Source organism: Magnolia sinica, chromosome 14, assembly GCF_029962835.1.
Source record: "Magnolia sinica isolate HGM2019 chromosome 14, MsV1, whole genome shotgun sequence".
NCBI classification, from domain to species: Eukaryota; Viridiplantae; Streptophyta; class Magnoliopsida; order Magnoliales; family Magnoliaceae; genus Magnolia; species Magnolia sinica.
The window spans coordinates 14,946,550-15,077,890 of NC_080586.1; the positions used below are offsets into that span (position 1 = coordinate 14,946,550).

Genomic DNA, 131,341 nt, shown 5'->3' on the forward strand with positions numbered 1-131,341 from the left:
AAGAAATAATGATTATTGACCATTAAAATCCTTTTGTGGCCACAAAAGTTTTGGATCAAGCTGGTATTTCTTTTTACCTTTCATCCAGGTATTTGTGACCTTATCAACAGGTTGGATGGTCAATAAAAATTACGGTGGATGCTAGGAATTTTTTAATGGTGGTGGTTCAATGACCATTGTTTCCTATGGTGTGGTCCACCTGAAACTTTTAGGTACTTTATTTTTAGTACCATGTCCTATAATAAGCTGAAAAAACAGATAAATGGCGTGGATATACAATGTATACACTGAGGTGGGCCCTACAGTTAGGGTCTTACCCTGTGGCAATTTAAGTCCCACACGTATTAGAAGGGGTACTTGCTAAACGGTATCTCATTGATTGTGATCAACCTATGTAATAAACTACAATTCTTAATTGTAAGTAGTCTATTACATTGGGGCCAATTAATGTAGCTAATGCTTAGATGATGATGATGGTTAAGGCCCACCATCTGGGAGTAGAATTAGGTGTTACCTTGGGGCCCACCTTGATGATGTGTTGTATATCCACACCATCCATCCATTTTTTTCAGCCATTTTATGACATGATCAAAAACATTAAGCAAATCCAAATCGAAGGTGGACCACACCATAGGAAACAGTGGTAATTGAGCACCCACCATTAAAAACTTTTGAGGCCCACCATAAGTAGATTCTTAATGTTTGTTTATCATCTAACTTGTTGATAAGGTCAACCAGATTTGGATGAAGGGAAAAGACAAAAATCAGCCTGGTCCAAAACTTTTGCAGCCTACAAAAAGCTTTTAATAGTTATTCACCACTTTTTTCAATTTTGTGGTCCACCGGATATTTGGATTTGTTTAAGTTTTAGGGTAACGACCTAAAATAAGTTAAAAAAATGGATGGGCGGCGTGTACATACAGTAATCAAGCATCTTCAGAGACCAAACCTATAGCACTGTGAAAAAACTAATCTACACTCTCCATGCCCTCATTCATCCCTTATATATTTCTCTCCCTTGCATTTTCTATTATCCTTCAAAGTCTATTGTTTCACAAATCTGCATTTTACTAATAGAAATTTGATTTTTGTCAAATATGCCTTTTTTGCAACTTTACAAGCTAAGGACATATTCTCGTGATAGAAAGGTTAGGGATATAGCAAACTCATTTTATTATTGGTATGGTATAGATGTGGCCTTTAAGGTATTGGCATTAGAACATATGCAAGATAAGTTACTTATGCCACAAGTAGCTTTTCTTTGTTTCTACTTATTAAGAAAATAAATATATTTGGTAACCAACATACTTATCAGCTTCTCCTCTCTTTCATCTCTCTATATACCTCTCTTCAACAACTTATGAAAAGTAGAAAAGCTTTTAAAAAATAATAACAAATAACTGAAGTGATCAAGTACTTCTAAATAAAAAAGTTACTTATCACTAATCATAAATCAAATTTACTTATCTGGAATAAGTCACTTGTCTACTGCTGTAAGTAGAAAGTGTTTGGGCCCCACCTCTAATGTGGGCCTTCTAGATAAGTGACTTATCTGAAATAAGTCACAATAAGCCACTTATCCGAAAGAGTTAAAAATAAAAAAAAAAATTCTTGTACCCCTTAAGCTACCAATTTTGTCACTTCACTACTACCTGTTTTCTTGCGAGGCCCACGCACATGTGGAGCATTGACCATATATATGCAATCATGGATGCCAGTGGGGCAAACATGTGCAAGATTCAATCTTTCCATTAGGTGTTGCCATTTTCAATTCTTTAGGCCACAAATCAGGCCATTTTATTCTCCAAGTAGGCCAATGTACAAAACCAATGGAGCATATTCAATATGTAAATTCCATTCTTTTAACGGGGTGCACCACAGTCGTCATCTCATAGCTTCAGCTAAATTCAAACCTAGGATCGCAGTAAATGAAGTTGGAATAAAATTTTACAAAAAAAACTTTAGAAAACGAAAAATCGATTAAGAAGTAAGAAGCAGAGACTGCTTAAGCGTCCACATATCAAATGTTTAGTTGGTCCAATAGACAGACCCCCACCTGAACACATACTAATTAGCATACCTTAATCCCTATAAATACTTTTTTCCGCGAGCCATTTTTCAAAACTTTTGCTAAAAAAGGGAAGTTTATGCATGATCCAAGTTCAATGGTGGCCCTCACTGTTTATGTGCATACTAGTATAATCTATTTCTTTCATTAGTTTACTAAATTACTGGAAAAAAACTTATTCTTTTATACACACACACACAATGTAATTATAGCGTGTCATTCATTAAAAGTGGGAAAGAAAAAATTTTAATTAAAAAAAAAAAATCGCAAAGGAGTACTTCATTAATAAAGTTGTAGCATTTCAGTGCCTTTTTTAGCCTCATTTGCAACAAGGTACCTCAGTAATTTAGGTTTTCTTTTTCCACATCCTGGTATCTTTCATTAGATTTTTCTAACATCTGTTAATGCAAGTTGTTATATTTGGTAAATGATGAAAAAAAGCCTTATGTAAAAAATGATAACAAGCTTGATCATTTATTAAGGGTCCATTTGGATACCATCAAATAAGTTGCTTTTTTACTTATGTTAAGTAATTAACTTACTTTTTTTTACTTAATTTAGTCTAGTAAGCATTAACGTAAAAGTAACTTATATGGCAAAAGCTCATCTTAATAAGAATATATGTTATTCTTTTAGGCTTTTAAATTTGTGACTTTTCTACTTCTCTCTCACTGCACATATCAAAGAAGGCTCTCTCTAACAGTCCATATCAAAGGAGTCCCCATGTTGCGGATTGTCCACATTGAAAGTGGGGTTCACACCGGGGTGGTCCAAATAAAAGGTGGACCCACATGATGCATGACTCCAGATTAGTGTGGGCTAACATATAGATGGTCTACATCAAAGGTCGGCCCATAATGATAAAAAGCCAACATCCAAAGCAGGCTGGTATGATAGACACCCCGCTCCAAAGGTGGGGCCTATATGATATATATGATATATGATAGACAGTGGACTCCACGTGATTGGCAATTAATAATTGTGGGCCCCACAAGATGGCTGGGCCACATCAATGTGGGCCCCACATGATGGACAGTCCACATCAAAGGTCAGCCCTAATGATGAGTGGCCCATATCCAAAGCAGGCCTCACATGATGTACAGTTCACATCAAAGGTCAACCGTAATAATGAGTGGCCCATATGTATGGTGGAAGGCCCACATTGAAGGTGGGCCCACACTATGGACACTCCACATTAAAGGTGGGCTTCACGTGATGGGCGGTTGATATTGAAAGTGGGCCCCACATTATAGACAATAACATTGATGGTGGGCCCCACTTGATGGATGGCCAACATCAAAGGTAGGCCCTACATAATGAATGGTGCATGTTAAAAGCCAGGCTATAATAATGAACGGCCCACATACAAGGTGGGCCATATATGATTGAAAACCACCATCAAAGGTGGGCCCATACAATGAATGGTGCGCATCAAAGGTTAGCCTCATATAATGGATGGTATATGTTAGGGGATTGAAAGCTAGGTGGGGCCCACCATAATGTTTATGAAAAATCCACCCGTCCATCCATTTCGCCAGCTTAGGTTAGGAGATGAGACCAAAAATGAGGTAGATCCAAAACTCAAGTAGACCATACAAAAGGAAACATTAAAGAATGCGACACCCCTAATCACTGAAGTGGGAAAAAAAAAAATACAAAGAAATGTGGTAACCGAACATGGAAGGAATATTCATTTACAGTATTTATAGATCTGTTGTAGCCAACTCCTCCCGTTGAAGTCTTGCGCTCTCATTGCTAGTCCCACTATAGAATTTTCACCATATCCTTCTCATGAAAACTGTCCAACACCAACACATTGATCCGACGGTCAACATGTGCAATCAGTGTGATTTCTAGGTAATGGGCCAACACACGAGAAGCAAGGAAGGAAGAGAGAAATTGGGGACTGCAATAGCCTGAAATACATTAGCACATGAAGGGGCTTACATGTGCTAACTATCGCTACGGAGACAAACAGATCCACCATTGATCCGAAAATGCAGTGAAAACCAAGATTTACACGGGCCACACCATTGGGAACGGTGTAAAATCATTCCTAAAATGTTCAAATTCACATGGTTTGGCAAATATGAGCATTGGAATGTCCTTATTTTTTTGAGGGGGAATCCTGTTAATCCTGATATGGAACGTCAAATGACTGGATTGGATGGCACATACACACTACGAAGGCCCCCACTTGCAATTTGGACTCCTCTAATGATGGGAGTTCCCATCTCAACTATTTCCCATGTATTGTGCACCTGACTGTTGAATCGGCCTGATTTCTAGCCCTGGTCCAAACACTGGGCAGTGTACCTGATTGACAAGGTAGATCTCATCCACATGAAGTAACTACTCATCAGCGAAAGTAAGGCTTCAATATCCATATGAAGTCATGCATACATTGAAAATGGAAGAGAAAATCAGAGAAAATTTTGGCATATGGAGATCCGATCCGGGACCAAGTCAAAGTTACCTGACCCGGACCGATCCGAAATGTGCATTGCCTAATCCGATCCGAGTTCGACTCGGTCAAGAAAACCGAGTCGGATCGAATTGGGCATGATTCGGTCCAGATTTATATTTTACAATAAAACTTCCTAAAATTTTCAAATTAAATGAATCTACAATCCACCAAATCAGAAACCCTAAAATTTTTAATCTCCATGTCCCTCAAATTTACTACACCAAAAGCCCTAAAATTCATATACTCTCCTAAAATTCACAAAACAAAATTCTTAAAATCCTCAAAATCATAACCATAAAAACTCTATTTTTGTGGCCCTGAAACCCTAAATCTGTGGCCCTAAAACTCTCAAAATTGGAAGCTCTAACTCTCCAATTTCTGCACTTAAGAGAATGAGAGATAGAGAGAGAATGGGAGAGAGATACCTGATGCAGGTCGTGTTACCTAGTCAATCATTATTTTAGGCATGAGCCCTAAATTCAAATCTTAGTGGACCACACCACAGGAAAACAGTGGAGATTATTGAACACTCACTGTTAAACACTTCATAGGGCCCACCGTAATGTTTATTTGCTATCCAACTGATTGACTAGGTAACACGACTTGCATGAAGGGAAAACATAAATACTAGCTTGATGCAAAAAAATTGTGGCCCTAAGAAGGTCTTTTTACCGTGGGATTCAATCGCTATTGTTTTGTATGGTGTGGTTCACCTATTCCGCTATTCATCTGCCTCATTTTTCAGCTTATGACTTAAAAATGAGTTGGCAAAATAGATGTCCAAGGGAGATGAACAAAACATCATGGTGGGGCTTGTTGACATTTGGTTTTTGAAAAATTAAATATATTAAAATTTTTCAAAGAAAAAATGTGGTTTTTCCTTTATTCCCACATTGGAAATAAGAAAATAAATTTTGTAGCTTGTACAACGAGGTGTGTATAGTATTCTTACTTAGAGTCGTAGAGGTTGAGATGCTCACATGCGCGCTCTGGCTGGGTAGTGTCACTAGTCGGCGCACTTTGTACTTCGCTCAATGCAAGCGGTCTGAGATAAGCCTCTGTTTTAAAGACACAGTAATTTTACATGATTCAAGTGATAAAAAAGAGAATAATTTTCTTTAATTATTTTTTCCAAATTTTACAACAGGGCCCACATGGCACCCTCCTTCCCTTTCCCTCTTAATCTGTACACCTTGTTTCATGCCCCTTCGGACTTGGATTGAGTCCGGGCAGGAGATTTGAGTAGCAACCGTGATGTACGGGTGTTACCCACACCGTCCATCCATTTTTTCTTCTGATTTTAGGATATAAGTTCGAACCTGAGGTAGATATATGACATATGTGAACCGTTCCCAGCTGGAAACGGGAGGGTGTAGGACGCCATCCGCGTTCGCTAGTCAACGATGAGATAGCTTTTTAATGTTGCAAACGGGTAGTACGAAAAATATACCTAGCAACGTGGAAAAACCTAAGTACAGATTGCCAGGATCTTCCTGGCCGTAGAACTTTTTAAGATATTGCCTGCCGACATTGGATCAAAAGATCATGGCAGAGGAGTTGTTGATGATTAAGGTACGAACGTTTAACACATGTTCCCTTTTTCATGACAAGTCCGGAAGAAGATTTTTATAGAACCAATCCTTCTCAGGAATGTAGCTTTCAATACACCATATTTTCTTTGGTACGTCAGCTTCAAAGGGACGGCTGGGATTCTTGTTTTGACAATGGAAATAGAGGAGGTTTCAAATGGACGGACCAAGCTGTTCCTAGGCATGTCCACGCCCTACGTATGAGCCGCAGAGTCTGACCCATGCTCAGGCCCCAGCCCAGCGCAGATCGGCTCAAGTTGGGCTGGCATATATGGACCAGTCTTGGCTAGTGACCCCAACAGCAGCCAGCTAGCTGGTGTCAGTGGACCCCACCATGATGTATGTGTTTTATCCACCCTGTCTATCTATTATGTCTGTTCATTTTAATGTATGAGCCCAAAAATGAGACAAATTAAAATCTTTAGTGGACCACACCACATGAAACAGTGGGGATTGAACTCTTACCTTTGAAAACTCTTTGGGTGGCACGAGAGTTTTGAAACAAGCTGATATTTGTTTTTTTCGTTCGTGATTTGAGTGACTTAGTCAACAGATTGTATGGCAAAACAACATTACAGTGGACCCTAAGAAGTTTTTAACGGTGGATGTTAAATTAACACTGTTTTCCAATGGTATGGTCCACTGAGTTTTGAATTTGCCTCATTTTTTTTTAGCATGCTCTAAAAAATAGATAGACTGTACAGATAAAACATATACATCATGGTGGGGTCCACAAAGATTTGACACCTGCTAAGAGGCCATGCCCCCAAGTACTCAGCCCACCATTGTTTAGCAAGTATGTCAGAAATAAAAAAGTTAAAAGTTTTTTAATTTATATTTTGGGTTGTTTAATAAAATTATAGAAGTAAAATATATATATATATATATATATATATATATATATATATATATATATATATATAGAATTCAAAAATAAAAATAAATAAATAAACATATGTTGGTTTTTGCCTTCCACATAGGAGAAAGGGAAGAGTGGCTAGAGGAGCAGACACTATCTGCGTGCGCATCCTCTTGAGGAGCTTTAAACTTTTTTCCCGGCCCTAATCTAGACCCTTGATGAGGTTTCCCTGCTCAATCCAACCAGTAGCTCGTTCTACCAGGTCGATCAAGTGTGAGATAGGGCTTCGGTGATTACAGTTCTGATCCAGTGTGATCTGAACCGTTGGATCATCCAGACCGAACAGCCAGATGTACAATGCCCCTCAATATGTTAATCTTAGAGACATTTTATTGAAAAGGTACGGCGGAAATCTTGTAAATGATAATAGCTTCCAAACTAGTATTAGAATAGCGTAACTTGGCTACGAGGCCCACCTCGATGTGTGCATTGTATATCTACACCGTTTATCTTCTTTTCCAGATTATTTTACTCTACGGTTCCAAAATTGAAGCAGATAAATATATCAAATGAACCACACCACAAGAAATAATGATTATTGACCATTAAAATCCTTTTGTGGCCACAAAAGTTTTGGATCAAGCTGTTATTTCTTTTTACCTTTCATATCCAGGTATTTGTAACCTTATCAATAGGTTGGATGGTCAATAAACATTACGTTGGATGCTATGAATTTTTTAATGGTGGGCGTTCAATGACCATTGTTTCCTATGGTGTGGTCCACCTGAAATTTTTACGTGCTTCATTTTTAGTACATATCCTATGATAAGCTGAAAAAACAGATAAATGGCGTGGGTATACAATGTATACACCGAGGTGGGCCCTACAGTTAGGGTCTCACCCACATCACTGCATGTGGCAATTAAGTCCCATGCTGTGTTAGAAGGGGTACTTGCTAAAGCACACGGTATCTCATTGGTTGTAATCAACCTATGTAATAAACTATAATTCTTAATTGTAAGTAGTCTATTACATTGGGGCAATTAATATAGCTAATGCTTAGATGATGATGATGGTTAAGGCCCACCATCTCGGAGTAGAATTAAGTGTTACCTTGGGGCCCGCCTTAATGATGTATTGTATATCCACACCATCCATCCATTTTTCCAGTCCATTTTATGACATGATCACAAACATTAAGCAAATCCAAATCGTGGGTGGACCACACCATAGGAAACATGGTAATTGAACGCCCACCATTAAAAACTTTGGAGGCACACCATAAGCAGATTCTTAATGTTTGTTTGCCATCTAACCTGTTGATAAGGTCAACCAGATTTGGATGAAGGGAAAAGACAAAAATCAGCCTGATCCAAAACTTTTGCAGCCTACAAAAAGCTTTTAATAGTTATTCACCACTTTTTCCAATTTTGCGGTCCACCGGAGATTTGGATTTGTTTAAGTTGTAGGATAACGACCTAAAATAAGTTGAAAAAACAGATGGGCGACGTGTACATACAATAATCAAGCATCTTCATGGACCAAACCTATAGCATTGTGAAAAAACTAATGTACATACTCTCCATGCCCCATTCATCCCTTCTATATTTCTCTCCCTCGCATTTTCCATTATCCTTCAACGTCTATCGTTTCACAAGTCTGCATTTTACTAATAGAGATTTCAATTTTGTCAGATGTGCCTTTTTTGCAACTTTACAAGCTAAGGAGATATTCTCATGATATGGACAGGCTAAGGATATAGTAAACTCATTTTATTATTGGTACGGTACAAATATGGCCTTCACCGTATTGGCATTAGAACACATATAAGATAAGTTACTTATGCCACAAATAGCTTTTCTTTGTTTCCACTTATTAAGAAAATAAGTACATTTGGTAACCAACATACTCATCGGCTTCTCCTCTCTTTCATCTCTCCATATACCTCTCTTCAACAACTTATGGAAAGTAGAAAAGCTTTTAAAAAATAATAACAAATAACTGAAGTGATCAAGTACTTCTAAATAAAAAAGTTACTTATCACTAATCATAAATCAAATTTACTTATATGGAATAAGTCACTTGTCTACTGCTGTAAGTAGAAAGTGTTTGGGCCGCACCTCTAATGCGGGCCTTCTAGATAAGTGACTTATCTGAAATAAGTCACTTGTCCGAAAGAGTTTTCAAAAAATAAAAAAAAATCTTGTACCCCTTAAGCTACCAATTTTGTCACTTCACTACCTGATTTCTTGTGAGGCCCACGCACATGTCGAGCATTGACCATATATATGCAATCATGGATGCCAGTGGGGCAAACATGTGCAAGATTCAATCTTTCCATTAGGTGTTGCCATTTTCAATCCTTTTAGGCCACAAATCAGGCCATTTTATTCTCCAAGTAGGCCAATGTACAAAACAAATGGAGCATATTCAATATGTAAATTCCATTCATTTAACGGGGTGCACCACAGTCGTCATCTCATAGCTTCAGCTAAATTCAAACCTAGGATCGCGGTAAATGAAGTTCGAATAAAATTTTACAAAAAAAAACTTTAGAAAACGAAAAGTCAATTAAGAAGTAAGAAGGAGAGACTGCTTAAGCGTCCACATATCAAATGTTTAGTTGGTCCAATAGACGGACCCCTACCTGAACACATACTAATTAGCATACCTTAATCACTATAAATTATTATTTTTTGTGAGCCATTTTTCAAAACTGTTACTAAAAAAGGGAAGTTTATGCAAGATCCAAGTTCAATGGTGGCCCGCACTGTTTATGTGCATATTAGTATAATCTATTTCTTTCATTAGTTTACTAAATTATTGGGGAAAAAAAAAAACTATATATAAACACACACACACACACACACAATGTAATTATAGCGGGTCATTCATTAAAAGTGGGAAAGAAAAAATTTTAATTAAAAAAAAAAATCGCAAAGGAGTACTTCATTAATAAAGTTATAGCATTTCAGTGCCTTTTTTAGCCTCATTTGCAACAAGGTACCTCAGTAATTTAGGTTTTCTTTTTCCACATCCTGCTATCTTTCATTAGATTTTTCTAACATCTGTTAATGCAAGTTGTTATATTTGGTAAATGATGAAAAAAAGCCTTATGTAAAAAATGATAGCAAGCTTGATCATTTATTAAGGGTCCATTTGGAGACCATCAAATAAGTTGCTTTTTTACTTATGTTAAGTAATTAACTTACTTTTTTTACTTAATTTAGTCTAGTAAGCATTAAAGTAAAAGTAACTTATATGGCAAAAGCTTATCTTAATAAGAATATATTTTATTTTTTAAGGCTTTTAAATTTGTGACTTTTCTACTTCTCTCTCACTGCACATATCAAAGAAGGCTCCCTCTAACGGTCCATATCAAAGGAGTCCCCATGTTGTGGATTGTCCACATTGAAAGTGGGGTTCACACCAGGGTGGTCCAAATAAAAGGTGGACCCACATGATGGATGACTCCAGATTAGTGTGGGCCAACATATGGATGGTCTACATCAAAGGTCGGCCCATAATGATAAAAAGCCAACATCCAAAGCAGGCTGGTATGATGGACACCCCACTCCAAAGGTTGGGCCTATATAATATATATGATATATGATAGACAGTGGACTCCACGTGATTGGCAATTAATAATTGTGGGCCCCACAAGATGGCTGGGCCACATTAATGTGGGCCCCACACGATGGACAGTCCACATCAAAGGTCAGCCCTAATGATGAGTGGCCCATATCCAAAGCAGGCCTCACATGATGGACAGTTCACATCAAAGGTCAACCGTAATAATGAGTGGCCCATATGCATGGTGGAAGGCCCACATCGAAGGTGGGCCCACACTATGGACAGTCCACATTAAAGGTGGGCTTCACGTGATGGGCAGTTGATATTGAAAGTGGGCCCCACATTATAGACAATAACATTGATGGTGGGCCCCACTTGATGGATGACCAACATCAAAGGTGGGCCCTACATAATGAATGGTGCATGTTAAAAGCCGGGCTATAATAATGAATGGCCCACATCCAAGGTGGGCCATATATGATTGACGACCAACATCAAAGGTGGGCCCATACAAAGAATGGTGCACTTCAAAGGTTAGCCTCATATAATGGATGGTATATGTGAGGGGATCGAAAGCTAGGTGGGGCCCACCATGATGTTTATGAAAAATCCACCTGTCCATCCATTTCACCAGCTTATTTTAGGAGATGAGACCAAAAATGAGGTAGATCAAAAACTCAAGTGGACCATACAAAAGGAAACATTAAAGAATGCGACAGCCCTAATCACTGAAGTGGGAAAAAAAAATACAAAGAAATGTGGTAACCGAACATGGAAGGAGTATTCATTTACAATATTTATAGATCTGTTGTAGCCAACTCCTCCCGTTGAAGTTTTGGGCTCTCATTGCTAGTCCCAGTGTAGAATTTTCACCATATCCTTCTCATGAAAGCTGTCCAATACCAACACATTGATCCGACGGTCAACATGTGCAATCAGTGTGATTTTTAGGTAATGGGCCAACACACGAGAAGCAAGGAAGGAAGAGAGAAATTGGGGACTGCAATAGCCTGAAATACATAGGCACATTAAGGGGCTTACATGTGCTAACTATCGCTACAGAGACAAACAGATCCACCATTGATCCGAAAATGCAGTGAAAACCAAGATTTACACGGGCCGCACCATTGGGAACGGTGTAAAATCATTCCTAAAATGTTCAAATTCACATGGTTTGGCAAATATGAGCATTGGAATGTCCTTTTTTTTGGGGGGGGGAATCCTGTTGATCCTGATATGGAACGTCAAATGAGTGGATTGCTGTCGAATTTCGGCAACCTGTGACGTATAATCGACGTTGCGATCGACCCTAAGCCTTATGCTGTGCATTTGAGTCTGCTTAAATCAAGACTTGTATCATTGCGACCGCACCGTCGCCGAGTCTCTCGCACCGATCCGATACCCTGGCAGGAAGATATGAGCCGGCTTTATTTCGAAGAAAACGCCGCGCGTTTGCAATCCCAAGAAAATCTCTACAATATGTCAAATCAATCCCATCAATCAATCCCATCCATCACCTCATGTCAAGTACAAGCAACCCATGCTTTCTCTCTCCAAAGTCAACCCTTTCTCACCCTCTCTCTTACACACCCATGCTAGTCAAGTACACATCACCTCACCCATCACTCACATCCATCACTCTCTCTCTTTACATCCCATCTCCCTCTCTCTCTCTCTCTCTCTCTCTCTCATTTCTCAACTCAATCCCAAGCAACAAGTGAGCTCACGTCCAAGCTTCTCCATGTGAGAGAAATGTGATTTTGGTGGCCCACTTTCTCATCCCAAATCCTCCATCCTAGCCTTTCACTTTTCATCTTCCACCATCAAAGTGAAGCTTAAGGAGACCGGCATTTCAACGGACCAAGAAGATCGACCGGTGGGTGCTTATTAGACTAGATTTTTCATGTTTTATGATGGGCAAAGTGAGGCCTACCGAATCAATGGCATGGATCTCACTTTGGACCACTAGGTGTGGCCAATGGCCCACCTTGATGCTCATGATCATTCCATGATGGGGCCATTCTCCATGGACCCCATCATGATGTTTATCTTCCTTGCATGCATAGGGTCATCTAGACCGTCTATTTTGGTGGAGAAAGGATCTCCACCGTTGATTTTCAATTTAATGGGCCCACATGCAATGGGACCCACTTGATGTACAATTGGATGCTTGAAACGGAGGGCCCATAGTGCCGGGGTCCCTCCATCACACGTGTCCCACTCTCTTTTTCTCTCTCTCCCTCTCTTGTTATGTATGTATTTTATGTATGATGGAATGGCCATATGGCCCACCCGAATGGACCCCACCATGAAGCATGGTTTGGACCAAATCCATTTGTGGGTGAGGCCCATCTTACATGTGTATGTAATCCATACCACCCCACCATGTGATGTCCCGCCTAAGCAGGGCCCACCCCAATGCAAGTGTTATGTCCAGACGTCCAGGGACGTCCCTGGACGTTAATTGAAAACACAAATATTAGCTTTTCTAAAGCTTATTGGGTGTGCCATTCATGCAGGCCCCACCTTGATGTAAGTGTTCAATCCACGCCGTTCATTCTATTCTCGAGTTCATTTTAGGCGTTGGACCGAAAATGAAGTTGATCCGAGTATCTGGTGGGCCATCGTATCAGAAATTGTAATGGTTGCCGTTGAAAAATCAACTACTATTTTTATCCATCAAAACATATTCAATATTGGGCTCATTTGCCTTGTATTAAGCCATGGGACCCAATGGCAGGGTCAGATTCCACTGATGCGGGCCCCATACACGAAAAACCATGACATTTGGTGTTTTCAAAAAAAAAAAAAAATATCATGCAGGCAGCGCCTGCTGCTGCTGCTGGCGGACGGACGGACGCAACATACCCACGGCTCCAGTCGTGGGCCCCACCATGATGTATGTTCAATATCCAAACCGTCCATTGGGTGAGCCCCTCCTTGCAGTACGCTCCTGCCGAAAATTCGGCCGATCTGATACTCAGGTGGCCCACATTATAGGAAACAGTGGAATTGAATGTATACCATTAAAACCCTTTTTGGGTCCACGGAAGTTTTTGGTTCAAGCTGAAATTTGTTTTTACTCTTCATCTAGGTCTGAGTGACCTTATGGACGGATTGGATGCCATATAAGCATTATGGTGGGCCCCACATGGGACCCACATTGATGTATGTGTTCTAGGCCCACCGTCCACTGCTGTGGACAGTGGATTCCACCCAGATATATGTGTCTTACGAAGGTCGTCCAGTGACTGGACGGCCAGTGAGCCCCACCATGATTTATGTGTTTATCCACACCGTCCACACCTGGACGGTGGGACCCACCATGATGCGTGTGTTGCATCTAAACCGTCAATCCATTTTGCAAACTCATTTTTGAGCGTGAGCTAAAGAATGAATCAGATCCATGGTCCATGATGCATGTGTTGCATCCAAGTCACCCAACCACTTGAAAGTTCATTTTAAAGCCTGAGTTCAAAAATAAAAAATAAAAAATGAGACAGATATAGGAATAGGTGGACCACATTATAGAAAGTAGTGGGTTTGAAGGCCCACCATTAAGACCCTTGGTCTACTAAGTTTGGGACCAAATATGATAGTGGTCTTTCCTTTTAATTCAGGTCTGTGAGGCCTTATAATCAGATTGGATGAGAAATAAATATTATGGTGGGCCTTAGAAATTTAATGGTGGAAATCATTACCACCACTTGTATTTGGGTGTAGCCCATTTGATATGCATATGGCCCATGCGATGTGGCCCACCTGTCATATTTAAGGCCCATTTGAGGAGGCCCACCTTGATATTTATAAGGCCCATTTGAGGAGGCCCACCTTGATGTATTTGTGGCCTGTTGTTGAGGCCCATCCTGATATATGCGAGGCCCACTGTGATGCATTCAAAGGCCCATAGGACATGGCCCATTGTAATGTACATAAGGCCCATTGATGCGGCCCACTTAATTTATATAAGGCCCTTATGAGGCGGCCCATTTGATGTATTTGAGGACTATGGGTCGAGGCCCAATGAGATGTATATAGGTCCATTGCAATGTGTGATTCCCTATGGTTTGTGTAATGATATTTTATGGCGGGCCATGCCTTGGGAGCAATGTTGGTTTGACGTCCACATTGTAAGTACAATGTTGGTTAAATGTCCGCATTGTAACTCTCCTTAAGGCCCATTGATAGGCCCATACTTGTTGATAGTTCATTACTTTATAACATGCTTAGTGCACTTCCATGATTCATGCCCATACGCATCATATGTATGCTTGATATGAGGAATGTTTGATCATAGCATAAGCCGTTGGGCTGAGACATTTACGGGACTCCTTATGAGACGGAGTGCCCCACATGATCGCGTGATACGCGCATGATTGCTCCATGATTGTACAGTGTGACTCATGCATCTCGCATATGTGTGACTTGATCACTGCATGCCCTAGCGACATCAGGGCCGTAGCTTCACAGCACATCGTGGATGGCCGAATGGGATACCGGAAATTATTGGCTCTTGTGGGCACTTAGGATGTCCTTCGGTGAAAGTCCCCAGAACCTTTTTGGTACCGGGAGATGCTCCAACGCCTAGACCGAGTGGATACACGAGCGCCCGAGTGCCGAATACCGGAGGCCGCGTCTCCCACTGTTTCGTGGTCGGTTGGAAGGGGTGTGGCCTTATCCGCCCGAGTGAGGGGCTATAAGCTAGTGAGTTTGACTAGCTCGCAAATGAGTCCGCTATCGACGAGCCGGTAGGTATTGGCAAACTGGTCACGCGGATAGTGTGGTCTCTTCCACTTGCCCGATGTGCGGCTAGGGAGGAGGTATCGGTGTGGAGTGTATTAGACCCCGGTGATATCCAGAGAGGAACTGTACTGATATGTGTACTTGATGAGGACTGGCATGCTTGCTTTGCATCTCGCATATGACATTTGGCTACATAGGTCTCGCATCGCATGGCCTTGGTATGGCTGATAGCATTCATGTCTTGCATCATATAGCTTTAGTACAGCTAATAGCATTCATGGACTTATCGAATATTTCCGCATTACTTTGATACTGTACACTTGGCGCTGGCCTTGCACACACACTTACACCACCCTCTAAGCTTTTGTAAGCTTGTGCACGACCGTTGCGTGCAGGTAGTGTTAGACAGCAGCAGCGCTGAGGCAGGAGTGCACATCAGTTTATTTTGAAGCTTTTGATCACCCTGTATTTCCCTTTCCTCATTATACTTAAAGTTTTTGATATAGTGGATATGTGGTGATGTTGTTTTGTGACTTGGTTATGCTTATGATTATGCTCCATTATAACAAAAATTTTATACTGAAAATCCTCCTTGTAGGATCCCAGGATCGGAATTTGGCATGTGAGTGCCGGAATCCAAGAATGGGGCACTATGGAGGCTGTCGGCGCCGGATTAGCATTGGAATGTCCTTTTTTTTGGGGGGGGGAATCCTGTTGATCCTGATATGGAACGTCAAATGAGTGGATTGGATGGCATATACACACTACGAAGGCCCCCACTTGCAATTTGGACTCCTCTAATGATGGGAGTTCCCATCTCAACTATTTCCCATGTATTGTGCACCTGACTGTTGAATCGGCCTGATTTCTAGCCCTGGTCCAAACACAGGGCAGTGCACCTGATTGACAAGGTAGATCTCATCCACATGAAGTCACTCCTCATCAGCGAAAGTAAGGCGTCAATATCCATATGTAGAGCTGGGCATCGGTCTGGATCGGATCGGAATGGGTCCAACTCAATCTGATCCGAAATCTTAATGGCTTGACCCGAATTCGATCCGATCCAGGACCAAGTCCAAGTCACCTGACTCGGATCGATCCGAAATGTGCATCGCCTGATCCGATCCGAGTTCGACTCAGTCAGGAAAACCGAGTCGGATCGGATTGGGCATGATTTGGTCCAGATTTATATTTTACAATAAAAATTCCTAAAATTTTCAAACTAAATAAATCTACAATCCACCAAATCAGAAACCTTAAAATTTTTAATCTCTATGGCCCTCAAATTTACTACACCAAAAGCCCTAAAATTCATATACTCTCCTAAAATCCACAAAACAAAATTTTTAAAATCCTCAAAATCATAACCATAAAAACCCTATCTTTGTAGCCCTAAAACCTCCAAAATTATAACCATAAAAACCCTAAATCTGTGGCCCTAAAACTCTCAAAATTGGAAGCTCTAACTCTCCAATTTCTGCACTTAAGAGAATGAGAGATAGAGAGAGAATGGGAGAGAGATACCTGATGCCTGATGGTGCGTGAGAGCTTTGAACGGCATGGATTTAAAAATACATCATGGTGGGCCAGAGAGCTTTGACGCCAGCTAGACACTTCATAGGGCCCACTGTAATGTTTATTTGCTATCCAACTGATTGACTAGGTAACACGACCTGCATGAAGGGAAAACATAAATACCAGCTTGATGCAAAAGAATTGAGGCTCTGAGAAGGTCTTTTTACCATGGGCATTCAATCGCTATTGTTTTGTATGGTGTGGTTCACCTATTCTACTATTCATCTGCCTCATTTTTTAGATCATGACTTAAAAATGAGTTGGCAAAATAGACGTCCAAGGGAGATGAACAAAACATCATGGTGGGGCTTGTTGATATTTGGTTTTTGAAAAATCAAATATATTCAAATTTTTCAAAGAAAAGTGTGGTTTTTCCTTTATTCCCACATTGGAAATAAGAAAATAAATTTTGTAGCTTGTATGGGGAGGTGTGTATAGTATTCTTACTTAGAGTCGTAGAGGTTGAGATGCTCGCATGCGCACTCGGGCTGGGTAGTGTCACTAGTCGGCGCACTTTGTACTTCGCTCAGTGCAACCGGTCTGAGATAAGCCTCTATTTTAAAGACATAGTAATTTTACATGATTCAAGTGATAAAAAAGAGAATAATTTTCTTTAATTATTTTTTCCAAATTTCACGACAGGGCCCACATGGCACCCTCCTTCCCTTTCCCTCTTAATCTGTACACCTTGTTTCATGCCCCTTCGGACTTGGATTGAGTCCGGGCAAGAGATTTGAGTAGCAACCGTGATGTACGGGTGTTACCCACACCGTCCATCCATTTTTTCTTCTGATTTTAGGATATAAGTCCGAACCTGAGGTAAATATATGACATATGTGAACCGTTCCCAGCTGGAAACGGGAGGGTGTAGGACGCCATCCGCGTTTGCTTACTTCTTACTCAACGATGAGATAGCTTTTTATTGTTGCAAACGGGTAGTACAAAAAATATACCTAGCAACGTGGAAAACCCTAAGTACAGATTGCCAGGATATCTTCCTGGCCGTAGAACTTTTTAAGATATTGCCTGCCGACATTGGATCAAAAGATCATGGGTGGGTCCCACAGAGGAGTGATTGATGATTAAGTTACGAACGTTTAACACATGTTCCCTTTTTCACGACAAGTCCGGAAGAAGATTTTTATAGAACCAATCCTTCTCAGGAATGTAGCTTTCAATACACCATATTTTCTTTGGTACGTCAGCTTCAAAGGGACGGCTGGGATTCTTGTTTTGACAATGGAAATAGATGAGGTTTCAAATGGACGGACCAGGCTGTTCCTAGGCATGTCCACGTCCTACGTATGAGCCGCAGAGTCTGACCCATGAACTACGACCCATGCTCAGGCCCCAGCCCAGCGCAGATCGGCTCAAGTTGGGCTGGCATACATGGACCAGTTTTGGCTAGTGACCCCAAACAGCAGCCAGCTAGTTGGTGTCAATGGACCCCACCATGATGTATGTGTTTTATCCACGCCGTCTATCTATCATGTCATCTCATTTTAAAGTATGATCCCAAAAATGAGGCAAATTAAAATCTTTGGTGGACCACACTACATGAAACAGTGGGGATTGAACTCTTACCGTCGAAAACTTTTTAGGTGGCACGAGAGTTTTGGATCAAGCTGATATTTGTTTTTATCGTTCGTGATCTGGGTGACTTAATCATCAGATTGTATGGCAAAACAACATTACAGTGGACCCTAAGAAGTTTTTAACGGTGGATGTTCAATTAACACTGTTTTCCAATGGTATGGTCCACTGAGTTTTGAATATGCTTCATTTTTTTAGCATGCTCTAAAAAATAGATGGATGGTACAGATAAAACATATACATCATGGTAGGGTCTACAAAGATTTGACACCTGCTAAGAGGCCATGCCCCCAAGTACTCAGCCCACCATTGTTTAGCAGGTATGTCAGAATTAAAAAAGTTAAAAGTTTTTTTATTTATATTTTGGGTTGTTTAATAAAATTATAGAAGTAATTTTAAAAAATAAAAATAAATAAATAAATAAATAAACAGATGTTGGCTTTTGCCTTCCACATAGGAGAAAGGTAAGAGTGGCTAGAGGAGCAGACACTATCTGCGTATGTGCATCCTCTTGAGGAGCTTTAAACTTTTTTTCTGGCCCTAATGTAGACCCTTGATGAGGTTTCCCTGCTCAATCCAGCTAGTAGCTCGTTCTACCAGGTCGATCAAGTGTGAGATAGGGCTTCGGTGATTACAGTTCCGATCCAGTGTGATCTGAACCGTTGGATCATCCAGATCGAACAGCCAGATGTACAATGCCCCTCAATATGTTAATCTTAGAGACATTTTATTGAAAAGGTACGGCGGAAATCTTGTAAATGCTAATAGCTTCCAAACTAGTATTAGAAGAGCGTAACTTGGCTGCGAGGCCTACCTCGATGTGTGCATTGTATATCTACACCGTTCATCTTCTTTTCCAGATTATTTTACCGTGCGGTTCCAAAATTGAAGCAGATAAATATATCAAATGAACCACACCACAAGAAATAATGATTATTGACCATTAAAATCCTTTTGTGGCCACAAAAGTTTTGGATCAAGCTGTTATTTCTTTTTACCTTTCATATCCATGTATTTGTAACCTTATCAATAGGTTGGATGGTCAATAAACATTACGGTGGATGCTATGAATTTTTTAATGGTGGGCGTTCAATGACCACTATTTCCTATGGTGTGGTCCACCTGAAATTTTTAGGTGCTTCATTTTTAGTACCATGTCCTATGATAAGCTGAAAAAACAGATAAATGGCGTGGATATACAATGTATACACTGAGGTGGGCCCTACAGTTAGGGTCTCACCCACATCACTGCATGTGGCAATTAAGTCCCACGCTGTGTTAGAAGGGGTTCTTGCTAAAGCACACGGTATCTCATTAGTTGTAATCAACCTATGTAATAAACTATAATTCTTAATTGTAAGTAGTCTATTACATTGGGGCAATTAATATAGCTAATGCTTAGATGATGATGATGGTTAAGGCCCACCATCTCGGAGTAGAATTAAGTGTTACCTTGGGGCCCGCCTTAATGATGTATTGTATATCCACACCATCCATCCATTTTTCCAGTCCATTTTATGACATGATCACAAACATTAAGCAAATCCAAATCGTGGGTGGACCACACCATAGGAAACATGGTAATTGAACGCCCACCATTAAAAACTTTGGAGGCACACCATAAGCAGATTCTTAATGTTTGTTTGCCATCTAACTTGTTGATAAGGTCAACCAGATTTGGATGAAGGGAAAAGACAAAAATCAGCCTGGTCCAAAACTTTTGCAGCCTACAAAAAGCTTTTAATAGTTATTCACCACTTTTTTCAATTTTGTGGTCCACCGGATATTTGGATTTGCTTAAGTTGTAGGATAACCACCTAAAATAAGTTGTAAAAACAGATGAGCGACGTGTACATACAATAATCAAGCATCTTCATAGACCAAACCTATAGCATTGTGAAAAAACTAACCTACATACTCTCCATGCCCCATTCATCCCTTCAATATTTCTCTCCCTTACTTTTTCCATTATCCTTCAAAGTCTATCGTTTCACAAATTTGCATTTTACTAATAGAAATTTGAATTTTGTCAGATATGCCTTTTTCGCAACTTTATAAGCTAAGGACATATTCTCATGATAGACAGGCTAAGGATATAGTAAACTCATTTTATTATTGGTACGGTACAAATATGGCCTTCACCTTATTGGCATTAGAACACATGTAAGATAAGTTACTTATGCCACAAATAGCTTTTCTTTGTTTCCACTTATTAAGAAAATAAGTATATTTGGTAACCAACATACTTATCAGCTTCTCCTCTCTTTCATCTCTCTATATACCTCTCTTCAACAACTTATGAAAAGGAGAAAAGCTTTTAAAAGATAATAATAAATAACTGAAGTGATCAAGTACTTCTAAATAAAAAAGTTACTTATCACTAGTCATAAATCAAATTTACTTATCTGGAATAAGTCACTTGTCTACTGCTGTAAGTAGAAAGTGTTTGGGCCCCACCTCTAATGTGGGCCTTCTAGATAAGTGACTTATCTGAAATAAGTCACAATGTACCCCTTAAGCTACCAATTTTGTCACTTCACTACTACCTGTTTTCTTGCGAGGCCCACGCACATGTGGAGCATTGACCATATATATGCAATCATGGATGCCAGTGGCGCAAACATGTGCAAGATTCAATCTTTCCATTAGGTGTTGCCATTTTCAATCCATTAGGCCACACATCAGGCCATTTTATTCTCCAAGTGGGCCAATGTACAAAACAAATGGAGCATATTCAATATGTAAATTCCATTCATTTAACGAGGCACACCATAGTCGTCATCTCATAGCTTCAGCTAAATTCAAACCTGGGATCGCAGTAAATGAAGTTCAAATAAAATTTTACAAAAAAAACTTTAGAAAACGAAAAGTCGATTAAGAAGTAAGAAGGAGAGACTGCTTAAGCGTCCACATATCAAATGTTTAGTTGGTCCAATAGACGGACCCCTACCTGAACACATACTAATTAGCATACCTTAATCACTATAAATACTTTTTTACACGAGCCATTTTTCAAAACTTTTGCTAAAAAAGGGAAGTTTATGCATGATCCAAGTTCAATGGTGGCCCTCACTGTTTATGTGCATACTAGTATAATCTATTTCTTTCATTAGTTTACTAAATTACTGGAAAAAAACTTATTCTTTTATACACACACACAATGTAATTATAGCGTGTCATTCATTAAAAGTGGGAAAGAAAAAATTTTAATTAAAAAAAAAAAATCGCAAAGGAGTACTTCATTAATAAAGTTGTAGCATTTCAGTGCCTTTTTTAGCCTCATTTGCAACAAGGTACCTCAGTAATTTAGGTTTTCTTTTTCCACATCCTGGTATCTTTCATTAGATTTTTCTAACATCTGTTAATGCAAGTTGTTATATTTGGTAAATGATGAAAAAAAGCCTTATGTAAAAAATGATAACAAGCTTGATCATTTATTAAGGGTCCATTTGGATACCATCAAATAAGTTGCTTTTTTACTTATGTTAAGTAATTAACTTACTTTTTTTTACTTAATTTAGTCTAGTAAGCATTAACGTAGAAGTAACTTATATGGCAAAAGCTTATCTTAATAAGAATATATTTTATTTTTTTAGGCTTTTAAATTTGTGACTTTTCTACTTCTCTCTCACTGCACATATCAAAGAAGGCTCTCTCTAACAGTCCATATCAAAGGAGTCCCCATGCTGTGGATTGTCCACATTGAAAGTTGGGTTCACACCGGGGTGGTCCAAATAAAAGGTGGGCCCACATGATGGATGACTCCAGATTAATGTGGGCCAACATATGGATGGTCTACATCAAAGGTCGGCCCATAATGATAAAAAGCCAACATCCAAAGCAAGCTGGTATGATGGACACCCCACTCAAAAGTGGGGCCTATATGATATATGATAGACAGTGGGCTCCACGTGATTGGCAATTAATAATTGTGGGCCCCGCATGATGGCCGGGCCACATCAATGTGGGTGCCACACGATGGACAATACACATCAAAGGTCAGCCCAAATGATGAGTGGCCCATATCCAAAGCGGGCCTCACATGATGGACAGTTCACATCAAAGGTCAACTGTAATAATGAGTGGCCCATATGCATGATGGAAGGCCCACATTGAAGGTGGGCCCACACTATGGACAGTCCACATTAAAGGTGGGCTTCACGTGATGGGCGGTTGATATTGAAAGTGGGCCCCACATTATGGACAATAACATTGATGGTGGGCCCCACTTGATGGATGACCAACATCAAAGGTGGGCCCTATATAATGAATGGTGCATGTTAAAAGCCAGGCTATAATAATGAACGGCCCACATACAAGGTGGGCCATATATGATTGACAACCAACATCAAAGGTGGGCCCATACAATGAATGGTGCGCATCAAAGGTTAGCCTCATATAATGGATGGTATATGTGAGGGGATTGAAAGCTAGGTGGGGCCCACCATAATGTTTATGAAAAATCCACCCGTCCATCCATTTCGCCAGCTTAGGTTAGGAGATGAGACCAAAAATGAGGTAGATCAAAAACTCAAGTGGACCATACAAAAGGAAACATTAAAGAATGCGACACTGAAGTGGGAAAAAAAAAATACAAAGAAATGTGGTAACCGAACATGGAAGGAGTATTCATTTACAATATTTATAGATCTGTTGTAGCCAACTCCTGTTGAAGTCTTGCGCTCTCATTGCTAGTCCCACTGTAGAATTTTCACCATATCCTTCTCATGAAAGCTGTCCAACACCAACTCATTGATCCGACGGTCAACATGTGCAATCAGTGTGATTTTTAGGTAATGGGCCAACACATGAGAAGCAAGGAAGGAAGAGCGAAATTGGGGACTGCAATAGCCTGAAATACATAGGCACATGAAGGGGCTTACATGTGCTAACTATTGCTATGGAGACAAACAGATCCACCCCATCTATCAGATGGGGCCTTCATATTTCACCGTTGATCCGAAAATGCAGTGAAAACCAAGATTTACACAGGCCACACCATTGGGAACGGTGTAAAATCATTCCTAAAATGTTCAAATTCACATGGTTTGGCAAATATGAGCATTGGAATGTCCTTATTTTTTTGGGGGGAATCCTGTTAATCCTGATATGGAACGTCAAATGAGTGGATTGGATGGCATATACACACTACGAAGGCCCCCACTTGCAATTTGGACTCCTCTAATGATGGGAGTTCCCATCTCAACTATTTCCCATGTATTGTGCACCTGACTGTTGAATCGGCCTGATTTCTAGCCCTCGTCCAAACACGGGGCAGTGCACCTGATTGACAAGGTAGATCTCATCCACATGAAGTCACTCCTCATCAGCGAAAGTAAGGCTTCAATATCCATATGAAGTCATGCATACATTGAAAATGGAAGAGAAAATCAGAGAAAATTTTGGCATATGGAGATACTACAGGTAAAAGATAAACCATTGGCTGGCTTTGTGGGACAAAATCTAATCCATCAGTTAGACAGCAGCTACATTTTCAAGTTCCTAAAATATCCCTGCCATTAATTGAAAAGTCTTCTCGTGTCCTTTGAGTATTCCTTGAAAACTAATTGCAGGAGTAAAAAATTTCCAAATGTTACTTGCATTATATATAGTATAATAAGATAATCCATAAACAAGGACCTTCCTCTATGGTTCGCACATAAAAACCAAAACACAAGAAACGAAGGATAAACCAGGTTTTCCCCGTTGCTTCCTGCATGACAGGGAGTATCATTGTTGCATAAGCTCTAGAACAGTCCTCCAAGTGGAATTGGATTCCTTAATCTGATAAGAATATAATGTGGCTTAAATAGAATGATGGGCCTCAAAGCACAAGCTCCAATAGTTTTCTGAATTTGTATACTAAAAGGTGGAATGAAAAGTTGCAGAAATTTTCCGAGGTCAAGTTGATCCCCCACAGGGTTGACAGTTACTATTCATTTTGGAGTCTTAGTTGGAAACCTATTACAACGAGTTACTATCTTATGGTTAAAAGGAGTCTGTTCGTCAGTGGCATGTAGGTGGTATTAGAATAGGAGTCCTAGAAGCTATTTACAGTTTCATGTTATGCAAGGTTTATGATAGCTTAGGTATGTATGCATGGTGCTGTGTGCATATGTAGGGTGCAGATTGAGTGGGTTAGAGAGTGAGTGAGTGAGACACAGAGAGAGAGAGAGAGAGAGGATGAGTGCTGTGGTGTGATAGAGAGAGAGAGGATAGGTAGTGTAGTGTAATACAGAGAAAGGATGAGTAGTGTGGTGAAATACAGAGAGAGAGAGAGAGAGAGAGAGAGAGAGAGAGGATGAGTAGTGTGGTGTAATACAGAGAGGGGGGGGATAAGTAGTGTGGTGTAATACATAAATATAGAATATTTTTTTCCTTACATGCTTTGGACGCTAATCAGTCTTCCCGTTCATCTCCTCTTTTACAGTGGTTGTGAGGTTGTGTTCCCAAAGCCATGCAGCTTTCATTGTGTGAACTTGCAGAGTCACAAATACGAGCGAGGATGTGAGCATGATCACTACAACAAACTCAACACACCATTCATTTAAGGGACCCAAGTCACTCAGAAGTCAGTCAGTTTGGCTGATTATTGCAGTCTTGATGCAGTGGCTTCTGATATGGTGCTTGAAATGTCTTTAGACTCCCTTGGGTTTTGATTGATAAAATACTTCCAGTCCTTGGGTTTTGATTGCTAGAGGATTTCCAACACTCAGAATCCCAAATTCAGTTATTAAACGGACAAATTGATTCCTCTAATTGTAAATGGCAATCCTCCTATGTTGGACTCTCACAAGTAGGATTATTTTGTACTAATTTCTGATGAAGATTATAGTCTATCAGCTGAGCACGGCAGTCTGAAGCTGCTGCTGTTTCAGGCACACTCCTTACAGTCAAAACCTCAAAACCAAACTGCCCTTTGTATACATTGCCTTCAGTGACCTTCTTCAGTAAGTTCTCTTTTCATGGCTGTTCCCCATCCTAACATGGCGACAAATGCCAAAAAATTAGTTCTGTTTACATGAAGGATTCAGACCAACATGCTATAAAGTATTATTCTAACCCCATGTATACAATCTCATTTGCGCTTTCCATGAATGAGCCACCATCCTTCTTGATTGTCCTGAATCTATTATGGTTTTCAAAAGAAGGGGCTGAATCACCAGTAATCTTTACAAGAGCACAATCCATATCTAAAATGGTGAAAGCGGTTGCAATCTCTTACGACAATCTCCCTATTGAAAACCCTAGATATGAGCTTAATAGCAACATGGCAATCGACACATATCCTAAGGTTCTTAACAATGCGTATTGGTGTGCCAGGCCTTGTCTTGATGAAACTAAAAGCAATGGCTAACTTCTCACTGTGAAGGGACAATGCCAGCTCCTTTCCTTCCTCATCCAAATCTAACAAAACCTCTCTAGTATTCCCTACATAACCTGCCAACTTTAATTTCTTCATGATCTCCTCAAGCATCTGATAGATCTCTCTGGTCTCTGGGTGAGATTCATCCCCCACAAAGAACTCATGGAGGATGCCACCAACCTCAACCATACTACACCCAGGCACCTTCCTAATACCCTTAGCTTCCATAAGATCTCTCACATATCTTACATCCTCCCACCTGCCCATTTTGGCATAAACATTGGATAGAAGCACATAGGCACCACTATTATTCGGTTCCAATTCAATAAGCTGTTTGATAGAAAATTCACACATCTCAACATCACCATGCATTCTCGACCCGCTTAGAAGAGCTCCCCAGATGAGCACATCAGGCTTCATGGGCATAGACTTCACAACATCCCATGCCTTCTCAATAAGGCCAGCTCTTCCATAGAGGTCCACAATGCTACCATAGTGTTGAATCGTTGGGGTGATACCGAATTCCTCTCTCATCATCTCAAAGTACTCCATGCCCTTACTCACCAGACCTGCATGGACACAAGCGCACAGAACGGCCAAGAATGTGACTGCATTAGGCCTCACCCACTGATCCTGCATCCGTGAGAACAAATCAAGGCACTCCTTCCCATGCCCATGCATAGCTAGACCCGAAATCATGGCGCTCCAAGCCATCACATCCTTCTTCCAACCCAGTTCTGTAAACACCTGTCTTGCCCTTTCAACGCTCCCACACTTTGCATACATATCTATCAACGAAGTCCCCAACACAACGTCAACTTCCATCCCACACTTGTCAATATAAGCATGTACCCATTTCCCATGCTCCAATGCACCCAACCGCCCACATGCTGAAAGAACACTTGACATGGTATATTCATTCGGACGAACTTCCTCCACCTCCAACAACTGCATATCCCTAAACAATGCAAGCGCTTCTTTGCAATCACCAGACCTCACATACCCATCAATCATGCAACTCCAAGAAATAACATTCCTCTGCGGCATTTCATCAAACATGTGGCGCGCAACACCAACAAATCCCGATTTCACATTTGCAGAGATGATAGAGTTCCAAGATGGCAAATCGGGTAGGGGAATCTCACCAAACACTTGGTGGGCAGAATCTAGACACCCGCAAGTGGAGTACATATTGATGAGGGAGGTCTGGACAAAGGCGTCAGAAGCGAAGCCCGAGCGGAGTATGTGAGCGTGAGTTCGTTTACCGGATTGGAGATTGGAAGGAGAGGCGAAGGATTGGAGGAGGAAAGGGAAGGTGCGGAGATCGGGCAGGACGGCATGGAGCCGCATACGGAGGTAGACGGAGAGGGAGGGGCGAGCCACGGATCGGGTGTGGGCCCGAATGAGAGTGTTCCAGGTGAAGGAATCGGGCGTTGGATGGGAGAGATGGAGGGATGGATGAGTGGAGGATATGAGCTTTGATGCTGCTCTCATTTAGTGGTTAAGTTAGTTATGGTGAGGTGATTTTTCAGGTTCGTTGTGGAATGAAGGGAATAATAATCACGGGAGCAGATAAGGTGCGGCCCCGGTCGGCCCTGACCGTGGGTCCCACCTTGATGTATTTTTACTATATCCAAGCCGTCCACCCGTTTTACCAGATCATTTTATAGATTCATACGAAAAATGAAATAAATGTAAATCCCATATGGATCACAATAGAGGAAACAATAGAGATTGAACTCCCACCATTAAAAAGTTCCTAGGGCCCACCGTAATGTTTATTTTCCATCGAACCTATTAATAAGGTCAAAAAGGCCTGGATGAAGGGATAAAACATACTATCTTGATCCAAAAAAATTATAGTCCACAAAAGGTTTTTAATGGTGAATCACCACTATTTAGTATGGTGTGGTCCATCTGAGATTTGGATCTGCTTTGTTTTTGGTATCATGCCCTAAAATGATCTGAAAAAACAGATGGACGGCGTGGATATACTACGCATAAATAACGATTGACCCACTGTCAGGGCCGCACGGCCGGAGCGTACCTAATCCACTCCCAATAATCCCATGCCTTTATAACTGTGTGACGCCCACGAGTGATGTGTATGTGGAATCCGAACCGTGCATCTGGTGATCCTCCTCATGATCACCATACATTCCAAGATTCATCCATATCAAAAATTCAGCTGGGACACATGATGGAGAGCAATGTACAACCAGGGCTAGAACTTAAATATATTCACATCTTGTGGCCCACTTAAAATTTTGAGTGTATTGAATTCAAGTTTACCCTTCATCCTGGTGGGACGCACCTGATGAGTGGGTTTGATGACATAAAACACTTCAGAGCCCACGTTCCATCTGGAATTTTCTACGGTGGTCGTCTCCCTTCTAAATGTCACACATCGTTCCCTTTGGTGCGGCCACATGAATTATGGATCATGGACTTTTAATAGTTCCAGGCCTAGCAATATGAGGCGAATCTAATCGACGGATTGGATGGAAATCGCACTTCACGGTGGGCCCCACATGGTACATACATTCGAACGCATGCCATCACAGCAGTCCTGATTCTTTGACAATTTTAATAGAACGTTTGGTGGATCTGGACCGTCTATCAAATGAGTTATCTAAATTGCACTGGTTGAGGCCCACCTTGCCACCTGAGAGATGGGTGCAAGCTACACATTAAAATAAGTGAAATCTACGCCATCTATGGGCAGCAAATCTCAACCATTCCCAGCCAAGATGCTAGATTTTTCATGACAAACTTACCCTCTTTTAACCCATGTTTTTTTTTTTTTAATTATTGCATATCCTTCAATCCGACGTCATGTTTCATTTCAATCATGAAAATGATTCATATCATGGGAACAGGGGACTGGTAACCTAGCAAATTTTTTAGTACCTATCAGTGCTGTTATTCCCACATAGAGTGACCTGTCTCACCGCCATATTAAATATCGGATTTTATGGCACGGTTAGATTCGTGGGGCCCATCAAAAGAACGATCAGGATCCCCAAGAGGTGGTCCCACCTTTGCAGAATGCCGTTGTGAATGGAAAACGCTACCGAAGAATTACACTTCTTTCCTTACCTGAACAGGCCTCCATTTCAGTTAAACTGGCAATGGGAACACTTCAAATGGAAACAATTCCTCTGCAACAAAGCCATCATCGTTGCCTACATCCAATTATGGCCAGCTTAATCCAGACCCTTCATCAGTAAATACCTATAGACAATGGGCCATGGTAGCCCTGAAAAACCTACAAACCAAAGCTCTGCAGAACCAGCAGCCCGAACATGGAAGGACAGAAAAAGATGTCGCAGAGGAATGGTTATAACTAAACCACAAGGGGGCCCACAGGATGAATGGTCTTAGGATGATGCTGATATCAAGTAAACAAGCATAAGAGTACAGAGAACACTAAATATGAAACCAATATACTGAGTCGAAATAAACTATAGAAATCTGACTTTCATGAATCCCAAAGGAAGAAACACAAAATTCACATACCAGCTACCAGCAAGAAAAATCCTCATCAACCCACAAAAGATAACATATCTTCGCCAGAAACTAGGAGTGCTAAAACAGAAGAAGCAAACGGCGAACTTGGATAGAAGAAAACAAAATTCACCATCAGTCTTCCTCTTCCCCCTCATTCTCTGCAATGTTGAAGTAGCGCAGCTCGTAGACATTGCGATCTTTGTTGGATGAAATCACACGGAGCCAGTCCCGCACGTTGTGCTTCTTCAAGTACTTCTTTGTTAAGTACTTCAAATAGCTGAAGAATGTTAGATAGTATAATTAGATAGAATCAGAGATTTCTTTAGAAGACAATAGCATATCTTAATACAAACATGAAGCCATGCAAATGGACAACGTATTGAGAAAGCAAATCAAAGAGAACTGAATACACTCCACTGATAAAGCAAACCAAGCTGAATGTCATCTAGATGCATGATCCAAGTAGGTGCTGCTCCCACTGCAAATCACGCATCGGACTCATGCTCCGGCTTCCTGTCAATTTATGCTTGAAAACATTTTGAAACAGACACTTCCAGCACCCGCACCCAGAATGTGTTGCCACTTTGTGCAACCATACTCTCCATGGTGTGCCGTAACAGCCACATGAAGGTAATGCTGGCAAAACGGCCGCTACAGAAAAAATGACCCGTAATGCACAGCTAGACAAATATATCTACCTCACGAGGAATACAGTGAAAACTGAAACATAATGAATCCGTATACATGGTAGAAGTTATTAAATTTCAGGGATGAAATTTTGTTTAATGGGGGTAAGATTGTAACACCCCGAACTTTTCAATACTCGAGTATTGAAAGTTCTCGAGTGTTATCATGAAATTTAATTTAATATATACATGTGTATGTCACCAATTTAACCTATCTTAACCTTACATCTATTCTCTAACTTGAATATGACCGTTGGAAATAATTTTCATCTATAGATTAAGTCATCCAATCATTGATTGTTACGACGAGATCATCATATATTCAAGTATTCTCACTTGTCCATCATAACCAACCATTCCATTCATTCGGCTATTCACCACTAAGTAAAGATTAACAACCATCCACTTTGATTTTGGACCACCCGATCATAGCAAACAAATTACCTGATCTCTACATCCGCTCGTACATGTATCGAATCAAGATGTTGATTCATTCATCTAGTTCACCACTTATGAATATGCTTAACCCACCATCAAAACTACAATCGGAGGAACTTACATTTGTGAAAAGTCACTTGAATCTAACGGTATACATATTCTACCTCTTAATCACTCCAAAAACCCATTTTATGTTCATCCATTTATGAAACTGACCGTACACCCACCTACATACATTATTAGAGTATTAACCATCAAGTTTCCCTATTTTAAACATACCTTCTGACCGTCCATTATATTTCAATCCGCCAAATGAGAAACTCAAATATCGGAATAAACTGCTCAATTCGAAGATCATAAGGTATATGCCACAACTACTGGCTAACTTCTCTATTAGACATATAAAAGCATTGATTTAAACCTCGGGACGGTATAGCCCACTAAAAAACATCTTAGTCACATGTAGGCGATCAAGGCCCAAACTAGGGGGGTGAAAAGAGCATGAAAATAAAGAATGTCAGTCAAATTTCAATGCATTCGGATGGTGTATTCCATCGTTACGGATGACGGAAGTTTGAGAAATAAAAGATGACAAAATTATAAATACTTAATGCCATTTACATGTTGACGTGAAAATTGTGAAGGAGGTTTCAACAGCAAGATTTCTTTGCCACTCGATTAGATTGTGCGGTCTACCTAATTAACAGAATTGCCTCATTTTTGACACGGCGTCCTAACATAATGTGACAAAGATGGTGAACGAAGTGGATTATCAAAAGAAATATTTCGATGGGCCCCACCTGATGCCACAGTCAATCACATCTATTGGACTCTCTCTCTCTCTCTCTCTCTCTCTCTCTCTCTCTCTCTCTCTCTCTCTCTCTCTCTCTCTTCCCTAATTGGTTGTGGACGTTCCACGGCGTCAGAGGGGGGAAATTTATATTGTTGTAGAGCTTCTAAATCTTTCCTGTGTAACATATACGCTGAATGAGTCATGCGCTAACGAGTTGCACAGGTGTTGTTCGTTGTTTCCACAATTCTGGTCCTCTTAGATCTCCTCCTTCCATCTTTTCGGATATTATATCGTGTTCAGGTGGGCCATCAAATGGATGACTTGGATCTTGAAATAGTGCAGCTTTTCCCGACCCAGGATCACCATTCGAATAAGGAAGGTGACCCCTACTTTAATGGTGGATCTCTCTCTGGCCCATGTTTCTCCATGCTACTTCCTCTGGATAGACCGGATTGGCCGAGAGAAGCTTGGGAGAGCCCAAGATCAAAGGTCTAAATTGGATCCTTCGGTGGGTTCCACAAAACTTCGTAACGGACATTTCTTTCGTGCGGTTTCACAGTGCAAGCCCGAAAATCTAGCGTTTCCAGTGTAACAGGATTCTCCTAACTTCCTCAGGTCTCTTTTGCTGGAATCGGAATTTCTTTATTTGGAGATTGGACGGTCTGGATTTGTGGAGGATTTGGGTCCTAGTGGGAGAGATCCCCTCCATCACGCGTTTCCTTCTGGCACTGTCACAGCGGGCAAAAACTGCCCGACTTTAGTTCAATTGTACGGAACATGTGGGGTTCATTATGACGATTTTTCAAAAAATCCACTCCCTTCATCAATTTTGTAGGGTCATGTTAGGCCATGAGCCAAAAAATGGAGCAAAACCAAGTCTCTGATGGGCCACAACACGTTAAATAGGTAGGATGATACCCAACGTTTAACATCCCTGAAACCATGTAACAGAGAGACGTGATTGATTGTGGCATCAAGTAGGGCCCACCAAAATGTTTCTTTTGAGAATCCACTCCATTCACCATCAATGTCACACCATTTTAGGATATTGTGTTAAAAATGAGGCAATTCCGTTAATTAGGTTGAGTGCACAATCTAATCGAGTGACAAGGAACTGTTGCCGTTGAAAAATCCTTTACAATTTTCACGTCAACAGTGGCATGCAAATGACATTAAGTATTTACAATTTTGTCATCTTTTATTTCTCCAACTTTCGTCGTCCATAACGTCAGAATACACCATCCGAATGCATTGAAATTTGACTAGCATTCTTTATTTTTCATGCCCTTTCTATTAGCCTAGTTTAGGCCTTGATCGCTTACAAATGGCCAAGATGTCTTTTTAATATGCTATATTGTTCTAATGTCTAAATCAATGCTACATCTAATAGAAAAGTTAGCCAGTAGTTATGGCATATACACTACGATCTTCAAACTAAGCAGTTTATTCCGATATTTGGGTGGCTCGTTTGGTGGATCAAAATATGATGGACAGTCAGATGATATGTTAAAAATAGAAAAACTTAATGGTTAGTACTCAGATCATGTATGTAGGTGGGTGTACAGTCAATTTTGTAAACGAATGAACACATAGTGGGTTTTTTAATTGTTCAAGAGGTAAAACATGTATACCGTTTATATTCAAGTTACTTGTTTACATATGTAAGTTCCTCCGATTGTAGTTTTAATGGTGGGTTAAGCATATTCATAGGTGATGAATAAGATAAACGGATCAGCATCTCAATTCGACACGTGTACGAGCGAATGTAGAGATCAAGTAGTTAGTTTACTATTATCAGGTGGTCCAAAATCAAAATGGACGGTCATATACCTTTACCTAGCAGTGGATAGTTGAACAAGTAAGAATATTTGGATATATGATAATCATGTCTTAACAATCAATGATCGGATGACTTGATTCATGAATGAAGATTATTCCCAACGGTCATATTCAAGTTAGAGAATAGATGTAAGGTTATGATAGATTAAATTGGTGACATACATATGTATATATTAAATTAAATTTCATGATAACACTTAAGAACTTTCAATACTCGAGTATTGAAAAGTTTGGGGTGTTACATGTTGGGACCTCATCTAGAAAAATAAAAATCCTACCCTGCATGTATGATAACCAAAAGAATCTAAACCAGCGGAAGTATCAAGATATCAATGATTTATGTTAACAATTCATCATCATCATCCCAACCATTCTCCATCAATTTGGGGTTGGCTTCTAAACTGGATATTGGCAAAAGTTCCACAATCAGCAGCCCACCAGACATCAACCTTCCTATTTCACCTAGGCCCTTGGGAACCAGCCATTGGTAAGGCTCAAATCAACACAACTTACATGCCAGCATGGTTCCCAACAATCATAGAAAATATCACCAAATGCAATTCAATTTTGCGCAACTATATCAGTTTTGGTGAGCAATGAAATGAGTTGCATGAGCAAAACTGATCAAAATGGACTGAAATGAACAAGTCAGACAAGTTGTATGGGTTTCAGTCTCTTGGCAAGTCACACTTCAAAACTGCTGTATAAATCCAAGTTCCCAACCACAACTGACTCACGACGTGACCATTATGCATGGGCCCCAAAGGTCAAGCAAGAAAAGTAACATCCCGGAGGGGGGTTGCCAGGCAAACTGCTAAGCATGAAGCACCTTTACAGATGAAGGAACATGCTTAAGTACTTTGCTGCACAAAATGACAAGGAAACCATTCATACATGATTATCCATACCTGCCGTTTGGCAGCCTAAATCAATCCACGCCGGATTTTGCATTACTTAAGAATCCAAATCCTGGATTTCACATTCTTTCAATTGCGTCTGGTAGCCTGGATTTTCAATCCTATGGAATCCAAAATTTATGTTTGGCAGCCTATATTTTAACTTAAGGGGGCCTAAAAAGGGAGATAGCAGTTATGACAGTTATAGAGGAATGAAAATTCAGGATTTGGCACCCCACCCTTTCCCTTGTATTTTAAAAGGGGCCCTATTAAGGATTTTCAATCAAAGTTGGATTTGAAATCCAGGATTCTGGAGGGTGACAACCATGATTTGGATTAAAAATCATGGATTCCAATTCCTAACTGCTCAAAGTCCATGCAGCCAAACAACCCCAAGTTCACGCAACTAAAGACCGGTGTGTCCTTAGTTGACAACAGCCCATTGATTCAAGCAAAACCAATGGCAACATGCAACAGTCCATATTCAATGCAAAAGAATTCCCCGCACAACTTCTGGACCACCATCCATGAAAGGTGGGCCCATCCCAGTGATTTAAACAGCAGCTTCCAGCTGCAATTTGCGTAGAGAGCAAAACCGGTATGACTCTAGCCAAACAGGCCCTTATGGTTCCATTTCAGTCCTGCAAATAGTTTTGTTGACCACCAAAACCAAAACAACTCAGGCGACACTGAGTTCCACCAGACAGCATTGTGAACCATGATTCCACCAGATGAACATTTCATGCCACTTCCAACTGGTTCCTTGAAAACGGAAACGCTCAACGATTCCAAAATCTGATGGAAAACACTTCCCTGGTCATAGAAATTCTTGACAGTGGATGTTAAAAGTGGGTTCCACAAGACGTACAGCTCAGATCAATTCCAACTAGTGACCCACAAATGAACAGTCCAGACCAGTGGAAATCAATTGCCTGATTTATGCAATTTCCGGACAACTGAAAGATGGGTCTCACCAGATGAACAGTTCAGATAAAAGGCCATATCACCAAAACCCCAAATGTCTAATATTGATAGGCGTGCACGATAAGAACGCTACGCACAGTGCTCACGATAGCAAACCAATATACGAAAATTCTTAATTCAACCGCATATGGGAAAAAATGAGAGAGATTGGAATCGATAGAGAATACCGCTTCGAGAAGGCACCATCGGAAGTGACGGTGATCTTGTTCTTGTCGCGGGCAACCGTAACGGTGTCGCCGAGAGCTCCGGCCTTGCCGCCGACCTTGATCCTCTCCTGCAGGAATTTCTCGAGGGACGCGATATCCATGATCTTGTCCTCCACTGGCTTCGCGCAATCGATCGTGAAAGTCGCTCCCTTCTTCTTCCCCTTGGGACCTGCTGCGCTCCCTCGGCTCATTTTAGCACCTCTCCCTCTCTCTATCTCTGCCTCTTCGGAAATCTACTTTCTTTGATCCCCTGCAATTTACAGAGAGAAATGAGTAAGAAATGGCGCATGATTGGCGCCGTAGCTGATAACGTGCACCTGTGGGTGAAGTTACCGCTCGGGATCGTGGCTCGCCGTCGCCTGGGGAAGATGGGTGAGGATGGAGGAGTGAAGCAAGCTAGGGTTAGGGTTTTTTAAATGTACCCGGGGTTTTATAAAGGTATGTTTGGTAGTCCGAGGGACTACCTAACTTGCTGGTCCGTGAGCCAGCATGTGACGTTGGGAAATTGGTGTGGGATGGGTCAGGCGATCGTCGGTGGCATGATGCCCTTCGGACCGTGAGTTCCTACGAGCAGAGCCTGCGAAGTGTCCCATCAGATCAACGGTCTGAATCAGCTGTTCCACTTCTCGGAGCTGAAGGCCCACCAATACAAACGCAGATGCGGCCTTTCCATGGGCCTACACGAGCTCAACCCAAAAAGCCGTGGATGGGTCTTGAGTCGGGCTCTGGCCTGACATAAAAATCGTCATATCTGGACCAGATCCAGCCCGTTTATTTATTGAACTGGATGCAACGACCAATCCTAGACCACAGGATCGGATTACGCGGGGTGGATCTATGAGATCTGGACTGTTCGTCTATTTTACCCTAATGTGAGTAGGCCATGTGCTGAGAATCACACCGATCGGATAGCCCTAACCATTGATTTTAAGGAATTTTTCGCATGAAAAATCAACCGTTGATCCCTTCTAAGTTAGCTTGATTCGGTCATGCCAATGATAGCCCCATCATCATTTTATTATAGGCTCAATAAGTTTAGGCCCGCTCCCAGGGGACGGGGAGTGGATACTGACAATGTCAGTTGCCAAATCACTACTGAAGTGACGTCACCAAGCTCTGTGGACCCCACTATGATGCATGTGTTGTATCCATACCGTCCAAACATTTGTAGAGTTCGTCTGGCATTACAAAGAGAATGAGATAGATCTAAATTTCAAGTGGACCCACCACAGAAAACCGTGGGAGCCGTCACACCCACCGTTGAAACATTTATAGGGCCCACAGTGATGTATTTTTGAGATCCGTCCTATTCATAAGTTAATATAGAGATAGATGAAGTGAAAACAAAAATATCAGCTTCACCGGAAACTACTGTGGTCCTTAAGATGTTTTGAACGGTGGATGTCACTGTCTCCACTATTTTCTATGGTGGGATCCACATATCTTGGTGACGTCACTTCAGTGGCGATTCGGCTACTGACCTTGGAAGTATCCAATCCGCGCCTGCTCCGCCCCTAAATCTGTTTTTTGTGTTTTTAAACATGATTTGTTTATGAATAATGATCCTAAATCAACACTAAATTTTCAAAACATTAATTTCTTCGAATTTATTACCATGAAAACTAACACATTGTTATGTGTTTTATTCGTACCATTCATTCATTGTTCTAGGTTATTTTAAGACATAAGGCAGATCAAAAAATTCCAATGGGCTACACCACAGGAAATAATAAGAATGGAAATACTTTCGTGTCCTTTGACACCTGAACTTTTCAATACTCGAGTATTGTAAGTCCTTCAGCGTTACCATGAAAATCAAATTTAATATCTATGTTTGTGGGAACACAAATAACTTATACTATACACCATCTCCCAATGATTCACGATTCACCCATCTTAATCGCCTGACATTGAGCTATGATAGCCTACAGTGTACTCATAAAGTTTGAGATCACTTTGTCTTTGATTTTCCCTTGATTTCTCAATGTAAGTTTAAAACACTAATAATTGTTAAATCCACTACTTAAATTAAGTCATTGAGACATGTGACATCACACTTAAACACTTCCAGTCGATCTAATTACAAAGATGAACTAATCCCTTGATTTTTGTCCCAAGTTGACGAGTACAATCCTTCTAACATAATCATGGATTTAAGTTATTCATATAGTCGACTTCAAGATCAGCCAGTATACTCAATCATATATCAATTTAACCACCAAAAATACTCTTCATTTATAAATCAAGCCATCCAACTGTTGATTTTTAAGATGGACCATCACATCATCATGAATTTGACCATGGACACAATTTAAGCCTTTTATACCTGATTATCAATGAATCTAAATTTTAGATCATGATCTTAATATATATACAAACATTTTATACCATTAAAATTTAATTTTAATGGGTAGAAGTGCATCATTGATTATCCATAGCTTCCCGTAGTGTACACGTACATAACCAGCACAAAATCATGAAAAACTTATTTATAAAACTCAATGGCAGTGAAATTTTAGACAATTCTTACCTACACCAATTAAGATATACATTATTGATTTTGGGACCTAATTCACAAGGTTCATCGTCCATTGAATTTTGTATCATATTTGTTAGATGACCTGCCTGGAAGTCACATAACAATCCTCTTTATAACCCACGGATGATTCCCAATGAATCTATTGGTTTGCAACTTATATTGGAGCACGTATAGACTTATTTTTGGAGACCTCAAAGGAATTCTACGGATCGGGCAATTATCGAAACCAACATGAGTTTTGATGATTGTGTGTACATGCAACACCATACACCTTCGCTCAATAAAAACATGATCCAAACGTCGATTCCAAATGATGATTATACATTTATATCTGGACATCTCCATAAACACCACAACATGATTAATTTGTAATTTTAAGTTGATCAAACATATAGATCTTGAATCAGATTGTGGAACTTCAGGTGTGGTCAATTTATACAATTAAGATGTAGTTGTAACAATTGAAATTGATCATAGGCGGGCCACTACTCATCTTAGTCATGTATCAACAACCCTAATTGTCTTAGTTGTACGTGTGTAATTAGAAAATACGTGCACATGCATGTGGGATTGAAACCCAAGTGTACAAGGAACCCAGCGCACGCAATTGGATTTCAAACCGGAGCTTCGAACCATCCTATTCATTCTCCTTATTAAACAAGGATTTCTACATGAACCCAAGTGAAGATTTCTCCTCGAATTACGCTCGTTCATGTGAGTCGATTGCAGCCATCGAAAGCTGATCACACGGATTGCATCCAAACGGAAACATCTGTGAAATATCGGATTTCAACTGCAACTAGAACCCAAAGAGTTCTCCCACACGCAACTTACATTCTTCCTAACTTCCTATATTCACAAGACTCTGATCAACAAGATCCCCAATGATTCTTGCTAAATCATGACCGTATAACTCACTGTTGTGAAACAAGAAACCTAAAGAAGACTGCACGCGAAAACCGTTTGAATCCGATTGGTTGTAACCTTCTCTCACAATCCATGTGAAGGCTCCTAGGTAAATCTATCCGGGCATCCTCATAATAATCTAGACTGTTCATCTGATTACAAATCAACGTCCCCCATTTACTATCAAACCGCAACTCAAAATCGGAAACAGAAAGTTCCCGTTCACGAAACAACTTTCAAATGGAACTTCGTTTTTTTTATTCTTCCTTCTGCCAAATGAACGACTTTTCATTTTGGTCTCTCCCTTCCAACTGAACTTGATACAAGATTGAACTTCTCCTACAGTACCAATTGTTCATATAGTGAATCACAACCATTGATATTATAAATCCCAACTGTCCAAAGAAAACCACACGGATTGAGCTTAGGCATTAAAACAGTCGTATGAAAATCTCCCGCGTGAGCATTTTTTAAAGAGATTTATTCCTAATATTCTCTCCTTCTTGCGTCAAAAGACTCCTAAAACAATAAGAAATTCGACTTCATTGTTGTTTTCTCCATGATTCTTGGCTACAAGCCACATCAAGCGAGCGAACGAGCAAAATCTTCCACAGCCGAAACCACTGGTAAAATCAACTCAAAGCTTCGATCCTACAATTCCACAAGCTCCACATGACCTATCCAAACCATCCAACATCCTCCTCTCGAAGAAATATTGGTCGAGCATAAATCTACCATAATCGAGTGTCATCTTCCCCAACAAAACCACCATCATCGTATGATCTACACGACCCCTTATCTCAGATTTGTTGTGTCCATTAGGTGAGCCTCTTAACCATTGTCTAATCTCTATAAACCGAATAAGATTCACCTCCACATGAAACCTGAAACATGATCCTAATCCAGAGATAATGTAATGTTGTGTCGACTCGGTTCTGCATCAAACTAAAGATGTTTCAAACCGTGTTGCCTCAACGCGTATGATTGTTTCTGAAAACATATAAGAGAGCTCTAAAACCCCTTCCGACAATCAGGAGAGAAGCATGGCAAGAAGAGAGAATTTGGAAATGAGAGAGAAAGAAAATCAAAGAAGGAATCGTGTGCGACTTGCTAACTTAGTTAATCTGGTTGAGTTGGGTTGTGCCGGATTGAATTCAACACCTTGCTAGAGTTTGAAGAAGTAAAATGAAAGAAAAACGATAGGAAGGGAAAGATAAGAATGAAAGAGAGAGATAACGTTGGGTTGCGACTCATTGAGTCACTAAGTTGAGCTGGTCTCGGGTGAAGAAAAAAAAGAAAGAAAAAGGAAACTGTTAGAATCAGAGAGATAGCAGAGAGCCTTGCAAAGTCTGATTGCACGAAAACTAGGAGAATTGTTATTTTACTAAACAACTGTTGTGGCTAATAAATAGCCTTACAATAAGATAAAAAATAACCACCCACGACTTTACAGGTCCTATAATCGTGGTGCATAACTACATTAAACAGAAAGCAATCTTGTTCCTCAAGTTTAGGGAGGACTTATTCAACTTAACAGAAATAAACCTAAAACAAGAGACTCTGACCCTAACGGCTAGGAAGCTCCAATAATTTCATCATCCTCCCTTAAACTGAATGCCATTGTCATTCAGTTTATACCTGGATATTCACATACACCCAGTAAGCCTCGCAACCTCAGAAAAACATCAAGCTTTAACGGCTTTGTTAGAACATCTGCAACTTGTTGTTGTGTAGAACAATGAATTAGCTCCAAAATTCCATCCCTGACAAGATCTCGAAGAAAATGGAATCTTACATCTATATGCTTACTCCGACCATGCATCACAGGGTTCTTTGAGAGTTTAATCGCTGAGATATAATCACAAAACACTACTGTTGGACTGCTTTGCTCTTGATTTAGAACTTTCAGAATTCTTCGTAACCACATGACCTGGCATGCACTTGATGTAGCAGCTATGAACTCAGCTTCGATGGTGGAGAGAGTAACCACTGGTTGTTTCTTTGAAGACCAAGAGACAGCTCCTGAGCTCATTACAAAAACATAGCCTGAGGTACTTTTCCTGTCATCCTGATCGCCAGCATAGTCACTATCAGTGTACCCTACGAGTTCTTCACTTCCTCCCTTCTTGTAGAACATCCCAAAACTAACCGTGCCTTTTATATACCTCAAAGCTCTTTTTGCTGCCAGTAAGTGAGACTCAGTAGGATGCTCCATGTACCTATTGATCAAACTAACAATAAACATCAAATCGGGGCGTGTGGCAGTCAAATACATAAGACTTCCCACCATTTGCTTGTAGACAGTACTATCAACTTCCACTCCCCCTTCATCTTTCGTGAGCTTGAAGCCAGGAACCACTGGATTATGTACCGGGTTATACTGACCCATATTGAACCTTTCCAGGACCTCTTGAGCATACTTCCGTTGAGTGATGAAGATACCATCTGCCTTTTGTAATACTTCAATGCCAAGGAAATATCTCATTCTTCCAAGATCAGTCATGTCGAACTCAATCTTCATGGACTTCTTAAATTGTTCGAACATCACTTCATCATTGCCAGTAAAAATAAGGTCATCAACGTAAAGGCACACAATTAAAATTTTACCTCCAGCTGCAATTTTAATGAATAAAGTATGCTCATAAGGGCATTTGGTGAAGCCTTCTTTGATGAAATATGCCTCAATGCGACTATACCAAGCTCGGGGAGCCTATTTGAGTCCATACAATGCTTTTTTGAGTCGATAAACCTTAGATTCATGCCCCTTCTGTTCATATCCTGGAGGCTGCTCAACGAAGACTTCCTCAGTAATTTCCCCATGCAGAAAAGCCGACTTGACATCAAGTTGGTAGATCACCCAAGCTTTCTGTGCAGCGAGGGATATAACAATTCGTATAGTGTCCAAGCGAGCCACTGGTGCGAATACTTCAGCGTAATCAATTCCATGTTGCTGACAGTACCCCTTGGCAACTAGCCGAGCCTTATACTTGTCCACTTCTCCATTTTCGTTGTATTTTGTCTTAAAGATCCACTTTACTCCTATGGTTTTTCCTCCCGATGGCAGCATTGTTAATTCCCATGTGTCGTTCTTCTCAATAGCTTGTATTTCTTGATCCATGGCTTTCCTCCATTTCTCGGACTTCACAGCTTCTGCGAATGTAATGGGATCCCCGTCAGTGAACAAGGCTAAATGTGCCTGGTTAACATTTTCTTCATCTGAGAGGCCTTGTCCAGTTTCATAGTCCCGCATCCACACTGGTGGTCTCCGAGCTCATATTTCACAAGGTGAGTTTTCTTCATTTGAAACGTTACCTCCATCAGACTCGGGTTCAATTTCTCCAGATTCTTCATTGGTTTCAGACTCTTCTCAATCTCCCTCGTCTTCCACTTCTGCTTCTTCTTCAGTCTCCCATTCGAGCTCAGCCAATATGGCCTGTTTGTGACCATCATCCCAGTTCCATTGCTGATCTTCTTCAAATACCACATCTCGGCTAACAATTATTTTATTTGAAAGTGGATCAAATAATCTATAAGCCTTGGATTCCTCACTTACCCCCAATAATATGCATTTGAAACTCTTGGCATCAAGCTTTACCCTCTTGTTGTCAGGTACATGGACGTGAGAAATGCATCCAAAAACTCGAAAATAGTCCACTGATGGCTTGTGCCCACTCCACGCTTCTTCAGGTGTTTTGTTCTTCACGGCAAGAGTTGGACATCGATTTAAAACATGCACTGTCCAATTCACTGCTTCAGGCCAAAAGGACTTAGGAATTTGCTTTGCTGTCAACATGCTTCACACCATATTCATAATGGTGCGGTTCTTCCTTTCCGTGACACCGTTCTTTTGGGGTGTATAGGCAGCCGTTAATTGTCTATGGATTCCATGCTCATTGCAGAAGTTGGTGAATTCCTGTGATGTAAATTCTCCCCCACGATCTGTTCTAAGGCTCCGTATGTATGTTCCAGTTTCCTTCTCAACTCTGGCTTTGTAAGATTTAAATGTGGAAAAAGCTTCTGACTTCTCCACCAAGAAGTATACCCAAGTCTTTCTGCTGAAGTCATCGATGAAGGTGATAAGATACCGTTTTTTACCATTTGAAATAGGGTTGATTGGTCCACATATGTCAGCATGCACCAACTGAAGAATGTTGGAGGCTCTCCACATGCTTTCTTTAGGAAATGGATCACGGTGTTGTCTTCCCACCAGGCAGTTTTCACACACCTTTTGAGAGGCTTTAAACTGAGGTAACCCTGCCACCATGTTCTTTTGTTGGAGCACTTTGAGCCCATTCCAGCTGAGATGTCCATATCGGCAGTGCCAAAGGTCTGCTTGATCTGTGATCAGTGAGGAGAAGCATTGCTGTTCCTTTGGTGCGCAACGAGCAGGCACAGCAAACATCCTGTTGTGTGTCATCTCTGTTTCCATGATTAAACATTTCTCACTGTGAAAGATTTTGCATTTTCCATGTTGGATAAGTACCGCCAGCCCCTTTTCCTGCAACTGACCGATGCTCAACAGGTTGTTTTTCAGGTCTGGTACATAGAAGACTTCTGTGATTACATGCACAAACCCATTTACCTCCATTTGAATCTTACCCTTGCCTTGTACACTAATACTCGAGTCATTGCCAAGCTTCACCGATTCTCGAAAGCTGCTATCAAGATCAAAAAACATGTTTTTTCTCCCACACATATGGTTACTGCACCCAGAGTCAAGGAACCAAATGTGCTCCGTCGCAGTCTCGTTGGAATTTACAAGAGCCATCAACAGCATCTCCTCCTTTGTTTCAGCATAGTTTGCTTTTTGTTCCTTGTCTCGCTTAGGACATTCCCATTGAAAGTGCCCTAGTTCATGACAATTGTAGCAGTCTATGATAGATTTGTCGAACCCAAACCTACCCCTTCCTCTTCCTCGTCCTCGGTAAGTGCCTCTGCCTGCACCTCTTCCTCCTTGCTGGAAACCATGAGTGATCTGAAGTGCTTGTTCATCATTCACATGTCGGCCGATTCGTTGTTCATGCACCAAGAGGCTGCTCTGAAGCTCGTCTATGGACATTTTGTCCAGGTCATTGGATTCCTCAATGGAGCAAACAACGTAATCATATTTTGAAGTCATAGACCTCAATATCTTTTCAACGATTACCACATCATCCATTCGCTCCCCATGCGTTCGCATCTTGTTAGCTATGGTGAGAGTTCTGCCAAAATAATCATTGACCGACTCTGCAACATTCATATGCAACACTTCGAACTCCTTGCGAAGAGCTTGCAATTGAGCTCGCTTGACACGTGCATTTCCTTGATACTTTTGCTTTAAAGAATCCCATATATCTTTCGCCGTATCTTTCTTCAAAATGGTCTCCAGTATCGAACGATCAATGGCTTGGAACAAATAGTTCTTGGCCTTGAGATCTTTCAGCTTCTGATCTTCATAGGTCTTCCTCTGTGTCTCACTAAGATCTGATCCTCCTGCTGCAGCAGTGATCCCCGTCTCTATCAAGTTCCAATACTCTTTGGAACGCAGAAAATTCTCCATCAGCATACTCCAATGGTCATAGTGACCATCAAACCTTGGAATGGCAGGTTGCACGAAGCTATTCTCGGATGCCATGTCTCTGGTTCTTCACTCTAATACCTGAGTCACAAGTTTTGATCAGACCTCGTGAGGAGGCTCTGATACCAAATGTTAGAATCAGAGAGATAGCAGAGAGCCTTGCAAAGTCTGATTGCACGAAAGCTGGGAGAATTGTTATTTTACTAAACAACTGTTGTGGCTAATAAATAGCCTTACAATAAGATAAAAAATAACCACCCACGACTTTACAGGTCCTATAATCGTGGTGCATAACTACATTAAACAGAAAGCAATCTTGTTCCTCAAGTTTAGGGAGGACTTATTCAACTTAACAGAAATAAACCTAAAACAAGAGACTCTGACCCTAACGGCTAGGAAGCTCCAATAGTTTCATCAGAAACAAAGAAAAAGAATGAAAGAAAAGGGAAATAAAGGAGGAAGAATGAGTGGGAGAGGGAGAGGGAGAGTAACTCATTGAGTCGACCCGAAACTGAGTCAACCTGGTTTACGATTGAGCCAAGTCCAACAATGCTGAAGATTGTTGTAGGGAAGACTGTAAGTTCAACAACATCTAAAGAAAGTCGTTGTGCAACCATGTTCAGTGTTGTGTCTCGACGAGTTCAGCCGAGGCGAACTGAGTTGGGTTCGAGTTGAGTTTACCAAGGTGAGTCATTTCCTATAATTTCGATTTGATTTATTTAATTATATATTTTTATGTGAAAATCGAAACCCCTAAATCAAACATAGATCTAGGATGTAAATAAATAAATAATTAAAAAAAAAAAAAAACCTTAAATATACATGATCAAAACCCTCTTAACCATATATCATGTGTAATATTGTGATCTAACCACACAAATCGTTTTAGTCATGTTAGAGTTCGAGCCTAAAGTGTGTTCATCCAATTCTAAAAACATTAGAAGATTACCCAACTTAAAAGGTGAAGATTCCCTTCAAGCTTTCCACCTAATTTCCTAGTCTAGTTATAATTTTACTGGGAATTCCACTTTTTATTGAAGTGTTAATATCATATGACTAGATCTCTTGACTTGTATAATCTACATGTGTTGTACAACTCTCATATGCTTAACTTCTTGTTATTAGATCTCTTGATCAGTACAAACAACGTGTAAAATTTCTAGTATGCTTAATATCATGTGATTAGAGCTTGTGATTGTATAATATAATGCTATACAAACTCTAGTGTACTTAATTACATTGAAGTATGAATTTTGTGTGTTGCCTTAATTCAAATGGTGTCATTAGTGATCTTTCATGTGTATTATTTGCTTGGTGATGGAAGATAGAATTGATTCATTTTGAGTGTAGATGTAATGTATGTGTTGACTAATATACCTTAGGATGTAATTGTGAATACATCTCTTTGACTATACTATAAACTAGTGGGCCTATGTTATGTGAGGAATTTATATCAAGTTTGTTTGATGATATTATCATCATTTATATAAGGCCCGTATCCTAGACCGTACCGTTATGTAAGCTTTCACAATCCTTTCAGTCGAATTCCAACAACCCGCGACCTGTAATCGGTATTTGCGCGTAACCTTAAGTCATATCCTGTCAATCCGAATCGACTCGGCTTGAAACTTGTACCCCAATGACTGCACCATCGCCGCGGTTCCAATGCCACGTCTCGCGCGCCGATGCGATACCCAGGCCAGGAGTTGCGAGCTGGCGCATATTCTTAAGAAATGCCGCGCGTTATAAATCCCAAGAGAATCTCTACAACTCATCACATCAATCAATCAAGTACACATCATATCATAAGTACAAGTCAAGTACAAGCAACCCATACCCTACTCATATCTCTCTCATTCCTAAAGTCAACTCTCTATCTCTTCACCCATCCCTTCCTTACACTCACTCCATCACCTTTTCATCCCATCACTTCTCCCTCTTTCTCATTTTCTCTCTTCACTCCCAAGCAACCAAGAGACCAATCGTCTAAGCCTCCCAAGGAGAAGCTAGGTGGGGCCCACTTCCCTACCGCAAAAACTCTCATCTCCACCATCCAAACTTCATCATCTACCCTTAAAGAGCTAGCTTAGGAGCTAAGGAGTCCAAAGAGCTGAAGAAGGAGTGATATAGGTGGCTGTTTGTAAGATTAGATTTCAGTTTTTGTGATGGACCAAGTGGGGCCTACCGATTGATGGTATGGATTCCATTTGGGACCCATCTTGATGTATGTATTAGAGGGGCCCATAGTGGCGAGGCCCCTCCATCACACCGTCTCTCTCTCTCTCTCTCTCTCTCTCTCTCTTGTGATCGTGTGTGGCCCACCTGATCCAGACCATCCACTAAGCAGGGGTCACCCTGTTGACCATCCAGCGGCAGCAATGCTGCCTATTTGGGCAGACCTTGATGAAGGGATAATACAAATATCAGCTTTGTACAAGCTGCTGGTGGGCCACACGTGTGGACCCACCTGATTCATGTATTTTATCCAGGTCGTCCGTGGCCCACCATGATGTACGTGTGGACGGTGGGCCACCTTAATGTATGTATTTTATCCAACCGTCCATCTATCTGGACACTAGATGTTGGAGTTCTCAAAAAAAATAGTAATAATATAATATTATATTATATATATATATATATCATATGTATATGGTGGGCCCCACGTGGGACCCACCTTTTTGGAAGTGGATTGGCTGGACTACCACACAACAACTATATAGTTGTTGTAGTGACGTCACCAAATTCTGTGGGACCCACCGTTGATATGTTTTAAATTCAGACCGTCCATCTAGATGGGGGGCCCTTGATGTATATGTTTCATTCATACCGTCCAGATCAGGGACCTACCCTGATGTACATGTTTCATTCACACCGTCCATTTGCAAGGACGCCAGCAAGTTCTGTGGGTCCCGCATGTATGCAAACCGTCCATCCACACCAACAATATAGCTGCTGATGACGTCAGCAAGTTCCGTGGACCCCACATTGATGTATGTATTTTGTGTCCACACCATCCATCGCTATGTGGGCCAGATCACAAGGTTTATGTTAAATCCAAACCGTCCATCCACTTTCCGAGATTGTCTTAAGGCCTAAGACTAAAAATGAGGCAGATCTATAAGGTGGACCACACCACAAAAAATAGTGGAGAATTGAACGCCTACCATTGAAATCCTTTAAGGATCATAGAAGTTCTGGATCAATATGATATTTGTTTTTCCTCTTGATTCAGGTCTTTGTGACTGTATGAACAGATTGGATGGAAAATAAACGTTATGGTGGGCCTTGGTAATTTTAAGGGTGGAAATCATTATCTCCACTGTTATTTGTGGTGTGGTCCAAATGATCTTCCGTTATGATTTATTTGGGTAATGCTCTAAAATAACCTCTTAAAATAGATAAATGGTGTAGATGGCTCGACCTATTGATGCGGCCCACTTGATGTATATGAGGCCCATTGTGTAAGCCCCGTATCCTAGACCGTACCGTTCCATAGACTTTCGCGGTCTTCCCGGTCGAATTTCGACAACCTTCGACCCTTAACCGGTATTTATGCGCGACCCTGATTCACATGCCGTCAACTCGAGCCAATTCAACCCGAGACTTGTACCATAGCGACCGCGCCATCACTGCGATTCCAATGCCGCGACTCGCACGCCAAGGCGATACCTTGGTTAGGAGATGTGGGCCAGCGTTCGGTGTGAGGAAAATGCCGCGTATGCGAATTTCGAGAGAATCTCTATGATTTGTCACATCAATCCATCAATCCATCAATCTCAACATGTCAAGTACACATCACCTTTCACCCATTCCCAAGCAACCATAAAAGTCTTTGTCACATCAATCCATCAATCTATCAATCTCAACATGTCAAGTACACATCACCTTTCACCCATTCCCAAGCAACCATAAAAGTCAAAAAGTTCTTACAAAGCTCATACTTTTCTTACACCATTTGCCACAAAAGTCAAAAAGTCTCTTACACCCATCACTCTCTACATCCATCACTCCATCACCCATCACTCTCTCTCCCTTTACAATTCTCTCTCCCCTTCCCAAGCAAGAGAACACATACGTATAAGGCTCTTCAAGCTTTCCCAAGCAACAAAGGTGGCCCGCTTTCCTACTCCTTCATCTCCCATCTCAACCATCCAAACCTTATCTCCTCCGTTGGAATGGAAGCCAAGGAGCTAAGGAAGCCAAGGGAGCAAGAAGATCAAGCGGTGGGTGCTTTGATAAAGTAGTTTTAATGTTTTTAAGATGGGCCAAGTGAGGCCAACCGACCAATGGTTTGGATCTCACTTGGGACCCTAAGATGTGGCCGATGGCCCACTTTGATCATCATGATCATTCCATGATGGGGCCATTCTCCATGGACCCCATTATGATGTTTATTTTTCTTGTATACCTAGGGTCATCTAGACCGTCTATTTTAGTGGAGAAGGGATCTCCACCATTGGATTTTGATTTAATGGGCCCATGTGTAATGGGACCCACTTGATGTATGATTTAGTGCAAGGGAGGGCTCATAGTGGCGGAGCCCTCCATCACGCGTGTCCCACTCTCTTTCTTTCTCTCTCTCCCTCTTTTCCTTATTTTTTTATGTGATGATGATATGGTTGTGTGGACCACCTGGATGGACCCCACCATAAGGTATGTATTTTTTATCCAAAATATCTAGAAGTGGGGCCCACCTTTTATGTGTTGTACCCACATCATTCATCATGAGGTGGCCCACTTGAGCAAAGACCTCCATGCATGTGCTGTGAGGATCTGTCCAGCGTCCAGGGACGCTGGACATCACTGGTAAACACAAAATTCAGCTTTGTTTTCAAAGCTTTTGGGAGGGCTATTTAGGTAGGCCCCACCTTGATGAATAGATCTAATCCAAGCCGTCCATTCCATTCTCCAGATTATTTTAGGCGTTGAGCTGAAAAATGGGGTCAATCTGACTTTCAGGCGGGCCATAGCATAGTAAACAGCGTATTTATCATTGAAACACCCTCAAATGTTTCTATACACCAAAATATGCTCAATATTGGGCTTGTTTTGCTTGTCTTGAGCCATGGAGGGCCATTGGACCGAGTGGATTCTCAAGATGTGGACCCCACCTGTGAAAAACCACGGAAAATAGGAAAATAAAAAAAAATAACATAACACAGCAGCGTCGGCTGCCGTGTCAGAGGCGCAGGCGTTGCCTGCTGCGAGTGGACGGCGGACGGGCAGCAGACCCACGGCCCCAGCCATGGACCCCACCATGATGTGTATTAGAAATCCACACCGTTCATTGGGTGGGCCACTCCTTGAAGTGGGCCCACTCCAAAAATCAGCTTAATCCAGCGCTCGGGTGGCCCACATCATAGGAAACAGTGGGATTAAATGTCTGCCCTTGGAACCCTTTTCTGGGCCACAGAAGTTTTGGATCCAGCTAAGATTTGTTCTTCCTATTCATTTGGGTCCGTAGGACCTTATCAACGGATTGGATTGTATGTAAACATTATGCTGAGCCCCACGTGGAGCCCACAGTGATGTATGTGTTTTACTCCCACCGTCCAGGCGGGCGGTGGAGCCCACTCTGATTTACGTGTTCTATCCCCTGGACGGTGGGTGTGTGCGTGTGGGTGTGTGTGGGCGCGCACGTGTGTGTGTGTGTGTATATATATATATAATATTATATTATGTATAATATTGTATATACTATATATAAATTATATATTATATTATATATAATATATTGGATGGTGGGCCTTCATGCGGACCCCCCCCCCTCCCCCCCCCATGATGCAAGTGTTGCATCCAAAACCATCCATCTATTTTGAGAGCTCATTTTATGTCAGGAGTTAAGGAATGGGCCAGATCTAAAATTCAAGTGGTCCCCACCATTTAAAGTAGTGGTCAATGACGCCCACTGTTCAAAATTTCCAAGGGGCCATAGCAGTTTCCCATCAAGTTGATATTGACCCCACTCCATCTATCACTATGTAAATTATGGACGGGGTTGATTGAAAACATATTTCATGGTGGGCCTTAGGAATTTTAATGGTGGAAATCATCACCACCACTTTTGTTGGGTGTGGCCCATTGGATATGCATGGGGCCTAATTGGTGCAGCCCATTTAATATACATAAGACCCATGTGATTAGGCCCATTGTGATGTATTTTAAGGCCCAATGGGTTATGGCCCATTGCAATGTACATAAGGCCCGTTGGTGAGGCCCATTAATGCGGCCCATTTGACGAATGTAAGGCCTATGTGATACGGCCCATTTGATATAATGAAGGCCCAATGAGATGTACCTAAGGTTCATTGCAATGCATGATCCCAACATAGTTTATGTAATGATGTTTACAACGGGTTATGCCTTAGGAGTAATGTTGGTTTGACGTCCACATTGCAAGTATAGTGTTGGTTAAATGTCCACATTATGACTCTCCTTAGGGCTCATTGATAGGTCGTACATGTAATGTGTAGGCCGTCTAAGCCCATCTTCGTTATGAACTGCATCCATTACCATATAACCTGCTTAGTATAGTCCCATGATTCACGATCATACGCATCATATGTATGCTTGATATGAGAAGTGGCTGATCATGGCATATGCCTTCGGGCAGATTATTTATGGGCTCCCGGATAGGCGGTGCTGCCTTACATGAGCGCACAATATGCGCAGGACTGCTGCATGACTGGATAGTGTGATCATGCATTCGCATTATGTGATATGGTACTATACGCCCTGGCGACATCAGGGCCGTAGCCTCTACAGGCATATCGTGGTTGGTAAGATTGGATACTGAAAATCTTGTTTTACATGGGGTGCTATAGATATCCCTGAGTGAAAGTCCCTAAACCCTTATGGTACCAAGAGGTTGCTCCAATGTCTAAACCGAGTGGGTGCATGAGCGTCGAGTGCCGATTACCAAACGGTTGCGTTTTCCACTGTGTCGTAGTCAGTTGGAAGGGGGTGCGGCCTTACCTGCCCGAGAGGAGGGGGTAAAGCTAGGCTGAGTTTGATCAGCTAGAGGAATGGGTCCGCTATCGACGAGCCGAGCCGGATATTGGCAGGTAGATAGTGAGGTCTTTTCCACTCACTTATTGCGCGCGATGGGGCGACAATTTAGCTTGGAGTGTACTGGACCCCGGTGATATTCCAAAGTTGAGCTATATTGATGTGTGGACTTAGATGAGGATTCGCATGCTTGAGTTGTATTTCGCACCGCATAACCTTGGTATGGCCGACATCATCCATGCCTCGCATCGCATAGCCTTGGTACGGCTCATGACATTCCTAGATTCATCAGCATATTCCGCATTACTCTGATACTGCATAACTACTACCTTACGCACATACTTACCCCACCCTCTAAGCTTTCTATAAGCTTATGCACGATCGTTGCGTGCAGGTGACGTTAGAGCGCAGCAGCGCTGAGCTAGGAGCGCTTTGCAGATCTTCTTGGAGCTTTTTGTTCATTATCATTGTATTTTCCTTTATGCTCATTGTACTTGTAAAGTTTTTGATCATAGTGAAAATGTGATGGAGTTTTTTATTGTTGTTTGTGGGTTATGCCTTTGGTTATGCTTACTACGAATCAAATTGACATTGAAAATCCTCCTCGTAGCATCTCAGGATCGGAACCTAGCGAATGGGCGTCGGGAGCCGAGAATGGGGTTCTATGGAGGCTGTCAGTGCCGGATTCAGCGATCGAAAATTTTGTGAGCCCGATTTCTGAGTTTGGGGCATGACACATTGATGCGGCCCACTTGATGTATATGAGGCCCATTGGTGCGGCCCATTGATGTGGCCCACTTGATGTATATGAAGCCCATTGGTGCGACCCATTGATGCAGCCCACTTGATGCATATGAGGCCCATTGGTATGGCCCATGTGATGTGGCCCGCTTGATGTATATGAAGTCCATTGGAGCGGCCCATGTGATGTGGCCCACTTGATGTATATGAGGCCTATTGTGATGTATTTAAGGCCCAATGTGATGTATATAAGGACCATGAGTGAGACCCAATGAGACATATGTGAGGCCTTTTTGTGGGGCCGAATGTGATGTATATGAGGTCCATTGCGATGTGTGATTCCACCATGATGTATGTAATGATGTTTATGGCGGGTCATGCCTTGGGAGCAACGATGGTTTGACGTCTACATTGTAAGAGCAATAATGGTTAAATGTGCGCATTGTAACTCTCCCTAGGGCCCATTGTTAGGCCCATACTTGTTGCGTGTAGGCCGTCTGGGCCCATCTTCCTTATGAAGATAGTTCATCACCATATAACACGCTTAGTATAACTCCATGATTCATGCTCATACGCATCATATGTATACTTAATATGAGGAGTGACTGATCATAGCATATGTCATTGGGCAGATTGTTTATGTGACTCACCGATAGGAATTGCCCACATGAGCGCGCAGTACGCGCAGGATTGCTGCATGACTGGACAGTGTGATTCATGCATCTCGCATCTGTGTGATATGATTACTGTACGCCCTAGCGACATCAGGGTTGTGGCCTCCATAGGCATATCGTGGATGGCATGTTCAGACACCGAAAATACTGTTACTAGCATTGAGGCGTCATAGATGTCCCTAGGTGAAAATTCCTAAACCCGATGGTACCAAAGGATGACTTTAACGTCGAGACTGGATACATGAGTGCACGAGGGCCGTATACCAGTAGATCGCGTCTCCCACTGTGTCGTAGTCAGTTAGAAAGGGGTGTGACCTTACCCGCCTGAGTGAGGGGGCAATATTTAGGTTAAGTTTGACCAGCTTGAGGAATGCGTCTGCTATCGATGAGTCGGGCTCGATATTGGTAAATGGATAGTAAGGTCTCTTCCACTTATCCAGTTGTGCACTCGGATAGGAACGGCAAGCTGGCGTCGAGTGTACTAGACCCCGGTGATTGTCCAGCGTAAGAACTGTACTAATATTTGATGCTCTAGTGATGAGCTGCATTAATACGTGGATTCAGATGAGGACTCGTATGCTTGAGTTACATCTCGCATCGCATGGCCTTAGTATGGCAACATCATTCACGCTTTGCATCGCAATATGGCTGATAGCATTCATGCCTTGCATCGCATAGCCTTGGTACGACTGATAGTATTCATGGATTTGCCAGCATATTCCGCATTACTCTGATATTGCATTCTGAGCACGCTTATATTGCGTACACACTTTCACCAACCTCTAAGTTTTTTTATAATTTTATGCATGATTGATGCGTGCAGGTGATGCTAGACCGTAGCTGAGCATGACTGGAGCGTACCGCAGAGCTTATGGAGCTTTTGATTATCGATATTGTATTTCCCTTTATGCGCATTGTACCTTAAAGCTTTTGATCATAGTGAATTTTGTGATGGTGTCTTGGTTATTGTTCGTGGGTTATGCTTATGGTTATGCTTATTACAAAATAAATTCATGCTGAAAAATTCTCCTTGTAGGATCTCAGGATCGGAACCTGGTATATGGGTGCCAGGACCCGAAAATGGAGTACTACGGAAGCTGTCAGCGCCGGATTCGGCGATCGAAAATTTTGTGAGCCCGGTTTCCGAGTGTGGGCGTGACAATTTGAGACATATTAGTTCCCAAAGTGGTAAAACTCTTTGTTGGTGTTCATGAATGGACTTTTAATGGAAATGATTATTAAATTGATTATGTTATGATAATTTAGAAGACTACTAGTTAGAAAGGATGTTCATAATTGGTCACTTGTAAATCAGACTAATGAAGGATTGGTTAATCATGCATTCATTACGTTTGGGACTTTATCGGATGGTCCAATGTAAGACACTTGTGAACTCGGGCCATTCTGCAGCCATTTTTTTGTGAATTTTATCGGAAGACTTTGAGGTATATTCTTATGGTTTCGAGCCATTGTATAACCATCTATTTTCGTAACTTTATCGGATGGCTAGTCATTGTGCAACCATTCCTTCATGAATTTTACCAGATAACTAGTCATCATGCGGCCGTTCACTTGCATCGTGGGTTTTCACTCTCAAATTTCAAATGGATATGCATTCCCAGTCTGATGCATTTCATACATTCATGCATTAATTAAGATTCGCATTGTGAAATAAATGTTGTAATTGTTTGATTTTATTTGTAAACTATATTTGACTATGAATGATGGATAGATATATATATATATATATATAAATCTTGGAGGGGAGTTTTTACTGAGTTGGTTACTCACTCTTTTATTATTTGAATGCATAAACAAGTAATACAAAAATTAGAAGAATGTTTTGATACGGTGGAACCCTTGGAGCTTAAATCACAAATAATTCTATGCTTATGTTTTAGTAGGACTTGTATATTTTATTTCAAATTGTAATAAGTCCGTCGCTATGTGGACAATTTAGTTGATTATGTAATTTTTAGAACTTGAATTTCAATGTTCAGGCTATTTTACTAATGTGTGGTGAATATCATGTGAATGCAAAAGGTGCTTCGAATGAAAAAAAAATAACACATTACGAAAAAGCATTCATTTATTATTTAGCTAACATCCTCGAATTTGGAATTCAAATTATCGATACTCAGGCGCCAAATTTGGGGCAAAACATGCCCACCATTTAAACCTTCCCAGGGCCCATCGTGATATTTTTTATGCTATCTAAAGGTGATTCCCACTTGGATGAAGAGAAATACAAATATCAATATGATTTAAAACATTTACCAGCCCATAAGAAGGTATCATTTGTGAGTGTCCAATCCCCACTTTTCCTTGTGATGTGGGCAGCCTGAGTTTTGATATCACATCTTAGCATGGTATGAAGTTATAGATATATGGAATGGATGTAACACATACATTATGATGAGCCTCACATAACTTTACAATTATATGCAAGTCCCATTCGAAAAGTGTGTTATATGTTAAGAGATCATTTAATACTTTATATTCCAAGAAAATCGAAAGTATTTGAGGGTTTTGGGTGCGCTTTAGAGTGACAAATCAAAGATATTTGGATTCAAGTTCAATTCATATTTTTATTTTTAACACTTTAAAAAAAAAAAACATAGGCGAGGTGTGAGAATCGAAATCGATTTGACTGAAATCCTCTTCAACAGATAATTTCGATCATTAAGGACTCCATTTTATAAAATACATCTATATATAACATTACTCGTTCACTCTCTCACTCACACACTATAACGTCTCGAAAAAATCCGTACAATGACCCGAGTACCACCTCAGGTAGAAATCGCTAAGGACTGAATCCTTTAGAAATTAGATGAAAATTAATTAAGTACTAAACTGGATTAATCAGTGAGTTAGTTCGAATCACTTTCTATACGAACTGCGAGGCCTAAAACCAGCAAAATCGCTAACTCTACGTTACTTAAAAACTTAGGATCAATCTCAAAACTCAGTTGCTCTCGGGAGCATCTTGAAACTCTGTATCGGACCTCGACCGAGCGTCGAAAGTCCGATTAATGCGAAACTATACAGTTATGACCTCCTTACTGGGCTTGACAAATATCTCAGAAATCAAGTCTAAATAGTATCCAAAAACGCACAACTTGAGCCCGGAGCGATGTGTGTGAGAAACGCGAATATCTTTAGAAAATAGACTCAAACTTAAGTGAATTGGGTCGTTCGCTTGTAGGCCAAATATAAGGTTTCAAACCGTCAGATTTCGATCCAACTACACCCTATCAGAAAAAATTCCCTACACATGTCAGTGTACTTGTGGCCTTGATCGAGTGACGATAGCCGTTGAACCGAAACTAGTCCTCCGCGGTCGATCTACAAACACGATTGGACTGAAAATTTAACTTGACATAGATCCATTGTCAGGAAACTTTTTCTGGAACGTACGCAGGAAATGTACTTCCATATGAACTCTGTTGGCCCGAAATAGACGACTTTTGGTTATAACCTAAGTATACCATGGCCCTGGGGCCATTGACATCAGTTCTGGGTCTATATAAGGGCCTTAACCCACCTCTCTCTCATTCCATACGAATTTCCTAACCCTAGGAGAGAGAAGAGAGAAAAGAGAAGGAAAGAGTGAGGAGAAGAGAGAGAGAGTGAGAGATAGTTGCTGGGATCCGATCCCGCCGCTCTACATGCCGAATCATCCTACCTATATCGCTATACTAGCGATTTTGACTCTACTTTTGGGTAAGGAATCCTAACCCTAATCTGCTTTAGGTATCCAAATAAGTAGAACGGTGAAATAGCTAACGTATTTCATGATTTAGGTAGCCGTTGTGCCGTAGACAAAGGCATAGTGTTCGAACTGAGTTCGATACGAGTTTACCGCTGAAAGGTGTGGACTATAAACGTTTAAGTTATAGTTTTCAAGGCTTTCAATGTCAGTAATAATTTATGACTAACTTGATTGTTATCACATATGCTTAGATGCGATATTTTTCGCGTATTACATATATATCAACTGTGTTAAAATTAATGCATTCCATGTGTTTGTTGAAATGTTTGTATGAATATAGAATTATGATTTGTGCTTGCAATGATTGTTGTTTGGGAATACATGATTGTTGTACATGTGGCAACTCCCTTGTGAAAGGATTTGCTATAATATACGTTATAACTAATTTATTACATGTACGTTAATATGTGTAGCCTAAGTGTTTGATAAAATATCTGAATGAGAAAATGCTTGTTGAAATGTATTTAATGAGGGTGTTGAGATAGGATTTTCAATTACCTTATCTATAGCTACAGTTTCCTTTATGTAACTTCTCTTACTACTATGTGATTTATGGATGAAATACTATATATGACAACATGTGCACTATGTGTTTATTACAATGCTCAAATGAGATTTATATTTAAATTAGTTGTTACATGTTGCTTGAACTATCACATATAAATGCTTATTGTGTTTGAGTATGATTGGGATTGATACGTAGTCCAGACAATCGGTAATGGTTTACGATACGTAGTCGAAGTGGTTTCACCACGACGGATACGTTCGATGAATCCGAGTCGTACGGTGATTATTGATAGTGGTTAGGCCACAAGGAGTGCGTGTGCGCTCCATGTCGATTAATTCAACGTATACTCGTACCAGTCGAGCTTGTCAAGTAACCCGATTGACCTAATGTATGTTCACCATATATGGACGCTACTGTTTGAATCTAAGGTACCACTTACCATTGAAAAACTCGTTTAACCTTGGTACCATGATCCGCTAAGACTCATGAGCTGGGCATGGTGGTATAAGACACCGTGGTCAAACTGTTGGCCTACGTTGGGGTGACGAGCCTCCCCGTAGTGTCCAGTGAGCAAATTAAACTCGTGAGTTAAATACGGTGGTATGAGACACTGTATTCGAGCTGTCGGCCTACGTTAAGATGACGAGCCTTTCCCGTTGTGACCTTGAGTATAAAATAGGCTTACAATCAGGTGACGAGCCTCTCGTAGTGACCTCGAATTAAGCCTACGCTGAGGTGACGAGCTTCCCATAGTAACCTATAGTGTAAACTCGCGAACTTGTCTATCGTATGTGATTAACTAGGATTGACAACCCTAGATGGATCATTGTTAGGGTAAGTGATATAAAGAGAGGTACCTTAGCTTTCCGAATCTGCTGTATGAATAGGTCTAATTAAGAACTTGGCTAACACGACCATGCATTGCATGTGCGTTTGGCGTGGGTGTTGAGCACAGTGGGAGTTTAACATGTACGATCGTGAGATAATGTCGCAGAGGGAGTGCAAGCGAGGGCATGCATTATTAATACATATCATGCTTGTTATACTGCTTTATCATTACTGCTTGATTGAATTGATAACATGTTAACCTTTGCCTTATAGCTCCACTAAGTTGATCACTCACTCCCACTCTAGGATGGTGTTTTAAAACACCAACCAGACTTTGTTGTAGTTGCAGATGATGTTGTGGCTTATGAGGCGGAGCCCGACTCTATGATGACGAGGAGTTCTCCTACCTGCAACTCTCTAGCGGGTCTATGTAGACCTGTAATTGTGTTACCGGGGCTACAAGGATAAGGATTAGATGACATTACACTTTATCATTTTGTGAATTTTTGAAACTATACATGTAATTATTTAACCTGGCGACGTGTTTATACTCCGGGTACTTATAACCACTTATATGCTTTATATATCTAAGTCTTCCGCTTACGTAATCTAATTGCCTCTGGAGTATGATATGCTGATTTAGTGTAATCCCATTCATGTTTAATGTACCAATACGGACAACATTTAATCATCATTATCTATATTGCATAAGTGATGCGTTGGAACTCGGGAGCTAAGCTTTTGCTTGACAATGTGTCAATAACCGCACCTCTCCCTCTCTCCTTCACAACCACACACTCTCTCTCTCTTTATTATAGCATTACCGTCAACCATGCCATTATTTATGGCAGCATCTCTGACCAATGGTGAACAACTTCGTTGTCTATGACCAACGCCGCATTACCACCAAACACACTATTGATTTCATCTCTCTTTTTCTTGCCACTGTAAGCTCCTAATAGATTTAGGAGAAATTCTTTGCATTGAAAAATCATCAGTGGGTCCGCTTATAAGTATGCATCGTGAAATGCATATTTTGTGTTTTTAAACATAGTATGTTCATGAATAGTGATCTCAAACTTGCAATAAATCTTTAAAATATTACTTTTGTTGCATTTATTGTTATTAAAACCAATAGATTGTGATATATGTTTTATTCACACCATACGTCCAATTTTCTAGGTTATTTTAAGACATAAGGCATATGTAAAAACTCAAGTGGGCCCCACCACATGAAACAACAAGGATGGAAATGCCTTCATGCAGCCCATCATGATGTTCGTATGCCATCGAACCCGTTCAGAAGGTGATTCCCACTTGGATGAAGGGAAAAAAATAAATATCAACCTGATTGAAAACTTCTACCAGCTCCTAAGAAGGTTTCATCTACAAGTAATCAATCCCCACTTTTTCCTTATGGTGGGGCCTACTGAGTTTTGAATCTATATGATTTTTGAGATCACATCTTAATATGGTACGAAGCAACGAATAGATTGAGTGTATGTAACACATACATTATCATGGGCTTCACGTAGCTTACAATTACATGTAAGTCCCATCCGAAAAGGGGATTATATGTTAAGAAGTGATTCGATAGCTTATATTTTGAGAGAACTGAAGGTATTTGAGAGTTTTGGGTGTGCTTTAAAAGATGAAATCAAAGGATGGATTCAAGTATAATTCATATTCTTATTTTCAACACTTTTTGAAAACACGAGTGTGGGGTGAGAATTGAAATCAATTCAACTAAAATCCTCTCAAACGGATGTAATCTCGACCATTGAAGGCTCCATTTTACAAAATGCAATCGCACCTCTTCATATAAATTATTCGTTAACTCTCCCACAGACATTGTTTTTAATAACTTGTAACACAACGCATATTTCAACATACTCGATCCTAGTAAATACGAGAGTGTGACTACTAAAGAACCGTATCATTTAATTAGATAACCTTGAGAACCATCATTTCAACACACCGCATATTTCAACATACTCGATCCTAGTAAATAGGCCCGATCACCAAAAACTTGTACATAACTATGTGATTTATGGATCTAGGGCCAAGATCTAAGGAGCCCACCGTCGATTAATTAGAACAACTATAGCTTAATAAAGATCCACCTAAAATCAATATAACCAATGGACTAGATCTTGACTATCCTATGTACATAACTCAATGGCTAAGAATATATGGCTTGGGATAATCAGGGATAAATTACCATTTCTGTTAATCTCATAAAGACCAAACAATAAACTTAGATCATCCATATCATATCCATCATATACAAGAAACCCCACTTCTTAAATTACCCTAGAAAATGACTAGATTAATCAAATAAGCTCTAAATTGCTCATTAGCAGGCCATCAACCTCGAAGCTATAGAAAACATTCATCTTGGCGAGCTTGATGTCCTATATGGATTGGAAGGTTGAGACCGCATACTGAATCATTCAATTTATAGCCATAAATGAGCACATGAAAACGCATGAAGATTCTTGGTAGAGAATGGAAGTTTCCTATATATGTCCAAAAAAGAAAGTTAGTTACACTAATTTGAAATTATTCAATGTTACGACATTCAGACCATTGGTTCACGATCATATTGAGGATACAAATCTTAAATATCGTTCCACAAATATTTCTATAGTCACGATCTCGATTGATGAACGACCACTATTTAATTGATCTCTTAACCATATTCGTTGATCAACGTGTCTAAATTGCATGGTGAGCATAGCCTTACATAGATCGCCACCTAAAGTTACCATTTCATGGCTTAAATCGACTTGTGCACTACAAAATGGGCCTCAAAAACCAAAATCAACCTTCCATTGTATTAATAAACCATTAGCCTCATTTCTACCACAACTAAGTCCCTAAATATGAATATAAATACCATTTTTAGAGTAGTCCCCCTTTCTATAATATTTTGCCCTAATTAACTAAGAGTGTTTGAGGGGAAGAATTGTGTTGAGAGAAGAGAGGGAGAACTTAATTTGGAGATTTTGTGCTGGGGGGGGGGGGGGGGGGGAGTAGCTGACATCCCTTCATAGTAGATGACATCCCTTCATAGTAGATGACAAATCTTCTACCTTAGCATATTCCATTTGAATTGGAGGTAAGTCAATCTCTTACATTGCAATTAAGAAGTTAATCTATAAATTACCTAGGCTCAATTAAAACTAATATAGAGAATTTAATTTATTCCCAAATCTCAGGCTACAGGTGCAGTCAAATCTAGAAATCTCCTTAAAAAGCGAGGACTACTCATTCTAAGTTTTCCTCTATCAACCTTTGATGGTCACAGTTTTTGATTTCTTGATTCTGTCAAAAATTGCATATGTTAGTAATATTATAATTGCTCTATTATCATAATTCCTATATTAATTTCTGTTGTGTTGATAATATGATTGATGAAATATCTGATTTGTATGGAATCATGAAATTAGAATTCATCTATGCTACTTGTGCTATGATTATATATAGATCTATTTAGACTGCTGATCAAGTGTTTGTATCTAATTCGAATTGACTTATCATGATGTTGTGTTGGACTGATACGTGCTTATGACTATGTAATAATAGTATATGTTTGGAATGTTGTGGATCAAGCTCTGAAAATTGTTTGAATAGTGGACTACCTATCTTTCGGTTGGCCATCTTAGGCTTATTCGGTTGATCAAGGCAAAAGACGATCGACTAACAATAGTTAAGGCTACACAAGTTGTTTTATACTCAATGCCGATTTTATCGAAGTTTCATTTGGTCCATCGGATCAGAGTTGATCATTCAATTACTTGTTTATTGACAAATACCTTGTTGAATCTAAGATACCATGATTTCATTTAATTTACCATTACTAATTATAATCGTTAATGTCCTATGAACATAATCTCATGGGTCGGGCACCAAGTCGTCGGCTTATGCTAGGTGACGAGCCCCCAATAGTGTCCAGTGAGCATCAATGGAGGTGAAAAGTCTACCATTGTCTAATTATTTCATCTTCGGTGATGAACCTTTACCATATTGATTAAATCTTTAGGCGATAAGTCTCATACCTTTGGATTAATTATCTGTATTGATATTGGATAACAAATCCTTACTATTTTGATTAAATCCTTGAGTGATGAGCCCATACCTTTAAACTAATCATTCATATTTGATATTGGGTGATGAACCCTAGTTTGGGTTAAGGGACACGGGTGGCCGATGTAGAACGTGTCACGGATACACTCCTAGCATGGTTGGGCCAAAAGAAGGTGGACCGTAAATTGATTGTAACTTTTGATCCGAGTATCGTTACGAGGCACACAACCTATCAATCTTTATTGAAATGGGTCATCCGAGGTGAACCAACCCACCAACTGGGTCGCATCTGTCCATTTCATCGGAAAACGCACGTTTTCAACTCCAAAAATGATTTTTTAAGAAAAATTTACTATTTTTAATAATTTTTTGTAATTCCAAATTTTTTAATATTTTTTCTATTTTTTGAGTTTTAGATTTTCTTCTGTTTTAGAAATAACTTGTAATTATGTTAGGACTCTTCTAGCAAAAGTTTATTTGGAATTTTTATTTTTAGAAATTAGGCTTTAGAAGAGTTTTATTAGAATGAGGATTTTTATTAAAGTTAAAATTTTGTTATTTTTAGTAATTACGAATTTTAATTTTTTTTTTTCTTTATTAATGGTGTAAGGAGACACATTAGGAATTAATCAATCAAATTACGAATTTTGTAGAATTTATTTATATTTTTCTTGCTTTTTTTTCCTCATGGATTCGATAAGTCTCTGTAAGGAGTCTAGAGAAGCTCCATGGATTCAAAGTAGTTATCTTTAAGGAAGACGGTGATCGACCATATTACGTTCATTCCTGCATCAATTGGTATTAGATCAAGGACTCTCATCGAGCCAATGACAAACAACAAAGGTATGAACCAAAATCCCATGAATGGTGATTCAGGGATTCGTTATCTTTTGAAAAGAATGGAAGCTTTCCACAGGGAGAGTCAATTAACCATGTAAGGAATGCAGGCAACCCTCAACCATATTGTGGATGCGCTAATTCCGTGCCAAGCTCAAAGCGATGCTCAACTGTTCGTGGTTGCTGTATGATACAACCCCAATTTTTACAGAGCACCATCAGATGATGGTAAATCGCAAGGTACCACTTTGATCATGAGAAAATCGTTATACATGCCAAATGTAGAAATAGATTTACAATAAGACAACATCTTTTGAATGAGGTGCACTATAAGCCACAAAGTTTGTAATGTGATCATCGATGTCAAGAGTAGTGAGAATCTCGTGTCGAAAATAATGGTGAAAAAGTTGCAACTGAAAATAGAAAAGTATACAACTCCGTACACAATTGGGTAGATCAAGAAGGTCAACAAAACATAGGTAACTGAACAATGCACTGTCTTGTTTTCAATTGGTAAAAATGATAAGGATCAAGTACTCTGTGACGTAGTCGACATGAAAGTTTATCCTATGTTACTTGTCAACTACGGGAAAATAATATTGATGCTAATGTTATGCATAGAGGTCCGGATAATGTATTTAAATATACTAAAGACGATAAAAAGATTGGCCTCGTCCCTTTCGGAACGGAGAACCAACCCAAGACTTCTAAAGTTGAGGAACAAACTCTCATACCCAAACAGGATTTCATAAAATAATATGAGAAAATAAGAGATGGATATGCATTAGTAGAAAAGGAAAAATATATGGAGCCTGTGAATATCCTAGGAAATTTGGAACCAATGTTACAAGAGTTCAAGGCGATTGTGCTCGACGAACTCCCTAGTAAATTGCCTCCCATACGAGATATACAAAACCACATTGATCTTGTCACAGGGATAAGTCTACCTAATTGTCCACATTATCAGAAAGAATGTGAGATCTTGAAGGCAGAAGTGAAGGAACTGATTGATACTAGTCAAGTCAAGGAAGCATGAGTACATGCATTATGTCAGCTCAAGAGCCCAATGTCAAGTACAAGAAAATGACTAATAAACATCGGCATAAAAAGTTATCTCAGAATCATGAGCCAGGTCCCTTGAGTAACTTGAGAACGAGTTTTTTTCAAGTGGAGGGGTCTGATGTAGAACGTGTCACAAATACGCTCCTAGCATGGTTAGGCCAAAAGAAGGTGGACTGTAAATTAATCGTAACTTTTGATCCAGGTATCATTACGGGGTGCACAACCTATCAATCTTTACTGAAACGGGTCAACCGAGGTGAACCAACCCATAATGGTAGATCACTTCTGTCCATTTCGTCAGAAAACATGCACTTTCAGCTCAAAAAATGAAAATTTACTACTTTTAGTAATTCTGAATTTTTTAATATTTTTTCTATTTTTAAAGTTTTAGACTTTCTTCCATTTTAGAAATAACTTGTAATTATGTTAGGACTCTTGTAGCAAAAGTTTATTTGAAATTTTTATTTTTAGAAATTAGGCTTTAGAAAAGTTTTATTATAATTAGGATTTTTATTAGAGTTAGAATTTTACTATTTTTGGTAATTACAAATTTTGGTTTATTTTTTTCTTTATTAATAGTGTAAGGAGACACATTAGGGATTAATCAATCATTATGAATTTTATAGAATTTATTTATATTTTTCTTACTTTTTTCCTCGCGGATTTGAGAAGTCTCTGTGAGGAGTCTAGAGAAGCTCCGTGGATTCAAAGTGGTTATCCTTGAGGAAGACGGTGATCGACCCCATCACCATGCTTAATAAAAAGAAAGGAGGATAAACCTGTTACACTTGGATTGAGCATTTTCTTTTTGTTACTAGTGGTGAAAGGAGGATTCAAGAATATACTTTTGTAATTTGGTCGGGACATGTGGATTGTGTTTGAGGTTATTTTGGATATTATTTGACTAAATATTTATCTTAAATTATTTAGTAGTTTTGCTTGACTAATCTAGTGATTTGTTTTACCTTTTTCATCTTCTTAAGTGTAATAAAAGGTACACATATTTCTATTATGATTTATTTTGATTTTTTCTCTGCTTATGCGTAAAATGTTCCGATTTAAATATTAAGAACTATGTAGTAGCTTGATCCCAATCTTCCAAATATTGGGTACGTAGGCAGCCGTTCAGCTCTTGGATTGTTATCCTAGATCCATCTCTGTGTGATTCCACAGTCCAAAACCCAACATAAACCTGGGTGAATGTGCATATCCAGCATCAACAACATAATATTTTCCTACACATTGCAATATATGTTTAAGTTATGTTTCAGACATAAATTCCTATAATGTAAATAATCACACCCTATATAATGATTACCATGAGGAACAAGAAAACAGTCAAGGCGATGGGTTAGTGCATTTTATAAGACAGGAGCATCAGACGCAGAGCCATCCTAACCAACAAGCACATATACGAATTTCATATCAAAAGTACAAGCAACCATAACATTTTGTGACAGAAATCCTTTCCTATTTCTAGAAGTTGAGTTTACTTCTTTTGACAAATAAGCTGGGATATGGGTACCATCTAGGGCCCCAATGCAGTCCTACAAGCAAAAGTGTGCCACACGATCAGTTCATTCCTTAACTATGTAAAATTTTACCAATGGCTTGAGACATGTATACAATATTACCTGAAAGAATGGACTCCACAAAGGGTTGTCGGATATTTCTATTAGAGTGTGTAATCCAGGAAACTTTACATATTCTAGATAAAGACCGATTATAGCATCCAACACTCTAATGAAGTGTCTGTTTACCGTCTCACTAGATCGTGCAAAGCGAGAAATGATGTGGACCAATGAGACCTGATAGCACCGGAATTTCCTATGTCTTCAACACATATGATCCACACTCAATTATAATTTATAAGTAACTTATATATTGATCGGGTTCGGGTTGAGTCGGGTAACCCAAGACCTCAACCCAAGCCCGACCCAAGTTTTATCGAGTTGGTGTTTGTATAGCCTAAGCCCGAGATCGGACTCGATACATCCTGCCCAAGCCCAACCCAATGTCGAGTCGGTCACGGGCCAGTCGGGTTCAACCTGCCCAACTTTCAACCCTAGTTAGAACTAGGCCTACTCATCAGAAATCTGGAAATATTATACTTTTTTGACCAGGTCCGCATAAGCCTCATCTAACACTGTGGCTTTGATACCTCCCGCATCAATGACATATGGGTGGTGTTTTAAAACATCATCCTGAGAGGGAGTGAGTAATCAATTCAGTGTTACCATTCCTCCAAGTTGCTTATAATATCAACACAATTAAGTAGAGGCACAACATATCAAACAGTTTTATAGCCTAGTTAAATAAATACATGTATGCCATGATATGTAAATGCATGTCTTAGGAAAGGACCGACAATGATATGGGTCATCACCAAAATTATCAGAAAAATAAATAAAATTGACAGTAATATAGCTTGTCACCAATATTACCCACAATGCACATAGAATCGATAATAACATACTTCTTCACCAATGTTATCCCCAAATGTCATGGTATGTATGCCTTAACTAATCATTTATCAATCCATTTACAACCAATCAGATCACATGACAGTTTCGTGGTTATCATACAGACTGTGTTGTTGTTCTTATGGACCGTGGTTATTGTTTTAGACGGGTCGTGGTTATGATGTTAGAAGGATCATGATTGTAAGATGATATGTGTCGTGGTTCTAATGTTACAGGGGTCGTGTTTGTCCCCATATATGGATCGTGTTTGGCATGCACCTTCAACCACACATATACAAGAACGATCCATTGTGTAAGTCAACAAACATGGCTGATAGCCAAAGTGCAATACAACTTCGAACTGTTCACGAACAATTACGACCCATCTCATTCACCAACCCATTATAGATCATAATAAGAAGAATAAACATCAAACACACCAATCCATCCATCATTCAACATCAAATAGTGTTTGGCTCTCTTCATTGGTCTACGTGACGCCTCTTCTCCTTGTTTTTTTGGGAAGACAACTGCATCTGCTCTTGTCTACCGCAGACAGTCATATGCAATCGTCTTTCTAAATTTTAGAATTTCCTCCTATAGAATCAGAACGAACTAATATTAAAACAAAGTACAAAGCAATCAGGATTGAATGTAGACAAATAAATATATACGTACATGCATAAAGTCAATTGCACTCATACTGCACAAGAAGTCTATATATTTCAGCATGTATACACCACAATCGTCCGAGTTCTGTTGCGTAGGCCTGTCAGCGGATGGCTTCACATTCCATGGCTTCTCCCACCTAACTAATCCGTCATCAAGAACATGGAATAACTACCTCAATTCATCTGTTACCTGTGCGACGACCAGCTCGTTTTCTCTTCCAATTTGGTACTCAAGCTGTCGTACAAAGTGACCTCTTTCTTCCTCGGATAAACAGCAGCCATCAGCCAGTGCTGCCCCCTCGCATTAAGAGGGATGTACACCTATGAAGCATAAGAAATACGATAAAAGTTAAAGTATTGCCTTCCAAAAATGAACTTAATCATTTAAGTCCATGTACACGTGCAAGAAACTAAGATCTTACCACATCATACTTTCATAGAGGTTTTGGTTTACAGTCGACTATTTTTATAAGCACTTCACACAACCTTTCAGACTTTATGGTCCCACGATCCTTATGACAAAGATTTAACATGGAAAACTCTTTCGGGAAAAAACCACGGCAGAGAGCGACAGATCTTCATTATAAAAGCAGAAATTACAAAAAAGGACTCACCAGACTTGAGTAATCTTCAAATTTCTCCCTTGCTCCACCTTTTTAGAAACTCTAGAACCCTTTTAAAAAGCCTTAGAATACTTCTCAATCCCGTTTACACCCATATATATAGTTGTAGAAAGAATCCCAAACAAAATAAAAAAGAATCTTAAACGAAATCGGAAATAAATCCCACATTTTCGCAGTTTTGTGAAAAAATTTACTCAAAATCTGATTAGATTTATGACATCCAATACAAAAATCTCCACCATGTCTTCAATATTCAAATATGTAGCTTCTTGTCCTCTTCTCTTATCTCAGTCTCTCATCATAGCTTCATCAATGTTTTTCATGCACACTCCGTCCTCCTATTATGCCATCGCTAAGCCCAAAGAAGTTACACAAAACTTGAACTTCTCTTTAGGAACAACCTTGGTGAGCATGTCTGCTGGATTCACATTGGTGTGAATCTTCTCCAAAGTTACACCTCCTTCCCCAAGCACCTGTTGTATAAAATGGTGACGAACATCAATGTGTTTAATATGAGAGTGATAAACAGAATTTTTAGCCAAATTAATAGTACTCTTGTTATCACAATTAACCGACACGGCTTCCTACTGAAGTCTCAACTGATTTATCATGCCTCTTAACCAAACACCTTCCTTAAATGCTTTTGTCATTGCCATATATTCTGCTTCGGTCGTGGAAAGTGTCACCATGAACTGAAGCTTCGACATCCAACTAATTGCTTCACCCGCTAGTACAAACGAGTATCCTGAAGTTAACTTTCTATAATCTACACTACCTGCGTAGTCTGAATCCACATACTTTACCAACTTTGCCATTGTCTTCTCAAAAGTTAAGACATAGTCTTTTATACCTCGAATGTATCCAAGTAGCCATTTCACTGCTTCCCAATGTTACTTGCCAGGGTTTGACATGTATCTACTCACAACACCGACTGCCTGTGAAATATCTGGTCTCGTGCAAACCATGACAGTCATTAAGCTGTCAACCGCATTCGAATAAGGTACATGAGACATAACCTGTTTTTCCTCATTTGATTTAGAACATTATTCTCAGGAAAGCTTGAAGTGAGTTGCGTGGGGAACGCTCACCTGCTTTGCCTGGTCCATCCCATTCTTGATAAGTGCCTTTTCAATTTATTCTTCTTGTAATAACCAAAGCCTGCTCTTCTTCCTGTCTATATGAATATCTATGCCGAGAACCCTCTTTGCAGCCCACAGATCTTTCATCTTGAATGTCCCTAATAAGTGAGTCTTTAGTACATTGATTTCAGACATATCATGACAAGCGATCAACATATAATACTAGGATGATGAATTTGCCATTACTCAGTGTCTTGTAATAGACAGTGATCATATTCACTCTAAGTAAATTTCTGACTCAACATGAAAGAATCAAATTTTTTATACCATTGCCTAGGTGACTGTTTCAGGTCGTACAACGACCTTATTAACCTGTAAACTTTTTTCTCTACCCCTTTAACTTCGTAGCCCTCTGGTTGTTTCATGTAGATTTGCTCTTCCAACTCCCCGTACGGAAAAGCAATCTTGACATCCATCTATTCCAACTCGAGATCATATTGGGCAACCGGCGCCAACACGAATCTAATAGACACTTGCTTAACCACCAACACGAGAAGTAGATTCCTTCTCTCCGAGCATATTCCTTCGCTACCAGCCTTGCTTTGTATTTATCATGTTTCTCTTTGAATAACTACATGCACTCGATCGCTTTTCGGCCCATTGGAAGCTCCACCATCTCTCATGTGCGATTTTTGTACAACGAGTCAATCTCATCATCCATAGTCACCTTCCACTTTTCTGCATTAGGCTCATCAAGAGCCTCCTGAATAGTTAACGAGTCTCATTCATCTATAATGAGGGCATATATGATATTAGAGTTGTCCCTGTATATTGCCAATAACCTGCGATCACGCGGTGGGTTCCTTCGCACAGGTGGTTGCTCCACTGCTCTCGTACCTCTGTCTGCACATCTGTTTCTGTCTGAGTATCATTTGTGTCAATTTGGATGTCTGCAATCAATATTTCTGGTTCCTCTTTATCATTCTTGCGGAATTGGGAGCTTTTATCAAATCTGATGTAACGGTTAGTGATAACCTTCGTGTGACCTTGTCGAATAACCTGTAAACTTTCACACCAACACCACAGCCAACAAAAATATACTTTTTCGCTCTATGGTTTAGCATATCTCTCTCAACTGATGGTACATGAGAGTAAGTCTCACAACCAAATATGCACAAATATGAGTAGTCCAGCTTATAACCACTTCATATTTTCTCTGAGATTTTACATTCAATTGCCGTAGATAAGGACCATTCGCCAAATATCAAGTTGTGTTAACGGCCTCTGTCCATAGGTCCTTGCCCAATGCCGCATTACTTAACATGCATCTGGCCCTCTCCAAGAGAGTCTGATTCATCCACTCAGCCACACCGTTTTATTCGGGTGTGTGGCACACTGTGTTATGCCTGATGATCCCTTCATCCTTGCAATATTCATTAAAATCAGTGGAAGTAAATTTTTCACCATTGTTAGTCTTTAAAACATTTATTTTTCATCTTGTTTATTTTTCTATCATTGCCTTCCATTATTTGAATGTGGTGAAAACTTCAGATTTACGTTTCATGAAGTAAACTCAAACTTTCCTGGCGTAGTTGTCAATGAATGAAACAAATCATGATGACCCCCCAATGAAAACCTCTGGCGATAGCCCTCATACGTCAGAGTGCACATAATCAAGCATTCTCTTATATACATGTTTTACAGATTTAAAATCTAGATTGTTTACCATATATACAATACTCGCATATATCTAAATCAGAATTTTTAAAAGATAGAATCAAACAATGATCAGATAGTACCTTCATGCCTCGCTCGCTTATGTGGCACATACGAGCATGCCACATACATACAGATGTGGAATCTGCAACAGCCGCTACCGCTCCACCTGCTAAAGTATTCCCAATCAACCTATAAAGGTTTTCGTGCCTTTGCGCTCTCATAACCACGAGTGCCCCTCTTGAAACTTTAAGGACACCATCAATATCAGTGAACTTGCACCCTATAGCCTCGATTACACTGAGAGAAATCAGACTTTTCTTCATATCGGGAATGTTCTTGACATCAGTGAAGGTACACTCAATCCCATCAAACATCTTGATGCTCACAGTACCAATAGCCATAACATTATAGGCATTGTCATTGCCCATAAAGACATGTCCACCATCGCATTCCTTGTAACTGGTGAACTAACTCTGACGAGGAGTCATGTGATATGATGCTCCTGTGTCAAGGATCCACTCATCTCTAAGATTGTCATGCAAGTGTCTAACCATAAACACAGACAAAACATCACCTCTACTTGTTTCTTCATCAAATGTAACAAACATTGGCCTCCCTGGAAGAAGCCTCTGAGTTTTCTTTCTTTGCTTTAGGATTTGTACAATCCTTCTTTATGTGTCCATTCATCGTACAATTCCAGCACTTTAGTTTTCTTTTGCCCTTGCCCTTGGATTTGAATGTAGGTCTTGAAGATCTCGTACCTCGCTCAGTATTTTTTTTTCTTGTAAACAGTGCATCAGAAGATGTCCCCATGCCACCATTTAGCTTTCTCATAGCCTTCCATTGAAGGGCTGAGATAACGGTGTCGACACTTAGGGTTTTATTTGCAGTCCACATTGTGTCCCTGAATGACTTATATGATGCCGGAATAGAATTCAACAACATATATGCTTATTCCTCATATTTGATCACTTCCTCCATATCCAGCAGTTTGCAAACTAATTTATTAAAGTTGGTAATATGGGCCTCCAGATTTTCGCCCTTTGCCATCTTCAAGTATACCACTGTAGCTTTAAGTGTAGGCGATTTTTAGAGGATTTTTTTGCATAAATATCCTCTAACTTCGCCCATAAACTAACCACAGTTTTCTCTCTCAAAACATTGTAGAGGACCTTATCCGTGAGACATAAACAGATGAAAGCAAAAGCATTCATGCCAAGAGTATTCTAGTCTTCGTCATTCATAGTCGATTTTCGCTCCTCAAGATCCTTAACTCCGCCTTGCTTGGTTAATAGACTAATCATCTTGATCTTCTATAACTCAAAATTATTTTTGCCTGAGTACTTGTCAATATCAAACTTGACGTTTTTCATTGATGTTAATCCTACAGACTCAAATATGTGCCCCAACGATTGCTCTGATACCATTCGTTAGGTTTTGGACTGCGGAATCACACAGAGATGAATCTAGGATAGCAATCCAAAAGCACCAAGTAAACATGAGAGAACACAAATATTTAACGTGGAAAACCCTTTCAGGAAAAAACCACGGCACAAAGCGAGAGATCTTTACTATGAAAGTAGAAATTACAAAGAGGAAGGACTTTCCAGACTTGAGCAATCCCCAAATCTCTCCCTTGCTCCACCCTTGTAGAAACCCTAGAACCCTTTTAGAAAGCCTTAAAATCCCTTAGAATACTTCTTAATCCCGTTTACACCCATATATATAGTTGTAGAAAGAATCTCAAATAAAATCGAAAAGAATCCTAAACAAAATAGGAAACAAATACCGCACTTTCACAGTTTTGCGAAAAAATCTGTGTAGAATTTGATTAGATTTAAAACATCCAATACAACAGTTTATGGTACCCTATCGAGGTGTTCGATATCACTTGAATGGGTTTCCTACTGGAAGGAAGCCTGCCAATAGGAAAGAACTTTTCAATTATCATCACGCTTAATTGCAAAATGTCATATAGCGTTCTTTTGGTCTTTTGAAAGGCCGATTTCCTATTTTACGTACTCGTCCTTAGTTCAATTTTATAATTCAAGTGAAAATTGTTATAGCTTGCTATTTCATTCATAATTTCAATCGTGTTAGCGGTGAAGATGGACTGATTGAGGCAGTAGAGGACAGTGGAGATCGTACGAAGGACGTTTCGCTATCCCTTGTGGAGGTCACTACTACAGAGGAAGGTCGAGCATTATCTCGGGTGATGGACCGCGCAAGGGATGAGTGGGTAAGGAAGAGAGATGAGATTGCTGAGAGAATGTGGAATGATAGTCTTCCACCACACGACAACATTTTTAATAAATTTGTTAGTTTATATAATGATCTGCTTAGTTGAAAGTAGGAATATCTAGACAAATATTACCTATGTTGAGCATATTATTATAATGGCATCGTTGTAATGCCCCAAAATTCAAGGGTCGAGCAGGAACTTGGCTTCCGAATTTTCGAGTGCCACGTATGCCCTAACGGGCCTCGTATATAGTTATATGTAAGTATTATATGGGCAATGGAGAATTAAGTAAGATATGGAGCATAAATAAGTCATATGGAAACATAAAGTGCTACTAATCATGCAAGTATCCACACACAAGTCCAAAAGAAATCTAAAATAACATCCAAATAGGGAACTAGTCCCATCCATACACATAACCCAAAATAACTAGGGCCCTGGCCCAATCTCGCGATCGCCAAACCCGAACTAGAAAGACCCGCCAAGGGTCTGGTAGTACACTCACTCCTCCTCGTCATCCACACCGGCATCCTCCAGCACATTCAGCTCCATCGTCCCTGCATTTATGATAGGTTCTAGTTTGTGTTTTAAAACACCGTCCCAGAGTGGGAGTGAATAGCTAACTCAATGGTATCATTAATAATAAGTTACACAAATTATCATACACAAAGGTAAATTTAGTGACAAGCATACATTCACAGAATCCTAGATACTCTAGTTAATGCAATGCATGGTTTAATGATATGATACATGTCTCTCACCACAACACTCCCTCTTGCGACGCCATCTAACATTCGCGAACCAACACTCCTACAAGTGACCACGACTGCCAAATCGCAAAAGTAACCAATACATATAATGCACATGTTAGCCGAGTTGATTAGTTAAGTTTATTCATCCAGCAGGTTGGGGAAACAGAGATACCCCGACGAATCGTTGCCCTAATCCGATCGCGCAATTCTCACGATCCTTAGCCCTTGTGGGTTCGTCATTCCCATAACTCTTAAGCTCATACAAAAACTGCTAGGACATTAGAGTCCTGCTCGCGGTCACTAACAGGAGGTCGTCACCCAAGCATAGGCCGACAGCTCAAGCATAATGTCCCATACCATCATCCCCCGCTCACGAGTCTTTGGTGCTCACTAGTCACTACGGGGAGGCTCGTCACCCCAGCATAGGCCGACAGCTCAGGCATAGTATCCCATACCACCATCCCCACTCATGAGTCTTGTAGGCTGTAAGTTATGGTTATCAGTGGGCGCAAGAGTTACAGGGTGCCTCAGGTTCCAGTAAGCATGTACAATCATGGTTAACATACAAGGATGACCAACTAGTGGACTAATCTGGCCCCACGAGACAAACCACAGATTGTGCAGCCCGAGAACAACGTCTCATGTAGTCCAACTACAGCCGACAATTCACGGTTCGACTAGTCGAGCCAAACTTGCCCGTGAGCTATTCCAACGGAAAGGTTAACCAAAGGAGTTCTGGTTGGCTGGCCGATCCATAAAGGGACATGTGCGCAAATATATAGCATGTATTTAATAATTCCCAGAAACTATTCCAATAAACAACATTATGTTCTGAATCTCGACAACATGGATAGCAATACACTAGATCCCATGAAACATTCACATGTTGACAAATCAATCCTACAGGATTTGCAGTAATGGAGATCAAGCTCAACATGTTTCAGCAATTCAACAAGTTTGACTGTCATACACCCAACTCACATCAATCCAATTGCATGTACCAACATATGTCATGCAAATCAGTTAAACAACATATAACATACCAATCAGCAACCAATCATATAACATACAAATCAACAACCAACATGTAACACACAAATCAACAACCAACATGTGACATACAAATCAGCAACCAACATGTAACATACACATCAGCCACATTTGGGGAATTGTACCCATAATTCTCCAAACTGACATACAAAGCAACCATCTACACATCAGGGGATCCTCGGGACCTAATTCCCTTACCCAAATTTAGGGAAATTCTATGCATATGTTCTGAGTCAAGTAATACCTAAAATTCAGCAACATGCACACACATACATCAACCAAAATCACTATGATTTATGATAGGCATGATAATCGGCCACCTAAAGGTAATGGTCCACACCTATTGTCGACCGGAAGCTCTTGCGATCACACTAGAGTCGTCAAGTCCGCAAACTTGACGTGTTGGGGCCTTGCGTCACATGAACTCCGTGTTAAGATGCATGCATGTTATCTTGCTAGGGATGGGAGTTCCGGTTCTCACCTTGGATTGGACGTAGATCGTCCCTACGGCGATGGAGTTGAGATTCCCGGCAACGTGAAGGCGAGTGTGAGGAAAATTCCGGTCCTCAGGCATAACATACACCCACACACACTCTTTCCCTCTCTCTCTCTCTCAGCTGTTGGAGTTTCTATGGAAGTGAGTGAGAGAGAGGGATTTAAGAGTTTTATACCCTGGATTTAGGCCAGTTGACCCTAGGTTCCGTTAATTACTTCAAATGGCCTTGTGGGACCCATTTCTGGCTGTTGGACTGCCTAATGGCCCCCTGGCCTATCTACTTCACGGGATAGGTGCCTCATGGCCCGATAAAAGGCTGTGTAAAGTTTGACAGAAACGGACGCAGGGTTTTATCACAAATGTCCGATTTGCGATCAACAGTCACCGATTATTGAGCAAGGGTCAGATTTTGTTGACAAGTGCAAGAAAATATCTTCAGCCTTTGGTGTAAGTTAGGAAGAAATCCGAGCCCCAATTCACCGTCCCAAGTAGCGGGGCCATTTGTTTTAAAATTTTAGATTTTATTTTCAAAGCTAGGGCGACTTGCACTTTACAAGTGCCGACTGGAAGGCGTAATTCGTTTGTTTCCATGCGTCGTCCAAGTCTGTCGTCCGCGATGGACCACAAGCTTAGTGAGGCCCATGGCCTCCCAAAGTTTCAGAATTTTCTGTCCTATCTTGGGCGATACACAGCCCGTACAGACAGTCACCAAGTACAGTTGGGCTGACCGGCTCTATGGCTCGTGTTCGGCCCGATCATAATTGGATTCAATCACATTAGTAGCTTAATCCGGATTAATTTATCAGTAATAAATCCACACGTGTGATCGAATCATATGATCCTGCGTCCTCAGGACACTGTTCCGATTGGGGCGGGTGTTACAATCGTACAATTATAAACTTCTATTATGCATAATTAAATTGCTGCATATTTTCGCTATTGTTGTCATGTTTCCTTTAACAATTAATGTAGCGTAGGTATTATGAATTTTCTACGGAGCTCATTGAAGGATTCGAGAAATAGAAATGAGGGATCGTCTCTTGTAAAGAGGGCTGGTTCATCATACAAGAGTTCAGATTCACCTACGGATCAAGTTGTAACACCCAAAAAAACTTCGACGCCCTCGCGCAAAGGTCCTTCATCGAAGAGTCTATCAAACCCAAAACGAAGGATACCCATTAGTAGGAAAAATCTTAGGATACAGTGGTCTGATACAATGGATAATTCCTTGGTTAATGCCTTAGTTGAGCAAGTAAATCTTGACCTTAATAGTGACATCGGATTTAAACCAGAAGCATATAAAGATAGAATCAAAAAAATCCATGAAAGATGTGAAATAATCTTGGAAATTTGTCATATTTCAAACCGTCTTTGCACTTTGAAGAGATTCTACTGGGCAATCAAGGACATGCTTAATGCCAGTGGTTTTGGTTGCGACCCAGATGAGAAGATGGTTGTAGCTACTGATGATGTCTAGAAAGGCTATATCGCGGTAAGTTTGGATAAGATTTTCTATTCAGTTTTGTGGTAGAAATCATGTCTATTTACACGTGTTGATTATAATACTGTAAGGTAAATATATCATCTCTCTGTCTATAGTCACACCCATATGCTGAAAGAGTGCGCGGGAAGCACATCGAAAAATATGACGATTTGGCGTTTATCTTCGACAATAAGTGTGCACGCAGTTCCTTCGTGAATACGGCTTACTTGTCACCCATTTCAGGGAGACGTCACACACAAAGTGATCTGAATTCAGATGATGGTTCGGAAGAGGAGGCTTCTGAGACTGTTCGTCTCTCATCCGATGATGACGATGATCAGGACCTTGCTCCTCGCATTCACTGCAATGAGGGATCTACTCATCGGGCAAAGCACTATAACAAAGAGCCCGATGGAGACGACAACAGGATCCAGACACAGTCGCTCAACAACGAGCGAGATGAGCCGTCACCGGAAGGGTAAGTCGAGTGATCATATAGGTAACAAGATGGGGGAAATAGCCGAAGCGGTGAAATCCTTGACAATAACTATGTCGCAGGGCAAGAGTATGACACGTCTACAACGATTGCTTGGGATTCTTGAGGAAGTGGAGGGACTAAGCCACGAAGACCAACTCCGGGTTGCAAGAGTTTTGCAGTCCAATTTAGTCAGTGCAGCTTTTTTTTATGAAGATATGCCATGAAAGGAGAAATGAGTGGATACATAAACTTATACTCAATCGCAATGGCCCCGAATGAAAATGGGCCAGCTGTGATAGCTGCTGACTATCTTGTTTTTGAACAAACTTTATCTTTTTGTTGGGATTTCTGTGGACACTGTTATATGGGTGCCTGTTTTTGGCACGATTGGAGATGCTACTGAATAGTTTGGGTGCTATAATTGTTGTTGGAACGGCAATTGTAGCTTATTATCTTGACCAATTTAATTTGAAAATGTTATATGTTTATTTCAGAAATGGTTGCAGGTTTATAGCAGGTGTTGGTGGTTAAAATTGCTTGAACTGATGGATAGTATTCGTCAGAGTAACAACGTGCGTGCAGGAGAATGTTGATGGACGTTGGGTTTGGTTTATGGCTCATGCATTTGTGGCAGTGATGTGTGACCATTGAACTGTTCCCGTTCGATTTATGATGCTAATCAAATATCTTTATTTTACAAGGGATAGTTGAAATATCGCAGTAGGGAGTCATATACTGTAGAATCCCTCAAACAGAAATATAATCTGAAGTATGATTACCCTATTTATAGTTACAACTTCTAGGTTGAATTTCATTTCACTTCTATTGTTACAGTACTGTTTTGCGTAATTTACACTGTTACCATTATGTCTTAACAGCTGGTTTCTCTATTTCACAGGGATGTATGAAATTTAATTGCTTTACCAAATGCAGGAAAATGAATAGAAAGTTTTACGTCGTGTTTATGGGAAGAGTCCCAGGCATATATGAAAAGTGAGAGGACTGCAACGCACAGGTTCACCGATTCAGTGGATGCAGACATCAGTCCTTCATGACCTACGATGAGGTCGTCACTACGTGGAATCGTCATAAGGTTAACTGATTGTTATCTTTCATACATTACTTTCATCCTCCCCAAGCTTATTACAACTTTCATCATCTGGTAATAACAGAACATGTGACTTCTTTCTGTATCATTTAGGCTACCGTCATCCATGGAGCGGTGGGGAGGATACCTAACGATGACAGCGTTCGTGAATCACCTCGTGCGGCGACGATGAGGACTAACTGGAGTGTAAGTGCTCCGGCAGAGGCATGCGTGTATCAGCAGTTCGGTAATCGGGGCATGGATGAAGGAAGACCGGAAAGGGTGGCATATGCTAGTGAAAGAGGCCAGCAAGTGAGAGTGCATCCCCTTGTCAGTTTGCTACTTGGTCTATTGATTTTATATGCGGCTATTAGGGAGTTCATTTCATATTTATTTATGTGAGGAAGGGGAGATTACTATTCCTGATTGAATCCTGGTTTTTTGAAGCTATGTTGGCCTGTTGGATCATAGAAAGCTTGGATGAAGAATATTTATTTTCTTTTGCACTTACATTTGAATTGTTTCGACTCAGTATCAGATTGGATCGACAGTCCGATCGAATTTTCTTTGTTTCTACAATTTGTAATGTTAAACACTCACTCTTTCTATTTTCTTACAATTTGTGGACTTATGAAAATTATGTTCATTTAATTGAGTTTGTACATAATGAAGCACTGGACCATATCCTAATGGGTCCCACAAGTAGTAGATGCTGGCAGCTGAATCGGATTGCCTCCCTCCCCTCCATCCGTGGGTAATGATGGATGCTATTTGAGCCCTGCCATGGATGGGTGGACGGGATGGTTTGGCTACAAGGACCTAATTCATTCACAATCTGACGAGTGTAAAATAGATGGACGGCATGGATGGGTCACATACATCATTGTGGGGCCCACATAGCACTGACCATCAACCCATCGAAGCCGGGCAGTAGGAAGAGGCAATGCATTTCGGCTTCAATATAAAAGGTATATACACTACGTGGCCCATATCCGTCATATCCAAACATTAATTACTTGGACGCATTTGTATACTTGCCCAACAAGCAATCTAATCCAAACACTCGCCTGTCCTCTGCGTATGTGGATGTATTTCGATTTTTGTCGAATCGTATACTTAAAAAATAGATGGACACAATGCAACACAATAGGAAACGTAAATCCAACCAGGCCCTTAGTTTCAATGGAAGGCATTCCAAAATTGGGCTACCAAACGAGCCCTAAAGATATCTGTGGTCTAATGACTCATTATCTGAACCATTCTTTTTATTCCATTTACATGGGTGGGCCATCAATTCTAATAATATCAGAAGAGCTCATCCAGTGGACCACACAGCCACAAAGCTAATTGGTGGGGTAGGTTCCTCACTGAGGAAAATGGCTCCCATTTACATAGCAAAACTCCTCTGATTGAACGGTAAAAACAACGTATTGGTTGATTTCTACATAGTAGGCCATCAGTAGTAGGGCCCAATGAATGAACTGGTGGACCGCTATTTTGGGTAGTCCAGCGGCGTAAAACCAGTGTTTGGGCGCTTCCTACCCTCTTCTACTCTGTTTGAAGAAAGATGGAGGGATTGTCCGAAGACGAATTCCCTTGCTCTTCCATCGCCGTTGATTCCTTCCTTCGTCTTGGATTTGTAAACGTTCATCTCTCTCTCTCTCTCTCTCTCTCTCTCTCTCTCTCTCTCTCAATGGTGATTTTGCAGTGTTATGATTTCTCATATAAATCTGGAGATTTACTGATCTCTCATGTTATCCGTACAGATGCTATGGCCCAGGAATCAAGCTTGTCTGCTCATCAGGTGAGCTATGATGTACAAACAGTCGTCATTTGACGGACGAATCTGTCCTACCCGATGAGCAGACGGGCCAGCGCAACTAAATATTGGGTTCCATGGCCCACCTAACGAACGGATTGGATACCTCCACCTCGGCACATGTGGAGGCATGGTTCTGGGGCCTGTGCTCTGTATACTATGTGCAAGAACAAAAATTCATCTATAAAGATTGAAAAAAGAAAAAGATAGTTGCAGTTATCCGCAAAACTAAAAATGCTGTTAGATTGACTGTAGATTTCTTTAAATGGTTGGAAATTGTGAGAATTATCATTTTCTGTAGTTTGATTTTGAAAATTGTAGAACGTATGTACAGTTAATGCTATTTATCGGCAATCACAACATCTATATGACTCATCTACTAATTTTTTTAAATGAAAATTGTCAGATTTTGCATTTGTCTACTGCCCTAAAATAAGTGCAAGCGTTTAGAACACATAGTGAGTGATACATGCATAGAAGTGTCCAGGGAGTTAATCTGGTGGGTCTTGGGAAAGAAAGGGGTTTCAAGAGGATATATTGACATTGTTAAGGATATGTATGAGGGAGCGGTAACAATTGTGAAGACTACTACTAGAGAGACAAGTGAGTTCCCAATTACTGTAGGCTTGCACCAGGGCTTGGCATTGAGCTTGTACCTTTTCGCACTGGTTGTGGATGAGTTAATGAGGCATTTGCAGGAACAGATCCCGTGGAGTATGGTGGGATGCTTTACAATCAGAAGGATTTAAAATTAATATAACTAAAGCAATGTATATGGAGTGCAGTTTTAGCAACAATAAGAGTGAAAACGAGGAATTAGTTAAGATTGATGACCAAGAAGTTTCCCAAAATGACCACTTTCAATACCTTGGGTCAATGGTCCATAAGAGTGGAGAGACTGAGAAGGATGTTGTCCATAGAATTCAAGTTGGGTGGAAGAAATAGAGATGTTCCTCTAGAGTTTTATGTGATCTTTGTGTATCACTCGAACTGAAAGGGAAATTTTATAGGATAGCTATAAGACTAACTATGCTTTATGGAACAAAATGTCAGGCAATTAAGGATCAACATGTTCATAGGATGCATGTAGCTGAAATGATAATATTGAGGTGGATGTGTGGAAAGACAAGGAAGGATAGAGGTGAATGCATTCAAGGGAACTTTGGAGTAGCCACAATAGGTAATAAGATGAGAAGTAGACTTGGATGGTTGGTCATGTGCAACAGAGACTAAGAACTGCACTTGTTAGAAGGAGTGAGTGGTACAAGTTGAAGGTGTTGTTCCAGTGCTCAAATAATTATCATAAATAATATAATATTTGTAGGATGACAACAATAACAGATATGAAATAATCAAATAAATAAATAAGAACAAGTGCACCCGAAGTCGTGAAGGAAAATAAGAGAAAAAGAGAATGAAAAATTATGTAATCAGTGGAGGCACATAACCAAGTCGCTTTCTTGAAAACGATTCGCACTATGTCTCGAACTAGATGAATGACCCAGATGCCTTGTTGCGACCGCTTTTGGGATACAATTGCCGATCAACGAAAATGACTGACACCACCACCACAGCAGTTGATGCTCAATATATGAGTAAAAGAATAATAAAAAATCAGAGACAAAAATAATGAAGAGTGAAAAAGTTGTTTTCTGTGCAAAGAGAACAAAGAGAGAAATGGCGGTTGCGATTTTTAGTTTTCTTTTGTTTATATAGAAATCCCAAAGCACACGTGGCCGATATATGGTGTTGAGGTGGCAACCAACATGTGTAAACGGTCACAACAACATTGTTTCAAACGTGCAATGTGGAACGGAGTAACCGGCACAAGACTTGGTTAAAGGAAAAAAAAAATTCAGAAAAACAAAATTGATCATATAACAAAGCCAAGCTTGAGCCTGACCTGACATGCACATACAATGCGACGAGTGGGCTCGCGCGCGATGCTTGGCATACAATACTCAAGAGCTAATACAAAAGCAATAGATAAGAAACTATATATAAAGGAGAAAAAATCCTCATCTAGTTCCAATGTGAGACTATTTCCAAAAGCACTTTGTTAAAGAGTCTAAAAGACCCTTTGCTCTCTCTCTCTCTCTCTCTCTCTCTCTCTCTCTTATTAAAAAAAGAAGAAGAAGCTAAACCAATTAATTCACTCAGATATTTGTGATATGAAAGAAACCCAAGCTAGAGGTGGTAAAATGTATTTTATTACCTTTATAGATGACCACTTTAGGATTTACCATGTATTTCTTATTAGAAGGATGAAGCCTTGAACATGTTTAAGATTTCAAGGCTGAAGTAAAAAATCAGCTTAGTCGTAAGATAAAAAAACCTTAGAAGTGATAGGGGAGGTGAGTGTACATCACTAGCATTCCATAAATTTTGTACATCTAAAGGGATCATACATCAGTACACCGCTCCCTATACCCCTCAGCAAAATGAAGTTGCTAAGAGAAAAAATAGAACCTTAATAGATCTAGGAAATGCTATGCTTAGTTCTTTAGATCTACCTAATAATTTGTGAGGCGAAGCTATTCTTGCAACTGCCTATATCCTAAATAGGATTCCTTCTAGTAAGACAGATAAATCTCTATACAAGTTGTGGAAAGGTAGGGCCCCTAACCTAAACTACTTTAGGACTTGGGGATATCTATCTAATGTTAGATTAGTTGAACCTATATGACCTAAATTAGGAGACAGAACTATTGACTGTGTATTTGTTGGGTACTCACTCAACAGTAAAGCTTATAGGTTTTTAACTTTAGATGATTCTTCTATTATAAAATCAAGAGATGCTGACTTTTTTAAAGATGCGCTTCCTTTTAAGTCAAAAATTAGTGGGGGTGATCGTTTAGACTTAGGGGCTAAAAGTGTTGATTTATCCAGATCCTTTAGTTCTAATGAACTTGATACCTTACCTAGAGCTAGTAAGAAGGCTAGATTAGCAGAGGATTTTGGACGTGATTTCTTTACCTACAACGTTGAAGGTGATCTGATCTCATTTATAGAGGCTATGTCATCCCGTGATGCCTCCTTTTTGGAAGGAGGCTATACATACCGAGATGGATTCCATCACGGCAAATCATACATGGAATCTAATTGACTTACCCAATGGTTTGAAACCGCTAAGATGTAAGTGAGTTTTTAGAAAGAAGCTAAAACCCGATGGTTTAATAGATAAATACAAAGCTAGACTAGAAGGCAAAGGGTACAGATAGAAGGAATGAATAAATTTCTTTGATACCTATTCTTCAATCTCTAGGATTGCATCCATTAGAGTCCTAATAGCAATCACATCTTACATAATTTGATTATACATTAGATGGATGCCAAAATTGCTTTTATGCATCGAGATCTCGACGGGGAGATCTACATGGAGCAACTCGAAGGGTTTGTAAACCCTACCCAGCTCAGCCTCTAAAGGTATGCAGATTGGTTAAATCCCTATATAGTCTTAAGCAAGCTCCAAAGCAATGGCATGCTAGGTTTTACTCGATACTAAGAGAATAGCTTCAAAATAAATGAAGTAGATAAGTGTATATATTATAAAAATAATGGCTCTGTGAATATAATCATTTGTTTATTTGTTGATGACCTACTCATGTTTGGATCAAACATTACTATTATTAATCAAACTAAGGCTTTTTTATTATCCAAGTTTGAAATGAAAGACTTATGAGTGGCTAATGTGATCCTAGGGATCAAAATTATCAGAAAAGTGGATGAGATAATTCTTTCACAATCTCATTATATAGAGTCCATTTAAATAATAATAAAAAATACAATATGGCAGACAACTAGCCTGTTTGCACTCCTTTTGATCCAAGTATTCATTTATATCCCAATAGAGGGACAAGTGTGGATTAGAATGGATATGCTAGTATTATTGGCAATCTTATTTATGCAATGAAGTGCACTAGACCAGATATAGTTTATGTTGTGGGAAAACTAAATAAGTGCACTAATAATCTTAGTGAAGAGTATTGGGAAGTTGTTCGTAGAGTACTTAAATACTTAAACATGACTCATCACTATGGTTTACACCATGGTAGATATCCAATGGTATTAGAAGGATATTCTGATGCTGATTGGAATTCCATTTTTGATAGTTGCAAGGTAACCAATGGTTACATCTTTCTTATAAGTAGAGGAGTTGTAAGTTGGAAATCCAAAAAACAATCTATTATCTCTGACTCTACTATGAAGTCTAAGCTTATAGCTCTTAACCTTCGCTGCGGAAGAACCGAGTGGTTAAGAAATCTTTTGCCTGATGTTCCGTTTTGGAGTAAACCAATTCTTACTGTAAAACTAAACTGTGATGGTAATGCAACTATCAAGCGTGCAAACAACTCATAATACAATGGTAAAAGGAGACTGATAAGCAACAAACACAGTAGACACAGTAGAATGAGAGAATTACTCAAAGGAGTAATCTTCATAAATGAGATTAGATCGCTACCGAATCTGGCAGTTCCTTTAACTAAGGGCCTTGCAAGAGGGAAAAAAATAATCTATAGTACCGCTAAGGGAATGAAACTTAAAACCAATTGAATGAACTACCTGTGATGGTAACCCAACTTGAATCACTGATGATCCTAAAAAACATGTTCAATGCGACAAATGAGTTACAGAGTAGTTTTAAGAGGCACTGAGTTGAGGAAACTGGGTTTTGTGTCCCATTCTGATGTTGAACCAGTGCTACTTGTGATAGATTGGAGGATGAGGTCAAGCTTCTTAATGAGTTCTATAGTCTTATGGATGGAACGCATAGTCATGAGTGTGTTCTTGATAGACTCACCTATATGAGTATGAGGGTGTGGCTGCCTTTTATGAGAATCTGGCTCGTTCTCTAGAGCATTCATGAAGTTGGGATTAACACATGGCCTTAAAGTGCATAATGTTTATATACACCAAAGAAGTGGTGATCTTGTGTGTGTGTGTGTGTGTGAAGTACTGTCTGACCATTCAATAGGTTAGTTTTGTAGGGCACTGTCCACTAAGTCTAGTATAAGGGATTACTTCTCACTAATCACTATGCAAAGGTTCAAGTCTACATGACACCTTTGTTTATGCACACTAAATCTGATGCTCAAATATCTTTTCTTTTTAAAAAATAGTGGGGGATTGTTGGTTTGGCTTTTTTTAAAAATAAAATAAAAGAGCGCAAAAGGTCTTTTAGACTCTTTAGAAAAGTACTTTTGGGAATAGTTCGACATTGGAACTAAAGGAGGGTTTTTTCCTCCTTTATATATAGTTTCTTGTGTATTTCTTTTATATTACCTCTTGGGTATGGTATGGTATGCCAAGCACAACATGTGCACGCGCCCGCCATGCCGAGTCGTGTCGTACATGACGAGCTTGGGCTTGTCTAAATGATCAATTTTGTTTTTTCGATTCTTTATTTATTTTTTGCTTTGACTAAGTCTTACTCGGGTTAGTCGATTCCATGTCGCACGTTTGAAGCAATGGTGTTGTGACTGTTTACACACGCTGGTCGCCACCTCAGCGCCATGTGTACTTTGGGATTTCTATATAAATTCTTTTTTTTTTTTCCGAAAAACCTAAGGATCATTGAAGACGGAAACTAAAAATCACAGTTGTTCTCTCTCTCTCTCTCTCTCTCTCTCTCTGTTCTCTTTACATACAGAACAATTTTTTCTTCGTTATTTTCCATCTCTGATTTTCGATTATTCTTTTACTAACATATTGATCATCAACCGCTATGGTAGTAGTGTCAACGATTTTTTCCGATCGGTGATTGTATCCCAAAGGCAGTTGTAGCAAGGCATCTGGGCTATTCATCTAGTTTGAGATATAGCTACGAATCGTCTTTAGGAAAGTGACCTGGTTACACGCCTCCACTGATTACATAATTTGTTAGTCTTATTTTCTCTTATTTTCCTTCACAACTTCAGGTGCACTTGTTCTAATTTATTTATTTGATTATTTTATGTCTGTTATTGCTGTCATCTTGCAAACATTATATTATTTTTTATAATTATTTGAGCATTGGAACAACAGAAGGCTCTAAAACAACAAAGAGGAAGGCCCAAAAGGATGTGAATGGAGGTAGCAAGATAAGATCAATGACCTATGACGTAACTAAAAGTATAGCCCTTGATAGAATGGAGTGGAAAAATAAGATTTATGTCGTCAATCCCTATTAATTGGGATAAGGCTTATATGGTGGTGGTGGTGGTGGTAGTGGTGATGAAGATGATAGTGATAGATGCGCAAGTACATGCATCATTTGCATGTATTTATATACATATATGTATGCCTTTTTATAATGTTTAAAGACAGGGGCTATAATGATTTATGGAAATGAGTAGCGGACTCATGCTTTTGGATACACCCCCCACATGCAAGATATGGCACATGTTTACAAGATTCGGCAGTTTAGGTTAATCCATTTATCAGGTGGGCGTGAAATGCATGGAACATTACCAATTTCCTTTTAACCATCCACTTTTTCCATATGCTTGTTGGCAAAGCTGATTATTAGAGCTGCTTAATTTTTGTGCTCGGGAACAGAGTTTATCTCTTGGTACATGCCATCTTGGTGAATCCAGATGCATGGGTCTTGTTAGCAGGGCTCAAGATTTTAATGCTCTAAATTTTAGGACCTCCAAAAGGGCAAGGCGTTGAGGGCTAAATTGTGGAAGTCTTAACAGGCAATAAAAAAATTGAACTCAGAGCGGTTAAGATCAATGTAATAGACATTAGCTTGCAACAATTAGTGTGTATAAATTCATGTTTACCAAAGAGTGGTGGGGTAAGGATCTTCTTCTAGACAGTTTAAAAAAATAAAATAAAGTAAAAAGGGAAAGAAAGAAAGAAAGAGAGGTTCTTCTTCTAGCAAGTTAAGAAACATCAAAAGGCGACTTTTATGGATGAATGATCATTGTCTTTATCATTATTATTGACAACATAAATCACGTTAGGTAGGCTGCAAACTATACAAACATTGACAATTTGAAATTTAATAGTTGTAAGGTATATCTATTCATTATAAATTGCTCTCTCTCTCACCCTCCCCCCCTGTGCATGTGTGTTTGTTGGCACTCATTAAGAATGGGGCCTTAGATAGGATTGACTAGTGAAACAAATGGAGGGGCATTTCACACCGGGCTCGAGTGGGGTGGCCTATGGGATGCAGGGGCACACTTGGAGTGGGCGACCCGTGTGAGGCGAGTGGGGTTCTGCTGAGGTCCTAACCCATGAGATGTGGGGCCTAGGCTATGAGATAAAGAGATTAATTTGCCATGCTTTATCAGTTCGAGCTTTTAGAGTAATGGTTAATTGTCCTACATCAAAGTAGTATTAGAGCGGAAGGTCTCGTGTTCGAGACTCCTCACCAGGAGTGATTAATACAGGGGCATTTTCACATTGGGCTCGAGTAGGGTGGCCTGTGGGATGTAAGGGCACACTCAGGGTGGGTGGCCTGTGTGAGGCGGGTGCGTGTGAAGCAAGCCCCACCCGTGTGAGGTGGGTAGCTTGTGTGAAGCGGAAGCCATGTGAAGTAGGGCCCACGAGGGGGGGTTCTGCCGAGGTCCTAACCCATGAGATGTGGGGCCTGGGCTAAGAGATAAAGGGATTAATTCGTCATGATCTATCAATTCGAGCTTTTAGAGCAAGTGATTAATTGTCCTACATCAGAAATGGAATTCATCACACTGACCCCAAATAACTAAGATAAGGCTTTTGGTGATGGTGAGGGTGATGATAGTGGGAACGATGATTATGGTGATGGGTGTGGGTGTTCCCATGTATGTTAGCTCTCCGTAGCATCCCTGCTCCTCCACCTGTGTTGGGACAAACCATGCATCAATACTAGGCAACAAAGTAACTTTAGTAGGTCCAAGGTAGAATATTTGGAATGCAACTTTAGTAGGATAAGCAAAGTATTCCAAAATGATTATGTACCTATAGCAGTGGTAACCGTTACACATTACGGGGTCATAATAGCTGTGAGGGTTCGTTTTGGGGCCGAAATAGGTTTTTTCCAAGCATCGTAACGGTAACAACATTACGGCCACCGTTACCATTAGGGAATACCTCGAGGAGAAGTTACAAAGATGATCTTTGGTTAAAACTAATTGCCAATGTATTCCTCAAAGCAATTTAGTTCCTTTTTTTTTTTTTTAAATCGATTTATTCAAAGTGATTTATTCCATTTCATTGCTTTACAATTCAAAAGTCTATGTGTATGTTTTTAATAGAGCTGAGTGGTTAAAGTGGAAATCTTCCATCCTTCAAAAAAAAAAAAAAAAAGTGGAAATCTTCCTTTTGGAGTTTTGGGTGATCACATCATGCCAATGAAACTTGAGGGAAATTTTGATAAGACAATTATTTGACCAATGATGCTTTATGAGGTTGGGCGCTGGGCAATTAGGAGGCAAACGTGATCAAAGAATGAGGGTGGCATGTATGAGCATGTTGAGATGGATGTCTAAGAGAGTAGTAAGGATAGAACTAAGAATGAGGTCCTTTGATGCAGCTTGAGAGTAGTCCCGATAGGAAATAAAATGATGGAGAGCTATTGAGATGGTTTGGCTCGTATGTGCTCCAAGAAACTGAGATGGGAGGGGAAGTTTGAGTAGGACCGACAAGCCTGAAAGGAGAATGAGGAGAAGACCTAACAGACTTGGATTGAGGTGGTGACCGTGTTTGCTTTCCGAGGATAAGGCCACATATAAGAATTATTGGTGATTACGAATTTGTAAGTAACCCCAAATACTTGGATAAGGCTAGGATGATCATGTTAGCTCTAGCAGATGGTTACTCCGGGTGCATAGATTGTCAAATACCATTAAGATGGTAATATACACAAATTATTCACATGATTGAATTGGATTCTTTGCCACCTCTCTTAGCCTTCTTGTTGTTTGTCTTAGTAAAGTAATAATCAGTGTTCCACTAAATAAATAAAACATCTTCAACCTTGCAAAAAAACATGGCTGAAATTGACCTATTTTTCTCTAATTTCACTCAAGGGCTTTTGTTGAGTTACTCTTCATTATCAGCTCATTCAAATACTAATATCAGCTCATTCAAATACTAAGGAAAACATTTTTTATATGGTTTAATTATTAAACAATGCAATCCATGTCTTTCAGGCGGGATCAGCTTGGGGATTATTTATTGGTCCATATGAAGCTGGCAAAAAAGGTACAGAAAATTTGCTGTCAAACGTTAATTTTTTGAAGCAGAATTGATTTATAAAAAGAATATTCCAATTTATATGTATGTATGGACTATTTATATACTATGGACACTTACGTGCAGCAGACATGGAAAATTTCAGTTGTGTGTGAGATCTGAGCCGTACATCAGGTGGGTCTCATCATGTATATCCTGGGCGTCCTGGCCACAAAATCAGGCTGACTGCTCATCGGGTGTGCCACACAAGTACACTGAATATGGATGGACCATTGCCATTTTTCTAACCATCCATTTTTTACACACTTGTGGGACCACTGATGAATTGAACAGTCTTATTCGTGGGCATGGACTGATGACACATGGAGGATGGCTGATGTACAGCTTGGATCTTGCACCAACACACCATGTCCAAGCGTGTGCGCATTCAATAATTGGATTTCATAATTACTTCAAATATATTGTTTCTACTATTCGGGCCTAAACTGACCTACTTTTGTCCTTTATCCTCTTATCTCTCTTTCTCTGGATTTAGGCTTCACTGGCACTGCTCGAGCTTCTTTCGTGGTAAGAAGACAATGACTTGATCTTATGCACTTTCGGCTTAAGATATTGTCATGCAGTGCTAATTGGGCTGCACTTTTTAAACATTCTTTCTTGCAGGGATTACATAAGTTTTCATTTATCTGATAGCTGCACTATTGAATCTGAACTTCACAGGTCAAGTCGGTTGGTAAATATGGGACCTATTGTGGTATGTTGACCAATTTTCTTTCCACCTATAATTGTAGGGCGGCTCACCTGGTTAGTTTAAAATGGATTTTCCTTATCATGCTCTGTTCTTTATCATGACTTTGCCCTGTAACTCTTTCTGTATTGTCCAATGTTATAAATTGACGAGTCACTGGCAATGCTAGTGACAATTAGCATCTAAAGGTTATGCTCTGATTTATTTTTACAAGGGCCTTCCAATAATTAGCAACTCAATATGTCTTATCTCAATCTTGATCTCTTGATAATTTAGCTTCAAATTTGCAACTTTGATGTGATTACATGTCTTCTCTAGATCTCTCGATAATTAAGCTTCAAATAGGCAACAAGTTTACAGAACTATTTACCAACAAAACCAGGGGGTGATCTCAGTTAGTTCTCCAGCAAGGTGGGTTTACTAGGTGTTGGCTCAACTTAACTCCTTCCTAAGTATGACCTCAAGGCTGTGGAGCAAGTAACTGGGCAGATCTATGGAAACGGAACTACTGAGCTCCCCAATGCTACCATTATTTGGCACAGAAGAGGGTTAAAGTATTACAGAAAATCCTTATAATTCAGCTACTAGACAATTACCTTTTCAATGTTATAATTTCATTGTTTATTTCTTTCTGGTTATTGTTTTCTCTGCTAATTATTCCTCTTTCCTCTCGATTCCTCTGCTGGGCATCTGTAATACATGATATGTGGGTCCTTCAAATCTCTTCAGGTACTCGTCGCAGATATGTCGCAACATGGGTATGGGATCTGTGTTGATTATGACTATGCCATACCCATATATTTTATACTAAAAATTTGCATAAAAATGTGTTTAAAAATTAGTAATGATATATATTACAAAACTATTTTTAATATAAAATTGTAAATATTAAACACGCGCGTATCTATATAGTATGTCATCATTATCATAGCCTTGTCCCAGCTATTTGGGTTTGGTTTAATTCTCAAGATTGCCTGGCAATAGTTCAATGACTGGTTGCCTACCCAACATCAAACCCTCCTTTACCCAGGCTGTGGACTGGCTAGTACATCACTACTATGTAGAGCGGTACTATCTACACATGCACATACATAATCATAGTAGCCTTCTCCCTTCAATTCGAGATTTGGCTTTTAAAAGTTCTGTTTGCAAAAGGCTTTACAATCAGCTGCTTACCAGGAATCAATCCTCCTCATTTACCTTGGCTCAAAATTCAATAACCAAATATTTGGTCTACTTTCCAAGAGATTTATTCTTTGTAAACCAAGGTTTAGAAACTCAAATGCTCAACTCCACTTGAAGGTCTGTCAAGTCGAAAAACTCAATCAACCTTTCCAAGTCTTGAACACCAAGGCTCAGGAATATTAATACTCAAGTTTTATAAATATTGTAGCCTTCTCTCTTCTTTTTTCCCCCTAAAAATGTTGTAGAGTCTTTGGTGAGTTGACTCTAGTTTTGTCGAATTCCATTGAGTTATTCTGAGTTTCGTCGGGTCAAGTCAACTGGGGCTGGCAATGAGCCGGACCTGGGCTAGGAAAAATCAATATTTTGAATAGCCTGGCTGGTTGGCCCGGCCTGACCAGTTCAAAGTCCAGGCCTGAACCAGCCCCCGTCTGCTAGGCCTAAAGTCAATGAGTTGCGACTAAAGTTATTACCAAATTGAGTTTTATTTTTTCTCGTTTTGTTTTTGTTTTTATTTATTTATTTTGAGTCTTTGGTGGAATCTGGTTTGAGTCTACCTGACTTGGCTGAGTCAAGTTCTTTGACTTTTTAACAGTGCTTTAAACTACCTACATTTCAAATCAGGCCCCAAACTCTGGCCCTATCAAATTCATTGTCAAATATCTAGCTAGATATCTCATGCTCTGGGTCAAGTTGAACTTTAATCTGTTTCTAGTGAATGTTCCCTTATGCCAACAACAGTCTCCCTTCCACTAAAAAAAAAAAAAGAAGAAGAAAGAAAGAAAAGAAAAAAGAAAAGAGAAAGAAAAAAAAGAAAGAAAGATATTCTCTTGAGTAATTCATGGAACCCAAAAGGAAGAGTACATAATTTACTTTAATTCTTTTATTAGGTTTTTATGTCTAAGTTCATGAATTCTAGATAAACAAGAATTACTGAGAATGCCATGACTAAAGAAAGACCATGACCTAACAATTGCTTAACGAAAAGATCCAGCTCAAATAATCACAAATATTACTTAACTACCCATGGGGAACTCAACTATTATGTTCTTGCTGTTTTAGTTTGTTTTAGGGCCTGTTTGGTTTTCAAATTACAGCGGTAAATGGCTATAAATGGGTAATAATTATTTACTCTTGTAATTGTGTGATGGCATCACTTACATTTGACTGCAATGATGATTTTGCTACATTGTTTGTTTCACCCAGAAATCACTGTATAAATGGTGGTTTTATTATGTGAAATGTAATTATTACTATTTGCTTTACCTACTTCCTTCAAGTGTATTTGACTCTATGTCTGCGAGCCATAGTTCCTGTTTAAACAAACACTTGGAAATGATAATGATGGCTCAATTACTTCGCATTTCATAGGAAATTGGAAAACCAAACAGGCCTTTAGATGGAATTTAATACTCTCATTGGTTTACTTTCTAACAAACCCATGCCTAAGTAAATAATAGATGATTTATTTCATTGATAAAAGGATGCGTTAGAGGGGCACCCTATTAAACCAAGTGCCAAAAGCCAATGTGTACTTAGATGTTTGAAAATGGGTGAAATACCAAAACCCAGTCACTCCAATAATGTATAAACTACCAAGTTATACTCCTACTGGGTTGCTATGACTTTATTTGTCATACCTAATTAATGAAGCAGAGACCAAACTGAGGCCAGAATAAACACCCATGTACATATCCATGTCTTGTACCCTGAGATTTGGCAGTGAAGCACGTCTGAAAGCTAGATCCATAGATGTAGCACCTATTGCCTTACTCGAGTCAAATAGTTGGTGATTACTTTTCTTACAAGCTGACTATATGTGTGCCCTTTCATTTTGTCTTTAGGACTTTTTGCTGGAATGTTTGCTGCAACACGCTGTGGAATTCGACGGTACCGGAGGGAAAAGGATTGGGTTAGTTTTTCTATCATATATGTACCTTATCCATATTTTAACATTGGTGTACTGCCCTTTTCTACTTACTGAAGACAAGTGATACTCTAGCATTTCTCAGTTTTTTTTCCCGTTTATTTGAATGTTTTATTTTATGGAACAACAGCACATGGTCTTGATTGCGAATCCAATCATTAAAATGGCATTATCAGAATGATTATTTCACTTGTGGTTTCAAGAACTGGTGGATGTTAAAAATGCTTTATTCTTTGGTTGCTTTATGAAAAGGTGTACATGAAATGACTAATGAAGATCCTATTCTCTTGAATGTATTTGCAGTTAAAAGAAAGCTATATATAAGTGAAGTAGGCACCTAGAACTTGGGTTGCTATCTTTGATGGATTAATTATCTAATTCTCCAGCCTGAGGATCAGAGGATGTATGGTACCTAGGGCCTTGAGTTTGTACCATTGGGGTCTGTGGTTTAGCCATCCAGAGATCATCGATCTGACGCCTCCCACTAGAGATAGACCATGCCGCAGAATTGTGCCCAGTAGGATGCTCATAACCTTTTCAATAGGCAGCCTGCACATAGATGGTTAAGAACTTTTGAACAGTGATGATTTTATTGTAAGAAGGCCAAAGCCAAATAATTACAAAAACAAAACAAAAAGGAAAGGCTAATTACAAATCTACCCAACTATCAGGAATTTCAGACGGCATCATAGCCAAAAATTCAGTCACCCATTCCTAAACAAGATCCTTGGCCCGATTACAAACTTCCACAATATCTCTTTTCCGATTCCTGAAGCATCGGAGATTCCTTTCCAACCATAGTGACCAAATTCCCTCTAGCAAACATAGATGCCAGATCTTCCCTTTGCCCCCTCCGTGCCATGCCAACAAGGGAGATTCGATGGAACCCGGCAAGACCCATTGAATGCCAAACATAAGAAAAAAGTATTCCCACTCAACAGAGAATGTCCCCAGATTGGATGGCTAGGATCTTCCAATCTGGGAGACATTTGGCATGGCCAATCCACAGTGGGGTGCATCAGTGGACTATGGACCCCACTTGTACAGATTCAAGACCTGTGGATGCTGTACATATCCTCTGGTTGTGTATCATATTATACATTTTTTATGGCACACTCTACTTGAAGAGGGTTTCATTCTAAGCGTAGTTTGTTTCATATGGTGAAAATGAATAAGATTTGGGTAATCTTCTTACTAATATATGTTACTACTGGTAGCAAAACAATTGCATAAACTTTAGAATTGTAATATGAAAAACAACAGCATAAATGTTACTGCTGGTGGCAAAAACAATGGGATAAACTTTAGAACTGTAATATGAAAAATCTTTGTCTGCTTATGATGTTCCTTGGACTGGATTAGATGCAGTAAAAACTGCAATTGTTTTGTAGCACGGGCATTTCTTGATCTGCTCACCATCCATGGAAAGGAAAATGCAAAAGCCATCTTTACACTTGCTGAAATGAATGGGCCTCATCTGATTTGAAACCCAGCTAGTATAGAAGTTTTGAGTGCATTGGAAATTTCCCAATCAGGACTAGTATTGCGGAACTATTATAGAAGTGTTGCAACTTGCGAGTGCATTGGAAATCTCTCACATTGACAGCCTACTTATCTGATTCAATCATCACTCCCAAAATTCAAAGTGGCCCTAAAGAAACTGGTCCAGTAATGTTTCAGGACTCGCGAGAGTTGAAAATTCTACAATAAGATTTATTACATCAAAAGTAGCAACCCTTAGTTGTAATTTTGTGGCAAAAGCAATCTAATTTCAATTGCGTGAGGTTCCAAAATCAGCAGTCTCAACTACTAAAAAAGTTTTCAATTGAGCTTGAGCTAATGAGCAAATCAATCTTTTACAGGTGAACGCTTCTATTGCAGGTGCTGTTACTGGCGCTGCTTTGGCCATGAGGACCCGGAGCTATCAGCAAATATTCACCACAGCAGCTATAGTATCTGCCATTGCGACTGCAGCCGATTATTCGACGGCGATCTGACCTGGCAAGCTTCTACCTTCTGGTTACTCTTTAAGGATTGCATTCTCTCAGTAATTATATAGAGAGCTCTGATCATCTACAGGCTACCTGCATGGCAAGAGCCATGCAATGCATTTTCAGCCATGAAAAATCCAGGAAAGAAAATTAAAAATGATTCCCCCCACCCAGCAAGTGATTTATTTATTTTATTATTATTTTTTTGTGGCTGAAAATGCCATGTGACAGCCTGTACATGAGCAGTTCTCTTATATGAATTAGTAGAAGTGAATTACTTGATTTGCATGAGAATTGTGGAAGGCATCTTTAGCTCAAAGCCGCCACTCATTTCAATTTTTCTAATGCCTTTGGACCCATGAACAGAAACCATAGAAAGCCAAAATCTTTGAAATGGTGTTTCTCTACGAATGTGAATATTTTTGGGTGTCTTTGGATGTAACTGAAACCAAAGCTAAATGCATATCTTAGTGGAATGGACAATGCATTTATTGCTGCATAGACGCCGGAACTGGATTGTGTGGGATACAGGTTCTCTGCCTTCACCCAAATCAGTAGTGGACTTGAAGCATAGGATATTGATTTTTAGTTGGCCATGGCTCATCCATCAGACTCGAGACCTATCACATGTCAAATGAACAGATCATGGGGCACATTGGACATACCGCAACCCAAAGCCTCAGAAATCAAGTTAAATAAACTATCTGTTGATTGCAAATCAAGTCAATAGCTGAAATAAATTAGTCGGTGATCCAAATACAATATGTGAAACTAGATGGTTAAGATCGTCTAATCAGTTCAATTTTGTCTGAACTTCATCCACAGTGAGGCTTATGATTTTGGATGGTCCAGATTGTACGTAGAACAAACTACCAACCCAGTATCAACTATCACTCTCTCTATCCTAACTCCTAAGCCACAAAGCACACGTGCTAGATCCATGGGTTTATTAGGGTTGCCAAAGGTGGACATGACCCTGTTCAAAAAATATAGCCAATCCACTGATAAGATGTAGCTGATGCATGAGTATTGACCTTTTTCTCATTTTCATCAACTGTCCATTTGTACCATAGACATGCTCTACAGTGAATGAGTTGAGCAGAAATATTTTTTAACCAAGGAATGTTCACCATGATCACTGACTTTTCAACAGCCCTGATCTTGCACACGTGTTCATTTCAGCAAATTTGTTTCTAGTCCCTTATCCATCTCACTCACAAGTCAGGTCTCAATGTTCTCATCTCCAAATTGTAGACTAAACAATTGTGGCTATTGTGATATACCAACTCAAGTACCTGAAAAAAATGAAAGTTTTCTGACAGCATTCTAAGAGCGTTTGGGCCCGCTCTGTTGTGTGTATGCCATCCAACACACATCCAGTGAGCCCCACCATGATTCGGGATGCCTCAAAAATCAGGCCCATCCAATCATTGGGTGGTCCATGCCAAAGAAAACAATGGACAACCACCCAAAAACTTCCAAATTCATGTGGTGGCCCACTTGGTTTTCAGTTCAGCCTGATTTTTTGTAGGACCCTATGCATTTGACTTTCACCAACTGGATGATTAAGATATCCTATCAGTGCGACTATTGGGTCACGCTCCTTCCATATTGGGACCCGTGATTTGGAAGATCTGATCTTAATTAGATGTGGTTTTCACAGGTTGGGATCAGCGGCTCAAACCAATCAATCGTCTCTGCCGATCCAACAGCCACGGTTGCTGTTAACAACAATTGTTCAATCCGGATTGGACGGTCATTAAGTCATGGATCCATCCACCTGCCATGCCAAACTGATGGAGCTGTATCATCTTAGTTTTCCTTTCAGTGATTTAGTTAATCAAATTGATTTCATGTTAGGATCTCTTGTTGAAATGTATGATAGGTTTGGCTTTTACATCGCCTCATCTGCAGGGCCCACCCAACAACTGCAAGAGCTTTCTTATGAAAATCGAGTGGCCATAATTTATATCAGCTGCTCGCACAAGATCTTTGGCTAGCTATTTGATCCTTTCTGATGATTTAAGTCAGTGCTTGGGACTGATGGTTTGTACAACAGGGGCGTGCGGTTAGTACACATGGGGCTCCATGGTTCAGTGGCCCTAGCCATTAGATATGGTTGGACCCGCTTTGGATGGTCTATGCAACTCTATAAATTGGAAGAATCCTAACCCGTTCTATGTGTGTATGAAAATAGACTGAAGAAGGGAAAGGCAACAATGGTCCACAATCTACAAAGGGAAGGGATTTTTGGTACATACAGGACCCATCATTTCAACAGTTTGGATCATTGAACCGTTGGCCCCACTTCATCAGCTACAGGCAGAAATCTTGAGTCTTCCACACATGCTTTAGTCCCATGATCATTGTCTCATCAGACTACCATGGCAAGCCCACTCGTTTGCAGAACTCATCTCTATACCAACCATGTGTCATGGTGAGACGTGTGAGATCCAAGCTGTTCATCATCGGATGGATCGATAATATCTGTGTAGGATCAAAACGTTCACACAATAAGGTAATGCATCAAATGGGAATTGTTTACAGCATGTTTATGAGCAGGAGGTTCGATGATACCTGAAAATCGTCCCAACCATTTCGTATGGACAATGACTGACAAACAGAGCAGATGGACGTGCATAGCACATGTTGGAACAAGGCATATTCTGGTGTAAAAGCCAGTTCAGATGTTAAGGATGGTACTGATTTCGGTGCCACGAGAAGAGCAGATGGGTTTGGTTTAGTGGGCCTGAGGATTATCCCAGTGTGAGGCCTACCAAACAGGTGGTTTGGATTGCTGCCACGTATGATAAATTGGAACGTGTTAGCGGGTGAATAACCCATTTGGCAAACTCATTTTCCAGATAAAATTAGATTGACTTTGTTTCAGAAAAATTGTTTTTTGAAGGTTAGCACATTGTCAGGGATTCTGCATAAACGTTCAAGACATTTTCCAGAACCCTAGGTGATTTTATTTTTTTTCACACAGCATGTTAATTTCAAAGGCATAGATATTCCATTATCTGCCCATCAAAACTACTAGTGGGCCCCAGGAAACTTGACCTATCATTAGGTGACCGAGCAGGGCAGTCAATGGGCTGAGCCATGGTTAGTCTGAGCCCATTTCATCGAACATTTTAGGCCTTGTACTTAGCGAATGGACCTGGAAGCCACACCCTGGACTGGCTTTGTGCACATAACCAAGCCCTAAGGATCTGTTTGGACAGCAATTGTTGTTGGGCGAAACAAAGACTTCTTGCCTAAAATGTTGGCTGTGACCCCAACCATGCTGCAAAACGAGGCTTTCCTCTTGAAACCCTCGTTCCGTCGGTGCGTCCAAACAGATCCTAAAAGACATTAATTTGCCACCATTTCATGTCTGGCACTACAGCTACTTTCAGTGGATTTATAGTTGGACCTGCAAAATAAGGCCCCATTTATGGACCTTGTGGAATGTGCTACAGCCCACTAGGTGTCCACATGTGCTGACACGGCACACGTAAGAGATCCCAGACGCTCATCAGCCAGGCCCTGCTTGATGATGATGATGCAAATGTCAGAAGAAATGCTAGTAAAATCGCCAAATGGCCCAGGTTCAATGTCTACATCTGGGACACCAAGATGGAAGAGGCCAGACTTTTTTTCAGCCTGAGAATCTGATGTCGTGCAGCCGACCTTATGAGAATTTGGATCTGATACCGTGCAGCCGACCTTACGAGTACTTGGATCTGATATGTGCCTGACCGGCAGCTCTTCGAGAGCAAAGACCATGAGAACATCTGCAACCAACAGAATGACACAAGAAGCATATGGACCCCTGACCTGACGATATGTTTAGCATCCATTGGCTTTGAGACGGTAAATGGTCTAATGATTGGGCTGCTGATGGGTCCATCATGGATAGACCATGCCCCAAAATCTTCCATAACCGAAGATCTTAGGCATCCAGTATTTGATGAATTAATGTTGAATGCGTGGGCCATTTGCATAACAATTTAATACCTTGGTTTTAGAACTCGAAGACTTGGACCGACTCATCTGCTCTGAGTTGAGAGTCCTAACGGATGAATTGGGTGACTCGGCTGAGCCCCCTACGTGCCCAAAAAAAGGAGGAGAAGAAGAAGAAGAAGATACAAAATGATATCTAACCTAGTTTTAAGGATAAAAGACCTACTTAAATGTGTGGCCTAGATTTATTTATTTTTTTGAGAGATGAGTGGCCTAGAAATGCAATAAAAAATATCAAAATTCTGAAATGTTGAATAAGTATCTGATTGCTTTTTTTTTTAGGTTGCACCAAATAGCATGAAATTTCATGATTAACCAGTCTAATTTGGTACAGCCATATGCAACCTTTAAATTAATAAATTCACGGAATGCAACTAAATCATCTTGCGGGGCCTATATCCAGGGTTCGGAGGAGAAAATGAGCAAAGAACCAAAACAAATCACCAAAAATCAAAAAAGAACCCAAGTCAGACCAAGGTGTACAGAACCAACTTGGGTAAAAGATGGGCGCCCATTACTTCAGCCAATGAGACCCTCAAGATGATGGAAGCAAAAGACAGTCCACATCAACCAAATGCAACTAAAAGGAGCAATGTATATTTACCGAATAACAAGGATTTTGCCTTTCGGTAAAGAGACTTACAAGGCGTTTGGATGGACAAATCCCAAAACGTGGACATGGATAACCGACATGAGTTACCAAAGAATAGGGAATTTTCCTTGGGTATGAGACTTGCAGCCATTTCAAAATAAGAGGAGGAAGAAAGACCGTCCAGTAAGGGTAGTCGGGTGGAATCCCATTGTCAGGAGCAACAGGACCCATCCATTCTCAGTTTGGGAACCACAATATAATGGTGGGTCACATTATCTCTCTGGGACAGGCCCCATCACTTCAGCCAATAGAAGCCCACTGAATACCATCATGTCCTGCATCCAGATATTCACAAAACTGAAATAATTCATAAAACTGAAACAGCAAAAAGAAGTAAAATAATGAAAATAAGCATTTCTTCGATGTTTTCTTCTCCACCTCACAAAAACTGTTCCCAAGAGCGATCTCCCCTCCCACATTTTACTTATGTTTCTCTCTTCTAAGCAAGTGTTTTTGTGAACTGAGTCTCGAGTTTTTTACCTGTGTGTATGTGTGATTACTCAGATGGTGCAGGGTGGTACGTTGAGTGTGCTTCCGGCTTGAATCTGGCCCCACCCAATGAGCCGCCAGTGCTTCTCAACCCGCCGGCTGAGGGCCACCTTCTCGCCTTTGCTGGTGCACACGGGCGAGGTAAGTTGCAGCTTGGCAAGATCATTCTTCACCGCAAGCACTCGGGCCCCAGTCGACATGGACCCAATGTTCAACATCAGGATCTCACCCTTTGTCAGCTTCGAGACCTTTCCTTGCTTCTCTGTCCCCTTTGTCCTGACTCCAAGAAGCCGTCGGAGCAGGAAGAAGTTCACCTGATAAAAGATATATATGGTGATGACAAGTGAATTTGTTCTGCTTCGATACATATTGTATCACAGCCACGCAGTGATGGTGACAGGTAGGGGTGGCAATGGGTCAGCATGGGTTTGGTTTGGTTCATAACGAGGATAGCTCCAACCCAAGCCCAACCCATGCATTAAACGGGTTGAAAAAACTCTGCATCGACCCATCTATAACTGGGTCAACCCAAACCACCCCACCCACCTAACCAATTTAATTGAAAATTATAACAAATGAATTAAAAATAAAAATATAATCAAAATTCATTTTGTATAAAATAAAAATATCAACCACATATTTAGAACTTTAATAATATAAAATCAAGCCCTTATTATAATCTGAATCACAACCATTGTAACTGAGTTTAGGGTTTTAAAACTTGTATTATATTATAATATATAATATGTATACATAATATAGGTGGCATTAGTGATGAGGCAAAGGGTGGACCATATTCATAACCTGCTGGGTCTTGCCCAACAAACCCAAACCCAACCCGTTTAATTTGGGGTTGACAAAACACAACCCTAGCCCAACTCACATGGGAAATGGGTCAACCCAAACCTAACATTCCGGGTTGAGTCCAGGTCAGATTGGTGGACCAGGTGAAGTTTTGCCAGCCTGACAAGCAAGGTGCCCTATACAATTGTTTAACCTCAAACCCCTGCAATTATTAAGGGAAATATTTGCAGCCCAACAAAATGAATGTGTGGACCACCTGTTGGTGGTCTAAACCATTCATATGGTGCCCTCCATCATGGATAGGAGATCCCCTAATAATCTCCTTGTAGGATGATCCTAACCATCTAAATGAGCTCCTTTTAAATGAAAATGCCCATGTAGAGCATGTTCCATCCAATGACGAGCCTGTCACATGAATGGTTTATATTACCAAAAGGTCAGTTCTACCGGTACCATTTCTAGGTAATGAAGCATCATAAATTAAATCATCCCCAATGATTAATCAGGGGCCATGCTAGGAGATGATCTATCTGGAGAATGGATAGCTGGTTGCTTCAGAATATTAGGCCATTAAAAATATTCCGTTAAAATATAATGAAGGTGCGTGCATGCAGCTTACCTCAAGCTCAACAAAGACATCGGGGAGTGATCCGACCTCCCCGAGGACCTGACCCACCAGCCTATCAGCACGAGTCAACGTGGGATCCATCGTGGTACCAACTCCAATGAGGCCGCCAGGAACAGCAAACTGCAGCTCATTCTGCTCAGCAAATAGTGAGACGATTCTTGAATAGATTGGGGTGCACTTGATGTTGCCGCTCTCATCTTTTACAACAATACCTGGACGGACTTCAATGAATTGATTTACCTTCAAGACTCCCTGCATAAGCATTGTTGTCAAAACAATGCACAAAACATCAGCAGAAAATGGGAGTAAACATTGATCCATAATGTATGTATGTTTTTACATAAAGAAATTGAGTATTACTAACATATGCACACATGTTGACACGATACATAACAGAATGATTCTAGAGTTGCAACATGGGTTCGGATAAACCCATACCGGAATGACCCAACCCAAGTTTGGGTCAGGTTGGGTTGGATTATCAAGGTCCTTGGGTTGGGTTCAGGAAAAACACCCACCCAATTTGAATTCAGGTTGGGTTGGATTATCAAGGTCCTTGGGTTGGGTTTGGGAAAAACACCCACCCAATTTGAATTCGGGTTCAGTTTGGGTTGAGCAAATTCTGGCAGGGTTAGTTTGTGTTGGGAATAATCGCATGTATTTGGGTTGGGGGCGGGTCAGGTTGGGTAGAGTATGAAGTATTTCAGGTTGGGTTCGGGTTGGGCACCACAGGTTGGAATTCAGGTTGGGTCAAGTTGTGGGTTGGGTCCTCCTAAGTTCGGGTTGGGTCCGGGTTGATCCTTAACCCAACCCAACCCGCCATAGTTGCAGCCCTAATGATGACCATATGCTAATAAATTTGCATCTGTATATGCAAATGTGTGCAGTTGCAATCCATAAAGTGAAAATTATACAATTCATGCTATCTTTCCAAAGATAGTTTATATGACACTGGCAGAATTTGGGGTTCCACATGCATGCGTGGAGCTACCATGCACATGGGATGCATATACCTCCTCAATTGAGACCATCCAAATCATTGGCCCAATCATGAGTAGGAGATGACCCCAAAGTCAATTTGATTGGATGATCCCATCTTCTAATTGATTGACATTTGTTTGCTGAATTTGGACCGTTGACCATTTCTGATATTAACTGTACATCTGATGGACACCAATCAGGGAGGACATCCATTCAGTGCGATTTTGGTTTATGACCCATCTAAATAGGTGCATGCAATTTGGACAGTTCAGATGGTGGTGCATGTATGCCATGTGTACAGTGGCTGTGAATTGCATGCAGGTGGATTGCCACTCTGTTAGAGCATCAAGCAATTCCTACAAGAAGAAAGCAGCTTCTATGAGTGCCAATCAAGATTCAAAGGATGCAGGATACCCAAAATATGAAGGAAATATGTGGCCCAAGTTTCACAAAAAGCCTGACCTAATCTGCACAAGTGTCAAATGTAACTGAGAAAGTAACGTACCCTGAGGATGCTTCCACCGGCAACACCACCCTTTATGTCATCTACCTCGAAGCCAGGCTTATTGACATCAAATGACCGGATTACTATCATATTTGGAGGTGACACGAAGTTCCTCTCTGGGATGGGGATTTTTTTAACGAGATACTCACAGACAACATCGATGTTGTATTTCAATTGTGCAGAAATCGGCACAACCGGTGCCCCATCAGCAACTGTACCCTGCATATATGAACTTGAGGATGAGGAAGGCTTTGTGAATGATCCCGTGTTAGAAGGTTGTTGATGGATCAGATTCAGGTTGCATACTAGTGTATCCGTATCCAAACCCAAAAGAGGGAATTGCACTCAGGTCCTATTGAGTTCAGATACAGGTACTGTTTGTGAGGTACCAGATAGGAAACCAATCAGATTCGGGCATCCCATCACGTCCCACCGGATTCAGTTTCAAGCATGGAGTTGGGATGGGGTTTGGATCAAGAAATAGGTCTAGAATTGAGCTTGGATCCATGTTCAGATTTGGAGTCAGATCCTTACCAGAAACATGCCATCTGAAAGGTTATTAATAATAAGTACAATTAGATTTAAATAAATAAATAAAAAGGACAAGACTGAAAGGAAAAAGAAACATATGTTCACAATTCATCTGAGTTGGGCAACCAACCCAACCTCATTTCTAAATGGATCCAAATTGTTGGACTATAATGGGGCCTGCTTAAGAACTGGACCAGAAATCTGTACCCACATTCAACTAAATCAGATTGGATATTGAGGATATCCATGGATACAGGTACCCATTGACAGCCATGCAATGTTAAATTCATATATCTTAGTTATCAAATACTCTTATCTCTGTAGATGGCACACAAGAACAAGATCCGCACCATTCATCGGCTGGGTCATTACAACCAGTCAGGTGATCCCATTCACTAAATGGAGGACCTTTGGTTGGACTTAACATGCATTTGTTTCTCAAATTTCCTTCAGTTGATAGTTAGGATGGTTTGAGTGATATGGCTTTTGGGTACAATCCATCCATTACACGGCACCACAAATGAACAGTGCATCTCATGCCACGTGTATGTAAAAACATACATGAGAACTAGTTTAGATATATGAATATGAGTCTGTCATTGGATTCTTTCTGTTTTAGAAATATCCTTTCTCAGATATGGTCTACGACCACTGACCTGAATAAACTTTTGGATTGCTTCATGCTGGTTTATGGCTACGCTTTCTTGTATAAGATCGATTTTATTTTGTAAGATAATAAGGTGTTGCAGCCGCATAATTTCAACAGCAGCTAGATGCTCAGAGGTTTGTGGTTGGGGGCAACTTTCATTGCTAGCTATCAAAAGCAATGCTCCATCCATGATTGCAGCTCCATTGAGCATAGTAGCCATAAGAATATCATGACCCTGTTGAGAAAGCAAAGAAAGGGGGGAAATTTGAGTAAAGAACAAGGTTTTAAAAAAATCACATGCAGACACACAATATTAAGGCATTGATATCGTGCCCCCCAGTTTCGATCTTCCTCCAATTGATGATAAACAACTTCCAAAGAGAGCTACCCACGTCTAAGTCTGGTGCACAGTTCACATGAAATTACATCTATTTGATAGGCATGAGAAATAACAAGCAAATAAACAATAAATTGTGATAACTGGCAATTGTTGTTGGCAAGCAATGCAAATTAGTAGACTTCGAGATAGCAAAAATTGTTCTGAAAGATGTAGAAGGGGTCATTTGGTAGAATGGATTCGGTGATAATTGGTGGTAATAGCAAAAAGTGGTCACGTTTGGGAGGGCGTGCAGAAATGGTAAATAGATTCCATTTACCACCGATTCATCCATTTTGAAATAGCTGGAAGAAGGCATGATTTCAACACCAACTACCATGGATTCCATTTGGTGATGCCAAGCATGAAATCACCCAAATTCCACTTTAATAATTAGTTGGCCGCACCATAATGTTTAAGTGAAATCCACCATGATCACCAGGTGTGTCACCACATTTTAGAAATCAGCATGGTCTATGATTTAGGTGGGCCATACAAAGGGAAACTGTTGGGAAAGGAACGCCTTTTTCAAAGCCCACTATGATGATTATATGAAATCCACTCCACCCGTTAGATGCCAAGCTAAAATTTAGGCCTCGGGAATCCGTGATTCAACTAAGCCACACGAAGGGAAACAGTTTGGAGGGTGAGCGTTGTCCCGTATGCTATTTCCAATTGTGTGGTCCGCTTGAATCACGGATATGGCTTTATTTTGGGCCATACGGCTAAAATGAGGTGACGCACATACTCATCAGGCTGGGCCACGTGTGAGGATTTTTTAGTTGTCATGTGGTTCACGTCAGTCACTTCTACATGAAAATCGCCTAAAATCCACTTACAGAATTAGTGGGCCAGACCGTAATGTTTATGTGAAATCTACCTTAATCGGTAGGTGTGTCACCCCATTTTAGTTGTAAGGCCTAAAAAGAAGCACAAATCGTGATTCAAGTGGGCATACGAAGAGAAACAATTGAGGGAGGGACACCCACCCTTGATTTTTCTTAAGGCCTGCCGTAATTATTATAAATCCACTCCAATTGTTAGATGCCAAGCTAAAATTTAGGCTTCCATACCAAAAATCGGGCCCATTAGTGATGGGTGAGCCATGTGAAGGGAAACAATTTGGATGGTGAGTGTTGCTCCATATATTGTTTCCAATCGTGTGGTCCACCATAATCACGGACCGGGCTGATTTTTATGCCCTACAACTAAAGTGGAGTGGCGCACTTGGTGATCAAGGTGGATTTCACATCAACATAATGGTGGGCCACATCTGAGAATTTTTGAGTTGTGCATGTGGTTCACGTCGGTCACCTCTACATGAAAATTATTCGAAATCCAATTAAAGAATTAATGGGTTCCATTGTGATGTTTAAGTGAAATCCACCCCAATCACCAAGTGCATCGCCCCATTTTAGCCGTACGGCCCAAAAATAAGCCTAGTCTATGATTCAAGTGGACCATACAAAGCGAAACATTTGGTAGAGAGACACCCACCCTTGATTTTTTAGGGTCTCCAGCTGTTAGATGCCAAGCTAAAATTTAGGCCTCGGGACCAAAAATTAGGCCCATCCGTGATTTAGGCGGGCCATACAAAGGAAAACAATTTAGAGGATGAGCGTTGCCCTATACACTATTTCCAATCATATGGTCCACCTGAATCACGAATTGAGCTGATTTTTAGGCCCTACAACTAAAATGGAGTGACGGGCCTGCAAATCGGGGTGGATTTCACATAAACATCACGGTTGACCATGTGTTAGAATTCATAAAATCCATTTGATGCATGCTTCAAAAATGACGTGGCATCAATCCATGTGCCAAACGCAAATGCTTTATTCCACTAGATTTCATGTGCCAAACACAGCTAAGGATTCCAATTCATGTGGATTCCATGGTAATTGTGATTCCAATTTATACCAAGTACAAGCTGCCAAACAACCCTTGGAGCTTCATAACAGAATTAAAAGATGTGAAAGAATCGAATGCTATATCTTAACCAGTATCGTTGCAAATGTTTAAACAGACAATTTTGGTGACAATCCAAACACAACGGAACATCTTCACACTTCATACTTCTAATCTACTCAGCCAGCACTATCCAATAAATAACAAAATTCACCGAGATGCAAATGGCACTTGCAGAATGATATCATAACAGATAACAATAATAACATAAGACCTGAAGGTGGAGATCAACAAGCTTTCTCCCAAAACGTAGATATCCCACCCACTTTTTTCTTTTCTTTTGTTTTTGAGCAAATAAAAGAGATTTCATTAATCTAAGGGATCCAAAGATCAAGAATCCAACCTGAAAAGATCAAGAATGCCCTTCGCCTAATTAAAAGTTTGACCGACAGGCATGACACAAGCATCACCCCATGAGGCTACACCATTCAATCCCTATCTCCGAAACTGGCGAACCCGTAAATTTCGTCGACAACAAATGCCCAGTCCATTATTGACCTTTTAATATTCTCAACCAGAGCTGAGGAAATTTGGATGCCCTTGAATATCCGATTGTTCCTTTCTTTCCAGATCTTCTAGCAGAGGTCGAAACAAGCCGAGTTACACAAAATCCTGCACTTGACAAAGACCGGATGCTCTTCCAACTGATAAAATCCTCTTCCAATGCACTTGTGACGCATGCTGTTTTGAATTCCTTGAGAAAGAAATTCCATGTCACTTCCGTCATTGAGCAATGGAGAAGCAAGTGAGCACATGTCTCTTAATCAGCTTTACACATAACATCCTGTTTGGAAGAAGCATAACGTGCCATTGCAGTTTGTCTACATTCAGAATTTTTTGACAGATCGCAGTCTATATAAACGGTGAGATTCCAGGAGGGCTGGTGCTTTCCACAATTGGGCAGCAAACTGGGACTCGGCTTCATTATATGAGCAGTGGAATAAGGATTTTACAGAAAATTTTCCTGACTTCTTCCTTTTCCAAATTCTTTCATCTGCTACCATAGGTGATACCCCGTAGACCATCCTTAACAGGGCCTGCAAGTTTACCACTCCTTCGTCCTTCAAATTTCTTCTAAGGATTATGTTCCATATAAACAGTGCCGTCCATCAAGATATGCCTCTCCCACATCAACTTGTATTAGTCTAGTGAATCTGACTGCCAAGGAACAGGTATCAAGCCATTAATCTTCTGAACCACACCCCCCCCCCCAAACACAAATTAAATAAATAAATCAGCCATCCTAACCATATCTTTCCAAATGTTGGGGGCCCTAAGACCTCCGAGAAATAGCTGGGTCTCACCCCCAGTTTGATACACCAAATTTCTCAAAAATGACTTCACACCACAATGCATCTCTTTCCTATTGAAGCGCCACCACCATTTACTGAGGAATCTTCTATTCTTCTCCCTAATCTTGCCAATGCCAAAAATCCTGCCTCCTTATTGCATTTCACCAAGTGCAAGTTCTTATCCGAAGCGGCTCCCCACAGGAACTGTCTCTCAATCTTCTTGATATTCCACTGTCTCTTACAACTATGTCAGTGGCTGACAAGGGGTTCCTAAGATTCAACTGGGTCAACAAACTTTCTCCCAGAATTTAGATATCCCACTCTCTTATAACTATGCTGGTGGCCAACCACTAAAGGGATTCCCAAGACTCAACTCGGTCAGCTAAATAAGATAATGGAAATAAAATATTAGATGCTTCACTAGAAGGTTCAGCTCAGTGCAGATCTCGGTTGAGATGACTAGGATTTGGCATTGAAGGATAAGTAATTCAATCGCTCAACATTCAATTCAAATCAAAACCAGCTACCACCTGAAATCGAATGTCTTTTATGCAGGCTGTCTACCAGCAGGCGCAAGTACTACCGGGTGGAATTTAAAAATTAGAAAATTTGTGAGGGGGGGTGGGGTGTGTCGGTCCAATTCAAGTAGAGCTAGGTATGACTCCTCAATTAACAAATTTGCCTTTTTAGGCAAGGAGTTATGAGATACTGGGATTCTTTCTTATCTACTTTTGTGCCATGATTGGTGCAGGACAGATAATCGAAGCAATAGTCTCTAACAACTCATTCAAAGTTTCAAGTTACATTAAACGTGGAACTCCCAGAGTGCATGCACACTTCCCTTTGGCCTATTCCTTCCTCAAATAAAGACTCAATCAAAGCCCACTTGGTAACGCTCCAAGTTGGACCCTTATGTTAGCCAATCAGCTAATAGAAGAGGCCTCCAACACAAGACATTAGAGTCTCTGCATTATATTCTCTTCTTATTTTATCTCCCTCTCTAGTTAATCTCTCTTAAAGTTACCTTACGACAGCTAGGTCCTTGTCACAAAAAATAACCAACTGCTAATTACCCAGTGACACTTAAAGATTCCACATATTCGGTAACTCTTATCCTAGCGGCGAAAAGACTCCTACCAAAGAAAAGACCACCTGTAAACCAGCATAAGATCTACTAAATCTGTAATTTTATTAAAACCCGCCTAATAAACAAAAGAGACCTTATTAACAACCCATTACAAGCCTTACAAGGATTCTAATTTTAGTCACAACCCCTGTTTCAATTCAATTTGTGAATATAATTTGAGCAACACTTACCCTAGATATTATTAAATAGGAACTACATTAAAGAGAAATGCTCTAGTGCTCCTAGTTGGATTGGTTAACTAGTACAGTCCGAAGGATCAATCTGAACTGTTGATTAAGTTCAAAGCACATTTCATGCAAAAAAAAAATCACACTGATTGGATTATCCAATTCAACTTTGATTTGTGGCCTTATTTTCTACAGCCATCCTTTTTCCAAGCCATGGATGGGATGGTTACGATTGCCTAACAAAAGTGAGCCTTTACAATTGTAAGCAATCCATGATGGTCCCTAACAAATAGGTATATCAAAATGTTGCTTAGACCTATTTGTGTGTAAATGATCTGAACTGTCTATATTTAAGCCTATTGATCAAACGGTTAATATTCATTAGATTAGTGTGATGTTTTTGTGGTGGCCTAGAATTGTGTGTTGGACCTAATGAACAGTATGATCAATTGATTGAACTGTCGAAGTGGCCCAATGCAATTAGGAGCATTATAATTTATAGTGCTGTGAGTGCACTGAAGCATATCTCTCTATTAAAATGCTTAAAATCTCTCTACCACCACTCGATGCACCAAAGTGAAGGCTTCCGAGAACCTTGGTCACACACCCCCAAACTCTTCTACTCCACATGTGGTCCATAGAGGTACCACAACACCACGTCCCTTTAAACATTTAGGTTGATTAGGAAACAAAATCTACAGATATTTGGCCCCATTAGCAACTGCCCAGATCGTGAGGCCAACTTTTGGACCACATCAGTGATGATTGAGTTATATATGCCATGTGTACCATGATGCGGTGCACAAACCAATTAATATTTTCATAAGAATAGGATCATCTATTCATCATCCTCAATCCAAAACTCAAGCAGCTCATTTGTGCAGCATGACTTCTAAGTATGTCAATGCAGCTAGTCCAACCAGAACCCAAGCAGCTCATATGTACAGTCTGATTTCCTTGAAGAATTTTAGCTAAGCTTCATGTTAAGTCACCAATGAGAAGACCAGCAATAATGTTTACTACACATCCTAAATTAACAGGTTTTCATGTGTTCTCCACCAGTTGGTTAGATACGATTGATCCAGCTTAGAAGTTCAACACACCCACTTGCATAATACAACTGACATGCAAAGAACAAGATTAGTCACTGTCTATGAGATTACATGGTCAAAATAATCAACAAATGGCTTCACTAGATAGTAACAAGTTGAGGAAAAAAGCAGGTGCATAAAGCCATCCTCACGCACAAATACAATACAGACTAGTGCATAGAAGGGTAGACCACATCAGATAATCTAGTGTTAATCTAGTAACACTGTAAAATTATAACAATATCAACAAAGGTAAAGCTAAAGAGATCAATCATCTCACCGGGCAATCGACAAAGGAAACATGCCTCAAGAGTTTCATTCTGGAATTCTCAAATCCTGGAACATCACATAGAGGACTGTCTTCTTTTTGACTTCCATAGGCCCTACAAACATGATTAGGTCAGTTTTGCAGATTGGCAAAGAACAAAGAAAAGAACATATTTCGTAAAGACACATACTTGTAGCTCATTGGACGAGGGCATCTTTCATCTTCACATTTATATATTTTTGCATTAGCATAACCCAGCTTGATGGTAATATTACGCTCCAGCTCACTCTTGAAACGAACAGTCTGCACACAGGACTCAAAAGAATGGTCAATGGCAGAGCTTCTGTATTTTACTATATAATTAGGAATCATAATGCATGCTACCTTGTCTGTACATTTTTGTACAACACCATATCTATATAACCTTATAGTTAAAAAATGGTTAGTGGTTAACCATCCACAAACTAGTTAATTACATAACTGAGAATACAACACAATCATTTCTAACTGACATTTGGCAAGCAGATGGTGTTATGTTGGTGAATTTACGGATGTTATCTGAAAATGTGAATTTGTGGATGTTATATTGAAAGAAAAATAAAATAAAATCTTAACTCAAGCTAGTATACATAGCATGATAATAATGGTTCAATATTTATTATTTTAGCAGTAATATAATGACTAAGAAATGTCTCCCATAAATATTCTATAAAAATGAATGTGGCAGATAGCAATTATTTTCTACGCTAAGTAATCATTTCCATACATGGATTACTGATACTTTCTTTCAAAACCCATATTCTTGAGTAAAAAGAATTATCAATAACAAACAAATTTTACTAAAGCCTAACTGACAGGTACATACATAAATCCATCATGGCAATGGATAGGACTCCCCTGTACCAAGAGAAGGTCTACGGGCCCCTTCCTTAGCGTGGGAATCAGCGAAACTATCAGCCTTGGATTTGATGAAAGGAGATACCCTGGGACTGCAAATGAAGCCTAACCCAACTGGATATAGGCATTAACTCATAATGAGGATCAAGCAATTCCGATGCAAGAGTGGAAGTATTTATGAGTTGAAAGGCAATATCTTTGTTCTTCCCACTTGTCCTTTGACTATGAAAGAAATTGATTCCACTTACAAAAGCATTGGCGGTATCAAACTCATTAAAAAATAGGCCCGGAAATGGGTGCACTGTGGTTGGTTCAGGCCTGGATTTCGAGTTAGTCAGGCCAAGCCTAATCAAAATATGGATATTGCCTGGCCCAGGCCAGGCCTATTGTCAACCCTATGAAACATTGATGCTTTTGTATCATCTCAGTTCTCCCTTCTCTTTTTTCACGTTTACTAAAGATCTTCAGCATCATTCATATAACTTCATTGATTGGAAAAGAAGTTACAGAAAACATTAGCCGCATACATCTTGTATAGGGCTAGCAATGGGTTGGACCGGCACACAGAATCTGTTGTTGCCAGGTCAGGTTCGTTCTAAAAACGTGATTCATTTTAGTGAGTGCATAGGACCTAGTATGACCTTGGCCTGAACTGACCCACACGCATTTATATATTTTATATATTTATCATTTATGTAAGTTACATGTCACAACCTTGTATTCTTTTCTCGCTTTTGCGAGCTTCCACTAAAATTGTTGTCATCTCTCCATATGTGTGTGTAAGTTACATATCACAACCATTGTTTGCTTTGGTGGCAGAGATGTGTGGGTAGAGGCAAAAATTCTTGGGTTCATGCCTTCCTAAGACATTTTTGTTTACAAATTTTATGTGGGTGGACCAGGCTGCGCCTGGGATAGAATCTGCTCACAGGTCAAGCATTCATCTCATTTCAGTGAAGTGTCAGCTTGGGCCTGGATTCCAGGCCAGTTTGGTAAACGTTCGGACTTGGTCTATATCTAACCCAATGCACTGCCAAAGGCCAATCTTCCCTCCCTTTTCCATTCTTTGAGGGCCTGTTTGGCCGGGCAAATCCCATGGGATTAGTAGGGATGGGATGGATTTTAAGGTAATGATGGTGGTGTCAGTGGATTGGTTTAAGATCCATGGGATTGCTATATCCCGGGACAAGTTCACTGGGTCTGTTTGGCACGCCCGGCATATCCCAGGATTTTACCTTCCAATCCATCCAACCAAGCAATGGGATCAATTTTAAGGTAATGATGGTGATGTCAGTGGATTGTTTTAAGATCCATGGGATTGCTTATATCCCGGGACAAGTTCACCGGGTCTGTTTGGCTCGTCATGCATATACCGGGATATCACGATCCCATCCCTCCTAATACCGTGGGATCGGTCCGGCCAAACAGGCTCTGAAATACAATTGTCATTGATTTCATAAATTCAACCAATAATATCCCAGTGCCTAACTACAATGACAGAGTAAAATAGACAAATGTGTGCAGTAGTAACATCAAAGGAATGCCATTCGGTAAAAAAAAAAAAAAAAATTTAAAAAGTACCTTCAAAGGAATGAGCAAAAATAAAAAGGAAGGACAGTAGATATACAGCAAGGCAAATTACCTGAACACCAGATATTGCTTTGACAACGGTTGACTTCCCATGTGCCACATGACCTATCGTACCTTTTTTTAAAGAGAGAGAATGACAAATTTATTAGCAAGCCTGCAACATAGTGAGAAAAGAACACAACCAAAAACAAAAATAAAATAGAAACAGAAAGATTGGCAGCCAAGGCTGCCTTTACATACACTGCCCACCCCTTAACTAAACTATTGATTTTCCTAATGACCTCACCCACATCGACATTCTCATTACGAAAGCAATGCCGATTCCAAGCTCCCCAAATAGACCAACACACTACCATGATAACGAGCCTCCACTTATCCTTTTCAATTTTTCCTACTCCTCCCTCATGCCAAGCCCAAAGAAGACCTTCCATTGACTTCGGCATCACCTAGGCAATATTGAGCAAACACAAAAAATGCTCCCATGCTCTACAAGCAAAGGGACAATGAACAAAATGGTAATCGATCAACTCCGCATTCCCCATGAACGTAAGGCAGATTTTGGGAAGAACTAGAGACCTCCTTTGAAGGTTGTCGGCTGTCGGAACCCTCTTACAGCCCAACAACCAAACAAAAGCCGCCACACGAGGGGAAGCTTCAAAGTACCGGTGGTGGAATGGATGAAATGGACCAGAGAGCTGACGCGGCTTGATAATCAGACTTAAAACGATCGAACAGAGAACCTTCCCAAGCTATACGCTGCCCAAATCATGGAAGCCCCTTCAAGAGGAGAAGGACATGAACCTTTAAGGCGATTCAATAAACCGGCGAACTTCACAATCTCTCGACCATCATATTTCTACAACAAGGAGAGCTCCTAACAACACAGTGACACAAGAAGAGAAACAAACAGCAACATAAATGAACCGATCAAGAGCAAGACCAGCCACTCTAGTGAAAAGATCTTGGACCACACTATCACTGCATCAAATATCCACCCAAAACCAGGATGCGATGCCTATTCCCAAGCGAAAAAGCAACCCCCCTACGAACCAAATAATCAGTCGCTGGATGCAATGACCTATCGTACCTGGAGCACAAAGTTTATCAACATGCATTATATCTAAATCCTCACAATATTTTCTGAAGAACATCGTCTTAAAAGATGTGTGGAATGTAGATTTACCAAATTGCCTTAGAAAAATGATATTGAACTATTTCCCTATAAACTAACCCCTAATAGATAGTCCAGGGGAAAATCATCCCAACCATGTGTTGCCTTGCAAATAACGGAACCAAAGAACAAGCACTTGAAAAAAACTAGAGAAAAGCACAAGCATCTACCCACCAATTCAAATATTTCTGAAAAGAAGCTCTAGACCCTGTAGCAAAAGAGTTACTAAGTAGGAGGTGGTTGACTATACATAACACATATGACATATCATACATGTTTCTTTTTTAAAGATGGCGATTTTATTGATCAAGCAGGGTCGAGGCGCCCTCGAAAAGAATACACAAAAGCCCAAAAACTACAAGGAAACCCAGAAGCTACAAGGATACCAAAGAATCAAAAGAAAATACAATCTTTTAAAGAAGACAAATTCGAGCCTAGCCCATGAAATCCAATTTAGCTCTCCTAAAGACTTCCAAAGCAAATCCACTCCTATGGTGAAAACATCGGTTGCTCCTTTCTCCCCACGAACCCATTTTCCGACAAGCAAGGACAGCCTCCATAATGATCTTCCTCTCTAACCAACTTTGCCCCCATGCCATGAGCTAAGAAGACCCGAAATTGAATTCACCATAGCACACTAAGTGTTAAACAAGCCCAACAAACTATCCCAAATACCTCCACAAAAGGGCAATGAAGGAATAAATGACAGGCCAACTCCACGTTCCGCATACATAATAAGTAGACGTGCAAAATCACCATTTTCCTCTTCCTTAGAATATCCACCGTTAGCACCTTGTTTCTTCCCACCAGCCAAGTAAGAGTTGCAGCCTGGGAGGGACCCCGTAGTACAAAATGACATATGTAAACCCTTTCTCCCACCTATACTGAAGCCCATGGCACACATTGAAAAAGGAGAGAACTGTGAATATCCCGGATGTCTTTGGTTCACATCATCGTGTCAATAGCCGACGACGAGGGGGAGACACCACTCGACTTCCTAGACAAAGAAAAGAATTTGATCCATTCTTCTTCCTATAAGTTTCTACATCATGGAGAGGTCCAAGTGTCCTAGATTTAGACACCGAATAATAATGAATTAATGATCAACTATAACATTTGCATCTATAGCCAATGTTACCAACTGCAAAAACTCCTTCTAAAGGAGTATCTCCCCCAACCAAACATCCTCCCAAGACCTTATTCTTTTTCCGTCCCCTGGGGAGAAGCTAACCCCCTCCATGAACCTCTTCCTCAACCCAACAATTGTCCTCTATGTCAAAATGGCCCTATACCTGGTGACATTCAACTTCTCTTCACCCACTTCAAGGGAAAAAAATTGCCCTCACACACATGCACATGCTCAAGCAAATGACAAATAAATGGATGAGAAGGGAAGAAAACTTACCGATATTCAACTTCTCTTCACCCACTTCAATGGAAAAATCAATCACACACTCAAGCAAATGACAAATGGATGAGAAGGGAAGAAAACTTACAAATATTCAACTTCTCTTCACCCACTTCAACGGGAAAAATCAATCACACAATCAAGCAAATGACCAATGGATGAGAAGGGAAGAAAACTTACCAATGTTAATAGTAGCCTGACGAGAAATGACTTCAGGAGAGAGTGGATGTAATTTTGTCACATCAAGCTTACTTAGGTCTTGCTCCATCAAACCTTTTTTAGACATTTTGATCGTAGCAAAAATGGCCTTGGTAATCCTAGCATAGGTGGAAACAAGTATTGTCATGGGAGAATTACAAAACTACTCATATGAAAGATAAAGCTACATAGAAAATTTTCATAACTAGTCAAAAGTTCAAAATGAATGACAAGCCAATCATGAGCATGGATCGCATGCTGCACTTCAAGGCTAAAATGGAAGCAGCGGACTGGAGTAGGGCACAATGACCCTTTTTCTGACCCCAGTCCGCCACTTACATTTTTTTCACCCACCGGGAAAAAAAAAAATTAACAACAAAAGAAGATGAAGAAGACGAAGAAGGAGACTCGAGTAGGAAAAAAAGATCACAATGTTCCAAAATATGTGGACAAACTATAGCAAATGGTATGTCAAGTATTATCAACATTACCAATACCATACATTATATAATGACTCAATGTTCTTATAAGCAACTGTCTTGTTACAACCCATCTAAGCACAAAATCAGATTGAGACTAGTTTGAAATTTTGATAACACCTAATAGAACTCCTCCAATCGGCATGGTTGCAATTCATTGTCCCATTTCTACTATATTTTTGGTGCAGTTGGATGCACTACTAAATTGAATTGCAATAATTACTTTGACTAAAATTGAATAGAACAACAATTACTGTTCAAATTACCGATTAAAAAATGAACAAATTGCTGTTAACTTCCTTAGAATTCATGCTAATTCTAGGCTCCAAATTGCATTTATGTTACTTCCAAGTTAGACTTGAAAAGAATGCAATTGATATTTTAGGATAACTTCTTCATTACTATTACGGTATTACCCATTTCCTCTATCGAACTTTTGTTCTTTTCTTTCTTTTTTAAGCGTACTTTGGATGTAGGTGTAAATTCTCACTTACGTAAAAAAAATTTCCACCACTAAAGAGTTTCGCGTGTAAACTATTTCATTCTATCATGTTTGGGTACCAGTAGAATCTTTACAAAGTGATCAATTTATTGTGTCTGGGTACTAGTATTTGTTGTTGTTGTTTTTTTTATTTTTAAAAAAAAAAAAATCAAGAAAAGAGTCTCATTGGAGGTAAAGTTGTAGTTGCACGAAGTGTGAAGCGAAGCAACAACAATTTCAAGAGCGGGAGAGGGGAACAACTCTTTCAAAGAGTAAACAATTATAAACAAGCAAGAGTCCAAAGCAAGGATTTGAAGTGGGAGCATCACCTAGTTAGAAAGATATTTCAATTTGCAACTAAGGGTAAAGTCTTACCTAGTAAATTGTTACTTAGCTTACCAAGCGGAATCTGTTGCTTGCTTCTTTAAGAAAAGTGTTTACAAGGTGTAATAAATAGTTTACACCCCCCCTTCACCTCATCTAATGCCCGGATTTTACCCGTATACAAACAGTCCCTTCTAGGGAAGCTGAACGCCCAACGCATGAACCCAAGTTTGAGATTTGGAGATTCTTGCAATTGAGCTATGAGCCCAACCTCTTGAACTAATTATTGCAATTCAATTCAATGGTGCATGCAAACACAACCTTAGGTATGCATACACATGTAATTGTTCTTTGTGTGCATTCTAATTCCTGAGGAACACCAAAGGAATGCATAAAATGAAACAAATGTTTCTTGTTATAAGTTCATGTTAGGAAGATATGTCTTTATTATATGCATATATGTAGGTGTGTGCTCGAAAAAAGGACCAGATTGTGCGATAATGAGAATGAAAAAGAATGCTTGCCTAAAATATATGATCCTTTTTTTAACGGACCATATCGTGGAACAATTAAAAAAGTATATTCACGTTCAATTATGGATGATTCAATCAGTTGGACAGAACCATTCCCTAAGTTTAAGATGGATAGGTGCCCCCCGTGTCTCCCACAGGCCGAAACAAGAACTCTATGTGGGAGTAGAAGCCCCAAAACGAGAATTGGGAATTTTTCTGATAGGGGATGATAGTGATTAGGAACACCAAAGGAACGTGTAAAATGAAACAAACGTTTCTTGTTATAAGTTTATGTTAGGAAGATATGTCTTTATTATATGTATATATGTATACAAATTAGGAAGACATGTCTTTATTAATGTGTGTATGGGCGTGTGTCTACACACACACACATGGATACCCATTACAGTAGCCATCAAAGCCTACTCCCCCAACACAGCTGCCAATGTGACTGCTCCCGCAGTGGATCTCATGATGCAAGTTCATGTGCTCAAATCAGGCTGGTTGGGTCATCAAGTAGTGCACTGTGCAGTGGATGTGGACTGTCGATCGCTTGTTATAATCACCCGTTCTCCCCCCGATATAGCTGTCAATGTGACCGCTCCAGCGGTGGGTCCCACGATGTAAGTTCATGCGCCGAAATCAGGCTGGCCGGGTCATCAAGTGGTGAACTGTGCAGTATATGTGGACCGTTGGTCAATTGTTATCATCACCCATTTTTTCAAACATGTATAGCCAGCCTGATAACCAAATGGGCTGAGTTTCTCCAACACAGAAGATGAACGGCTGGGATCTTGGCATGTAGCACATGTGCAGGACCCTCGAATGGCTATCGCATTCATTGTGAGTGAAATGCTCCAGATTCAGCACAATGGACCTGCCCCAAGTAGTTGCATTTGAACATGTACATAGTCCAAATCACCGATGTAGAATTTCCATTCGGTCCGGTCACCTCTTCCTACGCAGCACGAAAAATTCACACCGACCAGATGATCCTAGCCATCTGATCATCGGCCCTCTATTTTCCAATCCACTGATAAAGTGCCTATGATCGTCTGGCCGGAGCGATTCTCAATGGCCATAGACAATCCAAGGTGGGGCCCACCAAATGGACGGACCAGAATGCTGATTGTGCCTCTTTGTTAAACTAATCCCGGACCATCCATTCGGCAGTATACACTGTTGGACGGGCAGGATCATCCAGTCGGTAAGCTTTTCTAAAATACAAGGAAACAATAACACAAGACGATTAAACGATAAATATAAAATAAAAAATAAAAAATAACAAAAAAGATCGTCTGAGCTGGATATAAGAAAATGGACGTACCGGAATCAAGGGGACGGACGGGAGAGATTTCTCTAAGCTCGCCGGACCGGCAAGAGGGAGATAAGGGAGGGAATGCAGAGAAAGCGCCGCTTGAGAAAACTGGGAAGAGAAACCATGGTAGCGTAGTTTTGCCCTTATGAATTATATATCATGTGGTCTAGCAGTGCACGAAGGATCGTAGTCACGCATGCATCCGTGGTACACGTGGGATAGATTTGCGTCGATCCAGACCGTTCCGAGCTAGGTTCCACCGAATGTGGGGGGACGCGGATTTCCTGCGAAAGCTTTTTCGCAGGAAGTTCCTGCTTGGGGGCTGGGTGGGGTCAAAGGTTATGTTTGTGAGAAATCCACACCGTCCATCAGTTGTGGGAGCTTATTTTAGGACACGCGAATAGATTTGAGGTGGATCCAAGACTCAAGTGGGTCGGACGAGAGGGAAAAGCGGAGAAAGAGTTTCCTACCGTTGAAACCTTCTTGAGATCTATCTTGATATTCATATAACATCCAAACCGTTTATAACGTCATTCCCACTCGGATGAAGTGAAAACACCAAAATTTCGCCTGATATGAAACTCAAGTGGCCATACGAATGTTTCAAGCGGTGGTCACTGAATCTACGCTCTTTCCTCTCACGCTGACCACTTGACTTTTAGATACAACTTATTTTTTTGTTGCATGTCCTAAACGAGAAATTTTCAACTGTACGACCAGTATATGGCCCACAACCTTTTTAAGCCCACTCGCTTTTTACCTTCCAAGAATACTCCCAGCTGTACGGCCCCATTTCTCAGGTCGAAAATGCCCCTGCTTTCCTTCCTGAGCCGGATCGCCTGGTGCTCGAAGACGAGCGCTTACGCTCCTCGAACTCCGAGTTGTACGAACGGTTCAAAAGATATCAACGTTGCATGGCCCCACAGTTATGTATTTATTATATCCACAACGTTCATCCATATTTCGAGATCATTTCGGAGCATTATCAAAATAAAATAAAAAAAATCATACCCAAAGATCAACTGGACCACACCACAACGAGCAGGGGGAAAATTGATTTTCACCATTAAAAATTTTGTAGGGCCCACCATAACATATATTTTCCAACCAATCTATTCATAATGTCACAAATAACTGGATGAAAAGGAAAATAAAATTTCATAATGATCCAAAACTTCTGTGACCCATGAAAGGATTTCAATGGTAGACGTTCAATCCTCCACTGCCTTTTACGGTGTGGTCCACTTGATAGCTAGATCTGACATATTTTTCGTCTCAAGCCTTAATACACATTTTTCGTCTCAAGCCTTAATACACGCTCGCCAAATAGATGGACGGCTTGGATATAATACATACATCATAATGGGACCCATAAACAGCAATAGGACTACAATAGGGAAAAAAAAGAACCAGCCTTTATCCGGTCGACTGGGTGGTCGACCCGACTCGCTGTCCCACTGACCTGGTCGACCGGGTCCAAACCCAATCGACCCCAACTGGCTGTTCTTTTTTTCTTTGATTTTTTTTTGTAACAGGGAGAACTTTTTCTCCCTTACATTTTTCTCGAATACATAATTATGTAAATATGTATATATGAGTATATAAAAATATTTTTCTATCTCTTAATTCATTTCTTTGTCTATTTATTTAACAAACATATCTCCTAAAGTAAAATAAGTTACTTAATCGTACTATATATGATTTTGGGATAGGAGAAGCTAATTTAGCCAACCAACATAGTAATTTTCCAAGAATCCATCGGGTCGATGGTTAAAAATCCACTTCATGGTCAATTCACTTAACGTCATGGCCATTTCCATGCACTTCGCAGTCAATTCACTTCACTTCACCGTCATTTCCATGCATTTCACAGTCATTCTCGCCGATTTCATGTTGATTCACGGTCAATTCACTTCACTTCACGGCCATTTCCACGCACTTCGCGGTCAATTCACTTCACTTCACCGTCATTTCCATGTATTTCACAGTCATTCCCAGTGATTCCGTGTTGATTCACGGTCAATTCGACGCACTTCACGGTCAATTAACTTCACTTCATGGCCATTTTCACGCACTTCGCGGTTAATTCACTTCATTTCACCGTCATTTCCATGCATTTCACGGCCATTCTCGGTGATTCCGTGTTGATTCACGGTCAATTCGACGCACTTCACGGTCAATTCACTTCACTTCACGCCCATTTCCACGCACTTCGCGGTCATTTCACTTCACTTCAACGTCATTTCCATGTATTTCACGGTCATTCCCGGCGATTCCGTGTTGATTCACGGTGAATTCGACGCACTTCACGGTCAATTCACTTCACTTCACGCCCATTTCCACGCACTTCACGATCAATTCACTTCACTGCACACCCATTCCCATGAATTTCATGGTCATTCCCGGCAATTCCATGTTAATTCACAGTCAATTAGACGCACTTCACGGTCAATTTACTCCACTTCAAGGCCATTTCCACGCACTTCGTGGTCAATTCACTTCACTTCACCATCATTTCCATGCATTTCACAGTCATTCCCGGCAATTCTGTGTTCATTCACAGTCAATTCGACCCACTTCACGACCATTTTGACACACTTTGCGGTCAATTCACTTCACTTCATCGTCATTTCCATGCATTTCACGGTCATTCCCGGCGACTCTGTGTTGATTCACGGTCAATTCACTTCACTTCACGGCCATTTCCATGCACTTTGCGGTCAATTCACTTCACTTCACGCCCATTCTCATGCATTTCACGGTCATTCCCCACAATTTCGTGTTGATTCACGGTCAATTCAACGCACTTCACGGTCAATTCACTTCACTTCACGACCATTTCGACGCACTTCGCGGTCAATTCACTTCACTTCACCTTCATTTCAATGCATTTCATGGTCATTCCCGGCGATTCCGTGTTGATTCACGGTCAATTCGATGCACTTCACGGTCAATTCACTTCACTTCACGGCCATTTCCACGCACTTCGCGGTCAATTCACTTCACTTCACTGCAATTTCCATGCATTTCATGGTCATTCGCTTCACTTCACGGTCGATTCACTTCAATTCGCTTCACTTCATGGCCATTTCCACACACTTCGCGGTCAATTCACTTCACTTCACGCCCATTTCCATGCATTTCACGGTCATTCTCAGCAATTCTGTGTTGATTCACGGTCAATTCAATGCACTTTACGGTGAATTCACTTCACTTCACGGCCATTTCCATGCACTTCGCGGTCAATTCACTTCACTTCACCGTCATTTCCATGCATTTCATGGTCATTCCCGGCGATTCCGTGTTGATTCACGGTCAATTCGACGCACTTCACGGTCAATTCACTTCACTTCACGGCCATTTCCACGCACTTCGCGGTCATTTCACTTCACTTCACTTCACCGTCATTTTCATGCATTTCACGGTCATTCCCGGTGATTCTGTGTTGATTCACAATCAATTCGACGCACTTCGCAGTCAATTCATGGAAATGGGCGTGAAGTGAAGTGAATTGACCGTAAAGTGCGTCGAATTGATCGTGAATCAACACGAAATCATCGGGAATGATCGTGAAATGCATGGAAATGACGGTGGAGTGAAGTGAAATGACCGCGAAGTGCGTGGAAATGGCCGTGAAGTGAAGTGAATTGACCATGAAGTGCGTCGAATTGACCGTGAATCAACACGGAATCGCCGGGAATGACCATGAAATGCATGGAAATGACGGTGAAGTGAAGTGAATTGACCGCGAAGTGTGTGGAAATGGGTGTGAAGTGAAGTGAATTCACCGTGAATCAACACGGAATTATGGGGAATGACCGTGAAATGCATGGAAATGGGTGTGAAGTGAAGTGAATTGATCGCGAAGTGTGTGGAAATGGCCGTGAAGTGAAGCGAATTGACCGTGAAGTGCGTCGAATTGACCGTGAATGAACACGGAATCGCGGGGAATGATCGTAAAATGCATGAAAATTGCAGTGAAGTGAAGTGAATTGACCGCGAAGTGCGTGGAAATGGCCGTGAAGTGAAGTGAATTGACCGTGAAGTGCGTCGAATTGACCGTGAATCAACACGGAATCACCGAGAATGGCCATGAAATGCATGGAAATGACAGTGAAGTGAGTTGACCGCGAAGTGCGTGAAAATGGCCGTGAAGTGAAGTGAATTGACCATGAAGTGCGTCGAATTGACCGTGAATCAACACGGAATTGCTGGGAATAACTGTGAAATGCATGGAAATGGGCGTGAAGTGAAGTGAATTGATCGCGAAGTGCATGGAAATGGCCGTAAAGTGAAGTGAATTGACCGTGAAGCGCGTTGAATTGACCGTGAATGAACACGGAATCGCCAGGAATGACCGTGAAATGCATGAAAATAACGGTGAAGTTAAGTGAATTGACCACGAAGTGTGTGAAATGGCCATGAAGTGAAGTAAATTGACTGCGAAGTGTGTCAAATTGACCGTGAATTAACACGGAATCGACGGGAATGATCGTGAAATGCATGTAAATGACCGTGAAGTGAAGCGAATTGACCGTGAAATGCGTGGAAATGACCGTGAAGTGAAGGGAATTGACCATGAATTGCATGGAAATGACCGTGAATGAACACGGAATCGTCGAGAATGACCGTGAAATGCATGGAAATGACCGTGAAGCGAAGCGAATTGACCATGAAATGAGTGGAAATGACCGTAAAGTGAAGGGAATTGACCGTGAAATGCAAGGAAATGACTGTGAATCAGCATGGAATCGCCGGGAATAATCGTGAAATGCGTGAAAATGACTGTGAACTGAAGGGAATTTACCGTGAAATCCATGCCTTTAAACATTTCTTTGGACAAGACAGATGTTTATGTATCCCAAGGGTGTTATACATACATCGATACCGATATTGTGGACACGAACTGTGAGAAATTCTACCAAGTTTACTAATGTCATAGTGACTCATCTGAACAAGAAAAACTGAGTTGCGTTATGTTCGTAACGAATAACAGATTTTCCTATTGTACATTGAGTTTGTACATGTGCCGTTTATTGTTGGTTTATCCTCACCATTGATTTGATGATTGAGCCCACCTCCTCCACTTCGAATCCTTCATCAGAACATGATGGCGACCTTTTATTTGTGAATCCATGTAGTAACATACCTTCCAGTACATTACCATCTCCTTCTGCCCCTTCAAGTAAATCAAGTCTCTTGATTGGTGGATGGTGGCCCAGATGCTCCACTTCAAATACTTTTCCAAATGATAATAGCGGTCCGTTCTTTATTAACCCCATGGAATAACATACCCTCTAAATCACTACCGTCTCCTTCTCCCCCTCTATGCAAATAAAGATTCTCAATTAGAAGATGGTGGCCCACATCTTCCACTTCGAATCTTTCACCTGATGATGACAGAGGCCCTTTCTCTATTGACCGATACAATATAACATCCTCCGATCCATTATCATATCTATGTTCAGAAGTGTGGATAAGCTATTTTCGGAACTTATTGGATTGTCATCAATGGAAAAAAGTGGTCACATTGATTGGCTTGGGTTCTTTCCAGAAGCCTTGATATGTCCTGCAACCAGTAAAAATCAAGAGGGTCAAGCTGGTAACACCATCTCAAATACAAAACCACAAATGAATGAAAAATGATGAAAATAAGAAGCTCAAGTGAGCAACATGATAGAAAACAATGCAAATTGAATGCCTGCTAGAGAAAACAATCGGGGTCGACCGGGTCAAACCTGGTTGACCCCAACTCCCTGTACAGTTACCCAGTCGACCGGGTTCCCCACTTACGTGAATTGTAGGGAAATGGGGTCGACCGGGTCACAACCCGGTCGACTGTACAGCGAGTTGGGGTCGACCGGGTATGACCCGGTCGATCCCGACTAATTTATTTCCACTATTTTCTATTACGTGGCCCACTTGAGCTTCGGATGTACTTAATTTTTTAGTTCATGATCGTAAATCATTTAAAGAAATGAATGAACAGCATGGAAATGAGCGTGAAGGTCGCAAGAAATTTAGAGGGAGTGATTTGGTTTGAGTGTGTTGTATTGGAGGGAATTGACCATGAAGTGAAGCGAATTGACCGTGAAATGCATGGAAATGGCCGTGAAGTGAAGGGAATTGACCATGAAGTGCATGGAAATGACCGTGAAATGCATGGAAATGACCGTGAAGTGAAGCAAAATGACCGTGAAATGCATGGAAATGATGGTGAAGTGAAGTGAATTGATCGTGAAGTGCGTCAAAATGGCCGTGAAGTGAAGTGAATTGACCGTGAAGTGCGTCGAATTGACCGTGAATCAACACGGAATCGCCGGGAATGACCGTGAAATGCATGGAAATGACGGTGAAGTTAAGTGAATTGACCGCGAAGTGCGTGGAAATGGCCGTGAAGTGAAGTGAATTGACCGTGAAGTGCGTCGAATTGACCTTGAATGAACACAAAATCGCGGGGAATGACTGTAAAATGCATGGAAATGAAGTTGAAGTGAAGTGAATTGACCGCGATGTGTGTCGAAATGGCCGTGAAGTGAAGTGAATTGACCGTGAAGTGGGTCGAATTGACTGTGAATGAACACGGAATCACCGGGAATGGCCGCGAAATGCATGGAAATGACAGTGAAGTGAAGTGAATTGATCGTGAAGTGCGTGGAAATGGCCGTGAAGTAAAGTGAATTGATCGTGAAGTGCGTCGAATTGACCGTGAATGAACACAAAATCGCCAGGAATGACCATGAAATGCATGGAAATGACGGTGAAGTTAAGTGAATTGACCGCGAAGTGCGTGAAAATGGTTGTGAAGTGCAGTGAATTAACCGTGAAGTGCGTCGAAATGACCGTGAATGAACACGGAATCGCTGGGAATGACCGTAAAATGCATGGAAATGACGGTAAAGTGAAGTGAATTGACTGCGAAGTGCGTCGAAATGGGCGTGAAGTGAAGTGAATTGACCGTGAAGTGCGTCGAATTGACCGTGAATGAACATGAAATCGTCGGGAATGACCGTGAAATGCATGGAAATGACGGTGAAGTGAAGTGAATTGACCGCAAAGTGCATCGAAACGGCCGTGAAGTGAAGTGAATTGACTGTGAAGTGCGTCGAGTTGACCGCGAATGAACACGGAATCGCTAGAAATGACTGTGAAATGCATGGAAATGATGGTGAAGTTAAGTGAATTGATCGCGAAGTGTGTGGAAATGGCCGTGAAGTGAAGTGAATTAACCGTGAATGAACACGGAATCGCCGGGAATGACCGTGAAGTGCATGAAAATGACGGTGAAGTGAAGTGAATTGACCGCGAAGTGCGTCGAAATGGCCGTGTAGTGAAGTGAATTGACCGTGAAGTGCGTCGAATTGACCGTGAATGAACACGGAATCGCCGGGAATGACCGTGAAATGCACGGAAATGACGGTGAAGTGAAGTGAATTGACCGCGAAGTGCGTGGAAATGGCCATGAAGTGAAGTGAATTGACCGTGAAGTGCGTCGAATTGACCGTGAATGAACACGGAATTGCCGGGAATGACCGTGAAATGCATGGAAATGACGGTGAAGTTAAGTGAATTGACTGCGAAGTGCGTGGAAATGGCCGTGAAGTGAAGTGAATTGACCGTGAAGTGCGTCGAATTGACTGTGAATGAACACGGAATCGCCGGGAATGACCGTGAAATGCATGGAAATGACGGTGAAGTTAAGTGAATTGACCGCGAAGTGCGTGGAAATGGCCGTGAAGTGAAGTGAATTGACCGTGAAGTGCGTCGAATTGACCGTGAATGAACACGGAATCGCCGGGAATGACCGTGAAATGCATGGAAATGACGGTGAAGTGAAGTGAATTGACCGCGAAGTGCGTCTAAATGGCCGTGTAGTGAAGTGAATTGACTGTGAAGTGCGTCGAAATGACCGTGAATGTAAACGGAATTGCCGGATATGATCGTGAAATGCATGAAAATGGCCGTGAAGTGAAGAGAATTACTCATGAAATGCTTGGAAATGGCCGTGAAGTAAAGTGAATTTGACTGTGAAGTGCGTCGAATTGACCGTGAATGAACACGAAATTGCCGGATATGATGGGGAAATGCATGAAAATGGCCGTGAAGTGAAGAGAATTGATCGTGAAATGCTTGGAAATGGCCGTGAAGTGAAGTGAATTGACCATGAAGTGCGTCGAAATGACTATGAACGTAAACAGAATTGTCGGATATGACCGTGAAATGCATGGAAATGGCCTTGAAGTGAAGAGAATTGATTGTGAAATGCTTGGAAATGGCCGTTAAGTGAAGTAAATTGACCGTGAAGTGCGTCGAAATGATCGTGAACGTAAACGAAATTGCCGAATATGACTATGAAATGCATGGAAATGGCCGTTAAGTGAAGAGAATTGATCGTTAAATGCTTGGAAATGGCGTGAAGTGAAGCGAATTGACTGTGAAATGCATGAAAATGACCGTAAAGTAAAGGGAATTGACCGTGAAGTAAAGGGAAATGGCCGTGAATCAACACAGAATCACTGGGAATGACTATGAAATGCATAAAAATGATCGTGAAGTAAATGAAATGAACGAAATTGATCGCGACTAGATTGAAATTGACCGCGAAGTGAATGAAATGGATTTTCGACCATCGGCATGATAGAATCTTGAAAATTAACCAGGTTGGTCGGCTAAAGTAGCTTCTCCTACCCCAAAATCATATAGGGTATGTCAAGTAACTAATTATGGTTTATAAGATATTCTTGTTAAATGAATAAAGAAAGAAATGAAAAAAAGAGAGAAATTTTTTTTTATATGCTTATATAAATATGTATTAGAGAAAATTGTAGGTAGAATAAAGTTCTCCATGTAAAAAAAGAAGAAATAAATAAAATTTCATTGCTTAGGCTACGGTTATAATCCGTAGCCATAGAAAACCCGTAGCCTTAAGTTCCTAGTTTTATTATTATTTATTATTATTATTATTTTATTTTTTGCTGTTGTAATCCCCACCGCTTTTTGTGGGTCCCATTATGATGTATGTGTTATATCCAAACCGTCCATCTATTTGGAGAACTCATATTAAGCTTGGAACAAAAAATAAGACAGATCTAGCGATCAAATGGACCACACCGTAAAAGACAGTGGAGGATTGAATTTCTACCATTGAAATCCTTTCAGTGGTCACAGAAGTTTTAGATCAGTATGATTTTTTTAAATTGGATGGAAAATATATGTTAAGGTGGGCCCTACGAAATTTTTAACAGTGAAAATCAAGTTTCCCGCTGCTATTTGCGGTGTGGTCCAGTTGATCTTTGGATATGATTCTTTTTTCCGATAATGCTCTGAAATGATCTCGAAATATGGATGAACGGTGTGGATATAATAAATACATCATTGTCGGGCCCATGTCGACGAGCGTCAGCGCTCGTCTTCGCACCCCAGCCAATCGGCCACCGGAAGGAATGAATGACGGGGGTATTTTGGTCCCTTGAAAAGTCGGCCGTACACAGGGGAGTATTCTTGGAAGCTTAAAAAGAGGTGGGCTTCAAATGGCTGGTGGGGCCATAAATGGGTCGTACAGTAGGAAATTTCTCGTCCTAAAATGACATCCCAAAAAGAATGTACGGCGTAGATTTATCACAAACATCGTGGTGGGACCCACGTAGCATCCACGCGCACGAACTTCCTCGCCAGGAAAGCCCACCGTGATATTTGCGAGGAATCCACTCCGTCCATCCGTTCTGTGAGCCCATGTTCGAATGTGAAATTAGAAGTGAGCAGGATTCAAGACTCAAGTTTGCCGGTGTAAACGAGAAGGTGTTTAGGAAAATTTCTACCTGAGTCGACAGTGAGGCCATCTATACCCTTTGTAGCCTCATTCCTACTGGATTAAGTGAAAACATAAATATTATCATGATTCAAAACTTACGTGGTCCCACAAATATTTCATCTGTAGATGTTTAATTCTCACGTCATCGGCCCACTTAAGCATTGATCCGGTTCGTTTTTTCCCTCGTATCTTAAAATTAACTCACAAAACAGAAAAACAGGGTGGATTTCTTAAAAACATTGCAGTGGGCCCCACCTGTGTTCCCTACTCGAGAACTTCACGTGAAAGGCTTTTGCCGGAAATCCGGTGTTTCTTATAAAAGTTGATTAAACACTTGGGTAAGCCAGTTACGGAGACGATGCAATAAATGCCATGGGAAGCCTGCAATGATAAGGATGTGACATAAAAAATAAAAATATTTGACATTCTCTTTATTCATCTGCTATATCGTGTTATATCGACTTATTGGAAAGCGTCATTATAAAAAAAATATATAAAAATAGAAAGTGGATCCTCTGTTACCAGGTAAACAGAGAATCCCTGTTACCCGGATCCTCATTGGTCCACGTCACCACTTACTTAAAAAATAAAAAAATATAAAAGAAAGCTCCGGACGCCAAACAGTTTTTAAAAAAAACAAAGGAAAAATAAAAAACACAAAAAGAAAACGGGAAGAGAGGGCTCTTTCCAAGGACCCACTTCCACTTCCAGTCGTCACTGCTGAGTTAACCGGCATTTTTCATACAAGCTATTACAAGCATCCTAACGGCCACGGTCGAGGACACTACACATATCCTCGGTTTGAGGTTGATATAGTTTCAAGGAGGAGCGACGCCAAGTGAGACAAAGGGCGCGGCAGAGGGATTGAGCTTGCAAAAGGAAGAAAGAAACATCCGAAGGTATGCAAGCATGCAATGTATTCATGCATCTATACCATGCATGCATGCATGTATATGCCTGTATTTTATTCTTTCACCTATGCACTACATGTATTCATCATGCTCTTTGAAGTTGAGGCAGACTCTTGACTGTCGAGCTAATGTGGGCCAGACATGGTTCGTTGCCGCTCCACCGTACACGTGGTTGTACGTTTGGTGATACTGGACCATCCATGAAGTGGTCCCTCTGAGGGGATGACTCAGTGGTAGAGAAAGCCTCGAAAGTCAATGCTCTTAATTCAAAAAAGGGAATATTCTGTTCATCAGATGCTGGTATTTTTCAAGATTCACCGAACATCCGTAGCTGGGCCCGCCAATAGGAAGGTCCAGATTCACCTATCGTAGGGATTCCATAGAGTAGCAACGGGCTAGCTGCAACTAGTTGGCTAAAAGATGAAGTGAGCCCGCATTTAATCGTGCATCTGGATTCCCAAATTGTGATGGATTTTTCGAATGCATTGATTTTCTGTTTTTTTTAAGCAACGCCCACGCTCTGTAGGGGGCCACCGTGTTTTTTTATGTAAATCTACGCTGTAAATCAAGTGAGAAATCTTATTTTAATTAAAATACACAAGATCTTCCTGATAAAAAGTTCTGACGGGCCATTCCAATGGGAACAATGTGAAATTGCTCCCAAAAATATAGGCTGAGATGGTGTGGGCCACTTGATATTTTTTTTTTATCATGGTGTTTTTGTATTTAACTTCATCCTAGTGAATTACACCTGATTAATGGATTTGATGAAAGATTCACACCAGTGCAGCCCCACAAACAAACCCATACTTCGTATACCATCCCCAATTGTCTCCTCTTGTGTGGCCCATATGAATTACGTATCCAGATGATATTTTCTCCAACGGCCTAGAATATATCATAGAACCTGGTGGACGGAGTGGATGTTGCATATATAATACGTTGGCCCCACAGAGCAAGGGAATCTTACGCACTTATGTCAAACAGGTGCTGCGAACGGAAGTATATTGGGGTGACCCAACACCATGTGTTCTTGGGTGCTGTGTGGCCCACTGTGATGTATTTGTTTATCCACAGCCAGATGAAATAGATCAAAAGCTCAGGTAGCCCATAGGAAACAATGATGATTGAGGGCCCTTATTAAAAACTTCATAAGGTCATTTTCCCTTCTCCAAGTCATGTGACATTAACAATAGGTTGGATAGTAAATAAACAGTGGGTGTGGTCCACTCGAGCTTGGGCTTATTTATTTATTTTTTTGGCTCATGCCCTATAAAGCCAGTAAAATGAATGGAGGGCTAGAATATAAAACACATATATTAGGGTGAGTCCCACATTGCCCAATACACTGGTTGGGTGGTGCTGAAGTCACTATCCAATCTGTCCTGAGCCCGGATCCTTTGTTATTTGGTAAATAGGGATTCCCTGATTGCCTAATCCTCATTGGTCCATGTCACCACTCACTTTGAAAAAAAAGAAAACTTCGGACTCCAAACCAGCTCTGGCCGTGTGACCAGCACCACCATGTAGCCAGCCCACTTTTCGAATGTCATTTCCTCCAATGGTAGCAACCGCTGACATCATTCAACAATTCAAATCTTCTCCCACTCGATCTCATCCACAAATACCCACTTTGATGAGTAAAGCAAAAAAAATAAATAAAAAAAATCACCATCTATGCTGATAGTCTGTGTGATTTCATCCTCAAGTTCTGCACAACACAAGCTCAACAACACAGACCACTCCTTTCATATTTGTAATTCTTTGTAGTTGCATAGCAGCGACGTTGTAAATTTAATGAGAAGGAAACAAAGACATGCAAATACTTCCAATATTGTTAGAAATTGAAGTACACCCACTTAGAAAGTGGTTATATCAATTCATTGTAATCTTCTCTTCATTAGCCACATTTTGTAAGTTGTAACCTTCAAGATGTTAGAAACTATGGAACATCCCAATAGCTAGGATCTGGTGTACTTGTACAAGTTCTAACACTTATTGG

General features: G+C 40.4%; 4 protein-coding genes across 6 annotated transcripts; 1 reads left to right on the forward strand and 3 right to left on the reverse strand.

Moving 5' to 3' along the window:
* Positions 1-24,792: 24,792 nt before the first annotated feature.
* LOC131224779 (pentatricopeptide repeat-containing protein At3g62890) lies at positions 24,793-27,403 on the reverse strand. Its single transcript, XM_058220141.1, has one exon. It carries the CDS (start codon positions 27,325-27,327, stop codon positions 25,627-25,629), a length of 1,701 nt encoding a protein of 566 aa, XP_058076124.1. The 5' UTR covers positions 27,328-27,403; the 3' UTR covers positions 24,793-25,626.
* A 1,842-nt stretch (positions 27,404-29,245) lies between these two features.
* Positions 29,246-35,671, reverse strand: LOC131225103 (large ribosomal subunit protein eL22z). Of its 2 annotated transcripts, none has more exons than XM_058220529.1 (3): positions 35,519-35,671; positions 35,147-35,435; positions 29,246-29,620 (listed from the first exon to the last, which is right to left on the reverse strand). In XM_058220529.1, the coding sequence occupies exons 2-3, from the start codon at positions 35,374-35,376 to the stop codon at positions 29,476-29,478; spliced, it is 375 nt and encodes a 124-aa protein (XP_058076512.1). In that variant the 5' UTR covers positions 35,377-35,435; positions 35,519-35,671; the 3' UTR covers positions 29,246-29,475. The 2 variants fall into 2 exon arrangements, with proteins under 2 accessions (XP_058076512.1, XP_058076513.1); XM_058220530.1 differs by having other exon boundaries at positions 35,503-35,650.
* A 43,694-nt stretch (positions 35,672-79,365) lies between these two features.
* Positions 79,366-94,822, forward strand: LOC131225330 (outer envelope pore protein 16-4, chloroplastic). The gene is made up of 6 exons (XM_058220853.1): positions 79,366-79,490; positions 88,793-88,844; positions 89,371-89,402; positions 89,556-89,589; positions 92,610-92,677; positions 94,555-94,822. Exons 1-6 carry the CDS (start codon positions 79,419-79,421, stop codon positions 94,687-94,689), a joined length of 393 nt encoding a protein of 130 aa, XP_058076836.1. The 5' UTR covers positions 79,366-79,418; the 3' UTR covers positions 94,690-94,822.
* Positions 94,823-99,653: 4,831 nt separating this feature from the next.
* LOC131225127 (uncharacterized) lies at positions 99,654-118,743 on the reverse strand. 2 transcript variants are annotated; one of them, XM_058220566.1, is made up of 9 exons: positions 118,627-118,743; positions 115,486-115,622; positions 112,779-112,840; positions 110,430-110,542; positions 110,252-110,354; positions 103,938-104,165; positions 102,751-102,969; positions 101,256-101,516; positions 99,654-100,146 (listed from the first exon to the last, which is right to left on the reverse strand). In XM_058220566.1, exons 2-9 carry the CDS (start codon positions 115,589-115,591, stop codon positions 99,844-99,846), a joined length of 1,395 nt encoding a protein of 464 aa, XP_058076549.1. In that variant the 5' UTR covers positions 115,592-115,622; positions 118,627-118,743; the 3' UTR covers positions 99,654-99,843. The 2 variants fall into 2 exon arrangements, with proteins under 2 accessions (XP_058076549.1, XP_058076550.1); XM_058220567.1 differs by lacking the exons at positions 115,486-115,622; positions 118,627-118,743 and adding an exon at positions 112,967-113,556.
* Positions 118,744-131,341: the final 12,598 nt, after the last annotated feature.

Excerpts from the sequence above, each read along its gene's own strand:
- LOC131224779 (XM_058220141.1), bottom strand. The coding sequence starts at position 27,327 with ATGAGAGCAGCATCAAAGCTCATATCCTCCACTCATCCATCCCTCCAT.
- LOC131225103 (XM_058220529.1), bottom strand. The coding sequence starts at position 35,376 with ATGAGCCGAGGGAGCGCAGCAGGTCCCAAGGGGAAGAAGAAGGGAGCG. Across the intron at positions 29,621-35,146 it reads GATGGTGCCTTCTCGAAGCG|CTATTTGAAGTACTTAACAA; the intron begins GTATTCTCTATC and ends AACATTCTTCAG.
- LOC131225330 (XM_058220853.1), top strand. The coding sequence starts at position 79,419 with ATGGAGGGATTGTCCGAAGACGAATTCCCTTGCTCTTCCATCGCCGTT. Across the intron at positions 88,845-89,370 it reads ATATGAAGCTGGCAAAAAAG|GCTTCACTGGCACTGCTCGA; the intron begins GTACAGAAAATT and ends CTCTGGATTTAG. Across the intron at positions 92,678-94,554 it reads ACCGGAGGGAAAAGGATTGG|GTGAACGCTTCTATTGCAGG; the intron begins GTTAGTTTTTCT and ends AATCTTTTACAG.
- LOC131225127 (XM_058220566.1), bottom strand. The coding sequence starts at position 115,591 with ATGTCTAAAAAAGGTTTGATGGAGCAAGACCTAAGTAAGCTTGATGTG. Across the intron at positions 110,543-112,778 it reads AAGCAATATCTGGTGTTCAG|ACTGTTCGTTTCAAGAGTGA; the intron begins GTAATTTGCCTT and ends TCCTGTGTGCAG. Across the intron at positions 104,166-110,251 it reads TTTCCTTTGTCGATTGCCCG|GGTCATGATATTCTTATGGC; the intron begins GTGAGATGATTG and ends CTTTCTCAACAG.